Source organism: Odocoileus virginianus, chromosome 33 (assembly GCF_023699985.2).
Source record: "Odocoileus virginianus isolate 20LAN1187 ecotype Illinois chromosome 33, Ovbor_1.2, whole genome shotgun sequence".
NCBI lineage: Eukaryota > Metazoa > Chordata > Mammalia > Artiodactyla > Cervidae > Odocoileus > Odocoileus virginianus.
This window is the reverse complement of record NC_069706.1, coordinates 40,249,646-40,388,486: the sequence shown is the minus strand read 5'-3', so window position 1 is coordinate 40,388,486 and position 138,841 is coordinate 40,249,646. Positions and strand designations below refer to the sequence as shown.

Here is a 138,841-nt window from a genome sequence, read left to right as displayed (position 1 = left end):
CTGTTCTCCTCACCACAATCTTTCTTACAGCCTGAAGTGTACCACGATTTCTGGAGCTGTGGCAGCCATCCCAGGCCACGAGGCTGAGGACGGACATCGCCAGCCCTGAAGTGGGTGTCTGACGACACTCTGAGACTGCCATACCTGCTCTGGTCTCTACCTTACCTCGCCCTTATTTCTGCTGTGTTGTTAGCAGCCAAACACAATTTCCAATACAGCAGCCAACAGCCCTATGTGTTTACAAAGCATTTCAGACAGGATCTATCCAGCCTTTAACAAGTCTCATCTGTGATCCCGGTAAGCCTCAGTTTTTCCATCTGTCGAAGTAGTGGGTAAGCTGTCCGCGTGATCCCAGCAATTAAACACGGGAGCTACGCCACTGCTGCTCAGGGAGCCCAACTCACCCCGCGCCTATGATCTCTGCCTCCCGATCAATGAGGACCAAAGCCAGAGCGGGGGCCCTGGAGCAGGAGGGGGCTGGGGGCCAGGCGTCCCGAGCAACAGGAGAAGGGGCAGAGAACAGGAGCGCAGAGTCCCGCAGCCCGGCCAGACAGACAGCGGAAGCTCGCGGGCAGATCAAGGCCAATCAGGGCGCGTCCTCGCCTGTGAGTGATTCGCCGAATGATCGGGCGCTGCGCCTCCCACGCCAGGACGGTGGCGCGGCGGGCAGGCAGCTCCTACCTGGTTGGCCACGTTAGGTGGGTTTTAACTTTTTTCTTTTCCGTTTTTTACCTGACTCCCTACGCCTTCCTGTTGACAGAAGGGCAGGAAGGGTGAGTGGGCCTGAGGGAGGGTATGGGGTGGAAACTGAAGCAATAAATACCTGGGGTGTTTGTCTTTCTGTAAAACAGCTCGACGGCGCTGGCAGGGAGACACTTCCTGGTCTCGTGAGCTGGCCCGGTGCGGCGGTCACGACGCCGGGCTGCTCAGGGCAGTCTGCCCGAAAAGGCCAGGTCCCCGAGCGCCAACGCTGTGGCCAGCGCCTGCCACCCGCCAGGGACGGGCTGCATCTCTCTACTTACCACTGGGGCTGGGGCAGGAGACAGGCCCTCACAGCAGCCTGACCCCTCCCTCCAAGCGCGTGGCCATGTCCCTGCGATGCCCTCGGGGGCAGCGCGCCACCCCACAGCAGGTCCCGGGCCGACAGGCCTCAGCTCCAGCCCCCCGACCCTGCCGCCCCCCAAGGCCACTGGACGAGCCCACAGAAAGCGGGCTCGGCGCCCCCAGCCGACGGCAAGGACTCACCCGCCTCCTCCTCGCGGTGCTCAGGGCTCGGGCTGGTGCTCGCGCACGTGCACTCCAGGTGCTCCTCCAGCCGCACCTGCACCTCTTTTAACTTCGCCTTCTTCCTGAAGTATTCCACCTTGGCCACCTGCCGAGAGAGCAGCGCGGCCGTGGACGAGCAGCACTCGGGCCCGGGAGCCGAGACGACCCCTGACCTCTGACCTCCTCCCAGTGGGAAAAGTGGGGGCACCAATGAGGAAGCAGTGAGACCCGGTGCGGCGTTTGTGGTTTGGTCCCATTTTGCCTTGAGCCCAGAGGCTTGTGCACACCAGGAGAGGCCCTGAAGGGTGCCCTCGAAGGGGAGCTCCAGGTGAGGGAAGGAGTTTCCATGCTTCAGGGACACGTGGGACAGCCAGAGGTCAGCAAGGTGCGCCTGACCGTAAGCAGCCGAGGACCAGGGCAGCCGCTCGAGGCCCGGGGACCATCCTCCCTCCGGCCCAACCCCGAGCCCCGAGAAGCAGCAGGAGGCGCGGGCCCACGTGGGGCTGTCGCTCTGGCCTGGTGGGGCTCTAGACGAAGATCCCTCAGCCGCCTGAGGCAGGGCCGGGCCCAGCCCTGCAGCCTCACCCAGCTCCCAGAACGGCCCCCAGGGACACTCTCTCCATCCCTCGCTCTTCACCCAGAGACATGGGGGGAGCAGGGCTCGGCCACGATCCACCTCTGGCACTTGGAGGCCCAGGGGAAGCCTGGCTCATGGGCCACAGCTGATCAGGGTGAACAGGACCCCAGGCCGCAAACAGAAGCCTCCAGCCTGGGACAGTCCTTTACAAGGAGCTTCGAGGCCAGAAACTGGGGGACCCTGGGCAGAGGGTTGGCCTGCACTCCGGTGGCCGGGCTGCCCACCCCATAGGTGAGCAGGCCCGGAGGCCCATCCAGACCTGGAGTGGCCACCTGGCCGCATGCATTAACCGAACAGAAGAGAGCCGGTGGCCCGCCGGCCATGTGAAGCGGCCGTGGCTCAGACGGGGTCAGGAGCCAGGCTGGGTTTGGGGCCAGGCCCGGGGGTTTCCCAATTCGAGACCTCGAGACCAGGGAGAGAGGAGGCCTTGCCTTCGGTGGGAGCTCCTGCGGGACGTCTTCACCCAGGGCGGCCTGGGGCTCGGCTGCCCCTTCCCCTGCCCCCTTCCCCGGGGAGAGTCCAAGAGCCAGGCATGTGGGCCATGTAGGCAGCCAGCCTCTGCCTACCCATCTGTAACGTGGGAACAGATCACACACACCAGGGGTCACGGTGAAGGACAAACAGCTCACACACACAGAAGTGCCTGGAACTGGGGTCACTGTCCAGAGGCCACCGAAGTTGGCACCTTTGCACAGAGCCTGTCTGAGGCCCCCATCCACAGAGGCCAGCCTGCTGGCCCAAGCAGTGCTGCCCACTCCCCTGGGGCTCAGGCAGCGGGCACACAGGCCAGCACCTCACCCTGCCCTGGACCCCGCTCAGTGCCCACATGCTTCCCGCCACTCTGGCCTCTGCTGGGGGACACAGGGCTTGGCCCTCTGGACGGCACACCTCTGGCCAGTGGGCACCTCCCCGGTATCCTCTGCAGGGCAGGATGAGGACCCAGGCCCCCATGGCCGGCGTGGGTGTGGGGGAGGGGGAGGCTCGCCACCAGACAGACCGCCTGGGGAACAGCGCTGGGCCCAGTAGCACTGCCCCAGTGGGCCCCCCAGTGAAGGGTGCACAACAGCGGCCACTCCAGTCTTTAGAGAAAAATCTTGTTTTTCTTATCACAGAAAAACAAACGGATTCATGGCTGCACCTGCTTCTGTGTATGCAAGGATTCCAGGCCGGTCCACCACCTCCGTCTGGCCAGGAAATGGCTACATTTTTGCCCCAAGAACGTGCTGTGAATATTAAATTCTCAAAAGCATCCTCTGCTCTAGCCAAGGCCATGATGAAGATGCTGACGTCCTTGGAGCCCCACCCCCAGACCTACACTGCAGCCTCTCGGAGCCCACACCCCATGCTCTCCCCAATGTTTGTCTCGGCCGCTCCTGAAAAACCAGACACTCGGATCCCCGCCACGGAGCTGCCCCACCTGCGGGGTCCCGAGCCAGACCCACCCGAGCACACCACCCTCGATGCCGTCAGCCTTCTGAGCCAGGCCTTGGGTTCCTGCGCCCGGCAGCCCCCATGAAGCAGGACACCCCAGGAGGGCCCACACCCTGCAGGGCCCCCCACCAACCCAGGTCATCCGGAATAAACAGCAGCATCTCCTGAACCCCACGGGCCAGACCCGTGACACAGCAGCCTCGAGAGGGCACGACCACAGCCCATTTCACAGACAGAGAAACTGAGGCAGCACAGACAGGGCCCGGCTCACTGGGAGGGGCCCTGGACTCGGAACCAGCAGCCGAGTCCCCTCAGCCGGGGACGTCCTCAGTCCACTGGGGGGGGGGTTGCTGGGGCCCTGCAGACCCCCGTCCACTCAGAACTGAGTCCGGCTCCCAGGGTCACGACAGACACTGACCTGGCTCCCAGGCGGGCGGCAGGAGGTGGGAGGCCTTCTCCAGGCCCAGTTTAGCGGCCACGGTGGCTGGAGAAGAGAGCCCCAGCTCCAGGGCCTGGCGGCCGATGGGGTCTGGCCTCCCTGACTGACCAGGGCTCAAGACGGGCAAGCAGTGGGCGCCTCCCACTGCGAGGCAGGGACTCAGGATCCCGGCACCAAGACATGCTGCCAGACCCACTGGCCTCACCCTCACGGCCCCGACCTGGCTCCGGGAGCAGCAACGGCCGATGCGGCCCCCATGGGGACCCCCACCCAGAGCACAGGCCCCTCGTCCACGAGGGGTGCAGAGGCTGTCCTGGGCTTCCCCACGGAGACATGCCAGGCCAGAGGCCAGAGGCCTGGCGAAGTAGGACTGCAGTTAACTGCCCATGTCTAGAGGCCTGGCCCACGGCTGCCCTGAAAGCAGGGCCGCCCCATACTCCCAACACCGGAGAGGCTGGAGGCCCACCCACTGGCGGCGGCGGGGAGCCACTCCTTCAGCCTGAGCGACCGCTGCCCATGCCCAGCTACCCCGTCCCCGCCACGGAGGCTCGGGTCTAGGGGCGAGGTCTGTGTCTCAGCCTGTATCAGGGGGCAAAGTGCTGACCTTGCTGAGCAGGGTGCAGGGGAGGTGGCCGGGACCCCTGCCCACATGGCAATACGGTGGGTCTACAGGGGCTCCGGGGTCCATGAGCCGCCCCCAGGGCAGGCCCTGGAGGTCACAGGTCCCCAGGGAGCTGTGAAACCTCTGGCTGCCCTCCACGGAGGTCACAGCAGGGCTCTGGGGGGCAGGCCACTGGCCCAGGCATGTCCTGACCCCAGGCCCGGATCCACCTGCAGCTGAGGGTGCCCGCCTGGTTCAGTCGCCCGGGAGACCGACCCGGCCTCCCCGCCCTCTCCTCCCAACAAGGGGCCTCGGGCTGTGCATCGTCCATGACCCCCAGCGCCCACCCCGCGCTCAGTCTGGGCCCCGAGGACCCCCTCTCCACTTGGCCTCAACCCCAAATGGATGGGGTGGCCCCTGGCCAGGCCAGGGGGTGGGTGCTCCACAATGGGCCCCCTGTTCCCACTGGCCTCCGTCTCCTCCTGCCAGAACCCCAGGGCCTGGGGCCGGATGTCTCTTTGCCGACCTCCTGATGGAGAGGGGGTGGGTGAAGGCGTGCGGGGCACCAGACGGGGGGCCGGGCTGCCAGGCCCCCCACAGTGGGCTGACGCCCCCCTCCCCGGGCAGACATAGCCCAGCTCTCCCACCTGCTGGTCAGGCCTGTGCCCCAGCAGACGGAACCCCCACCCTTAGCCACCGAGACCCCCAAGGAGCTCTGGCCACCTGCCCTCACCCACCGAGACCCCCAAGGAGCTCCGGGCCACCCGCCCTCACCCACCGAGACCCCCAGGGAGCTCCAGACCACCCACCCACCCTAAGGACGGACCAGGGGAGACAGAGGGTCACTGCTCAGGCCGGAACCAGACCATGGGAAGCAAGAGTGGGAGCCGTGGGGGACCTCAACGGCTGGAGCAGACAGCCGGCTCCGTTTCCGCTCCCCTGTACCTCCAGGCCCCTGCTGCTGGCCCGACAGACAGGCTCCAGAGTTCACAAGCAGGACCATCTAATCTAGGGCACCCCACCCCCAGGCCCAAGAGACAAAGACCTCAGCTCTGTGGACTCCTGGGGCTCCTAAGACCCCTCAACACACCACAAGGAGGGATCCCCAGACCCAACAGAAGCCGAGGAGGCTGGGTTGAGAGCCAGGGCCGCAGCTGAGCCCGCAGGCAGGCATCAGGCCTGCTTCCTCCTTGAACTGAGGAGGACGCAGCAGCGGGGCCCCCTACCCAGAGTCTGAGGCCTGAGGCGGGAGCCAGCGCCCCAGGCAGGCACTCCAGGGCACCTTGGCCCCAGAGGAGTGTCCACCTAAGACCGCAGGCAGGCAGCCAGCTGTGGAATCCGCTTACTCAATCCCCAAAGCACGCAGAGGACCAAGTCCCCGAGGTCAAGTCAAGTCCCAGTTAGAGTCTAAAGTGCTTCTCGCGTGCCAGCTACAGGGTCCTTAACTCCACACCTCACTCTGTAGCCAGAAGCCTGAACTCAGACTTGCAGGCTATCTAAAATAATTCCCAGTGGAGAAAAGAGTTCTACTGCACCCCCGGAGCGGAAGTCCGCGTTCCAGGAAAACTGGAGGCCCGGCTGAAGGGGGGGGGGGGGTTGCTGCTCCGTGGGGATGGTACCAAGTCCACGCCCCAGGGACCACGACCCACCCAGAGCCAGACCTTCCGTGGGGGCGGGCAGTCCCCGTGTCCCAGACCCACTCCCCAGAAGAGGCAGGTGCGGCCCGAGGAGAGTAAGCCCAGGCTAAGAAAGGCTTCCAGATGTAGGGCCGGAAGCCAGACCCTAGTTTAGCTGCCCAGTGACCTGAGGAAGCAGAATTTCCCCCAGATTCAGAGGATGAGCCCCAATATGTGTCCTTGGAACCTGCAAGACCCCATGATGCCCTTAGTGGTCAAACCAGCAAGCCTCCTGACTGGGAGAAGGCTTCGCAGTGAGCACTGGCCGTGTACTGGCTCCTAGGAGCCCAATACAGGAGGCAGAGACGTCTGACCCAAGCCGCTGGGCCTGTGGGTCTCCACGCAAAGCACACCTTTCTGAAACAGGGGGCGACCTGGCTCCCAAAAGGACGCCCCTGGCTGGTGCTCCATCAACACGCACGTCCAGTGGAGAGGGGCACCCTCCCAGGTTTCACAGGGGCTGGAGGTCTAGCATGACGGGCGTGTGCCTGGCCCTGCGGCCTTAGTTCTGAGCCAAGTTCTGAGCCATGGTGGGAGTCAGCATCCCCAACCGGCCCCAGCCAAGGGCTCCCTGCTGGCCTCAGTGGGGAGAGGCTCTCAGGGGATGCCCAGCCCCCTTGCCACGCACCACAGCCCCCACTAAAGTGCCCAAGAGATCCTTCCAGGGCCTGGAGGAGACACCAGGCAGCTCTCAGCTAAATGGCTGGACACCACGCGAGACCTGTTGGTGAGGCAAACAACCAGGTCATCCCAAGATTCAAATGTGTTTCCCATGAGAGGCCCATGGAGGGGGGCCTGGACGCCACCCTTAAAGCACCCATCAGGACCCAAGCCCCAGTCCCGCCCCGGGCCTCAGTGTGCCCGTCAGAGAAGTGGACGTGCTCCCCGCCTCCCGGCCGCAGCGGCCGCCGTGGCCAGGGACGTGCGGGCTCACCTTGACGCTGCGGTGGTGCACGCGCGACGGCTGGCACTTGACGCTGCTTGTGTTGCAGCAGCCGGTGCAGCGCTTCACCTCCACGCACGGCGGCCAGATCAGGAAGTTGGCGGACGTGGGGTCCACCTGGCTCCGAGGTATCTCGTAGATGACAGTCCTGGTCTTGCAGACCGCCGGGATGGCCTCCTCTGCAGAGATGAGAGGTGGGTGAACATACTAGAAGCCCCAGGGCTGTGGCAGCTCCCAGGGGTCCAGGCAGGATTGACCCACGGCTTCTGCCCATGGGACATGTCATACAGACCCCGGTCCAGCACAGGCAGAAAGACCCCAGCCCCCAACTGCGTGCCGCTGACTGGCCCAAAGATGAGCAGTAATTTGAGGGCTGGGAGGGGAGACCCCAGAGGGGCAGGGAACTACAGAGAGCCTCCCTTGGGGCGTGGGGGCTGGAAAGGGGCTCACACAGCCCCTGAGGCCAGCTTGGAGCTGGGACACCGCCTTCACTCAGGGCGGGGGGCGGGGGCCCGGCTCTCACCTGCCCCGCCTCCCAAGGGCCCCACCTCTCACAAGCACATTTTCATTGGCCCCCAAGTCAACAGCAGGAAGGGGTCCCGCTCACAGTGCCCAACCCAGCGCCCACCAGCAGGAAGGGTGTGGGGAGGCCAGCCGGGCAGGGCTTCAGTCCAGTTCCAGTTCCGCTCAAGGGCAGACCCCCGTCAGCCCCACAGACTCGAGGCACCACACGTCACCTGGGAGGGCCTGCTGGCCTCAGCCAGGAATCGTCTACCCACACACCGCGCCCGAAGGTAGAAGCTATAAAATCCATATTCTTGGAAAGACAGCTCAGACAGGGAGTCAAGGCCCAAGGTCACACGGAGGACGGGCAGCTGTCAGGACCCCCAGGTGGCACAGGACCGGGTGGCCACACCCCCCAACTGCACCCCCGGGGCAAGGTCTCCCCTCAAGGCCGAGCCCGAGGCCCTAGGAGACCTCCATCAGCCAGTCACTCCTGAATGGGCCAGGCAGACCCCAGATGCTCAGAGTGGGGCCAGGGGGCCAGGCCTGCGGGGGCTGGGGATCCCAGAAAGGGACCCCAGGCCCAGCATGGCTGCACCCACCACACCGCAGGGCAGCGGGGAACACTCTGCGCTCGATGTTATGAGCTGCAAATTAAACATGACCCATCCTCCAGCGAGGCTGCCTCCAGCACAGGTCCCAACAAGACTGGGCACTTCAGGAATTTATGATGGCTCCCCGCTTCTGGAAACTCTTGGCCCAAGCCAGGCCTGCAGTGGGGAGCGGGTGGGCCGGGGTGGAGAGGGGGGCGCGGGGCCTGCGCAGCACAGAAGGGGCAGACCCCACGTCCCGGTATGGGGGCACATCCCCGGAGCCCCTCCACAGGCCCCCAGCCCGGGGACTCACCGATGCTCCTTTTCCTCCGGATGGGCACTGGCCGCTTCTCCGGAGCATGCTTGGAGCCGTGGCCCCCGTGGGCTCTCAGACTGGTTTCCAAAGGCTCCTCGGCTCCTACAGGAGAAAGAGGAGATGCCGACTGGCTGCCCACACCCGGGCCTCTGGGGCCTGCGCAGCAGCACACCCCGCCACTCTCCTCCTTACAGAGGGGGTCCCTCCGCACCCACATGGGGGGCCTCCAGACGTGCGCAGGATGAGACTCCCAACTGCCAAAGATGTCCCAGCCACCCCATGCAGCTGGCACGAGGCTCCTGCCATGGGCGCCTGCCCTGCACCCCACCACAAAGCTGCATGCCAGCGGGGAAGGGCCAGAGGCCAGCCCACCTGGGACGCCTCCTCAGGGAAGCCCGGTGAGGGCTGACCCAGGGGAGGTGCCTGAAGCCAGCCCGCCCCGCCTGCAAGGCCGAGCCGACAGGCCTGCTGCTGCTTGCTGGACAGCGCACCTTGGACAGCGGGCTGGACAGCAGACTGGACTGCGGGCCCGGCTGCGGCCGCAGCTTTTCTACCACCTCTGCCGCCCTCACTGGCCCAATCCTGGCTGAGCATCCGGCCCTGCAGGGGCATCAGAAGCAAGGCCAGACTGGGCCTCGGTCACACCCCACTCGCCCCTGAACATCAGCCCACCATGACAGAGAGGCCACGAGAACCTGGAGCGGCACGTCAGGAATCCGGTGCCCGGTGACAGGACATGGCTCTCAGGAAGGAAAGTGCTTTGAGCGGCCCCAGAGCCAAGGTCACCACTGGGCCTAGAGCCCCAGGCTGGCTACAGCCCCCTCAGTACACACACCACCACTCACTCTGCCCCCAGGGCCCCCCAGACAGGGCTCGGAAGGGACACACACCTGCCGTCTGGCCTGACCCCGCCCAAGGACAGCACCTGAACCAGGATGGAGTGAGCCACACGTGGCTGCACCACCCTGGCCCTCAGACCCAGTGGGGGATCTCCCCACTTCTCCCCTCCATCACTGCTTCCCCCACAGTTAACCAGGGACAGTGGGGTCTGAGAAAGCACACCTCAAGGGCCACAGCTGCCCAACGATCCCGTTCTCGGCACCTCCCCTCCCCAAGAAGCTCCAGTGGTATCCCGGCCACGAACCCAGACCCGAGGACCACCCCCTCCCCGATGCGCAGCACAGAGGCCTTGGAGACTGTCCTCACGCCCGCAGTCTGAAGCTGCACTCACTAGAAGCGAAGCGCGAACAGAAAACGCAGCAGGAACACAAGATGCACCGCCTTGCACGCCGCCGTCCTGGAGAACCCAGCTCTTCCCTCAAAATGACTCAATGTTCCACTGCCACTAATTTTTTCTGAGACTCAAAATAAGATCAGAACAGAACTACTCATGCAGTAAGAATTTCCCATCCACCAACTGTTACAAGAAGCATTTTTTCACGAAAAAAGTGACATTATGAGTCACGTCCTGGTGGTGGCCATCTTGCCATCGCCAAGCCCGGGAGCAGCCGGTCCATCCTCAGCTTACAGGAGACAACGAAGGGCAGCAGCCCAGGCTGCACTCCACCCCGCGCTCCGGCCAGACAAGAGCGGCCTTCCACGACATCATGGGGCTGCCACCTCTTCACCTCGGAGGAAACTGAGGCCAAGGCTCAGAAGGACAAGCAAGACCAATGGCCAGCAGGAGACCCCAGACTGCCTGCCCTCCCACCCAGGCCTCTTGCCCCTGAAGAAGCAGAGAAGACAGAGCCTCCTGGTCCATCAACTGTTCTGAAAACTGAACCCAGGACTCAATCCCCAACAAGAGTAGAAAGAGCCCCCAGTCGGACAAGCTCGTCGGCTACCCTATGGAGACTGGTGGTCCGGAAACCCAGCCCAGACCTCGCTGATGGGGAGGTGGCCCTCTGATTTATGCGGGTGGAGATGCAACCGGCAGGGATTCCCCCACCACTCCCCCAAGAGAAGGCTGCACATGAATCACACCCGAAAATGGCTCTCAGGACAGTTCATCAACTGGTTTTCCCTTCTGCCTCTTTTGCACAGATGTCCGAAGAATAGAGAGCCGTCTTCCAGCCGTCAGTCCTGGAGGAGCATTAATGGCCTAATGGGATGATATTTATGTATCCTTACTCAATGGACACGGGCGCCCGGCCAGGCTTCGGAGAACAAAGCTCCCAGCTCCCAGCTCCCGAGCGGCTGAATGGTCTGCTCTCAGACACCCGACACACAGGCCGCAAACTCCATGCTACTGGTCATTAAAAGACCACACGCTGGACCCGGCACCCAAAGGTCACACGTGAAAAATCAACTGTCCAGTCCGTGAGCGCGCTCAGAGCGCGCGGGCGCGGGCAAGGAATCCACCGCCTGCGGGCCTGGGCGCAGCGCCTCACCTGGGAGACGGGAACGGCCCGGCCCCTGGAAGCCACGCCCACCTGCCAGTCACGAGGCCCCGCCCCAGGAAGGAGCCACTGCAAACCCGTTTCTTTTCCCGCTCCCAGGCATCAGTCTCCAAGAGCTCTGCTCCGAGCTATAGAAGGAAGGACACCTAGGCCAACGGGTCTTCTCTGCACCCAGCCGCCTCTTCACTGATCCCACCTCTGGCTGACCCTGGTGGGGAGTCCTGGGCCTGGAGAAGTAACCCCACAGCAGTTTACAACCTTTCCTAGCAGTGGGGTCCATTTCTACTCTTCACTTGGGGCAGAAACAGAAGTTGGGGAAGACACCCATAGCCCCAGTCCACTCCTGCAAAACAAGCTACAGAAGCAACCAGCTCAGGTCAGAGCTATGAGAGGGGGACCACCCAGAGCTCTGATGAAGGAGCCCGTCATGGGGTTGTGTCACAAAGGGTCCCAGAGGGACAAGGCTACTGAACAAAGGAGACCCTGGGGCCCCTCCAGTGTTCTCAGCCCAAAGCTCACAGGCACTAGAAGGCCCCTCTCAGACCCCAGCTACCCCAGCAGGTGGCGGAGGGAGAGAGGTGATCCTCTCCGTCCACTCCCTGGGGCTGGAGGGAGCCAGGCCCCCAGGGCTTTTAATCAGGGGGTGATTTGAAACCAGCCCGGAGAGCCTGCTGGTGCAACCTTGCTTCTTCTATTTGGACCCTCCAAGGAGGCCACGGACTCAAAAGTCCCCAGGTCAGGAATGCTATCAGCATGACCCCAGAGCTGCAATGCTAAAAGCATTAATGGGTGGGGGGTGGGGGGAGGCGGGGCTGCAGAAAACAGAATAAGAATGGTCCCAGCAGAAAGTGAATGGCCCATTTCCCCACCAAAACCCAAAGCAGGTCCTGCGGGGAGGCCCAGCCTTTCCCAGGGAAAAACCTCTTGGGAGCCAGTCTCCCCATTTCCCAAGTCCATCAGGGAGCAGCAGAATGCAGGCAAGTGTTCTCCTCAGCTAACCAAAGCCAAACCCTTCTCCCCAGGGTAACACATCAAGGAACCAGATCAAAATCCGCCCCCCCCCCCCACTCTGATCTCCAAGTGAAATTCTACCCCCCTTCCTGATAAGGATCAGCCAAAGGATTTCCTGGGTCAAGAAACTACAGAAACCATCGCCCTTGCTAGAAAATGGTTTTGGCATGAAATGAAAATAGTTCAGGCCTCTCCACCACCATAATTAGGTACAAATTTCCAAATGACTAGACCATGTGATTTTACTTAATTCCCCCACCGTCCCCCCTTTTTAGAGTAGTCTGCAGTCGGAGAAAAATCTTCATTCCACTTAAAATTCTCCCAGCCAACCCCGGGCTAACTTTGGTTGCTCCATTTGACAAGCTCACCTGGGGCCCCTTTTTGTCCAGTCAACAGTAAGTTTTCTGACGTGAGTATCTCCCTAGCTAAACTCACAGTGGAGTTCCTGCCACAGAAATGCGGGGCCCTGTCCTCTAGAAAGAGCTTCCTCTGGTCCACAGGCAAGCACAGCCACCCAGCATCCCCAGGCTCCCAGCCAGGCCAATGTGGGTCGTCAGCACCTCTGCCCACCTGGGGCCAGCCCACCTCTGCAGCTGACCCACAACAGCTTCAGAAGTCTGCTTGACACTTCCTAAAGCGGCTCAACTCCAGGGCCTGGCGGGGGGGGGAGCCCCCAAACAGCAGCGTGTCCAAGACGCGCCTTTTTTATTGGCTCTTGAAAACAGAAAAACACAGGATTCAACAACCACAAAGGCCTGGCCCAGCAGTAGGCGCAGGGCAAGTGCGCACGGATGACAAAGGGGCCCTCGGTGGGGCGGTGGGGGGCGGCACCGAGCACCAGCTTGCGCCCAGGTCAGGGCTCAGCGCCCAAGGCTTGGGCTGGCTCCTCCCGGCCGGAGGGCAGGTCCCGGACCGCACACCTGGCCGGGACGCCGGCGCCCTCTATGTGGCTTAACTTTCTGAGACACATTCGGCATTATCCTTAAAGCAAAAAAAAAAAAAAAAAAAAACAATCCCTGGGCGAGTGAGCGGCCCCGGCCGCCTCCGGGAGAGAAAGTGGTGATTGGAAGAGAAACTCCTGACTCATCCGCCTGGGCTTTTATGGCCCGGGATTGGATTCTGACCTTTCGGTGCGCTCCTGCGCGGCGCCCGGCCCGGCCCGAACGCGGGAGGCGGCACGGGGCGCACACACAGCCTGCCCGCCCGCCCGCGCCCTCCCCGCGCGCCGAGGGAAGGGGCGCGATTTACCTACGGAGTCTATCTCCAGGAGTCGCTGGAGGTCCCGGATGCTGTGGATCTGACTGTGCGCCAGCCTCTCAATGACCTCGCGGGGGATCTCGGCTTCCTGCAAGCATAGCAACACGGTCAGCGCCGGTGGCTGCCCAGAGCGCCTGGTTCCCCACCCGGCCCGCGCCGGCGCCTTGCAGGAAGGCCGCCGGACCCCCAGCCTGGGTCCTGGAGCCCAAGGCCCAGGGTGGGGCTGGGTGAGACCCCCAATCCAATTCTCCGTCCCCATCCGTGTCTGCCCTTTACAAAAAGAAACCGCTCCCCACCTTTAAATGAAACACACACACACACACACACACACAAAACCCACCGGGCCCCTCTGCCCCGAGGTGTCCGTTACAAGAGGTCTAGGGGTAGCGAGGGGCCCGAGGAGTTGCTGGTCTAATAGTGAAATCAACATCGAGAAAGATCAAGTTGAAATGCGTCACGGACCGGCGGCGAAAGTCGCGGCAGCCCTAACACTTTAATCTACCCCGAGGTTTAAATTTCACACCCGGAATCCCGACCAAACCTGCGGGGGAGAGGGTCTGCAAACGCGCGCGCGCACACTCACAGTCGCCCCACCCCGGGCTCCGGCCCAGCTGCGGCCCTAGCGCCGACTAAGACGCCCCAAATCCAGCCGCGACTGGGAGGGGCTGCCAGGGAACGTGAGGGTTAAATATCTATCTCTCGCAGCTCCGGGTCCCATCTCAGACTACCCCCCACTTCTCGGCCTCCCCCTACTCTGTCCAGATTTTTAAAGGGAGTCGGGGGTCGTGGGGGGTCTCAAGCAGTAAGTCCCCACGACGGGGGAGTAGAAAGTCGTTTATCACAGCACAGCTCACGAGGATTCGGAATTCGAGATTGAGGGTGGGGGTGGGGACGCGGGCGGTGGGAGGGCGAGGGCTCTCTGCCCGGCCCCGGCTCGCCTCGCTCAGCCACCTGTAAGCAGGCCCCGAGCGGGCGGGACTGCGCCGGCCCAGCCGCCGCTCCGGGCGTGGGGACCGGGACCCGGGGTCTGCGGCTCCGCGCTGCTCACCCTGCCTTCCGGGGGCTCCCGCTGCAACCGCCCCTACCAGTTTGTCGGCGGCTCTTCCCTCTTCCCCGGCTCCGCCGGTTCTCTCTCTCACACACACCCCCTTCAGCGCGCCCGCACCCCAATGCTGCATTGCCCGCCGCGCCCTAGGTCTCCCTCCTCCGCGGGGAGCCCGCGGCCCCCGAAGTTTCTCCCCACTCGTCCACCCAGCCGCCACTCCGTCCCTCCGAGGCGGAGCGACGCAACACGCTGGAAACTCACCAGACACACTTAGGCATGGCAGAAAATAGAACCCAGTTGGGAAAATTTAAAAACCGACCACCCTAGCAGAAATCAAAATGCGCCCTGCAGAGCCCCGGAGCCCGGGCTCTCGGGCCCGCGGGCGGCCTCAGGGGGCGTGCGCAGGGGAGTCGGAGAAAGGACGGGGCGCGGGGGTGGCACCCACCTCGGCCAGGGCATTGGCGAGGTACCCGCAGCCGAGGAGCAGCAGACAAGCCCAGGTCCTCATCGCGTCCCGAGGCACCGGTGGCTCGGCGGGGAGGCGAGGCCGCGGGGCGGGCGCTCCAGCCGGGCTCCTGTGGCGGCGAAATTCAGTACCATCCCTCAGGGAACGCGGCCCGGAGGAGGGTGGCGCGGAGAGCAGGGAGCCGACGGAGCGCGCCCGGCGCGAGCAGCGAGTGCGGAGAGGCAGGCAGCGCCAGAGAGGAGGAGGAGCAGGGAGTGCGCGCTCGCCGCGCCCGCCGCGCCGGGAGACTCCTGGGCCGCCGGGTAGGGGGTGGGGACGGAAGGGGCGGAGGGCGGGGGCTGGGCCTCTTCCTTGGTGCGTTCCCGGTGCTGGCCGCCGCCGCGCTCGCTCCCCGGCGCTGGCTCTAGGAGCGACCAGGCCGGTAATTCTGCATATTTGCGGGCGTTAGCCCCGAAAGGGACCCCGGAGCGAGGCTGGAGCCGCTGCCGCCGCACCACCCATCACCTGTCTGGACGCCCGGCCAGGCCCGGCGCGGGCTCGCGCTCTCCCTGCGGGCTGCGGGCGGCCCTGCGCGCCCACCAGCGGCCCCGCGCTCGCCTCCGGCCTCCTCTCGCCGCCGCCGTCGCCCGGCCGGGCACGGCGCGGCCCAGCACGGCGCGGCCCGGCGGCCTGCGTGCGCCCCTCCGCGGCGCGCCCTCGGCTCCGGCGCCGCGCTCCGCCCTCCGCCGGCCCGAGCCGGGCAGCGCCCGCGGCCGCTCTGCCTGGAAGCCGCCGCCCGCCCGGGGCCTCGCCGCGCGGGCCTGAGGGCCGAGCCGGCGCCGCCACTGCCGCCGGCAGAGGAGGAAGAGGCGGCGCGGGCAGGCCCGGCTCGCCGGAGTTATGCGGGCTCCGCGGGGCGCGCGTGTGGAGCCGGCCGGCGGCGGGGAGGGGGTTATAGCGCCGCGGCGCGCCCCTCCCCCGCCCCCTCCCCCTCGCCTCCCCCGGATTCCGGGCCCCGGACCCGCACCTCGGAAGCGCGCGGGGGCCGAACGGGCCGGACAGGGCCCCGCCGCGGCCGCAGTGAGCACACACACGCGCTCGCGCAGGCAGTAAAACCCATCAAGACCCCGGGCCCGGCCCCGAGCACAGCCGCCGGGGCTCCGCGCGCTGCCCGGGGCTCCCCGGGCGCCCCTCCCTCGAGTTTGCCCACCCCCCAGTGCCAGCTGCAGCCCTGCAGCACCGGACGGGGAGGGGAGGAGGCGGCCGCAGAAGCGCCGCCGTCGCTGGCTCGCCTCTCCCGGGCCCCAGCGGCGGCAGAGGGCAGCGCCCAGAGCTGCTACGCCAAAAAGGGCAAAAGCGAGCCGGCCCCCGCCTCCCGCCCCCCGCCCTGGAGCTCCGGCCTCTTTGCACGGTTTGGATCCCGGGCCCCCGGCTCCCCCGCCATAAAAGGAGGGGGAGTGAGGCTCTGGTGAGAGGTGGGGCGGGTTTAGGGGCGCTTCTGGGACACTCACCTGGCGGCTGCCACGCTCCCCCGCCCGGAATCCGATGCCTGGGGTGTCTGACCGAGGAACCTCCACCCACATTCCGGGAGACGAGGGAGCCCCGATCGGAGGAAGGGGCTGCCGCGAGCCTCGTCCCCGCCCTGGGCTCCCGCACCCCCAAGTCCCCGCGCCCTCGTGGAAGGCCTGGCGGCGGTCTGCCAGAAACCCGAGGGCTGGAAAGGAGGAAAAGAGCCGCTCGAGAGGAGCCCGGGAGTCCCAGCCTCCCGCGCCGGGATCCTCTGGACGCACAGAGCGCCACCTCCGGCCGCGGCGCCGCACAGAGCGGTGCGGGGGAGCGGCAGAGGGAGGCCGAGGCCTGAGCGGGGCTGGACGGCGCCCACGCCACGGAAGGGCAGCGCGCCGAGCTGGGTCCATCCCGCCTGCCTGGGCTGGTGGGACCGCACGCTGGCGTCGGGTTTCTGGAGGGGCGGAGAAGCCCCGATATCAGGGCTGGAGAGCTTACAAGCCAAGTGACCCCGCAGCTAAACGAGAGGCCATTAAAGGCTAGGGACTGCCAGTGGCTGGGTGGGCTGTGGAAAGAGGACCCCGCCGTCCCGAGTCCTCCACCCCACACCCCCATCCTCCGGGTTAGGCCCCTGCCCCCGCCCAGGCTGCCCTCCCACTAAAGGCAGTAAAGGCGCAGCCCTCCAGGCGTCCTTTATCCTCGGCTCCGCGGGCTTCAGCATTTCAAAGGCCGAGTCCAGTGGGCCCTTGGGGGGCCCTCAGCTTCCCCCAGATTCCGGGGAGGAGGGGTGGGCCCCTCCCCTCCTGAGATTCCGAGAGGGCAGGGTCTCACAGCGCTCAGCTCCCCCAGCGCACCTGCCTCTCTCCCCTGCTAGCCCCGCCTGCAGCCTCCCCTCACCCAAAGCGCGCTCTCGGGGCTCAGAATGTAGGAGGGCTGAGGCAGACCTCAAGAAACCTTGGTACTGTCCTTATCCACCCAAGTAGACTTTCCATCGCATTGGAGGGAGTCCACTGGATGGTTTCCGGAAGGCGGTGAAGAGTACACTGCCTGGACTCAGGCCGGACCCCTGGCGGACCCCAGAGACTTCCTGAGAGTTGACTGCATCACACCTGCTTGAGCGTTGAGTTCCCCACAGGCAGAGGGAACCCGAGGACCCACACGTCTTTGGGGCTGAAGGACTTGGTTTGATAGCGGGTGTGCGAATGAGGAAAGGTCCCCTTGTACTGCAGGGGCTGGGGTGGGGGCCCTTCTGGCTCCGACCTCTGTACAGAGGCTCCCTAGTTCCGGGGTGGGGTCCCACCAGCTTTGAGCAAGTGAGTCGCTCTGTGCCCCATCCCAGCCTGGAAATTCAGGGGTTCCCAGTTTGAATTTGGGACAGAAATGTGGATTTGGGGCAGAAGAGATCTGGGAACATGGAATGGGGGCATCTTCTATGGGAGCCCAGGCCAAAGTTAGGCAGAGAGCAGGCGAGATGGGGGGGTGGGGGGGACAGGACGGGAGGCATCCTTCTAATCGCTGGCGGCTATTAAAAATTAAACCGCGGCTCGTTGTCATAGCGACCACAACAGCGACTGCCCAGGGTGGCACAAACTTATGCAGCCGGTGACAGCCGCTTTTGGGGGAGACTCGGGGCAGACTCACACTGGCCCACCAAGGCCTGCCCTGCAACTAAGGACAGCCAGGCCCCACCCTCCCCCCTCCTCGGAAGAAGCCGGCAGAATTAGATCCCTAGACGGTGCTTCCTAGACCTTGAATCGACTTGACCAAGAATCAACAACCAGGACAGGAACCCACGCGTGCGGGGACTCCCCAGCCCTGGCGCCTCTCTCCGAGGCCCCTTCCCCTTTCAAACCCCGGCGTCCTTATCTCTGGGGAAGGGGCTGAGTGGGGAGGCGGGAGAGGGGACCCTGGGTCCCGAAGCCAGGCATGTGGGGGCTCGGGCACCTGCCCAACCCGCCTGTCTTGCGATCCTGCCCGCTCAGGTGTGGTCACGTGCTCCTTTCTGCCCAGGAATCGAGTTTCACTTCCAGCCGCTATTAGGCGGTTCACACGGTTCACTGCAAACATTTGATAAAGAGGCTAAATATACTTTGGAGTCGGAGGAGGCGTGGGCGGTCTTGCAGAGCGCAAGGGCGGGGCTCCTCGGGGCATCCCCGCCCAGGCTGAGAGTCCGGCTCGGACCCAGACCAATTCCCGGTTCCCGGTGCTCCCACCCCACCCCCCCCCCCCCCCCCCCCCCCCCCCCCCGCCCCGCACACAGTTGGGATCCCAGGCCCAGGACACACGGCCCTGGCAGGCTGTGGGCGCCCCCTTGGCAGCCAAAGGCCCCTAGGCGGAAGAAGGGGGCGCTAGGGGGGAGCTCCAGGGAGGGTAAGTGCTGGTGGGAGGTGAAGGCGCACCTGGCAGCCCGGGATGTCCGGTCGCCCCCGGAGCGGGTGCTTCCGGGCTATCTCCAGCGTCCCCGGCGGCGCGCCCCGACGTGCCACGGACCCATAATTAAGGTGAGTCAGGTGCTACAAATAGGTGGAGAGAGGGACTCCGGGTGCAGCTGGGTGACTGCGCGTCTGCCCCTCGCTGGTTCCTCTGGGCACCGCCCATGACCCCCCACCCACCCACGGAGGAGTGGGAAGGGCCTGGCCGCTCCTGGAGAGGGGCCGCCTTTATTAAGGACCTGAGATCAGCCCAGGACCCTTCACCCTACAGCCCACCTCCCCGCCTGTGCAGCGCCGACCTGGGACCTGGCACCAGTTGGCACTCCGTTGTTGCTATCATCCTTTTTTTGTTTTTTGCAGTGGGAGTCATGACTAACGTCCACAGGGACACCTCGGTTTCTGAGTGGCCCCTGGGGGTGGAGAGCTGCCCCCCCCCCACCTTACAGATGCCAGGAAGCTGGGCACTGCCTGCAGCCCCAGAGCGCAGCCCTGGGCAGTCACTCCTGGGCCAGCTCTACCAGTGCTGGGGGTGGGGACTGTCTCAGGCCAGCTGGCCCTGCAGGTTTCAGGCGGGCACGAAGGATGATGTGGCCTCCTGGCAGTGAGGGCCTCAGGGCTGGAGCCCACCCCTGCTCGATCCCCCATCCTAAAGGGCGCTAGCTGCCTTCTGCCCCTTGACCTTAGCTTTGCTGGAGCGGTTTGTCCCCGCCCTGCCTTGAATCTGTTCTCTCATCTGAAGAGTGGGGGCCAGCAAGCTTGCTGTGCACGGCTGTCTCCCACCACCCAGCCCCCTGGCTGGGGGGGGAGCATCGCCGCGCACACGCACCTGTAGGGCCTGGGACCCCAGGCTCGGGCACAGCTGCCTCCGCCTGGGTGGCCAGCTGGGCGTCCAGACCCAGGTCTCTGCCCACTGCCAAAGCAGACCTCAGAACAATTTGTCATGATGAAACACCACATTTCCCTTTATCTCTGGGCAAGGATTTCTTGGTTCAGGGCAATTAATCCAGGAGCGGCCTCAGCTGAGTGGGCAGCTCTCCTTGAAGATCAAAAGTGCCAGGCGGGTGTTAATTAAGTCATCATCTCAGCCGCCCCAGGCCCGAGTTCAGGATCAGGCCTTTCCAGTCCAGCCTCCCTATGCTCAGCGTTGGTTTTAACTCCCTATTAAATATTTTCCTGTTAAACACACAAACCACAATGAAGTTTTACATACCATATGGGCCCACAATCATTCTATGAATATTTTGTGAATGAAGACCTCTGGGAAGGGGCACTTGTGGGCTTCAGGAATCAAGGCCAGACCTGGTCTGTCTAGGATGGGAGCCTCCTGCCACAGGAGGCCACTGGGCGTTTGACACGTGGCTGGTATGTGCTATTCGTATAAAATACACACAGCCTCCAAGACTTGGTATGAAGATAAAGAATGTAAAATTTTTCATTGGCAATTTTTACATTAGTTACCTGCTGAAATGATAACATTTTTGATACATGAATTCAATGAACTGTATTATTGCAATTAATTTCACACATTTGTTTTTCCTATGTTTAATGTGGTGGCTAGAAAATTTAAAATACTGTGTGTGGCTCTAGTTATATTTCTACTGGACAAGGCTGGTCTGGGCATCCAGAGTTCGCATCTCCTCGGTGGAGCCAAGCTGGTGAGTGTGAGTAGGGTGGGGGTGGGGCGGAAATCCTGCCCTGGAAAGCCCAAGAACTTGGAGACCAGAACAACCCAGGGCTTGCTCTGCCCACCACCCGCGCTTGCCTCATCTGCCGTATGACCCTGAGCAAACTCTTCAGCATCTTGGAGCCTCAGCTCCCACCTCTGGTAACAGCCAGCCCAGGGGGCTGCGTTCAGAAGTCCTCATTCACACAACAGGTACTTCTGTGCCGGGCATGGGAGCGCAGTACTCACACAATGTCCTCGGGGAGCCTGCAGTCTCTCCAAGGAGCAGCAAACAAGTGACAAGTGTCCGCTCTTCCAGGTCAGGAAGCTGGGATGGTCAGGAAGGCCTGTTTCTAAAGGAGTCAGTGCTGAGACCAGGATGGAGCCTTCCAGGCAAAGGTCACAGCAGCCTGTGCCAAGGCCTGGAAGCAGGAACCGGCTAGGCCTGTCGAGGACCAGCAGGAGGGCATGAGCTGGGACCAGTGGGCAGTGGGCAGGTCACACAGACCTTAAGACCATGTCAGGGGTGTGGACTTGTTCTACGGGGACAGAGCCCACTGGTGGGCTGGGGGGACAGAAAGAAAAACGGACCCCCACGGCCGCCTGCCAGCTTGCCAGGCCCCAGTGGCTAGACCTCAGCTTCAGTGTTGTCTTCAGGATTCATAGCCGAGTTGCTGCATCTTAGATGTGAATTCCAAGGTTCAAGTCTGATGGTCTGACTTGAACCCAGAGCCCATCCACACCTCCTTCCCTGGGGGCTGCTGGCAGGCCCTATCCCTCTGTCCTAGCTGTAGATGGGGTGAGGGGGGTCGACAGTCTCCCTTGGCCTTCAGATTTGATGGGATTCAGCCCCAGGGGGAGGCAGGAGTCTGGGGCTCACAGGTTGTTTGGGGAAGACGCATTGCTGGCTTCCCAGGCCTCCCAGAGGGAAGATGGTAAGAACGTGTCCTCCACAGAGCGGCACTCATGGATGGAAAGCCTTCCCACGCGGGGAGGCCAGCACCTCCCTGAGCAGAGGCACAAGCCAGACCAGAGCCCGTGGGGTCAGCAGGGAGGCGACCTCGGCTCTCGGGCAGGGGGAGGACATCAGAGTGCCCTGAAGAGGCGGGGCTGCGGGGTGAGCACCGATGCTCCCAGAACAAAGAGGCACACGGGGAGGAAGGAAGGGGAAGGTCAGACGGCAGGGTGCTGGGGTCGTCAGAACAGCGTGGAGCTCGGGACAGACGGGCCGGGACACGCAGAGCCCGGAAAACTAAAGCTACTCCAGAGGAGGAAACGAGAGACGTTGAAAGAGTCCTTCACTCAGTGCCACTGGGGCAGGTTAGAGAAACTACCTGATTAAATCCTCACTTCTCCTTGCCACGAAGTACATTTCTATGAATTAAGAAATTAAGTTGTTAAGCAAACGTTTCAGAACAAACTTGACCATGTATGTCTTGGGGAAGGCCCCCGCCCTCCACCGCAGCATTCTCACCAAAGCCGTTGTCCTAAGGAGGGGAGGACACACCCAGGTTCAGAGAGACTCCCGCAGACACCTGCTCCTGACCCCTCAGGTACATCACCGCCGTGAAGAGAACACGGAGAGAGCTGGAGGTCACCACAGCACCCGGTCCTGGACTGACTCCTCCGTCCAGACCAGCAAGTAGCTCGCGGAACACACATTAGGTGACTGTATCCAGGTAAAACTCCTGGGTGTGGTGACGGTGTCACAGTGATGCGGGCGGACTCTCTTATCCTTGGAGACTGTGGTACTGCAGGTGAAGTCAGGATGCCGAAGTTTGTTCTCACGTGGTTCGGGGAGCGGGCAGTGGAACTGACAGATGATGGACAGATGCACATGTGCGCGCACACAGGAGGACGATGCATGGATCCCTGGGTGGAGACTGGGGGGAGATGATAGACGGGCGGCTGCCTGGCGGTGTGCAGACGGGGAGGTGGACGGGCGCTCGATACGGGTGCAGGGCACCTAGCCACTCATCAGGCTCTTCTTACCACTTTTCTGAAAGGTCGAAATGTTTCAAAATGAAAGTTATGAAAAAGTGCTAATCGCTATTTTCTAGTTTTCCTGTAATTAATCAAACTTCTAGGATGCAGAGAACTTTCAGAGCTCCAGAAGACACAGGACAAATTACATTTGCTATGCGTCACATTTTCAGACTTCAAAACAGAATATCAGATTTAGAAATTGAAGAAAAGTAAAATAATTGTAAAACCTGAACAAAGGGAATCCTTTAGTTGTGTGTTATAATCACGTCCCCATGTACTTTCATCTGAACAGAGTAAGTGTATTAAACCAACTCTTTCAAACATATCTACCAGGGTCTTTGCCCATGTTTTCTCATCAGAAAACCAGGAAAGATGCACAGAAGCGACATGGAGATACTTCAATGCCAGCCAACACCTCAGACACAGCCCCGGGGGTCTGCTGTTTCTCGTGCCAGGAGGGTGCCAGGCAGGAAGGGAAGGCTGAGAGGGCTGCTTTCCCAACGAGGGCCAGTCGCGGTCAGAGCCGGCAGCCACTTGGATCAGGAGCCGTGAAAGTGGCCGTGGCCCCTGACCCCGTCACCCCACGGCTGGGCACTTAGCCCACAGAAATGACCCAGATACAGAACGACCACAGACTAAACGGTCCAGGGCAGCGCAGCCCGAAATAGCAAACCCTGGGAACAACCTGAAACCCCCGGGGTGAACCGACTGTTTTCCTGACCCTCCCCTCCGGTGGGAAACGGGGGAGGATGGCTTCCTGCCCATGGAAACGCCAGCAATGTGTCCAGCGCTGTCACCGCTGCTTTCTCCACTGGGTTTGGGGTGCCCTGCTTTCAAGTGTTGGCAGAGACAGGGCACCATCCATGAGGGGCAGTTGCAGGGGGAGGCTTGTCTGGCCTCTTTTTCTCTCGGTCCTGCAATGAGTTAATCTTCTTATTGAAGAAACTCAGTCGCTTCTATTTGGAACGAGCCACGTAGGATCAGAAACTGTAGCTCTGGGCTGGGAGCAGGCACGTTCCCACCTCCCTGGGCCTCGAGTTCGGTGAACAGAGCTTCGCCAGCTGGCCCTTCTCCTCCAGGAAGCCATCCCAGGGCCGGCCAAGCCTGGCTTCAGACTCAGCCTCTTGCTGACCCTGTGATGGGGCAAATCATGTCACAGCTCCAGGCCTCTTTCCCCATCAGGGAAAACAGGACGCCGGTACCTTGGTTCCAGGACTACTATGGAAAGAAAAGGCAGAAGTGATGGAAAGACCCTGAGAGCATCGTGGCCTCCTCCACGTGGCCATGTCGTCAGCCTGGCATGTTCCCGCCTGTCTGAGGACCAAAGACCAGTGTTGGAGGAAAGGGTCGCCTTGTGGCAGCATCGGCAGCCTGGTGGGCCAGCCTTTGGGGGAGGGACCAGGGGGATCTGGGCCAGGGCGGCTCTGTGAATCCTCCTGGGGGCAGGTGTCCTGCCCTCTGGGGCCAAGTGAGGTCTGGGGCCCAGGACTTCCTTGTAAAAGAAGCTTCCTCACACCAGCCTGGCCCGCTGGGCACACACCAGGGGACGTGGAAGGCAGCTCTCCTGAGGCCAGGAGGCCTGGGAAGAGAGGAGGGGTCAGGAAGAGGGCGGCAGAGAAGAGGGGACAGGGGAGCAGGAGAGGAGAGAAACGGAGGAATGGGGGGGTGAGGTGGGGTGGAGCGAGAGGCCAAGGGATCACCCCTCCCCGTCTTCTCACGTCTGCGGGCACAGGAGGCTCTCCCACGTCTGCTGGAGCAGGATGGCGGTACCAGTCGCTGTCACGACGGCGTCCCCTCCGCAGGGGGCCCGTGTGCATGCATGGGATGTGAAGATCACACCGTTCTCGGCAGCCACACGGGGACATGGCTACACACGTCGGACCTCAATCACAGGGGGGCCCCCGAACACCTTCATGCATGAACACCCCCGTGCACAGAGGACTGGGGGGCTCAGAGGGGAAGGGTGGGTGAGGAGGCTCCCTTTGTTCTTGTCAGTCAAATCCTGGGTCAGAGAACCAACAGGAGGCCCCCCATTCCCTGTCATCTCCCAGAGCGTGACAGCTCCCAGACAGGAAGGGCAGTCACAGCCCAGCCCCACAGTCCGGGTTTTGGATCAGAACTCTTGTGACAAGGACCCAGCTCACGGTGCCCAAGGAGACGGGGGATGGCCGGGCCAGGCTGAGCGGCGTCAGGTACGGCTGGATCAGGGCCTTGTCTCCTACTTCCTCTGCAGTGGAAGGCAGCGCCCAGCAGCCCCCGCCCGACCCCCGTGCAGCCCTGGACTTCTCAGGACTGTGTCTCACTGCCACGCCTGGGGCACGTGTGTGGACCCAGTGCCCAGGACTCCTTGGGTCGCCCTCAGCCCCCAAGTTGATGAGACCGCACACCCCTTCCTTGCACCCAGCCTGCCTGAGACGCACTGCCCTGCCCTAACTGGGCAGCCTCTGACCCCAGCCCCCTGGAGCACCCTGGAAGGGGGTGCTAGAATTCAGGGCTCACGCCCGTGTCCCTGGGAACTCTTAGCTGCCCTTTGGAGGAGTGAGCTGAGGCCCAGTCTGTGACCGCCAGAGATAGCCTCTGCATCCAAGTTGTTGTTCCCAACAGGAGAGAGCAAAGTACGTCAGATAGTCTTATCCCTGTCCTGCTGCGACCTGCAGGCACCCCTGGGGCGAGGGAGGCCCCACAACCTCTGTACACCTCTGCCCGTCCCCACGGGGGCTCAGGGAGCAGTCACAGCGTGGGCAGGACAGGGCCCGGGCCCGAGGAGCCAGTCCTGGGTTTAGAGGCGTCCCTGCTCCTGCCAGTTGCGCAAATTTTAGCAAACGTTTCCTTCACTGGCCTCAAAGACAGAGTGGGCAAGACAGTGGAAGTAGATTCCTGATGTTTGTAGTAATGCCCAAGAGGTAAGTGCTCAGTGCAGAGCTGGGCATGCATCTGAATACAGCTGGTGTTCTATGGCTGGTGACAGACAGGTTGCCCAGGGTGCTGTCTGCAGAGACGCCAAGCCTGGTAAACAGCAGGTGCTCAGTAAAGCACAGAGCGCCCCACCCCTGGCCCAGCAGCCCTGTGAAAGAAGCCCTGGGTTTGGGGACAGCGCCAGCCCCTTGGGTTCCCTCTGGGCCGGGGCCACCAAGCTCGTGTTTACCTGGACAGGAGCCCCCTTCCTGAGTCCTCCAGTGGGAGACCAGGCCGGTCCTGGGACCGGTGTCCTCCCTGGAGGCCGAGTCTCAACGTCTGCACACTCCTGAGTCCAGGGCCATTCCTGTCTCCCCTCCCTGGACGGTTTGCCACCCCCCAGCCTTGCAGGCTCCCACACAGTCTCCACGCTGACTACCCTGCAGTGGGGTCTCCAGCCCAGAGCTCCCTCCTGAACCCCAGAGCCGTTCAGGCCAGCACCTCCCCAACCAAGACGAACCCCCGGACCTACCTCTGGGTTCTGGGGACACCACCCACCCCGACCCCTACTGCTAGAACCAGGAGTCTCAGAGCCAACCATGAACTCTCTCTGACTCTCCCATGTACCTCTGAGCGGGCGGGAAACCTTGTCGACTGACTCTCTGAAACTTGACCAGTCTCCAGTCCTTGCCTCCGAGCCCGCCGCAGCCCCACCCCTTCCCTTTATCCCATGCACCCCCAGACTGCACAGTCAGTGATCCTTTCAGAGGCGAATCCGCCCAGGTCACTTCTGCTCCAAAGTTACCCTAATAAACTCTGGGCTGGAGAAACCCGCCCGGAGATGCTTAAATGACGCCCACCCTCGTGCGAGATGAGAGCAGGGTCAGGCTGCGGGCGAGTCCAGCCTTGATGATGGAGACAGGGCTCTGCCAGCAGGCTCCCTCACCACCACCAGGGCCCTCCCCGGAACTACAAAGCACTTTCCCCAGCAGATAACGGGTTATAAATAAGTCTGTCCTCCCCACCAGCTCCCTCTGGCAAAGCTGATGGGTAGAGGCAGATGCAGGCCATGAGAAAGTTGCTCCTTGAGTCCAGCAATGCGTTCCATCCGCAGATGTCGGGGTCCAGCCCGGCCTGGCCCTGCTCTGTCTCTGGAGAGACCCCAAGAGTCAAGACCGCCTGGGATCCGAAGGCAGCCTGACCTCCCCACCGCACACTGCTCTTCCACACCCCTCAGGGAGCCCCACACCTCCTGACCACGACCAGGCCGCTGGGCCCGACATGGCTGGGAAGAGGCCTCCAACATCACCCAGGGTCTGACTAGGACCCCGAACTCCAGAGCAGTGGCAGGGCCCTGGGCGAGGGCAGCTCAGCCCCCGGGGAGACCCCGCCCGAATCCGGCCTGATTTTTCCTAGGGTGTTCGGAGTGTGAGTCAGGTCTCCCTGGCCCCGCTCCCAGTATTCCAGAAGGATAAAGTCTGCTGTAGCTCCCTATTCCCACAGAGCGAGTGACCCCAAGACAGACAGTGAGGCCACAGCCCAGAGAGATGGGCTCCCAGAGGTCAGGGCTCTGAGCGCTCAGCTGGTGGTTCTGTCCATCAGCCGGACAGGAAGTGGGGGCTCCTTCATCCATCAGCCTGACAGGAAGTGGGGGCTCCTCATCCATCAGCCTGACAGGAAGTGGGGGCTCCTCCTGTCCATCAGCCTGACAGGAAGTGGGGGCTCCTTCATCCATCAGCCGGACAGGAAGTGGGGGCTCCTCCTGTCCATCAGCCTGACAGGAAGTGGGGCTTCTTCTGCCTGTCAGCTTGACAGGAAGTGGGGGGGTCCTCCTGTCCATCAGCCTGATAGGAAGTGGGGGCTCCTTCATCTATCAGGCTGATAGGAAGTGGGGGCTCCTTCATCTGTCAGCCTGACAAGAAGTGGGGACTCCTTCATCCATCAGCCTGACAGGAAGTGGGGGCTCCTTCTGTCCATCGGCCTGACAGGAAGTGGGGGCTCCTTCATCCATCAGCCGGACAGGAAGTGGGGGCTCCTCCTGTCCATCGGCCTGACAGGAAGTGGGAGCTCCTTCATCCATCAGCCTGACAGGAAGTGGGGGCTCCTTCTGTCCATCGGCCTGACAGGAAGTGGGGGCTCCTCCTGTCCATCAGCCTGACAGGAAGTGGGGCTTCTTCTGCCTGTCAGCTTGACAGGAAGTGGGGGGGTCCTCCTGTCCATCAGCCTGATAGGAAGTGGGGGCTCCTTCATCTATCAGGCTGATAGGAAGTGGGGGCTCCTTCATCTGTCAGCCTGACAAGAAGTGGGGACTCCTTCATCCATCAGCCTGACAGGAAGTGGGGGCTCCTTCTGTCTGTCAGCCTGACAGGAAGTGAGGGCTCTGCGGTTGTGAGCTGGAGGCCTCAGTTCCGCTTCCTCCAGAGCGAGTGACCGCAGCTGGGCAGAGCCGAGGCAGCCCTCACGGCTGGTCCTGGGAAGTCCCTGCCGCTATTGCCACTGGTGACTCAGGCTAGCCCTACTCCACCCGGAGGGGATCACCGGGCCCCCCTTAACTCAGAGGTGCCCAGCGGCTCTGGCACATGGGGGAGCCCCAGTGCTGGGCCCCCCTCAGCCTCTCGGGAGAAGCACAGGGTTTACAAACACCAGGCCTGAGAAGTGGTCAACTCATCTTCCAGACCAAGGGAGGCAGTGACCAACAGTCTGGCTGGGGCAGGCTAATACCCAGAGGGAGAGCTGGCTTACACGCTCCTGAAGTCCCTCCAAGATGCCCACCCACCCACCTCTGATCCCCTGGTTACCTGTAGCCACCTCTGGGTTTGAGGCGGGAGTGGCCCACACACCTGGCCTCCTGCCACCTGCCTGGGACAGGACACCTGCAGGAGACTGGGTGGCATGCCAGCACCCAAGGGTGTGGGAGGTATGAGCTGGGCGCTGGAAGGCACTAAAATAGCCAGTGCTCATCAAGCTCTGGGCAGCAACTTCCAGCCCAGGGTGTCCCCAGGGGCCCCGAAGGCCATCCTTGAGAGTGAATACCCCAGCCAGGCTGCTTCTGGCACCCAGCCACCATAAGGGCCAGAGAAGAGCAGCCTGCACGTGACCCCCAGCTCCCGCCAGCCCAGGTCTGTTGGTCTATTGGCAGGAGGATGAAGCCAGCCTCCCCAGGAGCACCTATTGATCCAGGGAGCCAAGGATGAATCCCAGAAGGCTTTAAAGAGGTGGCATTTGAGTGGAGCCTTGAAGGGTGGCAGCCAGTAGCAGGGCTCCTCTGCCAGGAATTCTCCTTCCAGCCTGGCTCCACCCATCTTATCTTCCTCTCAGGGGAGCTGGATCCCAGGGACCTTCCTGTGAAGGGCGCAGAGCCGCCTCTCTGCCCCACACTGCAGAGCTGTGTGTCACCCGTCTGGAATGCGCTTTCCATTCCTCCGCCTCCCCCTCCCCCTGTGCCGCCTCCCCTCGCCTTCTCCTCCGCTCCCTCTCTCCCCGGGCTCCCCCTTCCTCTCCCCTGTCCCCCCACCTCCCCTCCACACACTCCCCCTCCCCCCACCTCCCCTCCACACACCCCCCTCCCCCCGTCACCTGACCCAGCCACACCAGGGCCGCCACCTGGCCCAGAGACTGGGTCTGGGGATCTGCAGACCACCGCCCCACCCCAACCAGGTATGGGGCAGAGGGAGGGGCACCTTCCCAGTCAGCTGAGGGTGTCCCCACAGGCCTCCCTCCGGCCAAAGGGCAGAGTCAGCACCCTCTCTCAGCCCGGGCCCAGCGCAAGGTCACTCACTCAGCTCAGCCAGTCAGGCAGAAGACCCCATGGCCCCTGCACCTCCAGTCCTCTTTCTTCATGGGAGACCAGCTCCATGAAGTGACTAACTGAGGGCTCTCCTGGGGTCCTCCCTGGGTGGGGGTGACTGTACCTCTGGGAGGTCCTCATGGAGGAGGGGTGACTGTACCTGTGGGGGGTCCTCATGGAGGAGGGGTGACTACACCTGTGGGGGGGTCCTCATGGAGGAGAGGCGATTATACCTGTGGGGGGTTCCTCATGGAGGAGGGGTGACTACACCTTGTCAGGGGTCCTCCCTGGGGGAGCCAGGTCGGCAGGGAGGAGGGCTTGCAGGCCTGGGAGGTCATTGCCTGCTGCCCACTCCCACCCAGCCTCCCTGCTCAGCATGTGACCTGCACGGTGGCAAGGGGTTGCTCAAGGGGGCCGGGGTGGCTGTCCTAGGTGGAAGCCGGCCCAGAACAGGATCGTCAGTGACCAGAGACAGCACAGTTGTGGGGGTCACAGGTCCGGATCCCACCCCAGCCTCCTGGAAGGGAAGATCACACCTGGGAGGCTCCCCCCGAGCCATGTGACTCCCCAAGGCCTCACCTGGCCCAGCGGCTGGGCCCTAGGTCAGTGCTCAGCACTAGGCAGCTGCCCTCACTTCCTGCGCGGAGCGGCTCCCTCGCGTGGGGAGCTGGGGGGTTCAGGGCGGCGGACGGGGCCTTGGGGGCGCGGCACACGGGTTGCTGTGTTCAGATGGCCGTTCTGTGCCAACATTCTGCCCCCTTGAGACCAGACTCCCTGAGAGGAAGGACACTTCTGAGTGGCCCCTGGGCCAGTGGGGTGGAAGCCAGGCAGTGGGAGTGGGGAGTGGTCCACTCCAGAGACCCTCTCAACCCCGGCCAGGCCCTGGGGTGCTCACTAAAGGCTGAGATAGGGGGTCAGTGAGTGAGCGAAGCAGTGAAGGCACCAGCCTGCCCTCCCGGAGGCCTCCTGAGAGCTGGGTTCTGACGGGTCCACTGAGCCCCTCAGCCCTGGTCCGAGGGTGACCATGCCAGGACACAGAGGCAGATGCCTGAGGGTCCCAGAAGGGCCTGGGGCCCCAGCGCTAGGGCACTGACTCCCCGTCGGGGGTAATCAGAGCCCCCTCCTCGCTGGACCAGGAGTCCAGACCCAGGGTCCCCTGCCCTGGCACCTGCAGCCTGGGTCACGGAGACAGTGCACGTCCAGGACCGGAGCCGGCGACCCGGCCCCTCCCAGCACTGCAGACTCTTGGTGTCCTCAGGATGGCCCCCCTCACGACCTGAGCGTGACTGCCCGTGAAGGTTCTGCGTGGGGTGGCGTCCACACCAACGGGCGGGGCATCCCCTTCTGGAAGGCTGCTGGCTGCACGGTTCCATCCTGGGCTCTGAGTCCCTGGAGCTCCCTCTGCACCCTCAGCCACTAGGACATCATGCAGGAGGCCCCCTGCAGAGGCCACAGAAGCCTGAAACCCACCCCCCACTCCCACCAGTGGTCCTGGACTCACCCCCACCTGGAAAGCCCGAGACCCCCTACTTTGGGGGCAGGGATCCAGGGAGTGGGAGGAGCTGGGATTCCCCAGCCTGGGGCTCCAGGACCTGGGGGACTGCAGTAGGTGCAGGGGGCACGTCTGTAGGCTCCCTGGGGTGGGACTCTAGGGAGGGAAGCGGGAGCCAGGAGACAGCGGGAAGCCAGTGACCGATGAGCACGGGGTCTGGACTTTGGGTGGGCGCAGAGGGGAGAGAAGGGAGGCAGAGGCAGCCAGTCTGGGACCAGCACATGTGGGGGCAGCGAGCAGAGAGGGCTGGGCTTCTCCACACAGTGAGAGAGGACGTGACCTCTAGAAAACCCCTCTCCAGCTCAGAAGGGGTGGCCAGACTCTGGCCACCGCTCCCCTGGCCCCACCTCCAACCAGCCCTCTGGCCAAGTCTCTTGGCCCAGGGCATCCCCAACCCAGACTCCAGGGAGCGGCCACGGCCTTGGGTGGGGGTGGGGGGACCAGGCTCTGCCCCCGCCCGCAGTGACCCCTCCAGGCAGGTGCTACAGAAGACTGGCACTCGGGTGGGAATCCATGGACACTGGCTAATTGGAACATTTACCCTGGGATTATCTAAATTCATGAAGTTTTCCTGTCACGGTTTATTTAGTCTACAGAAAAAATGAAGCAGGAGTTCCTAGGATTTCCCATGTACACTCAGGGGGTTTTCCTTCTGAAGCATGAAAAATCAGCTGGAGTGTGTTTGGAAACGATGATAATCTTACCAAAAGCAAAATAACAAGTTTTCTTCTGACTGGGGCCGCTTGGAGGAGTTGCAGGGGACAGGGGGCCTCCAATCTGGGCTCTGGCCTCCCCACCCAAGCTCTGCCTCTGGGTCTCAGCCTTGCTACCCCATCTAAGGTTCCCAGGGCTCCCTAGTGAGCAGTCCAATTCATTCTGCTCTTTGCAAGGGCTTTTGTGCAGGTTCAGTTAATCACACATTCATTCAACAGACGTTTGTGTGCCTGCTGTGTGTCTGGGTCTGGGGGACAGTGTGGAACAGAGCCCACGGGGAGACACACCTCCTGGAGGAGCTGGCCTGGACTGGAAGGGACCCCAGTCGGTAGGACGCAGAGACAAGGGTCAGCATCACATGCTCGACCAATGCCCACCAAAGCCTGTTTGGGTGGGGATCGAGTTCTGGAAACTGGGAGATGGTAGTGACTTCACAACAAGGCTGACAGGTCTCTGATGACTCTCTTGTGGGGTGGTGGGGTCTGCATCCCCTCCCTGAGCTCAGATGGGCTGGTGGAGGTGATCCAGGTCCCAGGAGGGAGTGGCCCGCTCCTGCCTGGTTGGAAGAGCTGCTCCCGGAGGCTTCAGGGCCCTGGAGAGGGTCTTACTGCTGAGGCCACCCCACAGCATGGAAACCCAGCCACTCGGCGGGACCTCGGGCTCCAGGGAACGCGGCTTGTCAGCGCCGAGCCACCTCCAGCGCCTAGTGCTTGCAGCCAGAGCCCGGCTCTGGGGAGACGGGAGGAGCCCACCTCCCCACCAGCAGGGGCCGGAGCGGTCACTCAAGCTCACAGCAACTGCAAACTGGGCCAAGGGCAAGCCGCCTGTGCTGGAGAAGACATGCTCGTTGCCTGCACAAAACTGAAGCCCAGCCCCAGGAGCCAGAAGACGCACCACCTGCTGGCTTATCAGGGAGGGGGCACTGCAGCTGCTTGAGGGCAGACAGGGCGCGGTGATGGGGGTGGGGGAGGAGCCTCCGGCCAAGCGTGGCCAAGAAGCGGCCCAGGTGGAGCCCGAGGACCCCAAGGCGGGACTCGAGCCCCACACATCCGGGCACAGCTGGGGCCTGGCCATCATCAAGAATGTGGGTGACACGGTGAGATGTCCTATGTCACAGCAGCTCCAAATCTGACCCCGTGCTGAGGCCTTCACACACACGATCCCGTCTCTCGGATACAGCTAATCCCGGGAAGTGCCTATCGCCAGTCCCACGTTGCAGACGAGACGACCGAGCCCTGGGAGATGAAGGAGCTGCCTGATGCGCAGAGCTCCCATGAGACAGAACCAGCGCCTCGAGCGCCAGCCGAGTGTCACACTGTGGGGGCAGGTCTGGGATTGCCTGGCTCAGTGTCCGGTGCGCTGCTGAAACACACCAGCCTGATTTATTATTCCAGCTGCCAAAGAAAGGCATGTTTGGCCAATGAGGTTGGTGAGGGAGTTCCAGCCTGCACTGGAAGGGAGGTCTCCAGCGAAACGCCACGAGGTTGTGTCCTCGAGGCAGACCTGATACCAAGCTGGAGTGGGCCCTGCTGGGAGCAGCAGAATGACCTAACGGCCTTCCACATGGCTGAATTCAAGTCCCACATGTGGGCTTAAAAATGCACTGTGCGCATTCGTTAGCCAGCATCCATGAAAAGGTCTGAGGCCCTTGGTGGCCCCCACGCACACCACGGGTCTTGGGTCTCCAGGCCCAGGTTAAGGCACTAAGAAGGCCCTCCTGCAGTGGAGTCCAGTTTAAACAGACCAGATGACCCCTGGAAGAGGGGAGCTGCTTGGCACAGCAGGAGGCGGGGCTGCAGCAGAGTCTGAGTCATCAGCCTCCCAGATCGGTCACAACCCAGGAGGAGAGAGCGGTCCGGAGGGGACTGAGAGGTCGCTGCAGTTGGTGGCATCGGGCGTCTTCCTGGCAGGACGTGGGATGTCTTCCCGCACTCGGACGGGAAAAGGCAGACCCCAGGGGCCCTTCTGGGTCTGAGTCCCGCTGGCCTGTAGGACCCCCTAGTCACCCAGACGGGCTGGCCCCTGCAGAAGGCTGCTCCCAGGGGCGACCCCTCCCCCAGGCCCCGAGCAGTGGAGATGGGTACCAGGCTCTGCCCTGCCTGGCAGCGGTGGGCTGGGAGGGAAGTACCCGACCCCAAAGTGAGTCATCACCCGCCTGGCTGATTCAGCCTCGGAGCAGGGTTAGGCCAGGCCTGGCCACAGCACCGCCATCACTGCAGGCCCAGCTCAGTCAGCAGGGTGTGTGGGCTGGACCTGCACACAGAGGGCCTGCAGGGCCCCTCTTGACAGCGGGGGCCGCATTTCTCAGCACTTTGGGGGCAACTACCGCTCTCTGACAGACAGGGAGGTCAGGACAGTGCATAGTCCTGAGACCTGATGAGTAGAGTGGGACAGGGAGGCCAGACAACCCTCGGTGCTGGGACCCAACAGCCTCCTGTGCTCAGGTCCTCCTGCCAGAATTCCCAGCTCTGCAGGAGACAGGCTGCCACCCACCACCGGGATCGCTGGGCACACGACACGCTGATGCCAAGTGGATGGGTGAGCCTGCTGTCCTTCCGGCCAGGGCAGCCCCCCCCGGCCACCCCACCCACGCCAGCCCTAGCCCCACCTGACCCCAGGTCAGGGAGGGGCTTCGGGACCACTGTGTCTTCCAGAAACATCAGGAGTGCATTCCTAGGGGGTTTGGGGGTGGGGCCCAGAGACGTCAAGGGACTGGTCCAAGGCCACACAGTGAGCGGCAGAGCTCTTGCTCTGTGGGGACAGGGGCCAGGGCCAGGCAGGGAGGGGTTCTGGGAAGGGTGCGGGCTTGCTGAGGCCTGGGTGCCCCCTCCGCAGCCTCTCTTGTCCTGGTAACGCCACCAGGGAAGGGAAGCCTGAGGGTCGCCCTGGCCACTCAGTCCCAGGTCCTCCAACAGCACAGATCAGACTCACCCCCAGCCCCAAGCTCTCCAGCGGCCCCTCCCAGTCTCCTGGGGGAGCAGACCCCTTCCCACATGCTGCCCACCCTGCCCTCCCCATGCCCTTGGGCACCCAGGCTCTTTCCCTCCTAAGAGGAGTGGGGGCCCTGCACCCGGCCGCCCCCATGGTGACGCCTCGTGAGGCTCCAGGGCAAGGCCGCGAGGCCCTCCGGCCCCCACCTGGGCCTTGTGTCCTGGGGGTTTGTCGAGGCTGTTGTGTACCTGGCCTCATACACTGGGTCACCCCTGGGGGTCGGCGTTTCCTCTCAGCTCCATTCCCTGAAGACCCACCCAGGCAGTCACTAAATCCACAGGCTGCTCCTGGTACCCGAGTCGCTGCACTGTGCAGCGGCCCCGTGCTCAGCCACCCGCCCGAGAGCAGGTCCAGGGATCTCCAGCTCTGAGGATGGGGCCTTGTGAGGCTCCGTGTGGGTGCCCGGCTGAGCAGGGCCGCGTTTCTCCAGGTTAAGTGCCTCAGCAGTCCTGGCTGCAACCTGCGGAGCTCTGCTTGCTTTAGGTTTGTTGGGGTTTTATGTGATTTTGTAGCTTGCCTTTTTTAAAAGTAATTAATTTATTTTGGGCAGTGCTGGGTCTTCATTGCTACATGGATTCCTCTAGTCGTGGTGAGCGCGGGCTTCTCACTGTGGGGGCTTCTCTTGCCGCAGAGCGAGGCTCTGGGCACGCGGGCCCCAGTAGCTGTGGTGCACAGGTTTTGCTGCTCCGAGGCACGTGGGATCTTACCAGACCAGGGATTGAACCCACGTCCCCTGCACTGGCGGGCGGATTCCTGTCCCCTGCACCACCAGGGAGGTCCGAGCTCCGTGTCGTTTTCTCATGGAAACCAAGCCGCGTGTGAGCGGCCCGGCCCTCGCCTGCTCGCCAGCTCGGGCTGTGGTCATGCTTCTCATGAAGCCCCTCCTCCTCTGCTGTGTGCGTGTCCTCCCCGGGCGTGTTCGCTGCTGCGCTTCATCGTCCCGGTGCGGGCCCTCAGGGGGACCGGCAGCACACTGTCCCCTCCACCTCCTCTCGGGTCCTTCTCCGGCAGTGTTCTCGACGGTCAGGACTTCCAGCTGGTCCAGCTCCCCTTTCGGGGCTTGTGTGGAACAGGCTGCCTGGCCCACGAGCCCCAGGATGTCTCCTTTCTCTTCCTCTTTCTCCTGCAAGTTTTATGGTTTTATGTTTATGTATGAATCGGTGAGCCATTCTGAGTTCATTTTTGTAGAAAATATGATACTTCAAACTAAGGTTCTTATTTTTTGGCCTGTAGAAGCCAGAGCCTGAATTTCCCCAATCTCCCCTCCGATGATACCTACTTTATCCACTTCTACTCATTATTCAAGTATTTGCTGCTGCCCACTGGGTGCCCAGTGCCGTGGGGTCCTGGGGCCCGCAGGCGAGTGTGTGAGACCCCCAGCTGCCCCCCGGAACCCACTGTACAGCCTCTATTGGCCACACCCTGACCCTCGCCGATGCGGCCTTGGGACAGAGTGGGGGTGTCCACGTCAAGCCCCAGAGCGGCCAAGGGGAGCGAGCCACCGGGGGCCATCCCCACGGACCGCGTCCTGCTGGCCCCTTCTGCCCCGCGCCCCTGGCACCACCCCGGGGAATGCGACGGGGCAGGAACAATCGCCCAGCTTGTAGTCTCAAGCAGACACAAGCCCGCTTTCACGAGCCCACAGCCCCGGGTCTGTGCCGCCTGGCGCCAGAGGGAGCAGGCCCAGTGCCCAGCTGGGGAAGATGCTGCTCCGGCCACGCCCCCAGCGGGTGGCGGGCAGAGGCTTCCTGCAGCCGCCAGCCTGGGTGCCCGCGCCCAGCCGGGCAGTCCACACCCCTCCACACCCCAGTCCAGGGAGACCCTGGGCCTCAGGAGCACGCCCCAAGGCTGGGGAGGAACTTGCCCTCGTGGTGGCGGAGCTCCAGTCCAGCCCCTGCGGAGCCTCGTATGAGCGTCCTGCGGCTGCCGTCCTGCGGCTGCTGTAACAAAATGCCCCAAACTCAGCAGCTCAACCTCTACTTAACCCGAGAACCTGGAGGTCGAGGCCTTCCTCCTGGAGGCGCTGGGCAGGGTCCACATCCTCCTCTCCCAACTCCTGGAGGTGCCGCGCTCTGCGGCCCATCCTTGTCCTGAGCAGTGGCTTGTCCCTCCCCGACTCCCTCCTGCCCCGTCCTCTCTCTGACCTGGGGCCCCCACCTCCCTCCCGGAGGGTCCTTCGTGAGAACATCGGGCCCCCCAGGCACAGGCAGCTTAGAACTGAAGGACACAACAGAACCCTGCTTGTTTTACACACGTAACTCACGTGTTATCGTGTGCGGCGCTTTGCGGTGTGCGGTGGTTTTGATTACTCAGTAGACGTTCTTCAAAGGAAACTGAAGGGTGTGCGCGTTGGCCTCCTCACTCCTGCTGCAGAGAAGCCCGCGGCCTCTGCCCTCCCTGTGTCCTGGACAGCGCGGCCCCAGCCCTCAGGAGGAGTGGGGGTCTTAGGTGGCTGCTCTCTGTCCTTGGAAAGCACGTGGGGTTAGTGGGACCCCAGAGCAGGACAGCCCCCCAGGCCCGGGGTCCGGGAGAGCTTCCGAGAGCGTGTAGAGTAGGACCTGGGCTGGCCCTCGGCGAACAGGGCCGTCTCCGCGCCGTGCACAGCGGGCCGCCTGCCCACTGGACAGACAGGGCTCATGACAGCTCCCTGCAGGGCTTGTTGAGCCAAAGCTTCCATCCTGGCTCCAGGGACTGCCACTCACAGCCCTCGAGACAAGGCCCAGGGCAGGTGCACGCCGTCCTCAACCTAGAAGCTGCTGCCTAGTCCAGCAGCAACAACTCTCTGTGGGTCAAGACCATTCCCCGGCTCAGACTTCATCCTGGAGCCATGCCCAGCTCTCCCAGGGAGCCTGTCTGGGCGGTCCCTGGGCAGTGGGCCCTTCGCACACTCACAGCAGGAGCCTGAAAGCTGGCCCGAGGGCTCTCTGGGAATGGCACAGCCGACATGCACCCCCATGTGGTGGCGGGGTGGACGGTGGTCTCAAGCCAGCCGTTCTAAGGGAGGCGCAAGCCCGCTGCCCCCCAAAGTCTGGATGGGAGGGTCGGATGGCATGTGCTCCCCAGCGTCACCCCTTTCCCCAGCCACTGCTCAGAAACTTGCCCCCAGGCCGTCAGAGCGTGGTCCCCTGGGGGGGGCCCGGGGCCTGCTTCCTGCCCCATGGCTTCACACCCTGAAAGCTGCCAGCACCCCCACCCTCCGGGGGCCGCAGCCAGTTCATCAGCTATGACTGTGACAGACGGCTGAAAGCCCCAGGGGCCATCGCCATCAGTGGGTGAATGGAGACGAAATGTGGTCCACGCTCACACGGGATGTGATTCAGCCTTAAGAAGGAAGGAAATGCTGGCCCGGCTGCATCATGCATGAACCTTGAGGACATAGCCATGAGCCAGACACGGAAGGACAGACACTGTCTGACCCCAGTTCTAGATCCCCGGAGGAGTCAGGGCCAAGGAGACAGAGACGAGGGGGAGGGGCCGGGGGCTGGGCTTGGGGGAGGGCAGCCAGCATCCATGGGGACAGGGTCTCCATCTGGGAAGTTGAGAAAGTTCTGGAGACGGGTGGTGGCTGAGCAACGGTGTGAATGCGCTTAATGCCCCTGAACTTACAAATGGTTAAGACGCTAAGTTTTATGACTATTTTACCACAATAGAGACAGGCAAAAGGAAGAAAATCTTCTCTAAAAATTTTAGACCAAAACCCGGAGTCAGGAAGATGTACTTCATTGCACATTTAATAGCACATGCAGCATTCAGAACATCGTGATAAACGGGGTGGGGTTCACACATCACAGAAACACTGAGGCAAAGCAGAGGTCCCCTCAGACCAGGACGCATGGGCAGGAGACAATCGGGGTAACCGCGCTGTCTCATTGGTACTTCAGGTCACTGGGAGTCCGATGGGCACAGGCCCTGGCCGCTCCAGCTCCGCTGAGAGCAGGCCTGGCGGCACTTCCAGGGGCAATTGATGGATAACATAGGTGTGCGGGCCGCAGGCTGGCCTCACTCACACTCCTACTCGGGGAGAGGCCCAGATACCCGCCTTCCAAGGCGACGCTCCAGGTAACAGAGGCCTGTCTGCCGGAGGGTGACTCACAGCTGCATCCAGAGTGTGCTCAGAAGGTCCCTGCACTCCCTCCAGTCTCTGAGAGGCTGCTTTGTGGAGCAGTGGGGGCAGCAGGGCTCCTCCCGACCCGGGGGGCAGGGCTCCCGTGCCCAGGGAAGCCCCAGACTCAAACAGGGGGTTCTTCCCTGCTGGGCGTCCCGGCCCAGCAAGGTGGCCCCCGCCCTGACGGTCAGGCAAACTGGCCCATGTGCCGGGCTTTCCAGGAAAGGGGAAGGTCACCGCCCCCAACTCCACCCTGAGGCCGAGCCTGGCTGAAGCCACCAGAGCATCCCCAACCCCGGCATCTTGGGGGGCCTGGGGGAGGCGCATGTCTGAGGGAGGGGCCTGAGCTTTGCAGCCTCAGCTTCCAGCTCCAAGAAAAGGGACGACATCGCCCCAGACCAGCCGCAGCTCAGAGGCCTCACATCCCCAGGCCTGGGCCGGGTCTGGGGAGCTGCCTGCACCCCAGGAGATGGGGGAGAGGGTGGGCTCCCTGAGAGGGGCCGCGAGGGGGGACAGGGCAGGGAGGCGGGGAGAGGGCTGCCTTCCGGGAGGCACCACGTTTATTCCCGGAGGGCAGCAGGGTGCTCAGACGGTGAGCGAGATGAAGCTGTTGTAGCGCTGGATGTTCCTCTTGAGGATCTCGGAGCAGGGCCCCAGCACGCGCTCGAAGCGGGGCCGGTCCAGCTTCACGCACTTGAGGGGCCCCCGCGCCACCACCGTGGCCGCCCGGGGCCGATTCAGCAGCAGTGCGATCTCCCCTGGGGGCGAGGGGCGTCAGGGCTGTGGGCATCAGGGTACCCTCCCCGGGGGGACAGCGCCCAGGACGGGCATCCAGGCGCCCAGGCCTCCCGGGACTCCTGCGCCCCCGTGGAGCCCAACCCAGGCCCGCCTGGGGCCCTGCAAGCCGGCCACCCCTCCGAGGACAGAGCCCTGCACTCACCGAAGTAGTCAGAGGGCCCGAGGCGCCCTACCTCCACGTACTCCTCGTTGGGGGACCGGCGCTGCAGGACCGAAGCCGTGCCCTGCGGAGGCCAAGGGCGCATGTGAGGGTCGGCCAGCAGGGGTCCAGCGGGCCAGGGTGGGGGTTCCTGGGCTCACCCGTGAGGGCACTGTCTGCACCCTCTCCTGCCAGTTCCGTGCGCCCCTGCCTGGAGTGAGGTGTGGGCTCCGGGAGCCGTGCTCGGCACAGGGCACCCCCTGGATACCCCCTGGGCCGGGCACTGGCAGAATCTGGAGCCACCTCTTGGGCAGCGCTCCTCCAAGCCTACCTTGGCCTACATGTCAAGGACAGGAGCAGTGTGGCTGGGGGTTGCTCTTCCCCCGCTAAGTGATAGGGCGCCTGCAGACCCCAGGGCTCAGTGATGAACAAGACCACAGTCCACACCTGAGACACAGCTTTGGCAGCCGCAAGCCAGCCCCAGGGGCTTCCAAACATAGAGCCCCTGGCCTGGTGCCTGGGGTCGGGGGCTGGAACCTCATCCAAACTGGGATCTTTCCCACGCACCTGAGGAGTCAGCGCAAAGCCTCCCCAGCCACCCCACCGGCCCACACAGCCTCCAGTGGCTCTGAGCCTCGCAGACAGGCACAGCGCCCGCTGTATCACCCTGGCCCCCAGCGGGGCACATCCACATCATGGCTGAGCAGCCGGGGCCCCAGGACAGGGTTCCTGCGTCACCGGGGTCCTCTCGCGCCCGCTGGGCCCTCAGCTATCCACTGCTCACGCGTGCCCCCAGCCTGGACAGCTGGTGCCAACGCCCCAGCCATACAGACGAGCACAGTCTGTCTCCCTGCGGACTCAGCTCACCAGGACCCAGATCATGAGCGCCGGCTGGGCCACACCCGGGTTAACAGTAAACCCCTCTGCCTGGGCAGCGAGAGACACAGTCAGAAGACCCTGCCTGTGCCCACTGGGCCTGGGACCTCTGCCCCTGGGCAGTCCCATGCTGGCACCCTCCAGCCACAGGGCCACTCGGCTCCCAGGCATCTGGGGTGCTTACGACGCCACTGGACAGACAGAGGGGCCTGGAAGCAGCAGACGTCTCCACCCACCCAGGAGTGCTCCCTGGGCCAGATGCCCACAGACCCGGGCCGAGGGGCGGGGCCTGCAGGACACATGGTCTCGCGCTGACGTCACGGAGAGGAGAGAGCCCTTCTCCCTTGGAGAGGAGGGCAGTCAGTGCCTGGCTGATGGCACCACGAGGACCGCAGCGACTCTCTGGAGACGATGCCACATTTACCTAATTATCATTTGCACTCATGCCTTTTCACTTATACAACTTACATTCCCATTTTAGACAAGTTTCCACTTTACAGCTGGATCATTTTCGTCAGGACCCCAGTGATGGAAGTGAAGTTTTCTGATTTACTCAAGGCTTAGTGCACCTGAGAGACTTCAAGCTCCAAACAACAGAAAACCCGACTCAAGGTGTCTGAAGGCTACTAAGGGTAACTGCTATCCCCAAAACCAGAAGATGCAGGAGGGCTTCAGGGCCGGCCAACTCAGAGGCCCACAGATGTGTGTGAGCCTAGGCTTGTCCTTGCCTCCTGTTTGGTGGTCTCGGTCGGATCCTCATGGTGGGACCGTGGCTACTACGGTTCCGGGAGTTGCCAAATGCCTCCCCAATGCCATCCACAGGAAAACCTTCTGGAAGCTCCAGGCACCATCCCCTCACACCTCACTGGCCAGAGCAGGTCACAAGCTCACCTGCAGCCAATGTGATTGGCTCCCCTCCCCAAGTTCTGCCCTGCCCACTCGGGACAGGGTTGAGGCCTGGGGCACAGAAAACGGATGGGCTCGGCTTGGCCACCGTTCTGCTTCTCACTTGTCTCCCCCCAAGCTGCCCCCAACCTCGTGAGGACCCCTCCCAGACCTCATCTTCTCTGGAACCCGCGAGTCCCCCACGGTCACTACAGCATCTCTCCTGGTCACGCACAGGCCAGCCCGTCTTACGATCCACACAGGCTGATGAGATGAAATCGGTTTCCACTGGGACAGATGGACAGAGCTTTCCCACCAGGGCCTTGACACGGAGGCTCAGGAGACCGAGGTCATGACAGACCCTCCATGCTGGACGTTGTGAGCATGGACGCACAGAAAGGTACTCAGAGGAGCCCCGAACAAGCAGAACCGACAGGGAACAGGCCAGCCCCCTGCCAGGTCCTCGCACGTCCGGGCTGCAGGCACATGGCCACAGACCACGTGTCCTCGGCGGGGCGTGCACTGCACCAACTCTCTCCCCGCTGCCGCAGCCCCACCTCCACCGGGGTACGTCTGCCAAGGGCGCCCGGGGCAACTGGGCTACGGGACAGGGCCACACGCCCCGGGGTGCCCGCGACGACCGTGGGGCGCCACCTCATGAGGCAGGGAAGCCCTGCAGCGGCCCTGGGGGTCTCCGTAACAGCAGCTGAGGCCGACCAGCCGCCACCCCCGGGCCCTGATGCAAAGGCAGGCGGTCCCTGTCCTGGCAAGGCACAATCAGCAAGCTGGGGCGGGAGCAAGGGAAACACGCAGATGGACTCGGTGGGGTGGGGCCTCAGCCAGCAGGGCCAGGCGTTCCCACGACACGGGCCCCGGGCGTGCCCAGCACACACCCAGCTCTTCCCACCCCGGAGAGACCATCACAGGCCCAGAGCAGCCGGCCTGTCCGAGCTCCTTTCCCAGACGGCAGAGAAAGCAGCACAGACGTCCTCCGGGGACTGAGCACCGGAACTCTGGGGGCTAGAAAAACATATTTGCCAGGATCCAGATCATATTCCCCAAACTTCTCACTCATTGATTCTAGCCCAGCTCTAAAAATAAACCGGGTCACAAAGGAGTCGGCCCAGGAGGACGCACGAGAAAAATGTCCCTGCCAGAGCCTGGGGGAGACGGGGTTATTACAAGAGACCCATTTTCCTTGAAACATTTTTCATTTTTAAAATTTTTCTACAGAGTTGAAACCCAAATCAACTCTGGTTTCGACAACGGGCACGCGTGACGTTTATGAGATAGGAGGCAGCCAAGGTCGAGGGGGGACGTGCTCGTTGAAGCAGTGCCTCAGGCTTCCCGCTCTCCGAAACTGCCCCCCAGCCGGGCCCAGAGCCCCCAATAGTGCAGGTGACGGCTGTCAGGAGTCACGGTTCCAGCCATGGGAGCTGCACCCAGCGAGGCAGGGAGGGCAGCCTTGCCCCCCCAGGGACCCCCCCCACCATCCTGCAGGCCGTCACCCAGGCCTCTCTGACTTGTGAGCCGGATGCTGCTTGAGGACTAAGAAAACTGACCAGCGAGGACCGGCAGACGCAGGCGCCCCCAGAACCCGCATCCTGGGGGGACAGAGCAGACGGGTCAGGGCTGGGGGCTGCCAGCTCTGCACCCGAGGTGCAGCCCCAGGGGGGTCGGGGTTCGGGGCTGGGCAGACAGGATCCAGGGAGAGAAATGCCTCCATCCAGGCTCCAGCCGCTGGGCACAGACAGAGTCTGTCACAACCCTCGTGCGCGTCCAGCCCGGCGAGGGAAGGGACACACGCGCGTGTCCGTGTACAGGGCTGAACCTGAGCCCCGGCCCACCTTGCAGTGAGCACTCGGGCTCAGGGCCCACTGACACCAACTTCAGGGAGAGGAAACACTATTTTATTTAAACAAAAAATGTGAAGTGTCAGTCGCTCAGTCGTGTCTGATTCTTTATGACCCCATGGGCTGCAGCCCGTCAGGCTCCTCTGTCCATGGGATTCTCCAGGCTAGAACACTGGCATGGGTGGCCATTCCCTTCTCCAAGGGATCTTCCCAACCCAGGGATTGAATCATGGTCTCTTGCATTGCAGGCAGATTCTTTACCCTCTGAGCCACCAGGGAAATACACTTATTTAAACAAATATATATTCTAAAAGAAACATCATGGCCATAAATGGGAACCGGCATCACTTCCCATAAATTAAACGGCAACTGAGAGAAGGAACATGGGGGCAGGTACAGGAAGGCGTGCACCTGCACCTGCCCCACCTGCAGCACCCGATGTGGCCCGTGCTCTGCACGGCTCCCACGGCTCAGGCCTGGCTCCTCCACATGCTGGCCACTGTCTGGGAAAACCCAGGCACCCCCCCCACAAGCCTCAGTTTCCTCATCTGCAGAATGGGCAGGCTGCCAGCCACTGCCAGATGCAGGCAGCCAGGAGTGCAGGCCCGGGGCAGCCTGGCTGAGAGCGTGCAGGGAGCCGCCCTCGGGCCGCCCCCTCCCAGCCAGCCGGCAGCGGCAGGGGTGGGGGCTCACATTCCCACAGGCTGATTTGTCCAGGACGGCATGTCTATGGTATTTTCCTTGGCCAAAACAGGCGTCTGTACGGCCACGGTCTATGCACGGTGCTTATCTCTACCCACCTGGTGCTAGGGAGAAAACGGGACCTCGGGATCCATGTCTGTGGTCTGCGAACGTCGCTGCCTCGAGGACCAGGGAAAGCAGAGCCCGACGGCTCACAAGCGGATGTGGTCAGGTCATTTGGAGGCCAGGGGTGCCCACGTGGCTGGCTCTGGGAGCTGTCCTCCCCAAGGAAAGGGCGACTGAGGTGTACAGGCTATAAAAGGGGGGCTCCCAGAAGACAGGCCCCCAGCCCTGGCCCCCAGAGGACAAGGCCCCTGGGCGATGAATCAGGACCCAAGAGCCCCTAGGCTCCTCTGACTCTTGCAGGGGACATCAGAGACGCCCAAGACAGGAGCTGTGCCATCTGGGCGTGAGACCCCGCAGACGGCCGGCAGGGGCGCGAGGGCCCGCAGACGGCCGGCAGGGGCGCGAGGGCCCGCAGACGGCCAGCAGAGGCGTGCACAAGCACCAAGCAGACACCAGATCGGGGGGTCCCCACCCCTCTGAGATACGGCAGTGGATGGAGCTCCTCGGTATCTACCCCGAGGGTGAGGTTGAAGTCACCAGCCCACAAAAACCTGCACCGAGATGCTTGCAGCAGCTTCCTTAAGTGTCAAGACTTGGAAGCAACCAACGTGCCCTTCTGTAGGTGACAGATACATAAACTGGCGAAGGACAGGGGAGCCCGGCATGCTGCCATCCATGGGGTCCAGAGAGTCAGACACAGCTGAGTGAGTGAACACCACCAACATCCAGACGGTAGACTGTATTCAGCACGAGACACAGGGGAGCCTCCAGCCCTGAAGAGCCACGGAGGAGACACGCATGCAGGTCCCCGGGCGAAAGGCACCGGCGAGGGAAGGCCTCAGACTCGTGATTCCAGCTACAGGACCACCAGGAAAAGGGAGCTGGGGGACGCTGAAGAGCTGGGGCCAGTGTGGGAGCGCCAGGTGGGCAGGGAGGCTGCTCATGTGATGCGGTGGCGGCTGATGCGGGCCTGAGCACCCGAGCTGGGCCTCGGGAACGCATACAGGGAAGCCCGCCGCCGGACGGGGCTGCCTTGTGGGGAGGCCGTGCGGAGCGGACCTCACATGTTCCCTCCACTTTGCTGTGAACCGAAGCCACCCTTCAGAGACACAGGCTCTAAACAGGCAGGACGCGGCCGAGATCGGAGACCGCTGAGTGCTGGTGACCGAGCTGGCAGTGAGGACAGACAGCTGAGTGGGCGGGGTGGGCGGATGTGCGGGTTGATGGTGCTAGGCCCAGCTGGGCTTCTGGAGGAGCACTCATCTGGTTCAGCCTGGAAGGGGAGAGTGTCTTCCTGCTGCCTTCTGGACCGAGACGGCCGTGCTTTGACACCGACCTCGGGCACCGCTCTTGCCCTGGGCACGAGAGTCTGGCACCGACCACGGCAGGACCACCGTCACTGTGCAGATGCGGGACGCCCTCAGGCACCTCCCCACTCGGCCCCTGTGGCTGAGCCGCGAAGGACATCCCTCGGCGGGGGGAGGCCCATGGTGGGGGGTCCAGGACAGGCAGACCCCAGGCCCTCAGGAGGCCCCTGGGGAGCTAGGAGTCCCCGACAGGACTGCTGCCATCGTCTGGCTCACAGGAAGCCTGGGCAGCTGGACACAACGTCCCTGCCCTTGCAGGGGGCTCGGGGCGGGGTCCGAAGCCCTTGTCTGTAGGGCAGGGGTCTGGTCCGGTCTGCCCCCGGTGCCTGCCCGCCCACCCCACGGCCCCCCTGGCCTTGGGCCCGACCTTCCTCTGGACATCCCGCCCACCTTCCCCACTTGGAGGACTTGCACTCCCACATCTGCACGCAGCCCACCGAAACCCAGGGCACAGCTCCGCCCTGGCCTCCTCGTCTCTGCGTGGGACCAGGTCGGGTCTGCAGCAAGGGGTTCTCCCGCCTTGGCGAACACCTTGCACACTGCCCAGCGGTGGCCATCGCCCCCGCACTGAGCCTCGGCCTGGTGCACAGTGGGGGTACAGGCGGGCGGGGTCACAAGCAGCCGTGACCTCGGCTCGGCATGTGGTGGCTTTTGGGGGTCTCCCTAAAAGTTCCCAAGATGACAGTGAACGCAGAGCCCCCTCCAGAGGCTGCTTCAAAGTGGCCGCTCGACGTCAGGGATGTTCACAAAAGTGATTTGCAAAGAGAGGAGACTGTCCAACTTCAGGTTTCCATGGCAACACCTCCTGGCTGCGGGAGCGGGCTGGAGGGAAGCGGCTCTGCCCAGCTGCCCGCAGGCCCCTGAGGCTTTGCTGCGTGGAGTCACCCACAGAGTGGGCCGTGTCCAAGAAGACTGAGACCCTGGCCAGGCCCCGCCTGCGCCCAGAGCCTTCCGGGGGTGAACTGAGTCTCCAGGGCTGCAGGCAGCCTGTGTGCCTCTTGGGGCCCCGCCTGCCAGCCCCTCCCTGGGGAGGCCCCGAGCTGTGTCCTGCAGATGCTGCCAGGAGCCCCGCGGCTCCTGCTGTCGGCAGCCAAGACCCCTCGGGCCGCCAGGCACTTCAGGCCTTCGGTGACTAGTAGGGGTCCCAGAGCGGTGGGGTTGCCTTGGACGCCACAGACAGCTGCAGGCCAAGGGCCAGGCGCCGCAAAGACCACTGTGCCTTCTGTCTTCATGTCCAAGCGGCCCCAGGTTGACGACCGCAGGCCTGCTCTGGCCGCTGGAGCACACGCTCCCGGGGCACTGGGGTCCGCTGTCCAAGGGGCTGGCAGACCCCCACGGCCTCAGAGACAGCTGGTGTGACTCAGAGCCCAGAAACAAGGAGCGCCCACCACAGGCCTGGCAGAGGCCCCGGGGCCCGCCGAGCCCCGGCTGGCACCCGGAGGCATTGGTAATGACGCGTCCACTGTGTGCAGGAGCCAGCCCTTACATCTGTGCAAGAGGGGGTCCCTGTCAGCCCCTCACACCTGGGACGAAGCCCCCAAAGCAGCCCACCCCCACCCGAAGAGCAGGGGGCGGACAGAGGCCTGGCGGAAGGCGGGGTTGAGCGGCAGCGGAGCCAGGGGCAGTCTGCACCCGGCACAGGCTCAGGTCCACCCCGAGGGGCAGGGCCTGCCAGTCCACACTCCCCACTCCTTGGGCAGCTGGGGGCCCGGCCTCAAGGTCAGCGGATGTCAGTGTCAACTGCATCAGAGAAACACCTTTGCAGAAACACCTGGAGACCCACTGGCACCTGGGTCCAGCAGCTTGGGCCCTTCCCAGCACATCCACAGGGCAAACATCCTTTCCTTTCCAGCGGTCTGCTTCGTGGGCCAACGCTGTACCGAATCATACAAACACGCACGCAGCATGCATAAGGAATCTACTCAGAGGTGCCAGCACATCCTCCAGAGGAATCAGGACCACAGGGGGCTCAGGGGAGGGTGGGCTCGTGTTGGGGGACACCGTGCCCACTCAGAAGTGGCCGGGACCACAGGCAGGAAACACGGCGTGAGGCCGCGGACGCTCCGAGCCTGCCTTTCAGTTCTGAACCCGTGACGCCTGTGAACCCTGAGGCCCCACCGTGACTCCCCTAGTTTGGTGGATCAGAGGAAAAGCAAAAAATATCCAAGTTGCCAAGGAGACCACTTCAAATACATCTCACAATGCTGTGAAAGCCATACCTTCTGAGGGGGTTGGGTTACCCTCTGGGGCCAGCACCACCGTGGTTCCTGGGAGTCACCCCCACACACTCCCCCGACCCCCACCACCCCAGTCAGTGGGGGGGGAGGGGGCCCTCAGTCACTCAGCCGAGCTCCCAAAGAGCCTGGAGTCGCTTTCCCAAGGCCCCCCAGGACAGCTTTTGTGCAGCAGGCATCAGGGCCCCCGGGGAGGCCGCTGCCCCACCTCTGCTGGGAGCCCGCTCCACGGAACACAGACCACACTGCAGCTCCAGCTGTGCCCCCGAAGACGAGCACGGAGCCCGGCTCTGACGGCCTCTAATGGAAGCGCCAAGAAACACCCAGCCCCGGGCAGCGGAGACAAGCAGTCAGCAACACCCACCCTCTGCCTGAAGGGCGTCAACCCAAGGGACCCCGGGACACAGGAAGCAGCACTCACACCACTCACAGCGCTCACTCACACACACGTGTGCACACACACAGCCACACCCCACGGCGAGGGTCCCACGCACGTGGAGCCTCTGGGGCCCGCCGCCTGCTCTCCAAGGCTCCCAGGGGAGGGGCAGCGCCCTCGCGGGCTGGGCCAGCGGCGCACACGGCCCCTGCGGCCCCCCGAGGACGCCCTCCACGCCACCTGTCACAGCGGTGCGGTTTCTCCACCCGCGGCCTTAGACCCAACGGGGAGCCCTTGGCCCCAGAGAATAGCTCTCATCCCCTCAGCCTCTAGACCTTAAGAACGGAGGCTGCAAACTCAATGGCCTGCAAGTGAGTGCAGAGCCCACAGCGAGGCAAGGTGGCGGGGTGGGGACAGGGGCGAGGCACGCAGCACGGCACCTGGGCAGCGACTGCGGCCGGGCAGACGCCGGTCCAGAGGCTGATCCAGGTTCTCAGGTGAAACACCCGATTGCGGTCGCTCTTCAGCCGCTCAGTCATGTCTGACTCTGCGACCCCATGAGTGCGGCATGCCAGGCCTCCCTGTCCATCACCAACTCCGGAGTTTACTCAAACTCATGGCCATCCAGTCAGTGATGCCATCCAACCATCTCATCCTCTGTCGTCCCCTTTTCCTACCCTCAGTTTTTCCCAGCATCAGGGTCTTCTCCAGTGAGTCAGTTCTTCGCATCAGGTGGCCAAAGTATTGGAGCTTCAGCTTCAGCATCAGTCCTTCCAAGAAATATTCAGGACTGATTTCCTTTAGAATTGACTGGTTGGATCTCCTTGCAGTCCAAGGGACTCTCAAGAGCCTTCTCCAACACCACAGTTCAAAAGCATCAATTCGTTGGCACTCAGCCTGATTTTTAAATATTGACAATTCAAATGTTCAAAAAAGAAAACACACAGTGCAGGCCAGTGCACACCACATACCTCCTTGGCTGTGTTCAGAGAATGTGAGTAACTTTCTGCTAGAACGTCCTCCAGAAAACATGAGCCAGACCCCGGTGTGTCTGAGGACTTGCAGGAGGATCTGAGAGTAAAACAGGGACCCAGAGGCACACAGCCTGAGTCCTGCGAGGAAAGGCCTGCAAATGCTCCGAGTGAAGCTGAGGTTTCCACCCGTGGGCTCACTTCTGGCACCAGCAGGCGGGGGCCTTCTCTGAAGTCACAGCCAGGGCTGGAGCCGACACGCAAGGTTTGCCATCTCTCGGTCTATGGAGTGGAGACCTCGCTGGCAGGAATCGTAATTTGTTCTGTCTGGGGTTCTTTCCCTTTCTTTCAAGAAACATGATTGTCGAATGAGTCACCTGCCCCAGGACAGGAAGGCTGCAGGTGGACGGCTCCCCAGCCCTGGGGCTCCGGTGTGCCTGGCACGTGGACCGGAAGGCGGCCAGGGCCCCAGTTCCCGAAAGCACACTGTGAAGCTCGTGTGGGCCCCGTCGAGACCCTCCCAGGGTGGTTCTCCTGACCCCCAGCCTTCCGACAGTACTCGTGGGAGCAGCCGGGCTGGCAGCAGGAAGAACCGCAGGCACTCTCCCGGGAGGGGCTTCTGCAGGAGTCCAGAGCAAGCCCCCTGGGACCCCTGGTCACGGGGTGAGCGTGTGGCCCGAGGCACAGAAGGGGACTGCCCATGGGAGGACGCGCGCTCTCACCCGCAGCAGAGCTGGGGAGCCCCCTTCCGCTGTTCCAAACCGAGATGGTGGCTCCAAGTCTGGGGGTGCGGGCCGCCTGTCCCCAGGGTTGCGCCTTCTCTGCACTGCCCTCAGGCGGGCGCGGCTCTCCCTGGACAGCTCAGGGACCCCCTCTGCCGCCTCCGCGGTGCTGCGGGCACCTGATCTCCGAGGGCAGTGTGCGGGGCTAGAGCACGTGCTTTCCCGGCGGGTGGGCGGGCGCAGCAGGAAGGGAGCCAGGCTCACATAGTTTCGGGCCTGCGTCACAGGGTGGGCCCCGCGGCCAGGCGCCCTCCCCCCTGTACCCCATCCACCCCGGGGCGGCTGTGGCTCCTCTCCGGGGACCACAGCCGAGCCTGGCCCCAGGTGGGGGGACGCAGAGCCCCACAGCTGCCCGTGCCCGTCAGCGGCAGGCTGAGCGTGGCCGCCATGGATTACGGTGGAGCCAGCTGTCGCTGTGGGGGGACAGCAGGCCGGACGGTGACTCACACGGGCCCAGGTTGGGGAAGCTGGCGCCCACCTCTCACACCAACCTCAACCGGGGACCACGGCCAGTTCACATGGCTACGAGAGGCCATGCGGGGAGACCCCCCCCCCGGCCCCCAGCTCACACGCTCCCCCGCCAGGATGCACACGCCCCCCCCACATCCCATTCGGGGCAGCCCCTCCCCTCCCTCGACCAAGCCGGGCCCCCCAGCTTCGCACATGTGCCTGGCATGTCTGGTCTCTGCAACATCTGCATGGGGTGGGCCCGGGGGCCAGGGGAGACCCCGCAGTTCCCCAGGGCGAGGACATCGGTGGGGGCCCAAGGCCACAGTCCACACGGCCGATGGAGGCGGTGGGCATGGAGCACTGGGCCGGGGCTGGTGGGCCCCCGAGCGGGCGGTGCAGACCAGGCCTCACCCCCGACCCTGTAGCACCCCTAGGCTGAGGCCCTCACACAGAGCCCCCTGCCCGCCCTGGCTGGACCCACCTCTGTGATGATGAAGAAGTCGTCCCCAGGCTCCCCCTGCACCACAATCTTCTCTCCATCTTCAAACTGCACAGGCTCCAGGGCGTCAGCCACCGTCAGACGCTCCCACTTCTCCAAGGATGCTGGGGGTGGGGGACACGGGAGGTCATGGGAAGCTGGGGCGGTCCCAGGGCCAGCGCCCCTCCCCAGACAACCTCAGAGTGATGAGGCTTTGCTAAGTCACGAGGATGAACAACACAGAAAATTTCTGTGCAGGATGCACAGGCATCTCCACAGGTGAGCTGGGGCCAGGAGGCGGACAAGGGTGCAGAACCCGGGCTGACCATAACCCACGCCAACCACAGGTTCAACGTAAACACCGTGAACGCAGGGCAGTGGGCAAGAGTCCAGCCTAACGTGTGGTGAAATGCTTTCATCTTCGAGAGGACAGAGCTGCCTGGATTTTTGCGAACAATGTAATTCCAGCTCAGCGCTCAAGCTGCTCAGGGGTTTAAATAATTCAGAGGCCGAAGCGGTTTGCTGTTTATGAGACACCGTTCAGCACCAGAGGCTGACGCGGTTTGCTGTTTATGAGACACCGTTCAGCATCAGAGGCTGACGCGGTTTGCTGTTTATGAGACACCATTCAGCAGCCCAGAGAGCACAGGACTGAGTTTACACTGTGACAGAGTCGCGGACCGCCTTCCATTATTTTAGGCCAAGACACTTCATTCCAGTGGCAGGTTTACCGCTTGCAGGTCCTGTACCTTTCCCCGCTCCCTCGCACCTTCCTCCCCATCATCATCCGCTCTCAGCCCTCTGGAAGGAAAAGCATAATAACAAGCCCCTTTTATAAAAACTTAATGATCGCCTGATTGCTTCTTTCTTGGTCAAAGAAACTTTTCTGGCCAGCACTCATCAGATGCACTTATGTAGGTCAGCCGCTAAAAACAGAGAGCAGACCATCTATTTCAGGTCTCGCATAGGAGGGCGATTTCTCGCCTTGAAAGTCCTGCCAGGGCCCCACGTCACAAAGGACAGGCTTCTGACCGAGCCCAGGCTGGAGCGGCTTCGGGTGGCGGGGGGGCCCTGGCAGCAGGCTCCCCTCCAGCCGCCACCCCGGGCGGGACCTGCCCCGCGATCCAGACCCGGCACCCGCAGGAGGCGGCAGGGCCACCGCGTGACCGCAGGCGTCTCTGGCAGGGATCACGGCTTTTCCCCGCAAGGACACCAGTGCCGGCAAACGCGCGACTGGCGCTTGGTCTCCTTCCAGGGCAAGGGAGCCTCTGACTTTACAGCCTCGGGCTCAGGAAGTAGGTTTCTCTATTACACTTGAGACCTTGAACGTCCCAAGGTCGGAGAATAGGGGCTTCCTCCCTGACAATGCAAACCCTGGGAGAGAAGTGTCGGGAGAAGCTGGCAGGGCGACTCCTTGGCCCTGACCTCCGAGGCGGAGGCTTCAGGGCACTTTTGCTGCACTCAGCTCCCTGGGCTCCAGGTGTGGACGGTCAGCCCACGTGGGGTCACCCCAATGCCACCCTTCTGGGGGAGTCTCAATGCTGCTGAGGAACTTGTTGGAAGCCCCACAGGAGATGCCGGAGGCACCCCAAAGGCACCCCCAGGCACAGCCGAGCAAGCGGCAGGCACAGCTGCTGGGAAGGGACCTGCCGGGGGCGATGCTTCAGGAGTACACGGCCCTCGGGCACTGCTCCCAGCCACAGCCCTCCAGCTCTGAGTCCAACCCACTCCCCTCCCAGGAGACCTTGTGTTCCCGCCCCAGCCTGCAGTCTGCTTCTTCCCTGGGAAATGGGGTTGGGTCGTCTCTGCTTCCCCCCGTGAAGCCCGAGGAGGGCTGCCCCGGGGCGGGCCTGCCACCGCCACTCCCACAGGGACCCACCTGCCCCCACCGTTCATAGCGCCTGGGGCCCTGACTCCACAGTCGTGCCCTTCCCGTTGTGATGTGGAAAAAATAATCAGAACATTGGAACGGACGACACAGGCAGCATCTGTCCTGAATGGAATCGCAGAACCACTTGGCCACGATCGCTTCGGAGCTGCTCCTCACAGACACGCCGTGCACTGACAAGACCCAGTCCCTCTGTCTCAGCCTGAGCTCTCTCCTTCCCCAGAGGCCACGGCTGTTCGGGATTTGGGGGAACTGTTTTTTAATCTTAAAGGGTTTGGTTAGCTTCTTCCCAGCAGGTCTCACACCTTTACTGCAGCCCAGCTTTGTAAACTCGACGCAGCCTGCCAAAACTGTGCAGACACACACGTGTCTCCGACCCGTCCTGACACGTGTTGACGTGCGGAGGCCTCGTCCACGTGCCTCACTGGAGGCAAACCTGCGCCACAGACACCCGGGCACGCGTCCCTTCCTGTGATGACAGATTGCAGGTTCTTTCCATCTTCTTGTCATTGTGGGAATTGCTGAGGACCATCCTCAGCCATGTCCCTGTTTTTTTATTAACCATAAAAACTGAAGTATAGTTTATTTTTATCCATCTTCCCTGGGAGCTCAGATGGCAAAGAATCTGCCTGCAATGCAAGAGACCAGGGTGGGGAAGATCCCCTGGAAAAGGGAAAGGCTGCCCCCTCCACTATTCTTGCCTGGAGAATTCCATGGACTGCAGAGTTCACAGGGTTGCAAACAGTCGGAGACGACTGAGCGACTAACACTTTCCCTCGGGCTTGGTTGACAATGCTGTGAGCTTCAGTGCATGGCAAAGGGACTCAGTTACACCCTTCTGTTCTGTTTCAGAACTTTTCCCCTACAGGTCTTTACAAGATACTGAATATAGTTCCCTGTGCCCTCCAGTAGCACCTGCTGGTCATCTAGTTTATATATAGCGATGTGTGTCTGCTAATCCCAAACTCCTGATTTCCCCTCCCACCCCACCCCCGCTATCCCCTCTGGTAACCATAAGCTCATTTTCTATGTCTGCGAGCATCTTTCTGTTTTGCAAATAAGTTCATTTTTTTAGATTCCACATATAAGTGATATCACATGGTGGTTTTTTTGTCTTCCTGACTCACTTCACTTAGTATGATCATCTCCAGGTCCATGAATGCTGCTGCAAATGGCATTATTTCATTCTTTTTTGTGGCTGTGTAATATTCCATTATGTATATACATGTACCACATCTTCTTTATCCATTCATCTGTCGATGGACATTTAGGTTGCTTTCATGTCTTTGCTATTGTGAATAGTGCTGCTATGAACATAGGGGCACACCCATCTTTATTATAGTTTTGTCTGGATATATACCCAGGAGTGAGGTTGCTGGATCATGTAGGAGCTCTATTTTTAGTTTATTGAGGAATCTCATACTGTTCTCTATAGTGGCTGCACCAACTTACAGTACCACTAATAGTGTAGGAGGGTTCCCTTCTCACACCCTCTCCTAAATTTATTTGTAGACTTTTTGATGATAGCAGTTCTGACCAGTGTGAGGTGGTACCTCACTGTAGTTTTGGTTTGTGTTTCTCTGATAATTAACAAAGTTGGAAGCATCTTTTTCATGTGCCTGTTGGCCATCTCTGTATCTTCTTTGAAGAAACGCCTATTTAGATCTTCTGCCCATTTTTGATTGGGTTGTTTGTTTTTTTTTAATATTGAGCTCTATGAGCTGACTGCATATTTTGGAAATTCATCCCTAGTCTATTGCATCATTTACAAATATTTTCTCCCAGTCTGTAGGTTGTCTTTTTATTTTGTTTATGGTCTCCTTCGCTATGCAAAAGCTTTTAAGTTTAATTAGGTCCCATTTGTTCATTCTTGTTTTTGTTTCCATTACTCTAGCAGATGAAGCCAAAAAGATATTGCTTAGATTTATGTCAAAGAGCGTTCTGCCTGTGTTTTCCTCTAGGAGTTCTATTGTATCTAGTCTGACATGTGGGTCTTTCATCCATTTAGAGGCGTGTTGGTAGGTGGTGTCAGGGAATGTTTCGATGTCCTTCTCTTTTTAGGGTTTGTCTGTCTGTGCGTATTTGGCTGGCCGGGTCTCTGCTGCTTTTGCTTGGCTTTTCTCCGGCTGCGGTGAGCGGGCTTCTTGCTGTAACTCCTCTCGTTGCGGAGAGCAGACTCCGGCTCCACAGCTCTTGGGCTTCAGTCCTCGTGGCTTCCGGCTCTGGACACAGGCTCCGTAGCTGGGGTGCATGGACTTGGTTGCCCTGCGGCATGTGGGATCCTCCTGGACCAGGGATCGAACCTGTGTCTCCCGCATTGGCAGGCAGATTCTTTAGCACTGAGCCGCCAGGGAAGCCCTACCTTCATTCTTTTACATGCAGCTGTCCACTTTTCCCAGCACCACTTCCTGAAGAGACTGCCTCTTCTCCATCACATGTTCTTGCCTCCTCGCCGTCCTAGAGCCCCAGGGTCTGCTCCTTTCTTCCCCTCCTCAGCCCACAGGTTCCGAGACAAGGAGGCTGAACCTCACTCGCCACCTGCACCCACAAACCTGCATCCAGCCTGGGGCTTAAGGCTGAGACCTTCCCCCCAGAACTGTTTTGGGACCATTATTCCCTGTGGTTTCCTGGGGCCTCAGCTCTGAGCCAACACTTTCCTCAGGAGGTCGCCCTCCTGGCCCTTGATGGGAGTTGCTCAACACACACTTACTCACACCCCGGCTGGTTAAAACGACGCGGAATTCCCAAGTGCCCCACACAGGCATGGAGACTTCGCACTGCTGGGCGACTGGGCCAGGACGACAGCGCTCTGTCCTGAACCTCAGAGCAAGGTCCAAACCGCAAAAAGATGCTGCTGGGGGCACTTTCTGACACTCCCCACTGCCAGTGGGGCACGGTCGACGTGTCTGTCAGACCCCAGGACGAGAAGAGCAGGGGGAACAACCACAGAGGGAACCCCCAGACAGGTCAGGAAAGACACTCAACACAGGGGCACATGTGAGACCTCCAGACAGACCAGCGTGGGGAGAGCGGCTCCGAGGATGGACAGATGGACACGCACAGCACGGAGGGATGGAGGCAGACACAAGACAGCGCGTATGCGTGTGTTCACAGGAACCCACACGCCTGCATGCACAATAAGCGTGGGGGGGCACTGCATGCGTGTGTGCACGTGTGTGTGAGCACGTGTGTGCGCGTCCCAGGTGTGCACGGCGCGTGGGTGGGCACACACCCAGGATGGAGACCTTGCTGAGAAATTCCTCGTACATCCTGCGCTTCCTCAGCGTGCTGCCCTGCAGGGAGGAGACAGAGAAGCAGGTGTTCAGAGGGCTTCACACCCCAATCCCTCCCACGTTCTCCAAATCCCCATGTGACCCTGAACCCCTGAAAGGAGGCCCTCAGGGCGTTCCGTGTCCCGCAAGCCCCTCAAGCAAGCAGGGGTCTGAGGGGCCGCCACCACGGGGCCCAGGCCGCCCGCTCCCCCAGGGTTCCACACAACGCACGGCCTCGCCCAGACTCACAAGGGAAGGGGCGCCTTGGTTTCCTCATCTGGACAACGGGGTATCCTAATTCCTGTCCCCACAGGATTCCGTGAAGGCTGGGTGAGCAAACATCAGTCAACTGGCCTGGTGGGGGGACCCCAGCCCCGTAGCCCCGGGGCTCCGCCTCCCTGTCAGCTCCCGTGACTCCGTGGTTCGGGGCCAGATCAACATTGCAAAGGCAGCATCTCGATTCCAGAATTCTGGAGGTTCCCTGCCTGCCTCCAAGAAGCCCAGAGACTCGCCGGGGCCCCTTCATCCAGCAGAGCCCCCACAGGGCTGGGACCCAAGACCCCCTCACAGCTGACTAAGAAGGCAGGGACGGTGGTTCTGCAGCGCGCAGTGGTGGCCGCGCAGGGAACACGGTGTCCAGGTGGTCAGCGGCAGCACCCAGGGCTCGCGAGGCCCTGTGTGTCCGCAGGCGGCAGGTCTGGACACTCACGGGGGCGGGTTGCTCAGCTCAGCACAGCCCCCAGCCGGAGCTGAGCCACCTCAGACACCACTGGCCCGGAGAAAGGCGTTTCTTTGAAGGATAATTTATATTCCCGCTGACCTCCCAGCAGCTACGCCCGCCCGCTGGAATGCAGGCGTGTTTGCCCGGCAACCCCAGACATTAAAGCCGCCACAACCGGCCCATCCGTCTCCCGCCTCAGGACGACAGCTGGAGGCGGCTGCCTGGGACCCTCGGGCGGTGAGAACCGCCTCCCAGGCCGACCAAGGCGCCTCCTATCAGAGCTCTCCTCCAGGGTGAGGCCGGGGGCCGGCCAGGACCCCCACCTGGGGGCTTGTCTGCCGGCAGTCACGGGGGGCTTCGTGCCTGGTGAGATGGCACCACATGGACCCCCGGCGCCAGGACAGGGCCTGCCCGAGGCCACGGGGGGAGATGCCAGGCGCCTGGGCCCGCGTCCCGAGTGCTGCTCACAGGGACCCAGGCCGCCGGGAGGAGCAGGCCCTGGCCCCTCTCAGCTTTCCTCCCTGGTACCTGCGGCCTCAGCTTCCCCGTCTCTGTGCTGGGGTCCCGTCAGGCCACGACCACCTATGTCCCCCACCCGCCACCTAATGCCTCGAGGCCCCTGCGACTCCTCCAGCCACCATCCATCACACCCCGGCCCCCCAGCACAGCAGAGCCGCACCCCCACTGACCCCGACAGATGGACGGGGGGCAGACCGCGCTTCCTGATGGGGCACCCCACCCCAGCAAGGGGCATGCCCTCCCCCAGCCCCGACCGCCTGGCGCAGGCCCGAGGCCACCCCGAACCCACTGCCCAGCAAGAGGCTCCTGCTGCTGCACCCCGCGGGCCCAGGGGCAGCATCTGTCCTAAGACGGGAACCTAAAACGTCTGTAAAGTACAGGTTCCCCTGCCCTGCCCCACCCGCACGGTCTGAGCTGGCCTTGATGACAGGCGGGGGACCCGGGTCCCAGAGGACAGCAGGGCTCCAGCCAAAGTGCACACACCCTGGACAGCACCGCCCAAGGCCCCTGGAGGCTCCCGACCCCTGACCCCTGACCCCTGAGTCCAGAGCGTTCACAGCGCTCCTGCCCGCCAGGCAATCAGGGCGCAGCTCGGGGGAGGGTGCAGAACTGCCAGGCTGAGGAGGCATCTACGGCGGGCAAGGTGACTCTCCAAGCTGGACCGACTGCTCCGAGCGCCCTTTCCCCTATACACGAAGGCCCAGCCGGCCCTGCAGCATGAAACGAAGCTCTCCACCACCCACCCCAGCTCCCATGAGGAGTGGGCCCCAGGCCCCACTGCTCCACGTCACAGACGGGAGCAGGGGCCCAAGCACGTGAGGCGGGGGCTCAGGGCGCGGTTCCAAGGGTTTCGGGTCACCCCAGGCAGGTGGGGCTCTGGAGCCCCAGCCCAGCCTCCGCACCAGGATTCTATGCTCATCAGCTCCAACTGGGCCTCACATAGAGTCAGGGAGAGACAGTCCTGACTTGGAGGAGAGAAGTCTGGGGGTGTTGGCCCCTGTCCGGGGCCCCGGGGTGAAGGCCCCACTCTGCTCGGAATCGGCGGGTGTGGCTGGTCTCACCAAGCTCCATCCATCCGTCTGCACCGCGCAGAGCAAGGCCACCTCCTAGACGGGTGTGCTGGGGTTCAGAGGGGGGTGGTCCTCTCCCTGGAGACACCAGCCCCCTCCCAGCACCCCCCACGCATGTCCAGCTCAGGGTCCATTCATCGCTCAGCAGGCGCACCCGCGTCCGCCCAGGCCGCAGTCTGATGCAGAAACGGACGCTGTCACGGACACTCCCTTCCGAGTGGGCTGCACTGTCATTTTCCTCCTGAAACGCAGGGCTCCGCCAGCTCTGGGCACGGCCGCTGCTATTCTTAGTGCCCAGGGATCCAGAATTAAAACAGAGGAAGCGCCGGCTGCCTCCGTGGTTTGGGAACTACCCTGAATATAAGGTTCCAGCCACAGAAATCCCACAGCCAAGAACGACTCGGTGCAGATGGCGGTAAAGGAACAATGGCTTATGCAACGGGGCCAGGTGCGCCAGAGCAGCCAGCACGGGGGAGGGTGCCCTCCAGGGGAGGCAGGACCGGGCAGGTTTGAGACCAAAGAGAGGGGGCTGCATTCCACGAGGACGCGCCTCGCTGAGCAGGGCAGGGCAGGGCCTCCAGGCACTAAAACAGCCCCTGCACACAGCAGGCGCCCAGCGGACGACCCCAGAGCGTGCGGTCGAGGAGCCCCCAGGACTGAACTGACCGCCCTCCCTGACCACAAAGGACCCTCGAGCGGGGCCCCCGGGACGAGACACAGACGGGGCTGAGCGCACAGGGCCTATCCTAAACGTCCCGGAGCGCCCGCAACCACAGCCCCCCAAGCTGCAGGGCCCAGCTGGTCTTTGGGGGCGACTGAGGCTTGAGGGCCCGTGGCAGGGGCACGTGCAGCCCCGGGTCTCCCGGCAATGTGTCCCCTCGGTGACCTCCCTCCAGGCTGGCAGGACCCCTGGATCGCAGGACCACAGGAGTCAGCTCCGAGCAGACACCGTCACCAAACGCTGGGGGCTGCCCTCAGCCCAGGCCCTCCAGCAATCCCCTGACCAGCTCGGAAAAGCAGCTGGGCCAGCAGTCACCCCGGGTGCATCCAACAGCCAAGGAGCGTGACTCCCTCGACGAACCAGCACTCAGCTCCCAGGGGCCTCGGGCCAGGGACCTGGGACATGAGGGGACTGCCCCAGACCAGCGTGGCCGGCCAGAGCCTCCCGGCTCCCCTCACCCTGCCCAATCCGAAAGGCTCTCCACCCTCACCTGGAAGGCCCGGTGGCCCTTGCCACTCCTCTGCCCACGCTCCTGCAGGGGCGCCTGGCGTAGTGGGAGTCAGTCCAGGACCCCTGGGGGCAGAGGGCCGGAGGACACAGCCCTCCCACCACCGCCCCCCGCCCTGAGATCTGGCATCCTGGCCACCTCCCCGCTGGTCCACACACACCAGCCAGGCCCGCACCCCAGGGTCTCTGCAGCGGCTGCTCCCACTGCCCAGACTCTCTCCTCCTGGATGGCCAAGGGCTCCCCGCTGCAGGCCTCTGCTCAACACCACCTCGTCACAGGGGACCTTGGGGAGCGTTCTCCAGGGCTTTCCGTAAAACAGCGGGCCTGCCCCCGCTTGCCCTTTCTGCTTTATCATCCTCTTTGGAAACTGTCACCAGGAGCCAGGTTTGCTCTGTCATCTCCTCCACCAGCACATCAGCCTCCCCGTCCCCTGGTGGGTCCCAGCACGAGACTGAGTGGGCACAGGAAGGTGCAGCCACCTTTGCCTGGGAAGGGCCCCCTCCGCCCAGGAACTCATCTCCAGAGCCTTCTGTGAACACTGGCCCCGTTGCTCCCAACAGCCCCACTGTGGCCTGCACAGATGCACGCACCTACACCCAAAATGTGAAGAGAGGAGGTGGCTGCACGTAAGGAAATGTAAAATGACTGTCGCCCAGTAAGGGGCCTAGCAGCCCGCAGGCTGCCCAGGGCTGTGGTCCTACTGTTCCAGCAGACGCTGGGCTCCTCTTGGGAACTCACTCCACCACCTTGAGCAAAGTTACCTTATGGTACAGAATGGCAGCTGGGGCTCCAATCATCACAACCACATTCCAGACCATTGTAAGGAGAATGGGAAGGAAAGCAAATGGGCTTGCCCAGCTGTCTGCCTGCCTTTGGGTAAATTTCCAGAACCCCCTCGACACTCACCCCCCCATCTCATCCCTACTCACCCCAGCCGGACACGACCCAGGTTACTATGAGATGCTTGGCGGGTGTCAGACTCAACTGGTACCCTCCCAGCCCTGGTGGAGCCTACCCTGAGGCACCGCTCGCTGGCTCACCATGAGGATACGCCGGTAGCTGTCCCGGTCAATGCCCCAGAGCTTGAGGTCCGTCTTGGCCTTCACGGTCGCTGCCCTGGGGGTGCCATAGATGAGGGCCAGCTCCCCGAAGCTCCCGCCTTCACTGATGCTGGTCACCCACTCTCCGTTCACGTACACCTGCAGGGAACGGGGGACAGTGTCGGGGGCCTGGGGGTCCCCCACCTCTGTGGGGACCTCTTGGGGGTCCCCCACCCTCTGTACACACACCTGCAAGGGATGGGGATGGGGGCTGGGGTCACACTGCCACTTGCTGCATGGGGAAGCCCTCCACAGCACCCCCCGGGGGGCAGGAGGTCCCTGAACCCCCACACGCCTCGCAGGCGGTGGGACGCAGCTGTGCTCTGCCCTGCCCAGGACCAGCCAAGGTGCCCACCTCACACCCAACCCTGCCTGGATCGAGGCTGGACAGGTACAAAGGTGGAGACCCTCAGCCGTCAGTGCCGACGCCGGCCAGGCCGCAGCGGACGCACCGCTCAGGACCCCCACCTCCCGGCCAGGTCACACTCTGCTCCTCCAGAAATGGCTGACTGCCGGGCCCCAGGGTGGGGGCCACCCCTCCAGGCATCATCCTGCCGGGACGCGCGTGCCCCACCCAGGTGGCCCCCTCCAACCCGGCAGCCTTGATCACAAGCTGCCCTCCCGTCCATCCCAGGCTCCACGCAGCAGGCGGGCCCTTGCTCGCCTCCACCCGCGGGCCCCACAGCCCAGGAGGAGCCAAGCCTCCACAGTCCCCAGGACCCCCCACCCCTCGGGCAGCGCCCAAGCGCCCACGCCTGCAGTCAATGGGAGCGGAGGCCAGCGCCCAGGGCTGAGCCCAGAGGCGGACAAGGTTCCCTTTCAGGCAGCGAGGGCGGTGGCCCTGCACAGTGTGGCGACTATGCATTGACTGCAGGTCCGCGTCCTGCCAGAATGGCCCGGATTGTTCATTATGTGGATTCGCTTACTATCAACTAACACAACCTCTGTTCATCGCCTCGGTGTCAATGAGCTTAAAGAATGGCTCCCATTGGCAAAAAGCGTGCGTGTCGGGGAAGAATGGATTACGGCGAATCATGGAAGCAATTCTTATGGACTCAATGACGCATTATCTCGACCATGACTGAGGCTCAGAATCGCCCGTCTGCGGGCGCCACGCCGGTGATACTGTGTGCGGTGTGAGGAGTGGGGAGAAGGGCTGGCCCGCTGAGTACAGGGTGTCAGGGGGATAAGATGACATGCAACCCTCCGGGAGGCTCCCCAGGCGGGAACCTCCTCCTGCGAGGCAGGGTTTGTGTCCACCGGGCTCTTGACCCAGCGTCCTGGAGGCTCCGGTTTTCCCAAAGGGACCAAAGTCCATGAAGGGGCAGTCATGGTGACTGGGGACCATGGTTGGCCCTCCGCACATGGGGCTCGCATGTCCGTAGACCACATGGGGCTCGCATGTCCATAGAGCGCACGCAGGGCTCGCGTGTCCGCAGAGCGCACGCAGGGCTCGCGTGTCTACAGAGCCCTCTCTGCCTGGATACAAGCCCACGTGTGCAGCGCTGAGCTCTCCTGCCACCCGGGTCAGACGCTGAATGTCTCCGGGCACCAGTATCTCCCAGGGCCCTCCTGCACTCCGTGCCCGAGGGTACCTTCAGGGCAGCTGGCCTGGGCCCCCACGCGGCCTTCTGTGCAGCTGAGCTGAGTGCTGGGTTTGGTCCGCGGTTCTCACGGCTGCACCACCACTAACCATGGCCAATGGACGCCGCCCAGTCTCAGCTCTGATGTGGCCACGAACCTCCCCGCAGGTGACCCAGCGCCCTCCTCTCTCACGTGTGAGGCAGCACCCCCAGTCTGCACCAGCTCGCCCTCCCTCGGTGCTGCTGCGCCCACCCCTTGGCACTGGGTCAGCACAGTGCCACGGCCTTGGGGAACCGTGGGTCCCGGGGGGAGTGTGCAGATCCCCTCAGCCTCGGGGGAAGAAGGAGCCACTGCCTCGGGTGCCTGTGGGGCAGGCCCGCCATCCCATCACCCCCTGAAGACACAAGGTCCCCCAGGAGCAGGGCGGGTGCTCAACAGCCCTGCTTCCCCAGGGTGCACCCCAAAGAGCAGGCAGTCGGCTGCCACGCACCCCAGCAAGGGCACCTGGGCCAGAGTGCGTCCCTGGGGGCCACGAGGACCCCCTTCCTCACCAAGCCCTGGCCACGTCCTCAGAGGCATCAGAGAAAAGCATTGTGTGGAGCTAAGGAGGGGCCGGGCTGCCCCCCGGAGCACAAAGGGCCAGCCTTCTCAAGACACTGGCTGCTGTCAGCACAGCCGCGCAGTGCCCGGCCCACCCCGGCTGGCACACACAGGGGCTCCTTCGGGCTTCGTTTCATTTCTGCTATTCCTTCTGGTGAGAGGGGAGTGGTGGGGGGCTGCACGGGCTGCACCCACGCTCCCACCACTGCTGCAGGGCTCCAGCCTCACCTGGCGCCCCCAGCCGCTGTTCCCGTTGGTCCATTCAGTCGCTGTCACCCAGGTCACCCCAGCACCCGGGGTGCCCCGCGTGTTCTCACCGCTGGCTTCAGCAGTGGAAAGCACACGGATTCCAGTTCACAGGGGCTTACTGACCACCAGTGGGCAATGATTATCCAGAAGTGATCGTTCTTAAGGGCTTCCCTGGTGGCTCAGCTGGTAAAGAATCCACCTGCAATGCAGGAGACCTGGGTTCCATCCCTGGGTTGGGAAGATCCCCTGGAGAAGGGAAAGGCTACCCACTCCAGTATTCCAGCTAGAGAATTCCATGGACTCTATAGTCCATGGGGTCCCAAAGAGTTAGACACGACTGAGCAACTTTCACTTTCACTTTCAATTGTCCTTAAAACAAGCTGCAGGCGCCAGAGAAAGGAGGGAGAGGATTCTGGGAAGAGCCACCATTTGGGGCTTTCAAGGACGCAAACTCGCGCCCAGCCTGAGGGGTCCCGTGCAAAGACCAGGAGTGAGGAGAGCTGGAGGCAGACGGGACAAGATGTGCAAAGAGTCTGAGGCAGGACTGGACTCGGATCCGTGTGCATCAAGACCACATGGGGGGCCATGAGGGGAGACCACATGGGGAGGCCACGCGGGGAGACATGAGGGGGCCACACGGAGAGGCCACGCGGGGAGACATGAGGGGGCCACACGGAGAGGCCACGCGGGGAGACATGAGGGGGCCACACGGAGAGGCCACGCGGGGAGACATGAGGGGGCCACACGGAGAGGCCACGCGGGGAGGCCACGCGGGGAGGCCACGCGGGGAGACATGAGGGGGCCACACGGAGAGGCCACGCGGGGAGACATGAGGGGGCCACACGGGGGAGGCCACGCAGGGAGACATGAGGGGGCCACACGGAGAGGCCACGCGGGGAGACATGAGGGGGCCACACGGAGAGGCCACGTGGGGAGGCCACGCGGGGAGGCCACGCGGGGAGACATGAGGGGGCCACGCGGGGAGGCCACGCGGGGAGGCCATGCGGAGAGACCACACGGGGAGACATGAGGGGCCACGCGGGGAGACATGAGGGGGCCACGCGGGGAGGCCATGCGGGGAGACATGAGGGGGCCACGCGGGGAGGCCACGCGGGGAGACATGAGGGGCCACACGGAGAGGCCACGTGGGGAGGCCACGCAGGGAGGCCACGCGGGGAGACATGAGGGGGCCACACGGAGAGACCACGAGGGGAGGCCACGCGGGGAGAGGTGTGTCTTGGGACCACTGAAGGCAGGGCTGAACCTGCCAGAACACAGAACACACCTCCTGCGACAGCTGGAGCCCAGCTCGGGGCAACCAGAGGGCAGCAATGGTCAGTGAGGGGTGCCCCAGACTTCGACCAGGTCACTCGACAGGTGGTGAGCAGACCAGATACACAGCGTTACCTGGAAACCTGCCCGCCAACAACAACCTTCCGACTCAGTGCCCCAGGGGTCCGGCCCAGGATGTCGGCAGCTGAGGCTGACGCCCGCCCACCACGGACCAGCTCGCGTCCCAGCTTTGGGCAGAGGTGGAGGTGGTGGCTGAAGATGCAGGAATCTGCTTAGTGACACCCCCAAAGCAGAACCACCGTCAGTAGGGGGCTTCAGACGGTCCCAGCCCCACCACTCCAGACAGCCGGGACACACAGGGCTGCCTGCCCGCCTGCTCCCACCCACAAGGACACTTCAGCTCAACACGCAACGCCACAGAAAATAGAAAGTCCACTGAAGCAGCTGTTGGGTGAGTGGAGACAGTCACTGAGAGATCCACTCACTGGAGGGGGTGGTGTCCTGCGACTTCAGACCCACCCCTCCTGCAGGTACTTCCCACGTAACCCGGAGCCGCCGGGGCGAGGAAGCAAGCCAGGCGTGCCAGCCGCTGTTGTTTTTGGTTCCACAGGTGATGAGAAAAAGTCAATGGCCCAGCTCCTCCGCATCCTGGACTCCGGCCACAAAGAGTGGGGGTGTCCGGGCGGGTGAGTCCAGGTCCGCGGCTGCTCTTCCAGGATAAACCAGGTCATGAGCCTCAGGCCTCTTTGACCCAAGAGCCTGGCGGGGTAGGGGGCTGACTGACCCGTTTCGCTTGAGAGCAGCTCCCCGAGTCTCCCTGCTGGACCCCGTCTGCAGAGCCCGAGCCACATGGGTGACGACGTGGGATCAGCATCCTCTCCCCAAGTGACTGGCCACCAGCTCGGTTCCCTCCATGGACCCGCCACACTCCCGGGCCTCCCCCGCCCTCCCCCGCAGACCTCACACTCCCCGGGGGTCCACAGGCAGGACCCCATCGGGCTCCCACACTGTCTGCAGGGCCGCATGCTCCAGGGTGACCGTGCAGCATGTCAGGGGCCCAGCACGGGGTGTGCCTGAGGGCGGTGCCTCCCCAGGCTGTTGTCATGGCACCAGCACCACGGGGGGCTCTGGGTCACCTGTCCCCCAAGTCCATAGCAGCCTCTGACCACAATGGGGTCTCCAGGACCCCCGCAGAGACCCAAAAGGGTGAAGGGCCCCCAGTCGTCCCCTGTGGGTGAGATGCTGCAGGAAAGCTTCACAGCTGGTTTGGGGCCACAGCTGCCCTGCACCCAGGAAAGTGACCAGTCAGCAGAGAGCACCCAGAGCAGGACGCCCAGGTCCCCCACGGCCCATCGTCCACAGCGGTGCCGATCACGGCGGCAACCACACAGGCGGGCGTGATCGCTGATGAACAAGACAGGGGTCCTCCCCATGACTCGGCGGACAGGCCCGGGGCTCTGCCGCCTGCTGCAGCGTGGACCAACCTGGGGAGGCGACGCTCAGTGGGATAAGCCCAGCGCAGGGCAGACACTGTGTGGTTCTGCTTCTACGAGGCCCCTGGAGGTGTCAGGTCCACAGAGATGATGGAATGTAGGGGATGGGGTCGGGGGCTGGGGGAGGGCCCCAGGTTAGACTTTAATGGGGACAGAGACTCAGTTTGGGAAGATGAGAACGTTCTGGAGATGGTGGTGGGAGGGCCATGTAACAGCGTGAATGTGCTCATGGCCCCAAACTGGACACCTAAAGGTTAAGACGGCAACCTTTATGGTGTGTGTACTTTACCGACTAAAAAATAAAAACCAGAACATCAGGCAAGCAGACTGACCGGCCGTGACCCATGGAGCCAGACGGCCTGGGGTGCCCCGTCCCCCAAGGCGCCCCCACCTCTGGAGGCTGGACGCGGCTGTGCCCACAGACGTCTGGTGAGGTGGGAGGGGCCCTGGGCGGGGGCAGAGCCGGGTGCAGCAGGTGCCCCCCAGGAGGCCCCAAAGCACCAGGTGCCTGGACGGCCGGGTGGGAAGGAACAGCGCTCCTGAGCCACGAAGCTGGCCGTGGAGTGCCCTTCCAAGTGGAAATGCTATGTTCCATGAATAAAACAAATTGGGAGATATTTTTATACTTAGGAGGACGGATTATAGCTCTCGGCGGTACACACGCTGCGGCTGGCACTGTCCGCATCTCCCTGGAAAACCGTAATTTAAACCGAGCTGGTGCTTCTGGCATCCGCTCACCCAGCCGCTCCCCCAGCGAACTGCTGGGCGGGGGGCTCTGGATGGCCACCCCCAAGGCCCTCCTGTTAAAGGCCAGAGTGGGACCTCCGAGGGGGGCCCGGGTCTTGGGGGCTTCAGGGTCACAATGCAGTTGACCCGGCCTCTGCTCCCCATACCCTTACAGAGGCCCCTGGAACCCTCACACGCAGCCAGTCCCTGGTCCACGGTCTCTTCCCCACCCCCGAAGGCAGGGCCAGAAGCACAGCTCCAGGCCGGGAGAAGCTGCATTTCAGACCCGGAGCAGAGATGACTGCCAGGGTTATGTCGCGTCTGGCCACTCTCTCCCCCGGGTTCCTGACGGAGCACCTCTGGTCCTCCACACACGGCCGCCCCCACGGCCCACACCACAGGCTCCCAGCCCGCCCCGAGCCCACCAGCTGCTGGAGGAGCCTCTGAGGCCAATGTAGGGACGGCCTCGCAGTCACCACCTTGCCCCATCCGGGCTGACGGCCTGAGCTGGAGGCTGCAGCCAGGAGGCGGCGTCTGCCCACGGGGCCGGAGTGTCTGGACTCTGGGAGCCGGGGGTGAGGGCTCCGTGCTAACCTCCTGGGAGGACAGAGAGTAACACGCAGCTCAGGCGTGCAGGCCCAGGTCTGCACGGAGGATGAGGGCCGGGAGGCACATTTCACGGGACCCCAACACCCTTCAGGTTCCTAGAAAGACAAGGACGGGACTCTGGGCCACGGGGCGTCCGTGCCCGCATCTTCTGGCTGGGGAGAACCCAAGCTTGGTCGTCTCAACTCTCAGGGAGCCCCATGCTCTGGGGGAGCCCCGTGGCTCTGGGGGAGCCCTGCAGGGTCTTAAAGGATGGACAGGAGTTTGCAAGGCAGAGCAGGAGTAAGAACGGGACAGGACAGCCAGAGGCTCACTGGGAGCTGCCTTCTCGGCTGTCGCCCCCACCCCCACGCACCCCGAGGGCAGGGCCGTGTCCCCAGGAGTGCATCCTCAGGGCTCTGCACGCGCCCAGCATGGGACAAGTGCTTGCTGGACATCTGTACCAGAAAACGAGGGAGAGACAGAGGGTGGAGGAGAGGAGAGGAGACGCAGAGGCCGAGGAGTGGGAGGAGCACGAAGAGCTCAGGCCCCGAGCGACCTGGGCCCGGGCGGCGTGCCCACACTGTGCGGGGGCCCCGGGCGGCCGGGTCCAAGGTGCTGCAGCCTGTCTCTCTGCGGCTGGCTCTGTGACCGGGGTCGGAGCCCAGCCTGCGGCCTCCCCCACCACCTCCCCCAGGGCCCTGGCCTCCGGCTCCTGCCTCAGTTTCCTCTGTCGGGGGAGACAGGACAGCCCCCGCCGGAGGCCCGAGCCCGGGACAGAGAAACCCGAGCCCGTGAGGCTTGCCCAGAGGCACCAACACTGCCACCCCCAGAAGCTGCGGGCCGCGGCGGCGTGGACACAGACTCGCTGCTGGGGGACGTGGAGGAAGTGCCCCCCACCCAGACGCCCGGCTGGCCGCCGCCCCAAGGATGGGCAGGCGGTGGGAGCCAGCGGGCTCCATCTCTCGGAGGCTTGGACCGGGGTGTGGGGACTGCCACCCCAGCACTGGTGTCCTGGGCCCAGGTCTGACACAGGGGCCTCGAGGACACATCCTGACTGTGCGGGACCCCGGGACAGACTCAGCCTGTGTTTGGGGGGCAGGGAGCTCCAGCCCGCATGGAGCCAGCCTTAAACAGACGCCCCAGGATCAAGTGCGCAAGCTGGACTGAATCAGGGCCACAGGCAGAACCTCAGAGGAGGCGGGCGGCTGGCAGCCCGCGTGGGGGACAGGCTCACCAAGCCGACGGGGAGGCAGGAGAGGGCGCGGGAGGGCAGACGGCAGCTCAGGCTGAGCCGCGCTCGGAGGAGCCCGCGTGGGGCCCAGGGAGGTCAGGGCTCAGCCCAGGGCCAGGTAATGGAGGAGGTGCTTCTCCAGACAGAGCCTGGGCTTCCCACACTGGAGACTGAGCAGTAAAGAGGGGACACAGAACAGAAGAGGAGGGTGTGACATCCCAGGAGGGAACGCAGCCTGGTTCCACCACAAAGGCAGAGCCACAGGGCCCCTGGGCGTCTGAAGCATGTGAGCGCCCGGGCGGCCGCGGAAGCCTGCTGGGTCGTGGGCTCCTGGCTGCAGCAGCGCTGCCTGTCGGGGCCCCGGGATGACGGTCGACTCCACAGGACCTGACGGCAGGGGCCGTGGCCGGGCTGACACCAGCCGCCCTTACCCCACTGTCTGCTCGGATGTGCCTGCAGTATCGTATACTTGAACTCTATTGCTTCTAGACTGAAAAACTGGAAACACATCACCCAGAACGACCTTCTCTAGACCTGAGAGTGGGCACGGACGGGTGCTGCCGTCCAGAGGACGCTAGGGATACTCACATCCACCTCTCCCTGGTCGATCACGTAGAAGTTGTCCCCTTCGTCCCCTGCAAGGGAAGGAAAACAGAGACGTGAAATGAGGAGGCGGGCTTTCGTCCTTCTGCTAACAGACCATCTTACGATGCTACTTCCTAGATCTCTGCCAAGCAAGGCTGGGCCTCATCCATCTTTAAAAATCTTTAAGTGAAAGCTGTGTGTACAAAGGTGGTGAACACAGTGACCTACTTCACACTCGTCGGGAAACGGTTACCACAGTCAGGCTGGCAGGGCATCCTCTCCTGACACCGCTGCCGTCTGAAGTCTACGGCCGTCAAGTCACCAGGACTCAACACAGTGCCTCAATTTTTTTAACGACAAGAAGGTCCCCTGTGGCTCAGTGGTAAAAAGAATCTGCCTGCCAATCTAGGAGAAACGCGACCTCGATCCCTGGGTCGGGAAGATCCCCTGGAGGAGCAGATGGCAGCCCACTCCAGTATTTGCCTGGATAATGCCATGGACGGAGGAGCCTGGCAAGCTGCAGTCCATGGGGTCGTAAAGAATCAGGAAGGACTGAGTGCCGAGGTTGTCAGAACGTGTTAACACACACTGACTTGTGATGTGGACTGTTATGCAGGGTCCTAGTGACCCGTCTCAAGGACAGACAATGAGAGTCAAATATATTCGTAAGTGAAGAACCAACCCTTCGCAGGGGCTCCGGCCCTGAGGAGGAGAAGCGGGTGGCGTACCTTGCTGTATGACGGTCTCCCCAGCGATGTGTGTGACGGGGAACATGGCGTCAAATATGTCGCTGCAAAAGAAAGCATGGTGTGTGGGGGCCACGGGGGCGCTGGGGGCTGCCCTGCCCTCCCACGGCTCCTGCTCCCCGGCTCGGAGGGGTTGAAGACCCCGGGGACCTGCTGGCCCTGGATGCAAGGCCCCCTGCTCTGCACGGCCTGAGGATTTACGAAGACAGGATCATTTGAGACAGACTCCACTCACAGAAGACAAAGCAGATGGGCACAGTTCCCACGAGGACACAGCAACCAGTCCTGATCCCTTTTCTACCTTTTTCCAGGGAAACACTTTCCATCTAAGGGAGTCGAGATGCTGGACACAGAAGTGGGAGGAAACCAGACTCTCTCAACTGTTCACTCGACGGGCACAGAGGCTCGAGGCTGGCGCGGGGTGTGCCCACCGGGCAGCCGGGTTTTCTGTCTCCCGAGCCTGGTGTGAAACGGACCCTCGAGCAGGACCGGGGTGCGCGGAGGCGGGGACGTCCTGTTGACCAGAGGAGCGGCCATGTCCGCCCAGGAGCCTTTACTTCCTCCGGACAGCAACCAGGTGCTCAGACCAGGGTCCAGACACTGAAATCCAACCACCAGCCACCATCCCTGGGGGGCTCACCCACCCCGGGCACACGTCCCCCGGAAGAGAAGCATGACGCTGGGCCCCCTGGGCAGGGGGTTCTCAAGGGTCTGGGAAATGGGTCAGTGGAGGAGCCCCCAGGAAACACACACAGAGCCAGGGACCCAACCTGCCTGCGCCCGCCCGGTCCCCGAGCCCAGGAAATATAAACACGTCTGAAAGCCTTTGCTTTCGTCTATTTAAACGCTTCTTCATCTCCCTGGAAGAGGAGGAGGGAGGAGCAGGTGAGGGAGGGTGGGGCGCGGGAGCCCCCAGACCGACCCGCGCGGACGCCTTCCTCTGCTTGGCTGAGTCCCGCTTCTGCCTGCAGGCACACCTCAGCTCCCTGAGCCCCACCCTCCCCGACACTGTCAGTGGGAATGCAGATTGGTGCAGCCACTAGGAGAACAGTATGGAGGTTCCCGGAAAAGAATAAAAATAGAGCTGCCATATGATCCTGCAATCTTACTCCTGGGAGCGGGACCAGAGAAAATTCTGATTCAGAACAACACGTGCGCCCCAACACTCGCAGCGACACTGTTTACAACAGCCAAGACGTGGAAGCAACCTAAGTGCCCACCAACAGAGGGACGGATGAGGACGACGCGGTGTGTTTATACGACGCAATGCTGTTGTTGCTTTTGTTGCTCCGTTGCTCAGTCGTGTCCCACTCTCTGTGACCCCACAGACTGCAGCACGCCAGGCTTCCCTGTCCTTCACCATCTCCCAGAGCTTGCTCAAACTCGTGTCCATTGAGTCGGTGATGCCATCCAGCCATCTCATCCTCTGTTGTCCCCTTCTCCTCCTGCCTTCAATCTTTCCCAGCATCAGGGTCTTTTCAACCCGGGAGTATTACTCAGCCATAAAAAAGAATGCAAGAATGCCATTTGCCACAACATGGATGTATTTGGAGAGCTTTAGGCTAAGTCAGGTAAAAAAATACCATATAATCTTACTTATATATGGAACCTAGAAAATACAACACACTAGTGAATATAATGAGAAAACAGCAGACTCAAAGATAGAGAGCTAGTGGTTACCAATGGGAAGGGGGGACAATGTAGGGGGAGAGAAGTAAGAGGTACAAACTACTATGCAAAAAATAAATAAGCTACAAGGATGCATCGCACAACACAGGGAATACTGCCAGTATTTTGTAGTAATTACAAATGGAATATCACCTTTAAAAACCACAAATCACTATGCTGCACACCTGGAACACATAATATTGCAAATCAACTAGACCTCAATTAAAAAACAGCACTGAGGGATCCCAACTCAGTACATTTCTGGGGAAAAAAATCATGCAAACGGAGCTGTTCCATCTTGGGCTTGTTATTCTCAGCCCAAAAGTAGTTTAAATGCTCATCACAGCTAATTCCAACAGCACACGCATTTTGGTTTTTGTTTATTTTAAATCTAAACCCCACTGCCCAAGTGCCATTTTAAAACAAGGCTAATTCTTGACTTGCAAGTAAATGTTTACAGCACATCCTGCCAGTAAGTTACTTGTTTTGACCTTGGAAACCAGACGTCCGAAGCCACCACAGTCAAGCCAGAGGCCAAGGCCGCCGAGCGAGGTGCCTGGGAAAACAATCCTGAGGCTAGGAGGGAAGGAGCCGGCCAGGGCAGGGGGGGGCCTCGGCCCTGAGATGCCCCCGGCCCTGGGGTGGGCGCTGGGCATGCCTGGTCCCGGCGCCCGGAGCATCCACCCCGGGAGGGCCGCACCGCGCTGCCACCTCCCGGGCCGTGAAGGGCTTCCTGCCACCTGCTGTCCCCATCCTGGCGGAAGCCAGACCCTGGCCCTGCGGCCCTGGGGGTGTGAGCAGGTTGCCATGGAAACCAGGCCTTCTCTGGAGGGCCACCTCTGCAGATTAGGAACGTTCTCTCTGAGGGTCAGAGAACCCCCCCCCCCCCACTCCTGGGGTGAAATATCAGCCAAGTCCTTCCAGCCTCTGTGATTCGGCTTCAAACCTGCTCTCAGGACGGCTGGCCTCCCAGATTGGACCACATGGAGCTGGGGGCCTGGCGTGGCCCCAAACCCCAGGGCCCAGCAGAAGGGAGCTGCTGTGGCTCAGACCAGCCTGGGCGGCGCCGTGGCCCCCGCTGCTTCCGACGGTCACGCCAGCACCGCTGGGAGCCATCCGCGTCTTAAACCCCAGATGCAGGTTTGTGGCCCTGAGTTCACAGCAGTGGGGATCGCTCTCATTAAAGAGTCTCCCTTTCTCCCTTCTTCCCTGAGGTCTGCCGCTTGTACTCAGATTTGAGAGGGGGCTCCCCTGACGGCTCAGTTGGTAAAGAATCCGCCTGCCAATGCAGGAGACGTGGGTTTGATCCCTGGGTTGGGAAGATCCCCTGGAGAGGGGAATGGCAGCCCACCCCAGTATTCTTGCCTGGAGAATGCGATGGACAGAGGACCCTGGTGGGCTACAGTCCATGGGGTCGCAGGGTCAGACACGACTGAGCGACTAGACCACCCCCACCTTCCATTGTACATTTTCTCTTACAACATGGAATCCTGAGGTGTGTGCGCCTTAAACCCCAGGCGGCACCATGCCACAGAACCCATCCTGTTTCATCCGTGTTTTTCAGGAGCATGTCTGGCTGCTTCTCACTGTACCCTCACACGGCAGAGAGAGAGGCTCTCTGGTGTCTTCTTTAAAGAATATATATATTTACTTACTCGCTGCGCCAGGTCTTATTTGGATCTTTAGTTGCAGGACATGGTGTTTAGTTTCCTGACCAGGGACTGAGCCCAAGCCCCTGAATTGAGAGGGTGGAGTCTCAGTCTCTGGACCACAGGGGAGCCCCCTCGTGTCTTCTTATAAGGGCATTAATCCCATCATTGGGGTCCCACCTCACCTAAGTCCCACCCCCTCCCAAATGCCTCCACGGAGGTAGTTAGGGCTTCAGCAGGTGACTCTGGGGCACATAGTTGGGTCCAGAGCATCCTCTGCCAAATACTACCGTGAAGACACTCAGACCTTCTGTCCACGGGAAGGGGGTCCGGCTTGTCTTCCCCGAGGGTCAGCCTATGTGCCCAACATCCACTGGTGGCTCCATCCGGGCTTTACACTTACAGGGCACGCACACCGTGTGTCTGTTACGGCCTGTGGGCGTGTCCCTCCAAACTCATTTGAAATTCGTACAATGAGCGGGGCAGCTTTCTCATTCTCTATCTTCTGAAGTCACTTGAAAAAGGATGGATGGTTTGCTAAAGTTTTGACAGAATTCATCCATAAAACCTCCGGGACCTGTGCCTCTTTGAGAAGGGAAGTCACCACTGAAATTTCTGAGTGCTCTATTGATTGTTCATGGGTCAATGGTGGCCCTATTTTCAAAGTTAGTTCCCAATATTTAAAAATTGAGAGATCTATAAATATCATAAATTTTGGGTTTTCTTTGTGTTAGGTAGTTACAATAGGGAAAAGGAGTCCAAAATGGCGGTGGCTAAAAGACAAGGAAGGGAAAAGCCCGAAAAAATAGAACAAAAGAAGGTCAAACGAAGGTCCAAGGACCAGAGTGAGGACTTCAGGTAGAACAGCACTCCTGACTAAGCGCAATTTGCATAGGGCAGGCCCCGGGGGAAGAAAAAAACATATAAAAAGAGAAGCCAAAAGTCTCTCTTTCCCCCTCTCTCCCCTCTCTCCCCCCTCCCCCCTCCCTCCCCCCTCCCCCTCTCTCCCACGTGCTGGGGCGCTCTTCTCTTTGCATCTTTGGATCAACGTGCCCTCACGCCTCAAAGATGGATAGGCCTGCTATCTTCTAAATAAAATAGAACTGTAACACGGAGCTGTAACACTGATTTGTCTAAGAGCTGTAACACGGTCCGTCCGAGACCCGAGAGCTGTGACCCGCCGAGGGGGCTTTAATGTCCGTCACTCCAAGTCTTTGTTGTGACGAGACAGAACCGTGGAGCATACACTCGCCAGACATTTGGATGGAAAAAAAAACAGGAATATCTAGCAACACGGGGCCTCTGTTCTCATGGAGCAAGCACTCCCCAGCTGGCGGGGGCACAGGTCTGTGTCTGCACGCCCCCCTGCCCGAGGGTTCCTCACGCAGAGGGGGCGACGGCTGTGCGTGCAGCCTCCACGGGGGGGCGGGGGGTCGTCCCTGCGACGAGTGCTCCTTCAATGGCGACCAAGGAACCTGCGGCCGCCCTGAACGCGCCTGAAGGGACCCCGGGCCTGCGAGTCCAAGGAGCCAGCCCGCGGGCGTCGGGCACCGCCCCGGGCACCCAAGATGGCGACAGCCCTGTCCGTCCTGACCGGGAGCCACCGTGGCGGTTCCTGCGGGCTCCGAACTCTGCGCACACGGGGGCTCCTTCGCCCAGCCCCAGGAAGGACGCCAGCGGCGTGCTCTGCGCCCCGGAGCTCGGGCAGTCTCGTGATCCGGTTATGACTGTCTTACTCCCTTTTATTGGCTGACATTTCTGATACACTGATGAACCGCTGCTGCAGGTGGCCTGACAGGTAAACACCCCCCACCCCCACCCCTGCAAAGAAACCTGCAAAGAAACAGGTCGGACCAGTTCTCCGGAGCGAGGCCACAGCAGTGCACCCAGACCGAGGGAGGCGCCCACAGCCAATGGGAGCCACGCCTGCCCCCTTCCAAGGAAGACAGGCGGGTGGGGTGGCGAGAACCCCTGCACCCCACCCCCGAACCCCAACAATCTGCCTTTCCTCCAGCATTCTGTAAACATGGCGAGGGGGAGGGGCAATTCTTGTGACTTTGAGTAAAAGTGCTGTGACAGGGACCACGGGACCACCTCCAGTCCTAATGGGGAGAAACCTGCATTAGCAGTTCCAACAGTTCTGTGTCTTTATTTCTTTAAATGCTTTATTCTGAAAAACGTCCAGCTTTCTGAAGCACGGGGGTGAGGGGTGTCAGAACCAAGATGTGTGTTCCTGCCCCCCGCTGGTGAGGTCACAAGAGCAACACAGAACGGGGCACAGACGCTCCTGCCACGGGCATGCACAGGACGCACACATGCTGGGACAAGGACCAGGGCGACTCAAATTTAAAAAGTCTCCACGGATGCAGAAAGCGCGTTCGAGGCATAGAGTGTTTTTTCCGAGGTCGAAATGATGCCAGAAAGGGGAGGAGCACACCTGACCTGGAAGCCGCGGCGCAGCTGCCCTGGGCCCACAGTCAGCGTTACTCACGTTCCAGGAGCCGGCCGGGGCCGCAGGCAGAGCCCTGGGCACCAGCACCGCAGGGCGCCCTGCTTTCTGCCGCCCGTCGCGGCCCCGGGGACAGGGGGGCTCTCGTCCGCTGGAGCCAGCACCCTGACAGGGTGCCTGGCTTGTGTTTAAGCTTTTCCACTGTTTGGGTGAAACTGACTGCAAGTTTCCAAATAATTCTCTCTAAGCAGCAATAACTCAGGCGTAGCTGCTCATGGCGTGGATGCAGGGCTCCTGCTCCCTGCTGGAGCACTGAGCACGGTGTTTATGAAACCCCGGGAGCCTCCGCCTCGGGGGACCAGAGCCACCGCGTTGTGGCTGCCTCCTCAGCCACAATGCCGGGCACTTCAGAGACGCACAGGGACGCGTGACTCCATGGGGAGCACATTCAGAGCCCTGGGAGGACCAGGTGAGTCCTGCTGCACCTGGGCACACCTGCACAAATTAATGCATGCGAACCACACCCAACCTGCCCTCAGACCACAGTGGAATTAAGCTAGAAATGAATAACAGAAAAGTAACTTCTAATCCCTAAGTACCGGAGACTAAACAACACACGTCTAAATAACACATGGTTAAAAGAAGAAGGTTTCAGAGAAATTGAAAACGTGTTTAAATGAAAGGGCAACTTAACAAAATTTGTGGGAGGCAGCAAGAGTAGCGCTTGGAGGGGAACGTGCCGCGTTGAAAGCGCACGTCTAAAAGGGGGAAAGACTTAAGGAAACTGTTAATAGAAAAAGAACACTCAGTTAACCCCAAAGCAGGCAAAAGAAAAGAAATAATAAAAATTGGAGGAAAATTTAAAACAAGAAATTAACAGAGAAATCAATGAAACCAAAGCTGGTTCTTTAGAAAGATTAATAAAGACCTATAAACCCCTAGCCATGGTAAGCAAAAAAGGTGAGGTTGGGGTGGGGAGGAGAGATTGAGAGAGAGAATACACGGATAGCCAACGTCACAAACCAGAGAGAAGGTATCACCCCTACAGACCCCATGGACTGAAAAGGATCATGAAGGGAGGCTACGAACAACTGTGTGTCCATAAATCTGACAACTTAGAGGAAAGAGACCAGTTCTTTGAAAGACACAACCTGCCAAAACACACCCAAAGAAACAGACAACATAACATAACCTATGAAAGAAATTGAATCAAGAAATACTCAACTATCCAGACAGAAAGCAGTAGGCCCAGACGGATTCACTAGTGAATTCCACCAAAGCTTTAAGTTAGAAAATATGCCAATTCTCTACAATCTCTTCCAGACACAGAAGCAGAGGGAACACTTTCTAACTCATTCTGTGAGGCCAGAATTACTCTCATACCAAAACCAGACAAAGGTGCTACAAGAAAGAAAAATTACAGGCCATTAACTCATGAACACAGATGTAAAAATGCTCAGCAAAACACAGGCAAACCAAACCCAACCCTGTATTAAAAGATTCACACACACAGATAAGTGGGCTTCACTCCAGGCATGCAAGGCGGGCTTAGTATTCAAAAATCAAACATAACGCATCACATCCCAGGAGTAAAGACAAAAAATCATATCAAGACATGCATAAAGGGAACACTGACTGCAACGAAGCCCCGTCCCCAATGAGACCCTGTGTGAATGCTGACCACAGTGAAGCCCCGTCCCAGTGACCCCGCCCCGCACAGGCCTCGTCCAAGGTCGGGCATGGAACACGGGGTCCTGGCTCCCCCCTCCTTCCTCCTCACCTCCCAAGACAGGAAACGTTTTCCAGGATAAGCGGCATCTTGCTTATTTACACACAGCATGCCCGGGGATCAATCACGAGACCCAGGCGGCCCATGCAATCACAGCCTGCAGACCAGCTCCAAGCGTGTGTGCGGGGGAGGCCACGGCGGCCCACTGGCTCCGGGACAACCCCCCACCCCCAGGCCTCGGGGGCAGGGGACGTGTGTCCTTTCCATGGCTGCTGAACTGGTCAGGGGCGGCTTCAAAGGGCCAGACGCAGGCCTGCAGCAGGCACCGCGGACGCCGCCAACCAGGCTGGGCTTGGGGCAGTGGGGCAGGAAGAGGGCGGGTAAAGCTAGCAACCACAGGTGAGCAGCCTGCAGGGCTGGGGGCCGGAGGGCTGGAGGGCAGAGAACCCAGCCGGCCACGGCACCAGTGGATACCCAAGACTGCACCACGCCCAACAGCCACAAAAGCACGGGCCTGCGCTTCGTTGGGGTGCCCTCCACACACGTCCCGGGGCCCAGCACAGAAACTGAAAGGGCAGGGAGGCTCTGTCACCAACGGGGACGATCCCTCGGACAACTGCAGAGAGAAAGTCACTCGTGGGACAGAGCACGTGGGACCCACGTGCCAGGCAGAGGGTGGAGCCCCAGAGCGGCCTCATCAGGCAGCAGCCCGCCCCCACCAGAGACCCGGCCAGCACACACCCTGCCGCCCAGGACGTCATCACAAACCACTGACTGAACAGGCCAGCGCAGCAGACGCACCTGGAGCCCTGCGTTTGCAAATATCCCCCTCTGCTCTCCTTCCGGGTGCCGCTCGAGACCCCGTCCCCGCGTGGGCAGCATCAGCCCCACACACACACGGGCAGCAGACAAGGCCTCTCGCGGAAGCCTGGCCCAACGGCTACCCCCCATCCCACACCCAGACCCCCGGAAAGGCCATTTCCATGTCCCGGCTCAAGTCCATCGCAGCCACCTGAGTCCACCCTCACCAACAGCCCCGGGTCCCCGGTGGCCCTGGGATCCAAGGGCTAGGAGGTCAAGGTGAAGCCACCTCGGTCCACGGGAGGTCAGGCTAAGGACACACCAGCCCCTTCCCTGCAGGATCTCACTGTGTCCGCCTGTATCTGCTTTTCTCCCACGAGGTGATAAGGCCCAGGGCATGGCCACATCACACCAGCCCTCCTGCAAAAGTGCCGGGGCTGGGCTTGCCTGCCTCCCGGCACGGCAGCCACACCTCAACACGCTCAGTGGTGCCGTGAGGACCGGGGCCGTCAGGGGGGCCACAGCCACCCCGTCAGGCCTGGGAGCCACAGGCCTCAGCCCTAGATCTCAGCCTAGGCCCCGTGGGCCGGCCCGGGCGCGGGACTGGGCTTGGCACAACGTTCAGTCCCACCGAGATGCCCACCCGCCTCAGGCCTGGCCAGCGGCTTCCTCCTCCACGAAATGTGCCAAGTTGCAACCAAGGAGACGATGTAAAGAGATTTATCTACCCCACCCCCACCTACTGACCCAGATCTGGGATGGCCCCAGAGACCCAGAGCTGTCGAGACCCTCTGAAAAGTGCCACGGCGTGAGCTCCAGGACATACATCAGATGGAAAAGGTGTGTGTGTAAGGAGGGGGGAGGGCGTGAACCTGCCCGTGGGCTGACTCACTCACTCGCCTGCTGCTCCAGCCACGGGCAAATCCGCTAGCAGAGAGCCCCCACGACCACAGGAAGGACGCTGAGTGTCCGGCGGGGACACGGGGTAAGTGAGGCTCCGGGACACACCGTGCTGGTGGCGATGACCTTGAAACCATAAACTATGTTAATATTTCACACAGTTCTAAAAACAAGCCTGAGATTTGAAAAATAATACTTACAAATGGAAGGGAAAAGCAAAAACAGGAACTGAAATGTGTACCCATCAGCTCCCAAACAGACAGCATCAGCTCCCAAACTGCAGGCACCTCAGGGCAAAATGAGCCAGAATTAAATCTTCAATGCTTCTGCTGACCATACTGGCTGTTATTCGAAGGTCAGGTGTGTGCATGTGTGTGCGCCCCTGTGGTGAAATGAAGGAAAGAATTCTTTTGCTGGTGTCATGGACAGCTGAGATATTCAGCATGTGGGAAAAGAGATAAAGACAAAATTAATCACATTACTTTAAAAGGAAGGAAGGAAGGAAGCCAATCTTTAGCCCTGAATTGAAACTGGAAGAATCAATATGAACACATGAAATATTTTATTTTGAAAACAGTCCTGATTCTGTCTGCAGAAAAAGCCCAGCAACAAGGACAGAGCAAAGCAGAGACTCCCCCCCAGAACGCGGTCTCTAAACACAGCCTCCCACCAAGAGGAAGAAAACATACGAGACGAGCCGGCCACCTGTTGAAGTACCAGAAAGCAAGGAAAATGACAAAAGCAACGCGGTCACGCCAGAGGACGCAGGAGTTTCATGAAGAGGGTCCAGCGGCCACAGAATGGCCGTTTGGGTGCCAGTCGGATAAAAACTGCAGTGGACGAAACATCTACGTGGACTCAAGTCGGGGGCCTGGGGGAGGGATGATGAGCAGGACAGACATGGGCTCGGGGAGACCACAAGTGACGAGGGTCTGTAAGGGGCAGGGCTCGAGGCATGCCACTGACCCAGCCCGGGGTCTGGCCGTCCACACCCCGCCCCATCACAGCCACGGACCTGCAGATGTGCTGGGTTCCGTGTTCTGTATTCCCCATGGTTCATGGTCAGAGATCGTGTGCTGGGTTCCACAGCCCGTGGTTCTTCCTAAGCTGTGCTGAGACCCAAACTTGCTGTCTTTCCTGATCAGACAGATGCCACATGGCGGGCTGGGCCTGGGCACTGCGAGGCCCATCCTCCTACGCGGGCTTTGTTCACAAGCCCCTGTGGCCTCCAGCTGGCTGCAGGCAAGGAGACAGCCCGAGGCAGGCGCCCCGGGGCAGGGACAGGACACCCCAGCCACTCCCAGGCCCCAGGCTCTCCTCGCCCTCCCCTCAGAAGGTGGCCACACCAGAGTCACCCCACTCAAAGCCCCACCACTCCCACCCACGCCCTGGCCTCCCTCCACGGCTGTCAGCGCAGGGCCTGCAGAGCGGCTGGCCTCTGGCCTCTACCTCCCACTCCAAAGGCCCCTCCTCCCTGACATTCTCACGCCCGCCACAGAGGTCACAGTCCACAGAGGCCACGGTCCATGCAGGTGACAGTCCACGGAGGCGGCGGTTCACAGAGGCCACGGTCCACTTAGGCCACCATCCACGGAGGCTTCAGTCCACAGAGGCCGCAGTCCACGGATGCGACGGTCCACGGAGGCCACGGTCCACTGAGGCCACTGTCCATGGATGCCACGATCCACGGAGGCTTCAGTCCACAGAGGCCGCAGTCCACGGAGGCGGCGGTTCACAGAGGCCACTGTCCATGGATGCCACGATCCACGGAGGCTTCAGTCCACAGAGGCCGCAGTCCACGGATGTGATGGTCCACTGAGGCCACTGTCCATGGAGGCTTCAGTCCACAGAGGCCGCAGTCCACGGATGCGACAGTCCACGGATGTGACGGTCCACGGAGGCCATGGTCCATGGAGGTGACAGTCCACAGAGGCGGCGGTTCATGGAGGCCACAGTCCACTGAGGCCACTGTCCACGGAGGCTTCAGTCCACAGAGGCCGCAGTCCACGGATGTGACGCTCCACGGAGGCCACTGTCCATGGAGGCCACGGTCCACTGAGGCCACAGTCCACGGATGTGACAGTCCACGGAGGCCACGGTCCATGGAGGTGACAGTCCACGGAGGTGGCGGTTCGCGGAGGCCACGGTCCACTGAGGCCACCGTCCATGGAGGCTTCGGCCCACAGAGGCCGCAGTCCACGGATGCGACAGTACACGGATGCGACGGTCCACGGAGGCCATGGTCCATGGAGGTGACAGTCCACAGAGGCGGCGGTTCACAGAGGCCACGGTCCACTGAGGCCACTGTCCACGGAGGCTTCAGTCCACAGAGGCCGCAGTCCACGGATGCGACGGTCCACGGAGGCCACTGTCCATGGAGGCCACGGTCCACGGAGGCCACAGTCCACGGATGTGACAGTCCACGGATGCAACGGTCCATGGAGGCCACAGTCCATGGATGTGACGGTCCACTGAGGCCACCGTCCATGGAGGCTTCAGTCCACAGAGGCCGCAGTCCACGGATGTGACGGTCCACAGAGGCAACGGACCACAGAGGCGACAGTCCACAGAAGCCACAGTGCACAGAGGCACTGGGCCAGATATGTGTGGACAAACCAGGGACCCAAGAGGGGCCACCACACTGAGGACCTGACTAGTGGCGAACACAGATCAGCTGCCCCCTGGAGCCCCAACCCCATGGGCTGCTCCCTGGGGTGCTGGGACCCCCTGGGACCCTGTCCTATGAACAGCTTCAGAGAAACAGCCTCTCCTCCCACACCGTGATGGCTACAGGGGGCCCTGGGAGCAGGTGGACAGAGGGAAGAGCAGAGACACGGGATCCTCAGTCTTCTGGGGCACAGTGCAGCGAGGCGGAAGGCGGATGGGCCTGGGAGCCAGGCAGAGAGTCCACCTCGCGGCTCTGACCTGCCAAGGGCCTGACCGGCCAACCGCTGAGCCTCATCCCATCACCTGCGAAAGGGGCGACAGACAGACATGGAGGTGCCAGCACCGCACCTGGCAGGCGGCACAGCCCCGCCGGCCCTGAGCGCCGCGTCCAGCCACGGGCGGCGCCACGCTTACCAAGGCCCAGGCTCCTCCAGGGGGCTGGGGGTCTGCGGCCAGCCCAACCCAGGTGGCCTGTCCCAGGGCACCCCCACCCCACCTGCAGCGGGCCCTCAGCCCAACCGACACCTGCCCTCGCAGACGGCTGGAGCACAGTGACCCCAAGTGGCTGGCCCTGCCCATGGAGACGGCCGTGCAGCGGTCAGCACCTCCCATAGGGGGCATCTCGGAGGCCGGCCAGGGTGCCGGTGGTGTTGCCATGCAGACCCCCCAGGACCCCACCCAGCCCCTGAGCCCTGGGGGCCACCAATCGGCCCTCCACTTCCGTAATTCTGCCACTGTGAGAATGTCACCTAAATGGTGTCCCACAGGATGGAAGCTCGAGGGCCAGGCTCGCCTCTCAGCAAGCTCCCTGGAGGCTCACCCCGCCCACCGTGTGTGTGAGCAGCTCGTCCCCTTTTTTGGCCGGCCGCTATCCCACGGCACGGCGCCCAAGCTTATTTATCCACTCACCCGCTGAGGGATACCTGGGTTGTTTCCAGTTTCAGGCTTTTACAAAGAAAGCTGCTATGACAAGTTAATGTACAGGTTTTCACGTGAACGTAATTTTCCATTTCTCTGGGATAAATGCCCAAGAGTGCAGTTGCCGGGTCACACGGCAGTTACATGTTTAGTTTTCTAAGAACCTACTCAAATGTTTTCCAGGCCGTTACGGCTGCCATTCCCAGTGGCAATGGACGAGGGCCTGGCTCCTCCACCTCCGCACAGGCAGGTTTTACTCTGGCCATCCCGATGGGCCTGAAGTGACAGCCCCCTTGGGTTTGCTCTGCATTTCTCTGCTGCCCGAGGGGCCGGGCATCTCCCAGGGTTCGTTCTCCATCCCAGGGTCCTCTGTGGTCGAGCGTCTCTTCAATACTCTGTCCAGTTTCTAACTGGACTCCTGGTTTTCGTGTTGTTGAATTGACAGAGATCTTCACGTGTTCTAGATGCCAGTCCTCGTTCAGACGTGAGTCAGCAGCTTGTCCTTCATCCCACGTGCCTCATGCTGCTCCTCCGGAGGAGAAGGTCCCTGGAGACAGTGTATCCATCGACCCTGCATCGCGGGCAGCCCCCGAGTGCACATGGGCCCCGAGCAGACAGAGGATAAAAGCCTTGGGGTTATTATCTCCAGAAAGCCCTGAGTTCCTTGGCGCGGCCCACTTTCACTTAAACTTCACTCCTACGCCAGATAAAGAGCCCCATGTGCTTAGCCATGAAGGAACTCTTCCCCTAACGAGTCCCAGAGGCACCAGCAGAGGTTGGAGAACGCGGCTCACATAACAAAGACCATCTGGAGCTCTCGTCCTGCTCCGGGGGGGGGCACACGCCGAGCTATGACCAACAGGCTGTCTCCCGGGGCTGAGGACCAGCAAGCCCCGGCCTGAAGCCCAGAGTCCTCCGTGCCCCTCCGCCGCGAGGCTGTGTCCAGGGGCAGGACCCCCAGCCCCTCCTGGCCGGCCCCGCCCTGCCGCCTGCCCCCGCTGCCCACCGGAGCCCCCCGGGCCTCAACAGCCAGTCCACACCGCTGGGAATCCGGTCTTCTTCGCGAGAGCATGGGAAAGGATGAACACTGCAGGATCCGTTTGCCGAGAGAAGTATGAGACTCCTACTGAGAACTGCAGGGGCCTGCCGAGAAGGTGCAGATCCGGAGAGACAGAGACACTCTCCTGTCCGTCACTGAGAAGCCTTGATGCTGACAAGATGCCAGTTCTGTGTCAAATCCATCTACAAATGCAATGTGGGCTTTCAAAATAGAAAGTTATCTAAAATTCATACAGAAGCGCAAAGGCCCTAAAATAGCCCAGACGATTCTGCAAAAGAAGAATGAAGTGAGAGGATTTACATGACCTGATTTCCAAGCTCACTGTGGAGCCACGCCCGTCAAGACTGTGGGGCTGGTGTGATGACACGGCACACAGATCTGTGGGACAGAACCCAGAGCCCAGAAATGAGCCCTCACCCTGACGGCCAGCTGATTATCAACGAGGCACCAAGACGCGTCCATGAGGAAGTAACAGTCTCTTCGGCGAGTGGCGCTGGACAGTTGGACATCCACATAACCACCCAGCCTCAGAACCTGACCTCACGGCACACACGCTAACTCAGAGTGGTCCACAGACCTGAACGAGAGAGCTAAAAAGACAAAACCTTTAGAAAAAAACATGTCTTTGTAAATGAGCATTAGGCAAAGTTCTTAGATTGAAAACAACAGCATGATTCTTGAAAGAAAAAATAGATAAACTGGACTTTAAAAGACTTGTTGGGCTTCCCTGGTGGCCCAGGGGTAAAGACTCCGCCTGCCAATGCAGGGGACATGGATTCCATCCCTGATCCAGGAAGATCCCACAGAGTGCGGAGCAACCCAGCCTGTGAGCCTGTGCTCTGGAGCCCAAGAAGCACCGGTGCTGAGGCCACTGGCCGCGACTACTGAAGCCCCAGCACCCGACAACTCATGCTCCACAAAGGGAGGAACCACCGCAGTGAGAAGCCCAAACGACAGAAGCAGAGAGGGCCCCGCTCTCCACAGCTGGAGAGGGGCCTGTGCAGGAATCTACCCAAGATAGGTGGACATCTGCTTGCACACAGATGTGCATACGCGTGTTCACAGGCCCGGGAGCCGCTGCCCGACTCCAGCAGCCCTGGGCGGCCGTCATGCAGCACAACTGGCCTCAGGTGGGCCGACTGGGGGGGCAGGCGGGGGGTGGACCAGGGCACAGAGATGCTCAACCGGACTGAGATGACCGCTCTGGAGTCCAGGACAGCCCTGATCTGACAAGCAAGCTCTGCGTCCTGCTCCCACCGCCAGTCCAGGCTCTGGACTCGCCCGCCCCAGGTATGCACCAGGCCACCTGTGAGCAGACACACGTCTGGGGAAGGGCAGAAGGGCCAGCGGAGCTCGGGTTCACGCCGGACAGACGAGGCTGGGGCCAGAGGCCTGGCCGAGGAACCTTCATCACGAGCCCAGCTCGCAGGGATGTGAAAGCAACAGTTCTAGTGCTTCCGGACAGATGAGGGGAGAAAATGACCTTGGGGTGAAGGGCCGCCCCGGCCTCCTGAGAGCTCCCCCCAGACACCCAGCAGGCCAGGCCAGTTAAGCCCGCGAGGCCGGATCCCACCTGCCCACCAGCACCTGTGCCCTCCACACCAGCCCGGAGCCTGCAGGCTCCCACTCCGTCTCCCGCTCCATCTCCCACCCCGCCCAGCCAATCAGCCCAGCTGGTCCACCCGGGGCTGGCACCGATGTGCCCACCGTGCCCTCCAGAAGCCGTCCACCATCCTCCCCAGCAGCCTACCTGACCGGCCTCCCCGGCAGCCCCAACCTCGCCCCCTAACGATAATGTCCTTTAATGCGGCCACACACACTGTCCTTAAACATCTGAAACATTTCATTAAATGTCTACACGGGGAAGAATTTCTGGCCTACTGTAATGGCTGAAACTGCTGTGTCAGTCTTTTAAGCACAGACCATGGAATAAAAATCCACAGCTTCAAGTGTGCTGTCTTGTCTGGGCCCAGGGACGCCCACTCTGCTGTGAGAGCCAATTTCTAGCTGCATCTGGGAAGAGACCAGTGTTTGAGTTCAGAGGGCGTGAGGACAGCCCTGCCCAGGGAGGGCGGCACCGCCCCTCGAGGGCCCAGTCGGGGAGAAACGCAGGTGATCGGAGACCTGCACACTCCGCCTGAGCTGAACATCCACCCTCCCGCCCTCGGACCCCTGCCTCCGGCTCTCGAGCCTTTGGACTGGCTCCCTGCACGTCCACTGGCGGACAACGGCACACGGGGTGCCCCAGTCTCCACGACCCCAAGAGCCCCCGGCGTTAAACGTCCTCAGATGTGTCTGTGTCCTCTGGGTCCTGGGTCTCTCGGGAGCCTGGTGCTCCACAGGACTGCACCCCGCCCCCAGCTCTTTAAACAAGAAACACGGGCGTAAAAAGCCTCTTGGCTGGGAATGCGGCACTGTTACTGCTCTCCTTGAATGGACATTTCTACTCTTTTCCCTAGAACTCACCTTAGTGTAAAAACATCTACATTTAAATATGCTTCGTCAACTTCCCTGACATGCCGCTCTGTGAGAAACATGTGACTAGAAGACATGAAGTATTAAAATCCTCCTTCAAGATTGAGGTTTTTTTAAAATTATTGGCACGGAGCTGGTTAAAAATAAATACATTAGATTCTGATAAATATTACACTGAAAAGGTAAAACTCTTTCGGAAACACAGCATTTAGAATATTGGGACGACGCTGGTTCACAGTGCCTCATTAAAAGCAACCTCCTTGTCCCGATGTTCGGTGGCCCAAGGCCCCGGGAGGCAGTGCAGTCAAGGGAAAGCCGGGGTGAGAGCTAGGCATCCCCAGCCCCCCAATGACAGAGGCTGACCTTGAGGAGGACGGGGAGAGGCTGGCCCCCCTGCAGGTCGGTCCCAGAGCTCGAAGCCAGAGACAAGACCGTGTCTGGGCAGCCCCAGGAGGCCCACATGAGGGCCAGTGGGCCCGGGACCACCGCCCTGACTGTCCCTCTGCCCCTGGCACTTTCCAGGTCTGGGTTAACACACCTCCCTCCTCCAAGAGCCCCTGCCCCCGGTTCTGCGCCCCACAGAGACCTCTCCCACTCCACTCAGGCACATCTCCCAAGCGCCCTTCTCCCCTGCCGCCTGCTCACTGCCCTGGGGCAGTGCCGGACACCTGCTGGACGGACAGGTGCGTGGGAGTGAGCTCCTGCCTCGGGACCAAGGCTTTCCTGCCTTCAAGGGCAGGCAGAACATTCCTGAAGCTCCAGAGGTTACATCACTTGCCAAGGTCATGCAGCCAGCAAACAGCAAGGCCAGGAGAAATCCAAGGTCACTGAGCCCCAGCCATTTTCCCCACCCCCGCTACCAGAGGTCTTAGCCGCCTCCTGATGGCACAACAGCCCGGAACGTCACCACGTGTCTGAGCCAGAAGCTCAGAGGCCGAGGCTCACAGCCCACACAGGCCCTGCTGCCTCCCTGGGCTCCTCCCCCAGCGCCCCTCCTGGACTTGCGTGTGGCCACGTTAGGGGTCCCCAGTGGGGAGCGGGGAACAGCCCTTGTGGGCCGGCTGGACCCTGGTCGGGCCAAGTGAGGACCACGTGCCGGCTGCTTCACCCTGAGCCCTGGGCCTCCCCACCTATAAAATGTACAGAAACCAACACACACAGGGTCACCGTGAGACCCGGACGGAAGCAGGGGGTCAGGTGCCAGAGGATGGCACGGATGAAGCCCTGGCGGACGCAGGGTCAACACCAGCCGCATCCCCCGCGGGAGGACCCGAGACACCAAACCCTTTGGAAGAACACGGCCCTTGGCCCCGGGGGCCCCTCGGGGGCCCCACAAACGCCCCCAAAGAAGACCCCCCGAGAGCCCTTGCAGGAGGTGCCCGCCGCACGAAGCTGCCAGCGTGGGGCTCGCAGCCCCAGCTCCCCGCTCGCCTCGAGAGGCTGGGCTGGGGGCCCAGCCGGTCCCCTGGGGGTGCTCCCAGGGCCACCCCTAAGCCTGCTGTCCAGCCATCGTCTGCAGCTCTGGTTCTGACGTGGGTCCTGCCCACAAGCCCGGCCGTGTGCAGTCCGTGCTCAAACAGCCGCCTTCGGGGTGGGACCCCTTCACGGTGCTCAAGGGCGAGGCTGGGAACAGCCGGGATACCCCCACACACACAAGCCACGCTTTCCCCTTGCTCCGCTGAGGATCTAGGCTACCTCGCCTGGTTGTATCTTGGGAGGGGACAGCTGGTTCACGCGTGTCCTTCAGAAAAAGCAACAGTTGCTAAGAGTCGGGCAAACAAAGACACACTTTGACTCCAGGAACAGCTGTGGGGAGGACGCACTGTATCCATCAGCTGCTCGCCCCTGATTTTCATGCCATCGGAAATGGAGCGCTTTAACTCTTTGGCGCCCTGGGGTCTCCCTGCCCTGGTAACATCCTGGGTTCCTTGTGGCTCGACTGTGGACCCAGGTCTGTGCACGTGGCAAGGCTGAGCCAGCAGGGCTGGGGAGCAGGGGTCAGGGGGTCAGCCGGGCCCAGGGGGACGGGAGCTGCCCTCCCCTCCAGGGGCAGGCAGACGTGGCCTCAGAGGGCCTCATGTGCTCAGGGACCCTTATCTCAGGCACGTGGACGGGGCCATGCAGCCGCCTCCCCACCTGACAAATGGGGCAGGCGGTGATCCCACACTCGGCTCAGGTCCTCCCTCTGCAGTGAGCAGGGCTCAGGAACGGGGCCAGCACCCTGGGGTCCCTCGGTCCAGGGCCCGTGTCGCCACTGTGGGGGTGCCGGGGCCAGCTCCCCAGCAGGGGCACCCCGCAGGGCCCCTCCTTTCCAGACAGAAGACCGCACTCCCCACCTCTCTGGACCTTAGTGACTCGTGGTCGGCAGGCACCTCAAATCACGTTAGGGGGCGACCATCAGGAGACGTCAACAGTGACCCAGCAGGTGTGAGAAGACCTTTCCGCCGTGTCCTGGAGACCTCTCACTGCCAGACTCCAGCAGCTCTACATCAAGACGGCGCCGGGTGTGGGAGACCACGGGCGGGTCAGACGGGAGGCTCTGGGGCCAGCGGTGCAGCCGCGGCAGGAGCGGGTCAGCTGGGCGGCCTGGCTGCACCTGCGGCCTGAATCCCTGCCTCTCCCAGGCCGTGGGGGCCGTGGGGGCCGTGGGGGCCGTGGGGGCCGTGGGCAGCCTGCTCGCCCTCCCTGGGGCCCATCTCGTGGCTGGCGCGGCCCTAACAAGGCGCGCCCGTGAGGCCTGCCACCCGTGGTCTGGCTCAGAGCACTCCGGGACGTGGGCGCCAGAGCCCCGGGCCTCAGCCCCCATGGAGCATGGCCCCCACGCGCTGGGCCACGCGGCCCGGACATACTAGCCTGGAGGCGTCCTCAGCCCAGAGCGGCCTCGCGTGTTAAAGCCATCGAGCAGCTGCTCGGACGAGGTCCTGCCTCCTCCGAGACACCAGCCTTGTTTTTCAGTTTTGGTTTTTAGCATCGCCTGACTGGGAGGCAGCGAAGCCCAAGCTGGAGCCAGGCTGGGGGGGGGGGGGGGCGGGGGGCAGAGAACTGGCAACGCAGCTGCCTGCGTGTTTTTCCCATCACCTGGGGGCCGGGCCAGTCTGCGGACAAACAGGCTGCGAGATACACAAGTGGGCGAGAGACAGACAGCTGCGTGGCCGGGAGCGCGGACGGAGGCCAGCCTTGATGCGAGCTGCAAAGAGCACAGCCGCCCCGCGGTCACAGGCTTGTCCGGCTGTCTGGGGGCTCCAGGGACGATGAGGCCCCCACCCAGGGCCCGACACAGAGCCGCGGCCGGACCCCTGCCCCCAGCGCGAGGACACGGGGCCCCCTGGTCCCCTCTGGTGCTTCCAAGACCCAGCAGGGCAGGACCAGCTCCCTGCACCCCCAGGGCCCCAGGACAGCAGGCCCCCCGATCGCAGGGCAGCGCCTGGGCCACCACCTTCCTCCCGTCACAGGCACGTGACCATGTGAACTGTCACCCAGGAGGGGGCGGGATGCAGGCTGCAAAGCCCCCAAGGTGCCGGGACCCAGCTCTGGTGGGTGCTGCGGTTTGACCAAACGACACGCTCCTTCTCCTAGAGGGAAGACTGCACACGGCCCCCGACTCTCCCAGCAGGTGGACCTGCAGGCCAGCTAGACTCGCTGGCAGAGCCATGGTGCCCGGCCCGCGACCGTGGGGTGGCCTATGTCACCTCTGAGGTCAGCGGGAGGGCTGCAGGGCAGCACGCTGTGTCCCCCCGGGGTCTGTCTGAGGGGATGTGCGGGGGCTCTCCACCCAAGGAGGCAGAGGGAGCAGCAGGCCGCCTGCCCGTCAGGGCTCACCAGACGCTCCACATGCTTGGGGGTACGGGCGGCATGCGCCAGGCCGCGGCAAGCACAGATGGAGCCGCGAAGCCCCACGTCCACCAAGCTGGGAACAGCAAAGATGCTGGGCGCCACACAAGGAGCCAGAGTGGGGAAGGTCAGGAGACAGCCCTCCCCACCCGCGCCCCCAGACCTGCTTCCTGAGCTGTCGACTGGTCTCCTCGAGGCCACCGTGACCAGAAACGGGGGCGTGCAGGCTCCAGTCTGGAAAGTGAGTTTTCCTCTGAGCAAAACAAAAGATCTGAAGCAGACACGCCCTGTGGAAAGCTTTCTTTCCAAGCCAGCCTCACAAAGAGGAATTTTAATCCAACCATCTGCTTCCTCCACTTCTTGTCCACCTGGCTCTCGGATGCAGAAAAGTCAGAGGCAGAGGGAGCCTCATGGCTCTGGAAACTTAGGGTCAAGGGCAAAGGACCCCCCCCCCCAGATGCTTCCTGGACACACGTTGCCAGAAACCACCCGGAGAAGGAGTCCCGCTCAGCTGCCTTGGCCCTAGGCTAAGACCTCGCTGCATCAGCCACTGCCTGGGGCTGGCAGGGCCGTAAAAGGGCAGGACCTGGTGAGAAGCCTTGGAATTCTGAGCCCAAACCCTTCTGTTCTGGGCATAAGAGTCCAGGCTGCGGACCTGCTCAGCAGCTTCCAGGGAAGCCAGTGAGCTGCGCCCAGGTGTCAGCAGTTATCAGAGAAATGACACCCTCTCATCTCAAACGTGGTATCAGGCCATCGCACCTGGGGTGCCAGCACCGGGAAGGCTACTCAGCGGAGGGAGAGGGGGTCGGGGGGTGACTGTGAGGAGGTGTCCCCCACGTCCACCTTCCACGGGTCTGCCAGGAACCGCAGAGCAGTGAGAGGGGAGCCCAGGACACGAGAGACAACTGGGCGTGCAGGTGGTCCCGGGGGGGATCGCCGGCCCCCAGCCCCGCCCGCCCCACGGGCTTCTGCAGACCAAGCCTCTCCAGCGCAACCTCCCGCCTGCCCCGGGAAGCAGCCTCGTCCCCATGCTGGGGGCCAGGAGGGGCCAACCCCAACCTCAGGTCTCCTGGACATGCCTACGGCCTTCCTGGGCGACTGGCCAGCACGATGTACCACAAGCCTGAAAACCCAGCCTGGCACCTGGCCAGTGCCACCACACTGCTCTGGGAGCCGGCCCTGCAGAAGACCACTCCTCAGTCTCCACCCCTAACGTAGGAGAGATGTCCCAGCGACCTCAGTCTCCACCCCAAACATGGGAGAGACGTCCCAGCGACTTCAGTCTCCACCCTTAACACGGGAGAGATGTCCCAGTGACCTCGGTCTCCTCCGAGGCCCTTAACACAGGAGAGACGTCCCAGCGGCCTTGGTAAGGGCAGTGGTAGACAAACCGACCACCCCTTAGTAGAGCGACAGGCCCACAACCACCAGACAGGGGTCACAGGGGAGGCCCCCAGGCCCGTGTCTCAGAAGATGCATGTGTTCTGTCCAGCTCCATACAACACGCTCATGGACAGCAGCCTGCAGGGACCACCCCAGACTGCAGCAGGTGGTCACTGTGGGGAGGGGGTCACAAAGAGGCCTTCTCAGGATTTCCCTGGTGCCACAGTGGATAAGCTTCTGCCTGCCGATGCAGGGAACACGGGTTCAGTCAGTCCCTGGCCCGGAAAGAGTCCACGTTCCACGGACAACTGACCCGTGGACCCAGATCCCAGCTCCGCACCAGGGGGAAGCCACAGCAATGAGAAGCCACGAGGACGCCTCTCGGTACAGCTAGGGGAAAACCTGTGTGCAGCATGAAGACCCAGTGCAACCACAGATGAATAAATAAAATCAGCTTTTTAAAAGCTGCCATTGTAAAAAAACAGAGTTCTTCTCCCTTCATTCTGTTTGCCATGTGTACATCCTACATGGACTGTTAAAATGTGCTCAATGAGGCTAATGAATCAGTTTGCTGAGAATGGGGGCAAAAGGAATTTTTTTAGAATAACCAAATTTCTAGACATCATTTACTCTTTGATCCACATTGAGTTTATCTTAAACAGGCAAATACTTTCAACGAGCCTCTGAGGACAGGCATGTCATCCAAACGCTGCGTGTCCTAAAAAACGCTGGAGCCAGGGAAGGAAAGCAGCCTCGTGACACGGCCCGGAGTATGCAGGGCAGATGCTGCGCTCCTCGTGGGCGCGAGGCTCCGCCGGGGGGTGGACGAGGGGCGAGGGTGCGGGTTACCTCAGGGGGTAACCCTGCTCCGCCCAGGTTCAGCTGTGTGCACAGAGTCAGCCCTGAAGGCCTGCGCCCAATGCCCCAGGGGCCCTCTCACCCGGGCGGCGGGGCACACAACGGTCCAGCTCTCCTTGTTACTCACAGGGTCTCGATTCTCAGGCAAAGCACCCCAGCGCCTTCAGACCCGGACCACTCCCTGAAGTAGCCTGCATCTCCACCCTACATGCACCTCCTGGGGTAACCCGCACCCCCACCCTCCATCCACCCCCTGGGGAAACCACACCCCACGTCCACCCTCTGGGGTAACCTACACCCCACGTCCACCCTCTGAGGTAACCTGCACCCCCCCCCCACATCCACCTCCTGAGGTAACCTGCACCCTCACCCCTCGTCCCCCCGGGGTAACCCGCACCCTCGCCCCTCGTCCACCCCCCGGGTAACCCACACCCCCACCCTCCATCCACCCCCTGGGGAAACCACATCCCACGTCCACCCTCTGGTCCCCACATCCACCCTCTGAGGTAACCTGCACCCCCCCTCCCCACATCCACCCCCGGGGTAACCCACACCTCGCCCCACATCCACCCCCGAGGTAACCCGCACCCTCGCCCCACGTCCACCCCCGGGGTAACCCGCACCCTCGCCCCACGTCCACCCCCGGGGTAACCCGCACCCTCGCCCCACGTCCACCCCCGGGGTAACCCGCACCCCCGGGGTAACCCGCACCCTCGCCCCTCGTCCACCCCCGGGGTAACCCGCACCCTCGCCCCATGTCCACCTCCGGGGTAACCTACACCCTCGCCCCACGTCCGCCCCAAGGCCCTTCCAGCCAGTGCTGCCCATCACCCAGCTCAGTCACCCTCCTTCAAGGACCCCATGCTGCGTGCACAGACGTGCTTCCACACAAGCCCCGAGGAGGCAGCGCGTTCGGCCCTCTGCAAGCAGACGAGGTGTCTTTCTGTGACAAGGCCAGCCTGCAGGCACTTCTGATCCTGACCCAGATTTGGGAGGGAGCCCAGGTGCACACAGCGCTTCATTTCCGGAGGCCACCCCCACCCCGAGCCTGTGCTCCCAAAGCTGACCCGCGTGCCGCGGAGCGGGCCAGCCCCCAACTCCTACCTCCGCTCGTTGTCGTCCAAGTGAGAGAACAGCACGTTCCTGGAGATGGCCTTGGCCAGCGCCGTCATGGTCTTGTAGTCCTTGGGGATGACCTGCGGGGAGACCAGGCGGAGTCAGACCTGCGCCATCCCAAGGCCTGCGCCTGCCAGCCTCTCCGGGTGCCAGCCTCTCCAGGTACCTGCTAGACCCCGAGAAATGCTGCTGCCCAGCCTTCAAGATGTGTCTACCAGTGATGGTAGACAGAAAACTTGAAATGCTAGCTAAGCGCCACAACTTTTTTCAATTTAAAAAGTAAAGAAGAGACAAGGAGCTGAGAGTGACCCAGAGTTGGCCTGAGTGTCACCGTGAACTCAGGGTCTCGGTGGACAGGCGCTGGGGGCCTCCAGAGCCTCTAAAATACACTACGGACCTCCGGGCCCCTGGATAAAATTTTCTTTCTTTCTTTGGCTTTTCTTCAGGTAGTAAGTACTTACTGAAATATTTGAAAACTGGGGGAACAAAAGATAATGTGACCCCAGGCTGGCTCCACACTTCCAGCTGGTGATGGAGGGGCCGGGTAGGGGTCTGGACCCAGTTGGCCAAATGTGCATAAAAAGCCATCCCCGTGCCCACCGGGACCAGCCCGCGGCGCTCACGATGTGCTCCATTGATGACCAGCACCAGCCCTCCAACGCCAAGGCTCTTCCCTTAAAAGAACCAAGAGGAGCTTCCCGGGGGCCCGACGCTTAGGAACCCGCCTCACAATGCAGGGGACGTGGGTTTGATCCCTGGTCAGGAGATTAACGTCCCACAAGCCAAGGAGCAGCTGAATCCTGGAGCACACCTGCTGTCCGTGCGCGGCTGCTAAGACCTGAGGCAGCTCAATAGAGAAGCGTTGTCTTAAAAAAGGACACCGAGCGGGAGGCTGACTGTGCCGTGACACGGCCCCGCCTCGTGCTCAGCTGCTCCTCTCTCTTCCAGGCTGGGGTAGGGGGGACGTCAGGACCTCCCAGGTAGGCGCACTATGTCTGAAACCACGGAACCCTTGTAAAAGGAGACCCCTGGGGGGCAGGACAGAGCCTCCTGAAAAGCCGCCTCAGGTCCAACCACTGTATAGCAGGTCAGACCTGCAATATTGAAGGCACCCCACCCTCCTGCGACACCCAGGGTTGCCCCGGAGCACCCCCACCACCTTCCCAGGGACTGAACCCACACATCCGTCCTCCCTCCTGGGCCCCCATCCGGGCCACACACAGGCGACCGCCCCTCAGCCCCTCTGGTCGGGGACAGGTCCTCGGAGGAGGGCCGGCCAGTTACTCTGCAGAGCGTCCCTCCATCTGGGTGTGTCTGGGGAACTCTGCGTTAGACAGGAGTCCTGGGTTTTAGGAGAAAGGCCACAGGAGTGAAGTGTCCTGGTGGGCTTCTCAGCTGCACCTTCACTGGTTTTATTCCCTGATTATATGGGAGGGCTGGGGGCAGGTGTGGTCACATGCAGACAGAGGTTCAGTTTTGTGAGATGAAAGCATCCTGGAGATGACGGTGGTGACCGTGGCATGACAGTGGCTGAAGTGCTGTGGCCACTCTGTCCCCAGATCCCTATGTCGAAGCCCAAGGACCACGGCCTAGGGAGGGTCCCCAGGTTACAGGGTTCGGTGATGGGGCTTCGGGAGGGGAATGGCATCGGGAGACGTTGTGGGGGTGGGGTCCCCAGGATGCGATCGGTGCCCTTGTAAGTCGAGACCCCGAGAGCTTGCTCCACACACGCCCCCCAACTCGACCTGAAAACACGTGCAAAGGTGACGACTGACTGAGGACACGGGAAGAGGGTCCTCACCAGGAACCCACCCTGCTGGCACCTTGGTCTGGGACCCTGAGCCCCCAAGTTGTGACAGTACATGTCTGCTCTGTAAGCCCCCAGCCTCTCGTTATAGCGGCCAGAACAAACACAGGTGATAAACCTTATGTTACTCACATTTTCCTAATTTTTGAAAATTTTTAATGGCCATAAACTATTTTTTAAAAAATTTTAAAAAGCAGAGCTAGCTGTAGAAATGCGTAAGATGGACTGACGGGTCCAAGGGGGCCTTGGGGGCCACGTGGCCACCAGCGCTGTCTCACCAGCCAGGCCCCTGACAAGGCAGAGGGGAGCCCTGCTCAGCGGGAGCGGAAGGGAGGTTGGAGGCCAGGGTGGGGCGGGCTCCCTCCAGACAGCTCCGAGGTCGGGGTCCAGCCTCCAGGATGAAGCCGGGAGGACAGGAGAGCGTGGCCACAGACCCGGGGCTCCTCCCCCACACCCCACAACCTGGGTGGACCCACCCTATCCCCAGCCTATCGGCGTCAAGAACCATCGGCAGCAGGGGCCCCACGGGAGCTCAGGTAAGTGCGGCGCCAGACTCAGGCTCAGCAGGGACCACAGGACCGCCCCCGCCCCCGCCCCCACCCAGGTCAGCGCAGCTCCGGGCTGTGGGCGGGGCTGTGGGCGGGGCGAGGGCGGGGCAGGGGCGGGGCGGAGCACGCGGGGCCAGTCCAGGCCCACCTTCCGCACGTAGGACACGGCATCCTCCTCCGTGTACACCTCGGCACTCACGCCCCCGCGCCGGTGCCGGGCCTTCACCACAGGATTGGGTGGCAACGGAGACACATCCTCGTCCTGCAAGTCCGACTGCGAGGCCGCCTTCTGCTGAGCCAGGATCTGTCTGTTTTCTTCCTGGGGGGCAGGGGGGCAACAGGGAGGGGTGAGAGGAGAGGTCGTGGCAGAACCCCAGAGTCGTCCAGGAGGCCGTGGGGGCCCGGGAAGGCAGGGGACCCAGCGCACCCTGGCCGGGCTCCTGTCCCGGACCCCACCCCCACCGCCCGCCCTCCAGCGCCCTAGGAGTGCCCCGTGCTGACCCCCCCCCCCCCACCGCCCCCAGGACTCCCAGCGCACAGCTCTGCCGGCCTGGCTCCGGGAGGCTTTCTGCTCATTCACACTTTGAGCAACGTGTCCTGGAACCAAATTCCAGTCAACCCAAGCCCCCAGCAAGCACGTGGGGCGCCCCCAGGCCCCAGGCTTCACCCTGAGGGCAGCAGTGCCCACACTCTGCTCCCTGAGGCGCAGGAGACAGGAGTTGGGTGCATAACAGGGAGACAGACCCAAAAGCTACTGCTTTTTAAAAACCAGGTTTACACACAGAGGCCCCCAAATCCAAAACGTGCAAAGTGACGTGGAGGTCGCCCATGGCCGACCCCGCAGCCCCACAGCCCCAGAGCAACCTGGTGACCAGCTGGTCCCCAGATGGAGACGGGGCTTCCCAGCACACGGCCCGGGGCAGTCACAGCAGCACAGGCTGAGCAGCACGGCTGACTCCGCACAAGCTCTGCATCTACAGAGACCCCGAGGACAGGCGCTTTACTCACGCCACCGAACATGGGGTTCATCCAAAAGCCAGCGTCCGCAAGGCTGAGCAGCAGCCCCAGTGCCTTGTGGGTGAGAGGGGTTCCCCGAAGGGCAGCCCCGGACACACCAGCACCACCGACGGCTCCAGAACTGCCTTCCGAGGTCACGCCTTGCTGCTCTTCTGTTAGCATGACGACAGCCTTCCCATCCTCCCTGAGACTGGCATCAGTATTTCCCGGGTGCCAGGAGTCCCTGAGTTATGTGCCACCATGGCAGTTACTGGGTGAGAGATGAATGCCAGCGCACTGGAAACGTGCCACTGCTGTTCCGTCGCTAAGTCATGTGCATCTCTCTCACAACCCGCCAGGCTCTGTCCATGGGATGTCCCAGGCAGGAAAACTGGAGGGGGTTGCTATTTCCCTCTCCAGGGGATCTTTCCAACCCAGGGATCAAACCCAAGTTTCCTGCATTGGCAGGCAGATTCTTTACCACGGAGCCACCAGGGAAACATCATTTTCATTAGTTCTACTCAACATTAAGATTGTGAGTGAGGGCTTCCCTGGTGGTCCACTGGTAAAGAACCCACCTGCCAACGCAGGGGCCGTGGGTTCAATCCCTGGCCTGGGATGACCCCACGTGCCTCGGGGCAACTAAACCCGGTGCCGCGACTACTGAGGCCGCACTCTGCAACGAGAAGCTGCAGCTGGACAGCAGCCCCCGACGCCACGACCAGGGCAAGCCCACCCGCAGGGGCCAGAAATGAACCAGAGACTGTCGGTGAGACCGTCCCGCATTCACAGAAGTCATCACAAATGTCACCGACTGCTTCTGTAAACCATGGATTTTGACTAGAAATGTCAGCTGCATCTCAAGTGAGACACTCTGGGCCTTTGCTCTTAGAAATTATTAAAGACCAGAACAAGGGAATTCCCTGGGGTCCAGTGGTTAGGACCCCACGCTACCACTGCTGAGGGCCCAGGTTTGATCCCTGGTCGGGGGACCTAAGATCCCACAAGCCACGTGGCCGAAAAGAAAAAACAGTAGTCAGGCAGAAGTGAGTCGTGGGATCCTGAAGGGACACCATGTAAAGGCCCCCAGAATGCAGTGTAGACTGCCTAGAGTGACTCCAGGCTCTGCCAGCACCCAGAAGAGAGGGGCCATCAGAGGTGCCCAGCCACTGCAGGACGTCCACAGAGTCAGGCCACACAGAAGTGATCAGGCTCCGTGGTGGCGGTGACCAGGGGCAGAGAGGTGGAAGCAGGTCAGGAGGAAATGACCCCAGGCTTCCCGCAGAAGCAAGGGGCCCGAGAGGTGATTGAGCAAATGAGGGGACTTTGCTTCAATTGAAGTGAAACTCACACAACTTAAAATTAACAGCCCATCATCTTAAAGTGTGCAGTTCTGTGGCCTTCAGGGCATTCATAACGTTATACAAACATCACTAGCACCGAGATCCAGGTATCTCATCACCACCAAACACCTGGCAGTCCCCTGCACCCTCCACCCAGGCCTGGCACTCACTAGCCCACCTGCCGTGTCCGTGGACATGCCCCTTCTGGATGTTTCACAGGAGCAGTCCCACAGTGCATGTCCATCCATGCCAGGCCCTTCCTCTCTGATGGTCTCCAAGGTACACATGTTGCTGAGGTGCCAGCTTGCCCCTCCTTTCCATAGCTGAGTCGAACTCCATCCTATCACATCTCAATGGCCCGTTCATGGCTGGTAGACAGGAGCTGGGTCCACCCCTCGACTGCCGTGGATGTTGAGTGTGCAGGCGTGTGTCTCAGCACTGTGTGCCGTTCCTGGGGACACCCCAGGGCATCATGCTCAGCTCAGTGAAAAAACCTCTGAGCTGTCTCCACTGGCCGCCCCGTTCCACGCTCCCAGCAGCAGCGCAATCCCCAGGCACCCTTGCCACTTTCTGTGTTTTGGTTTGGTTTTGATCTGGTTAACCTGAGTGGGTTTGGGACACACTGACTTCAAGATAATGGAGCTACCTGGCCTTGGGAGTGGTCCACAACACTGTGGACAGAGGCTGACCCAGCCCACGGTCATGGCGAGGACCCGGAGCTCCCCAGGGAAGCCGCCAGAAGCCACTTTTCTTCCAGGAAGCTGAGGTCCAGCCCTTGCTTTCCTGGACCCATGAGCAGCTCCGGCCGGGCACAGAGATGATTTTCCATCCTTGGCAGCAAAGCATCAGATGAAGCAGGACACTGGTGGTTCAAAGCATGGAGCCGCTTCGGGGGGTGTTAAGAGGACCCGGGGGGTTCCCAGGAGCCATGGCCCCCCAGGGCTCCTCCACGCCAGACCGTGGATGACACGGTCTGTTCCTGGATGACACGCCCCCCCCCCCAACCCGGGAGATTCCAGGAAACCCTCTGGCTCTCGGAGCCCTTCCTGTCTCCCATATCCGGGCTGATGAGCTGTCTGGGCTGCAGGATGGTGGAGGACTCAGGGTCAGGACAGGCAATCCAGGCCAAAGGCATCTTCATAACCAGAGTGTGGGAATGGCCTTCCCAGAAAGCTGCGGAATCTGCCCCTTAACGCAGAGGCAGCTCTAGGGACCGTGTGTCCTGCCCCCAGGGCCAGGGTCTGCCCGGGCCGCAGTGTGAGCAGCTCATCTTCTGACCGGGTTTTTCCCACACGAGGGGGTGAAGTGCAGGCTTCCAGCCCGAGGGGAGACAATGACGGGGGGTCTAGGGAGACGCTACATGACTGAGCTGACCCCCCAACACCCTGCACGCCTGGGACCCCTCCCCCCGCACCCCCCCCCCCCCCGCCACGGCTCACTGGGCGGGAACACCGCCTGCCCCCTCACTCGCAGGAGAGTCCCAGGGTAAGGGGCGTGTCCAGGGCACCTGGTCACCCAGCCGCAGGGCAAAAAGAGAAACACAGGGCTTCGATCATTTATTGGGCACCTTCTGTATACAAGACTTCATACACAAAATGCAACAGGGGAAAAGGGCGTGGTTCTGTCATGAAGGAGGTTACTGTCAGAGCTCGAACAGGACAGAGGCAGTGAGAGGGCTCAGCAAGATGACGGGTGAGCATCACTAAAGAGCCACGTACAAGGGGCTGTGCCAGCAATAGCAGGCTGTTAGACCATCCTCAGCAAGGAATTAAGGAGGGCTTCCTGGAGGAGGTGTCTTCTGAGTCCACCCAGATGAGCAGAGCTGAACCAGGGAACATGGGCAGATCTGAGTCCACCGCTCCCCACCCTCCCCACCCTCCTCCTCGACCGCCCTCCTCCCCTGCATGTGGCAAATCAGTGCACATCTCACCATGTGGCAGCCCTCTGGGGTGTTTGCTTCGCCCGTCTCTTCAGAGTCAGACTCTGATTTTATTGTCTGCTGCTATTTCTTCGATTACTGCTAGTTTAGCTTCAGCTTTTATCCTTATTTTTCCATGTTTCTGTCTTGCTTGCTTTCTCTCCTCCTGGTTTCTCAGGTGGCATCTGGCAGTGGGTTGAAAATGGTCCCTCAAAAATTCATGTCCATGAAGAACTTCCGAGTGTGGCTTAATTTGGAAATAACTCTTTGCAGGAACAATCAAGTTAAGATGAGGTCATGCTGCATCGGAGTGACCCTAATCTAGCAACACGCGTCCTTTTAGGAGGAGGTCTGGACACAGACACACAGGGATGAACACGGGACTGTCTGGTGAAGGGTCTGCCAGTCAAGGGCAGCCCCCGGAAACTGGGGGGGGCCAAGGGTGGACCCCCCGTCAGAGCCCCGAGAAGCAAGGGAGACCCGGGATGGACCCCCATCAGAGCCCCCAGAAATAACTACCTTTGCCAAAGCCTTGATTTGGGGTTTCTGGGTTGCACAACTGAGGTAATAAATACCTGTTCTGAGCTGCCCAATTTCTTGTCAATTTGCTATGGCACCCGAGGAAACTAAGACACACAGCTCATTAATTTCTCATCTTATTTTTTATTTATCTTGTTTCTTAATGAGGCCATACATTTCCCTCTAGGTACCAATTTTGCTAATTTCACATGCTTTGATATGTAATGCTGTTACTGGCACTCAACCTAAATATTTCATAACTTTTTTACCATGACAGTCTTCTTCTACTGATGCACAGACAAAAGCTCGTTACTGATTTCCAAACATACGCAGGGGCTTCTGGCTCCTTCTCTTTTTTCTGGCTTTTTATTAATAATTTGTAACTTGATTGGACTGCAGTAAAAGAATTTGGTTTCTGAGTGAGAAAAAGACAAACCCATCCTGGCGTCCCTTGAGATAACAAGTCACACTGGGTACTTCATTCTCAAATTCTAAAGTTCTGATTCACACACATCTTGCTAAGGTCTCTGATGTAACCCGATCGTGATCTCAGGAGACAGAGACGGGAAAAGGAAACCAAGCTCAGTGACAACACAAGGCAGGTACCGTGTCCTCCCTGAGTCACGGCCCACCGTCACACACGCCCGCATGGAGTCACTGCTTCCCGGGGGCTCACCAGCATGTCCTCGGCACCTGGGACAGTGCCTGGCACGTGGAGGTGTTCAATAAAAACTGGTGGAATGAATGAATGAACGAGTGAAACCTTTTAGGAGAAGTGGCTTTATTATCAGTGGGTACTTCTGAGCTTCATAATTCTATGTCTTAAAACACATCCTAAGGAAACAGTGAGAGGCGTCAACAAGGTATCTGTACCAGAATGTCCTTGCAGGGCTTAAAATTTTATTTTTTACTTCAACCAACAACAATAAGAGATTGCTTAAATCAAGTTAGAAACATCTATATAATAGAATACACTGCACCATTAAATCATACTTTTAATAAATGTAGTAACTGTGTAAAGTTTGGTTTAAGACACCGAAAAGCAGGATTCAGAATTATGCACAGCCAGGGAATTCCACGGCGTTGCAGCGGTTAGGGCTGTGTGCTTTCACAGCGGAGCCTGGGCTCTGCCCCTGGTCGGGGGACTAAGATCCTGCAAGTCACATGCGAGGCCAAAGAAAAAAAATTGTATATAATCAAGAGAGAAAAGACAAGACATGGACTAGGAGAAAATATCTGCAAAACAGATATATCTAAGATAGGATTCGTATGCAAAATGTACAAAAAGCTCTGTGCGTGCGTGCTAAGTCACTTCAGTCGTGTCCGACTCTTTGTGACCCCATGGACTGCAGCCCACCAGGCTCCTCTGTCCATGGGATTCTCCAGGCAAGAAGACTGGAGTGGGTTGCCATTTCCTCCCCCAGGGGATCTTCCCGACCCAGGGATCAAACCAGACGACTCTTGGCATTGGCTGGCCGGTTCTTTACCACTAGCGCCACCTAGGAAGCTCTTAAAACTCAACAGTAAGAAAACAAACCAGAATGGAAAACAGGCCAAAGATCTGAACAGACCCCTCGTAAGGAAGATCTGCAGATGGCAACCAAGCATGGGAAAGCTGCTTCTCCTCACGTGTCATCTGAGAAACACAAACTAAAGCAACAATGAGCTACCTGCAGGCCTGCAGGGATGACCAGAATCCAAGACACAGACGAAAGGGACCCTCACCCACGGCCGCAAAATGCCTGGATGCAGGACGGGGTAGCCGCTCTGGAAGACACTCTGATGTCTGTCTCCATGCAACAGAGCAACTGCACTCCTGGTGTTTATCAAACGAGATAAACCTACATCACATAAAATCCCACACAGAGACGTTTATAGCAGCTTTTGTCCCAATTGCTGAAACTTGGAAACAGCCAGTCATTCAGCCAGTGATGAATAAATAAACTGGGGTTCATCCCGACAACAGAATATTATTAGATAATAAAAAGAAATGGGCTATCAAGTCATGAGAAGACCCAGAGAACGCTTCGGTGTGAATCACCAAGGGAAAGAAGCCGGTCTGAAACAACCACGTGCTGTGACTTCCGGAAACGCGGAGACTGGGAAAGGACCGGCCTGAAATGACCACGTGCTGTGACTTCCGGAAACCATGGAGACTGGGAAAGGACCGGCCGCCAGGCTTGGGGGAGGGAGCAGTGAACAGGTGGAGCACAGGGGTTTTTAGGGCCGTGGCGACTCTGCATGGTGCTGTGACGATGGAGACACTCCACGTGCTTGTCTAAACCCACAGAATGTGCACCATGAGGGAAGCTTCAGGTGAATTGTGGGCGCTGGCCAGTAATAATGGAGCAGGGCTGCTTGTCACTCCCTTGACCCACTGGTGCTCTGAGGCCCGTCTCAGCCCGGGCACATTACCCACTGTGCTGCCAGACACACCTCCGCCCCAACCTCAGCCTTCCCCAAAGCCCGCTGTCTCCACCGCCTACCCCCAGACCTTGGGGCCAGCCGTCCGGTGCTAACAGGGCCCAGGACCCTCCCACGCCCACCCAGAAGCCTGGGGACCCGGCCCAGCCCCTCTCCCCCACCTCTAACTAGTCTCCACACCCTCTTTATTCCATCTTCTCAGCCCGCTGACGTCTGCCTCTCCCGAACCCCTCCACGCAGCTAAGCGGACGTCTCAGCAGAGCAGAGGAGAAATCATTAGGGCCAAAGATGTGAGGGCCCCACTTTTTCTTTTTAATTTCAGAGAGTTTGTCTTCTTTTAAGCAGTCACAGGTTCACATCAAACATCACAGGGAGGCACAGAGACTCCCAGCATGCCTCCGGTCCCCATGCACACACAGCCCACCCGGCAGAACAGAGAGCGCGTGGCCCCACAACGGCCCTGGCTGCCCCAACTGGATGCAGCCCGCTGTCGGCCCCAGGCTGCACGTGGACGCACGCCCCCACCTTGGCTTCCCCAGTGGCCCCCTGCAAGGGAGGGCCTAGGCTATCAATGTGCCGGGGGTGGATGGCCCTTCCTAGAGGAGGTCAACGCCAGACCAGCAGATGGACACCTCTGTCCGCCACAGGCAGCACTGGCCACCAGCAAACACAGGGTGACCCTCCACACGGAGTCACCAGACGCCTCGGACACCCAGCACAGATCACGGCCCTCATCTCAGGAACAGCCTTCTGCGCCCCGACAGGATGCACTTCCATAGAAGCCGCCACTGGCTCTCCCGAAGCAGTGCCCGCCCATCACAAGGGAAACCTGGTGTGACTGCTGTCTCATCAAAGGCACAGAGCGAGCCTGGGTCACCGAGCGTTTGATCAACGGACCAGAGGGAAGCCACCACTGCCCCAGGATCAGGAGACGGGGCCGCCAGACGAGGCGTCCAGGGCCACAAGGCAGCACAGAGCAGCATCAGCGAGGGCACGGGAGAGGGTGTGGTCTGACCACAGGCTGACCCAGCCCTCCAGGAGCAGACGGGCAGCAGGAACACATGCAGACGCTCGGCCCCGAGTCCTTCCTGATAAGCCTGCTACAAACCTGCTTATTTCTCTGAAATCATTTCCTCAGCATAAAGGTGCTTTCTGGAGGAAAAAAAAAAACTGAAAGCCATCAAACACGAAATGATGGAAAGAAAGCAGAACTGCGACACATCCACAGGATGGAAGCTGAACAGTCATGAGGAGCCACCGAAATGCTGCTCATGTGGACACTGGGCCACAGGAGTGCCCCTGAGGCCACTGAGATGCATGCTGGAAAACGGCCAGAATGCTGAATTCTACGTCATGTATGTTTTACAATAAAAAGTGCTGCTAGGAAGAAAAACATCAGGGCTTCCGCGGTGACCGGTGGTGAGGGGTCCTTCTGCCAGTGCGGGGGATGTGGGTTCGATCCCTGACCCGGAAGGAGTCTACGTGCTGCGGGGTGACAATGCCAGCGCGCCAGCCACTGAGGCCTGCACAGCCACGCTGCCAGAGACGCCCCGGACCCTGCGCACTGCGCCAGAGGGCAGCCTGCCCGCCGCCCCCGCAGAAAGCCCGCGCACAAAACAAAGACTTGGCACAGCCGGAAATAAATAAATGATAAGTTTGAATAAAAAAGAAAAATCTAACAAAAAATGCACACATACACGATTATCCACATCTGTATGTAAGCGCGTCCTGCAAGCAAGGAAACTCCTGGGGGGAACGTAGGGGTGGCACACGGGTGCGACTCCACCATCGCTCCTGCTCCATTTAAACCCACCAAATCCCAGAGCGGCTCCGAGGCTGTGCTTTGCCAGGGGACACAGACTATTCTGCCCCCTCGAGCTTCCACCTGAGAACAAGCCTGCCTCCTCGCTGGCTCCCTCACCGAGGCCTGGGTGCTGGGCCCGCACCCCAGCCAGGGCAGCACCCCAGGAGCTAGGCCATCCCCGCCAGCCTGTGTGGGCAGCTGCAGCCTCCGCACTTATCAAGGCCACGGACATGTGCTTCCTCCTCGCCACACAAGGGGAGAAACGCACCCCTTCCCGGGCTTCTGGCCTGCTGGCCTCCTGCGGAGAGGGGCCCGGGACCAGGCCCCACAGCAAGAGCGTCTCCAACCGCGGTCACCCTGGTCCACAGGTGCAGCAGGCGAGACGCCCGTGGGTTTAAGGACACTTCAGGGTGCTTCGTGTTTGGGGATCGCGGGTCCATCTGAGCGCCCACTGCAAATCCCAGGGACTCTCCCCAGTAAAATGTACCCGCTTGTAAAAGCTCGCAGGCAATTTCAGAGACTCCACCCAGTCAGCCTGGAACCTGGAACCCCGGCCTTCAGGTCACCCTTCTCCAAACCTCAGTCCTCACCTGTTGAATGCAGACGGGAAACTGCCCCTCCAGGCGAGAACCGTTAATCAATCCTCCTAAACCTCTGTGCCTGCCAGGCCTCTCCCCCGCAGGCTCCAGACCCACAGCCTCTTTGATGACTCAGACCCTCCAAGGCATTTCTCTTGTCTTTCTGTCCAACCCTGCCTCCCCCCACCGCCCCCTTCTTGGCAAGAGGCACCCCTTCACTCAGGACTCAAGCCAGTCCTAGGAGTCACGGTCCAGGTCTTGCTCCTCACCCTACCCCCATCCCCCAGCAGGACCAGGAAGGCCCCCCGAGCCTCTCACTCCACATCCACTCCCACCAGGGGACAGATGCACCCCCTCTCCCGCCAGGTGTAACAACACCAAGCGTCTCTGGCCACTGCAGATGCCCCTGGGGGCAAGAGGATCCATCCCACTGGGACCCTCTGCTCAGGTCTCATTCTGAGGCCTCAGGTCTGGCCGGACCCTGCCTCTGGCCTCCAAGCAGGCTGCCTGCCTCGGTCCTGCTGAGAGCTCACATCCCATGGGACACATCATCTGGCTGGGGTCGTCGTGAACAAGTCAAGAGGCACTGTCAGCGCCTGACTCTCCCCCTCACACGTGCCGGAAAACAGCACGCCCCGCCCCTGCCCCTGGGCACCCACACCTCTCCTGCTCAGGGAGGAACCAAAGAAAAACAGATGAAAGCCACAAGACAGTGTTCAGCCACCAACTGAAAAACAGCTTTTCACATTAAACCAGCCAAAGCCATGGAGAAGGGCATGGCAACCCACTCCAGTATTCTTGCCTGGCGAATCACTTGGGCAGAGAAGCCTGGCAGGTTACAGTCTATGGAGTCAAAAAGAGTGAGACACAGCTAAGCAACTCTGCTCGCATGCATGAGCACGCAGGCAAGCACAGCTAAAGCTGGTTAGGGTGGGTGGCCACAACCACACCATCTGCTGGTGGGTCTTGAATTGATGCTCCCTTTGGAGAGACCCTGATCACACCAATAAGATCTCTGAAACCCAGTAAGTCCATCTTGAATTTCAGTAATTCCACCTCTAAACAATGCTACATGCAGAAAGAGAAAAAAATCTATGTATGAATATGTTAATATGGCATTACTTTCCAAAATAAAAAAAAATTTTTTTTAATTGGAAACAACTGTCCAATCATGAGGAATAATGTTGAGAAAACTTTGGTGAATCTTCTCCACACAAACTACATAATCATTTACAGTGAGGACTATGAGGAATGTGTAATAAATGCACAAGATAAAACTGCATCCATAACATGATTCCAACTTTGTTTCAAAACCACGATGAGCGGGGGGTACGGACAGGTGGGAAGGACTCCAGGTGATTTCTACTTCTTTCCACTTCTGAACTTTCCAAATTTTCTTTAAAAGGCATGTATTACTTAAAAATGTGCTTTAACGTGTTGTTTCAAAGGGAATAAATAAATCCATTCCTCTGGGTTAAGGCTCTGTGTCCACAGGGGCCCCCATCAGAAGTAAAACACTGCGGGGCTCAGGGACACAGAGGTGATTAAAAGCGAGCTGGGCCCAACTGGGATCCCGTTTAGGATCCAGGAGGGGCGGGCAGTGTCAGACAGGTCCTGACACAAGGACCTCGGGAGGAGCCTGGGGTGACCCCAGAGAGAGTGGCTGGGGCAGGGGGACGAGGGGGAAGGTGGGGGGACGAGGGGGGAGGGGAGCTGCTCAGGGCTCCTCTGGGGCTCCTGCCCATCTCCTGCTCCCAGCCCCCGCCCACATCAGGAACCAGCAGGGGTGAAGGGGGTCATCCAGGCAGGAGGCGGCGGGGCGGGCAGCCGCCCGGTCTCGGGGCTGCGGACCCTCGTCAGGCTGACCTCTGCAGCTCCACCACGCCTCGCGGCGGCCCGTTCGCTTTCACCCTGAGCGCAGAGCGCGCCTCTGATGGCCCCCGAGTTGAGAACTGCTGGTGACCCCACAAGCGACAGTCACAACCACCACTTCCCAAAAGATCCCAAGCCTTCCGCCCCACCCCCACCCCAGAGCCTGAGCCGCGAGAGGATGGGGTCCTGCGGGGGCGTGAAGCCGCCCGGCCTCCTAGGGGCTGCTGGGCACGTAGGGGTGGGAGGGAGGCCGGGGGAGCCCGCCGCCCGACACCCCGCCCGCGGGGGCCAGGCCGCAGCCACTGACCTTCTCCAGCCTCTCGAAGTGCTCGCGCAGGAACCGCATGGGGCGCTCGGGCTTGGCCAAGCAAAGCTGCACGATGCAGTCCTTGAGCACCTGCTGGATGCCGCGCCTCTGCACGTAGAGTTCACAGGCCCGCAGGCCGTCGTCTTCGTCCAGCTGCTGCGCCCCCGGCGCGGCCATGGCGACGCGCGGCGCGTCCTGCGGGAGAAGCGAGTCCGCAGGCCGCGCGCCTCCAGCAAGCGCCCGGGTCCGACCCGGCCCGGCGACCGGGGCGTCTGCCCTGCCAGAGGCCCCTCGTCCTCGAGGCAAAGCTCACCTCTAGGCAGATGCTCGCGGGGGCGCGTGGGGGCCCGCCAGGGCCGGCGGGGGGAAGCGGGGAAGCGGAGCCGCCGGCCTGTGCGCGCAGCCGGCCAGTAAGGGATCTCACGTGCGACCATCCCTCCCCTCCCAGGACCTTCCTGGCTAGAGGGCCTCCCGCGAGCTCCCCGGGAGATGATGGGGGCGGGGGCGGGGGTGGGGGGGTGGGGGGGCTGTTACACGATCCGCAGGAAAAGGAAAGGAAACGGGAAAGAAACGAAGCCAGGAGCCGGGCCTCCCGGGAAGACGAACCCGGAGAACAACGGCAGGGCCGCGCGTCCGGCCCGCGCTCGGCCAGGTCACAATGACAGCTCGGAACCCGGCCTGCCGGCCCGCGCTGCACGCAGCTCGGCGACCCCGGCCCCCGCGCTCAGACCACCGCGGCACGACGGCCCGGGTCGGGCTAAGAGGCGGGGGCTCCCCCAGGGCCCAGGCTTCCCGGGGCCTCCGGACGGCCGAGGGCTCCAGCGCTGACCCTCCCCAGCCCCGCGTACCTGGATGCGCGGCGCCCGAGGCCGGAGGTGGCTGCGCGGGGACGCGGGCACGGCGGGCGAGCGGTCCCGCACTGCAGCGGCGCCGCCCTCCGCCCGCCCCCGCGCCGCGCCGCGCGGTCCACCCTCCTACCGGCCCACCCCCAACCCCCTCTCCCCGCCGCCCAGATCTCCCGCCTGGGCAAACTACCCCTGCCCCCGCTCCCCTTCCTGTCCCGCCTCCTCACCCTCACCCCAGACATGCAGGCTGACGAGCCCCACATTTGACAGACCGACACACATCAGTGCGCTGCTGCACTGCCGGGAGGACCACCACGACCACCCCCACGCGCCCGCCTCACACCTCCACCCCGCCACTGGAGGCTCGATTACCCAGATTGCCCATCTGCCTTGGGGGTTATGGTGAGCACCCCCCCCAACCTGGGTGTCACCTCTGGGTCACAGGGCCTGCACAGCATTTTGCCCCCATTCTGCCTGGGTAGTGGTAGAAATGTCATTTCAGGCAGTTGGGGGTCCCCACCCTTTGCCTGGAGGCTTCCCAGATGGTGCTAGCGGTAAAGAACCCTCCTGTCAATGCAGGAGATCTAACAGATGCTGGTTCAATCCCTGGGTCAGCAAGATCCCCTGGAGGAGGGCACGCAGTCCACTTCAGTATTCTTGCCTGGAGAATCCCACGGACGCAGGAAGGTGGCCTGGTGAGGAGGGTGACAAAACCGGGGGCCAGGTTTCACATGACAGACTTCTGTGGGAGGCATACTCTCCAGAGCAGGCTTCTGTTCTCAGGGCCTCCTGGATGCTCCCAAGATCTGTGTGGGGCCCTCCCCCGCATGGTCTGCGGGAGGGGGACCCTCTCTGAGGATGGCCTTCGGACCCCAGCACCCCCCCACCACACACACACACACACTCTTATCTTGCTGGATGTTTTGCCCTGGCAGAGAGCCCCCAGGCCGTGGCTGGCAGACCAGGTGCAGTGGCTGGCAGGCAGCTGGGTGCCCGGCCCCCCAGAACATTGCTCCCCGGCCCCTCTCAGCTGGGACTGAATGAGCCCCATGCTCCCGCCACCACGGGGGCAGCCCCCACCAGCCTCTCTCCTCAGACCCTTCCAGGCCCCTTGGGGGCCTATCTCAGGGGCCCCCACATCCAGGGCCTGCAGGTGGGCCACCCTAAGAGCCCTGCCCGCAGTCCAACCTGCTGGCAAGCCCCCTCATTTCTCCTGGGGCCCCAGCCCCCTTCACCGGTCACTTGGGTGGAAAGGAAACACTTCCCATTCATCCAGGCACTCACCGCTTTGAGGCAGGGAGCCAGGGGCCCTCAAACCAGGCCCGGCCTCCCCGTGTCCAGAACCGGGTGGCACTGACCAGTTGCTGCTGTTGAGAGGCTGAATCGTGTCCGACTCTTGCGACCACATGAGCTGTAGCCCCAGGCCCCTCTGTCCACGGGATTCTCCAGGCAAGAATACGGAGTGGGCTGCCACTTGCCCCTCAGGGGATCGTCCCAACCCGGGGGCAGAACCCACATCTCCTGCACTATTGCTGAGCTGCCAGGGTAGCCCAGTTAACATTCCCAGTGATGGCACAGTGGTTCCTCGCAGCTGATCCAGGTGCCTCCACCCTGAACTACATGACCCACGCCCCTTCCCGCGGGATGGGGGGTGAGCACAGGGTCCATCAGGGAAGCCGACTAGACCGCAGGTGGCCAGTGCCCTCGCGTGGGGACAGCAGGGGTGCCCCTCCTGGAGCAGGGTCAGGGAGCTATGTGGACCAGTGTCGCCACGCACAGCTGGGTCAAGGTCCCTGCCTCGCTGGGCTGGACAGTGACAAGCTCTGGTTGACTGGGCGTCCTGAAGACGTGAGGCGGGGATTATGTCATCGGCAAATGTCCCCACAAGTTGTGCCGGCCTGTGTGTCCCCTCCACCCCTCCTGCTTTCCCCACAGAAGGGCTGCTCGTGCCACAGCCTGGGGTCCTCACCCTGCCCTGGAGCCTGAGTCTCCAAGTCTTGCAAAGGTCCAGCTTCAAAACCACCTTATTTTCCAACCAGCTGCTCCCCCGCCCCAGACTCCTGGTGGTGCCAAGTCTAGTTCACCTGCTAAGATTCAACAGGGACATTGCTTCTGCGAGGAACCCTCCCTGCCTGGGGCCCTCACACCTGCAGGCCAGCTTGGGCCCTTGGGGGTGCCGCCAGGGTCTCCCTGCAGCCCTGGCTCTGTGCAAAGTGAGCCGGAGGCTGACTGCTGAACCTGCCCCCTTCTCTGGCCCCTTCTGTGCCGAGCACCCCAGGGAGTGTGGATGCTGCGCGTCTTGTCCTTTAGGCCCTGAGGAGCAAGGAGACAGACGTGGGTACCTGCGCAGGCAAGGGAGGTCTCAGCACGTCCCCCCACCCGGGGGTGCTGAGCTGGGCTTGGCAGGCGGACTCCTAGGTGGGTCCTGCTTCCTGACCAGCAACAGCGTGGGGGCTATTGGGGGCTTCACCTGGAAGACCCTCCAGTCTCCCGCCTGTGGGCATGGAGGTGGGCGTGGCTGCCGGCACCTGCTGATTGGGAACCAAAGGGAACCGCCGGGATGAGCAAGAAGCAGGTGATCGGTCCAGTGACCACAAGGCTACCAGTTACAGCTCACCAGCCATGTCCCTCCTGGTGGGGCTGGGGGGATGGTGGCAAGCTCAGCCCCCTGCACAGAGCAGAGCCGTCAGGGCCTGTGCGGGTGCAGAAGAGGAGCCCAAGCAGGAACCCGAGGGCAGGGACCCGTCCTGGAGCTCGGGGCAGGGCTCCAAGAGGCGCAGGCCACCCAAGGCGTGGGCCCCCAGGGAAGGACCAGCCCAGGCCTCCAGGGTTGCCTTCAGGGGACACACCTGAGCCCTGCTGGACTGCTGACCCACTGACACAAGACCATCAGGAGTGTGAGGCCCTGCGTTTGTGGTGATTCCCACAATATCTGCAGAGGACAAAGGCAGGGACGCCCGCGGGCGGCAAGGGTCGCCTGTCCCCAGTGCCCCAGGCCCTGGCCCCCTCATCTGCGCCTGGTCCTTCCTCTTCATCCCCGTCGTCCACAGGTTTCTTGCCCTCAGCTTTGTGAGGAGGGGCTGCTGTGGACGCCGGGACCCTGAGCGTCCCACGAGAACCGGCCTGAGGAGCTAATGAACAGACCGACCAAGCGCGCTGGCTCGCAGCGGTTTGTTGTGCTGGTGAAATGACACAGTCCAGGACACTGAACGGGGGCTCCTGGAACAGACCTGAAGTCACTCCTTCCTACCCTGACCGGGTCTTTAAAATCCATTTGGAGGAGGAGGTTCCCTCCCGACTCCTGCCTATACAGTTGGGGCAGTTCTATCACATTTCGGCTCAAACGTAGAGAATTTCAAAGTTCTATCGTTATATCAAGATACATACCCAGTGTCAACTCAGTCACTTTAAGTGTCCAGTGCTAAGAAATGGTCAAAACTGCAACCTGATTTAAAGTGTTTTCCCTCGTCCAGCCGGGCCGAGGCCAGGGACCAGACTGGGAAAAAGGAGAAGTTTGCCTTCTTCCTCTTCCTCGAGCAGCCACCCCACCACAAACTTGCCAACTGGGCTTTGCCACCTATCACATCGGGACAGCCTCTGGCAGCTAGGATGCCCAGGCCCGAGCCACCGCACCGGCCTCAGTGCCTCAGGGAAGCGGGACGCAGACTCACTGCCCCGTGTGGAGGCGGCTCTCACCACGCGGATGCGCACACACACGCCTCGGGTGGCGTGTACCCACCCATCCCAGGCTCACCTGACCGCTGTGAACAAGGGGGGCAGACCCGAGAGCACTCCCCTTCCCTCCGTCCCTTGCCCCCACCCCGCCCCGATTTCCCTTCTGCACCCACGTGTAGAATTGGCAGGTCACTTGCTAATCCTGTTTAATTTTTTTACGAACCACAGGGTTCTTCAGTGACTGCACTAGCTTACATTCCCACCGCTGAGACTCAGGGTCCTAATTTCTCCACATTCTTCCAAATATCTGCTCACCTGATTCGAGCATTTCTGCTTCTGCCATCCATGTTTCTCTCTCTTATGTAGCTTCCTGTCCCTGTTACATGTTTTCTCTCCTTTCTAGGCACGGTCTGTCTAAGTACTGGTCCCTCTGTCCCACTGCCCCTGTTTATTCAGTCTGGAAGGACATCTGGGGACAGGGGACAGGAGACTGGACTCCCCCAAGCGCTCACAGAGCCACCACCTCAGTCAGGACGCTCAGGCACCATCACTACAGGAAGCTCCTTCGCCACACCGGTGCGGTCACACCCAGCCCATCCCCCAGCCCCGGAGACCACTCCCAGGTCCTCCACTCCCGCAACTGTCATCTCAGGACTGTTTACAGGGACTCAGGGAGTCAGTGTCTCGTCGTGATTGTCTTTTACTCAGCACACCACCCAGATGTGCACCCGGGTCTCTGCCTGTATCAACAGTCCCTCCTCTTTGTTTCTGAGTAGAACTGAGTTAACATCCACATGTGGAGTCTTTCTGTTGCTGACTTTTATGCTCTGACTTCACTTCCTTTACATTTGTCAAGGTCTGTTTTGTGGCCCAGGATCCACACGGTCTACTCTGGCACGCCCCCGGGCACCTGTGAACAGCGTTCACTATGTGCCTATTGGGTGGAGGGTTCCATGAATGTCCACTGATCCCTCCGATCGACAGTGTTCTATGTCCTTTCCGAATGCCCAGTTGTCCCAGCAGTGGTGAGGAGTGGGAGCTGAGGCCCCACCTGAAACTGGGGCGTTTGTCTCTCTCACTGCAGCTCTGCCAGTGTTTGCTCTGTGTAAAAGATCTGCTTGGGTCGTAAACATTTGCGATTGCTATGTACCTGCCTGCTGGGCTGATCCTTTTATTGTTATACAATCGACCTGCTTTTCCCCTGGAAATTCCCCTTGCTCTGACGTCTGCCTTGGCTGACGGTCACCATTCTACCTTTTCAAAAAGAATGTTTACATGATAGATCTTTTCCCATCCTTTTTCTTTCCGCCTCCCCATGTTATCACAGTTGAAGAGAGTTTCAGTGTGTGACAGACAATGTCAAGTTGGGTCACGGGTTTTATACCTCCTGCGAATCTGTGTCTACTCACTGGTGTGTACATGCCATTCACATCTGCAGTAACTGCTGATAATCAGTGCTCAAATGGCGCTTGTCCTCTCTCGTGCCACAGTGTGGGGTACCTGGATATCCGGCGGAATTCCACTGGATGGCGTGCTGAGTGCCTCGCTGTCGACGTCTGTGCGCGGCACTCTACACAGCCCGTGCATGCATGCAGTTATCAGTCCACGGGCACCGACGTTCCGCCACGCCGTGTGGCGCAGAATCCTCCCTCCACCGCTCTCACTTCTCTCACACACACAGAGTACCCTGGTTTGCTGCGACCATCAGATGTTAAAAAACGTGCCACTTCCTTCTGGCTGCTGTGATTTCCAGCAAGAAATCTCTCATTCATACTCATGTCCCTCTGGAGGCAAAACAGCATCTCTCTCTGTTTTCACATTTTTTTCTGTCATTTGTTTTCAGAGATTTAATTACGATGTGTCTTGGTATGGGTTTTTAGAGGGCTTAGCTCTTCCCTGGTGGCGCAGATGGTAAAGAATCCGCCTCCAATGCAGGAGACTCGGGTTCCATCCCTGGGTGGGCAAGATCCCCTGGAGAAGGGAAGAGCTACCCACTCCAGTATTCTTGCCTGGAGAAGTCCATGGACACAGAAGCCTGGGGGGTTACATCCAAGGTGACAAAGAGTCGGACACGACTGAGCGACGAACACTACACTCTGGCCTACATAGGGCTTGGTCAGTCTGTTGTGTCTATGGGTTTGTCTTTCGCCAAATTCAGGAAGTTTCTGGCCGTTATTCCTTGCAGCGCTTTGCAGCCCACATGCTCCCTCCTCTTGCTCTGGGTCTCTGGTGACTGTCCTGTGGTGGTGACACTGAGGCTGTGTGTCTCTTCTTTTTCAGTCTGTTCTCTGCTGCTTCGATTGAGCAGACTCTACTGCTTTATCTGTGAATCTCCTGATTCCTTCATCCCCACTTTGTTATCACATCCATCCATAGTGGGCAGTGATCACCATGTCTATTACGCTATTATGGCTACTGTATCTTCCAGTTCTGTAATTTTCATTTGGCGCTGGGTGGGGGGGGTTTCACAGTGGGAACTTCAGTTTACTGGTGACTCTGTGGGCTGTCATCTAGGGCACGCGCTGCAAAGGCTCCTGCCAGTTCAAGGCCCCGCAGGCACCCCGCCACCGAGAACAGATGCTGAGGCAGCCATCTGTCCTCTGGCACTGGCCAAGCTACAGTCCCCATGGCCTGCCGGCAGGTCTGGGTTACAGCCCCCTCTAGCGCCTGTTCCAGGAAACTAGAGGCCAGAAGAGAAGCCCCTGGGTCACCCCACAGCTGTTCCTCTAGCGTGGTGGTCCCAGTCAGCTTGCCCCCTCCTCTCCAGCTCAGATCCTCCCCGTTGTCCGCTGAACTAGCTGCAAGGTGTTCAGTTGTAACTGGGCAAGGGAGTAGCCGGGAAAGTGAGTCTGCCCCACCTCTGAAGCAGGGGATCCCAGCACCCTCACTTCAGTGCTGACGCTCTCATCTCGACCACAGCCAAGGCCTTCCCAGCAGCCTCACATGGTGTCTGCCTGGCTCCTTTCCAACCCATTCTCTGACAGCCAGAGTAGTCTCCTACAAACACAAACCTCCTAGTGAAAACCCTCCTACCTCAAACCCTGACTTGTGTCCCCCACCGGGACCCAGAGGACCCTGCTCCCCCTGGATGCCCTGGCTTCAGCCGCGGAGGGGAGCGGTGTCAGGCCCCCTCCCTGCATCTGTTCCTGTGGCTGCGGAAACACAGTGCTATAAACCTGGCAGCTTAAACAAGAGAAAGTTATCTCAACGTTCTGGAAGCCAGAAGTGCGAGGTCACAGTGCCGGAGCCTGGTTCCCGAGAGCCGTGAGGAAGCCTGCCCCAGGCCACCCCCCTGAGCCTGCAGACGCCCCACCTGCACATGCTTCTCCCTGTCTGCTTGTGTGTCTCCAGCTTCCCCTCTTCACGAGGACACAGTCAGATGGACTAGGGCCCACCCTAAAGATATCCTAACTTGATGAGTCTCTATGGCCCTATCGCTAAGTAACATCCCCTTTGGAGGTCCAGGGCGGGGAGGGAGGGTCAGGACTCCACTACATGAACTTTGGGGGGCACAGCACAAGTGAGCGGTCACACTCCCATCGCAGGCCTCTGTGCATGCTGTCCGCTCCACCTAGTTAACTACGCTATGCCGTGTGCTCAGTCACTCAGTGGCGTCCAACTTTCTCCCCATGGACTGTAGTCCGCTCCTCTATCCATGGGATTCTCCAGGCAAGAATACTGGAGAGAGTTGCCATGCTCTTCTCTAGGGGATCTTCCCGACCCAGGGATGGAACCCAGGTTTCCGGCACGGCAGGTGGATTCTTTACCATCTGAGCCACCAGGGAAGTTAACTTTTATGAGAGTTAACTATTACTCACCCTTTATATACCACCACGGCCGTCACACCAGGAAGCCTTCCCAGTCTACACCAAGTTCCTTGGCCTTCATCCCTCATGCTGACTAACCTGCCACCCAGTAGACCAAGACTCGAGCCGGCAAGACCAGGCTGGCCCGACCCGGGCCTGCAGGAGACGTGAGGGTCACAGAAGCCACTCGAGGACACGAAAGGGCACGACCACCACGCCTCACCGAACACAGGTTCCCAGCAGCCAGCAGATCGGGACCCAACCCGGACCCGGACCCCGGCCCTGGCCAGCGTCCCTTCAGCTCCCCTAGGCCCCGCCCCCAAGGCCCCGCCACGCCCCCGGCCGTGTCCTGTCCGCGCCCGAGCTGCCAATAAAGTTGCGCTCGGAGCTGCCCGGAAAACGTGCCGTAATCCGCACCGCGGCCGTCGTAAAAGCGCCGGTCTCCCCTGGTGACGAGCAACGCGGGGAAGATGGCGGCGCTGGTAGCGCCTGAGGCCGCGGCGCCCCGGGGCCCGACAGAAGCAGGGGAGACGACCGAGGAGGCGGAGCTGAGCCGCTCTCTGAGCCGCCTGCTGCCCGGGCTAGAGGCCGACAGCAAGATGGGCCGGCGGCGCGCTCTGGAGGCGCTGCAGCGGGCGCTGGAGGCGGCGCAGTTTCAGGCGCCTGACGCCGACCCCGACGCCGCGGCTGCGGCCTTCCAGGGCCCTTGGGTGCACCTGCTGCTGCCGCGCCTGCTGCGCCGCCTGGCTGACCCGGCCGAGGGCTGCCGCACGCTGGCCGTGCACCTACTGGGGCTGGGCCTGCGGCGCGCCGCGCGGCCCCGCGACGCCCTCCCGCGCCTGCTGCCCGCGCTCGTCGCGCGGTTGGCCAGCCCCGAGCCCGCGCGCCGCCCGCCGCCCGAGGCCTGTGAGGAGCTGCGCCTGGCGCTCGTGCAACTGCTCGGCCTGGCCGTGCGCCTTGCCGGCGCCGCGTTCGCGCCCCACCTGGACGACGCGGTGCGCGCGCTGCGCTGCACGCTGCTCGACCCCTTCGCCGCCGTGCGCCGCGAGAGCTGCGAGTGCGCCGCCGGCCTGGCACGCGCCACTCCAGGTGCCAGCCCCCCGTCCCCTCCCCGGTGGCCCCCTCCCCGCGCCCTGCTGCAACTGCAGCCCCAGCCCCGAGCGCAACGCCTGCCACATCTCCCGGTCTCAGCACCTCTCCTGCGCTCCGGGCCTCTCCTCTGGGCCCTCGCACCCTGGGCAGCAGTGAGCCAGAGCCTGCCTTGATCTGAGGACCTGAGCGCTGAGAGAACTCGCTGGAAGTACCACTGAAATAGCAACCTCACACAGGTCTGAAGCAGCGGCAGAACTGCAGAGCTGGAGGGTCCACCTGGGTCCCACGAAGACCCTCTGGTGCTGACTTTCTGTGAGGCCCGTAGAAGCGGGGTGGCTTTGCCTGAGGCGGTGCTGGTGCGGTTTCCTGTGCTGTGCTGCATGTCTGGCTCGGCAGGACCTGGGGACATGCGGTCTCTCCCCACTCCGGGCACCTGTCACATCCTTTGGCAGCTTCAGGCTCTCCTCTCCCAGCTGCCCTGTTCAGCTGACACGGGCTCCAGCCCCAGGCCTCTGAGAGGTGCTATTTGCGTCACTCGTCCTGTCCCTGCGCCTCTCCAGCGCTGAGGGTACAAAGCTCCCAGCGGAACCAGCCAGAGCGGAGGCCCCCAGACTCCCCTGGTGACTGGTGCCTCCCTGCCCCACAGACCACTTCCACATGCAGTCGGAGTCCCTGATCGGCCCCCTGATGCAGTCCATCTCCCACCAGCACTGGAAGGTGCGGGTGGCTGTCATCGAGGCCACGGGCACAGTGGTCCAGCTCGGCAGCGGGAAGTCAGTGGATGATGTCCTTCCTCACTTTGCTCAGCGGCTCTTTGACCACGTTCCCCAGGTAAGGGGAGTTTCTCCTCCGGGCGGTCCCTTTTCTCCACCAGGAGCGTGCCAGTGTGCTATTTGTCACTCACTTTTGTCCTTTTTTAAAGATATATGTGACACCAAAATGTCCTTCCATCATTCCCAGTCACAGGGTGTTCCTATTTCACATTTTTGAGAGGCTGAGGGAGAACTGACTTGTTTTGGTATGTTTGTTATTCTTAATTCTAAAGGATGGGGAAGAGGACTGTTTGCTTTTAGGAAGAAACTCTAAACTGAGTGTTTCCACGGTTTCTAGAAACATGTGTAGCATGCCATCCATCAAGGTGATTTAATTGGAAAAACCACAGAGATTGGCAAACCAGGAGGATTGGAGCCAGGGTTGGTATATTTGGGTAATTCCTTCCCCTTGGCTTTGGGGCCTGCGGAGACAGACAAACAAGACAGGCAGGCAGGTGGAGGTGAGAGAAGCAGCTCTTTTGTCGGCTGAAGCCAGCTCAGAGTCGTGGATCTAAGGCTGTGAGGGGCAGAGTGAAGCCCGCAAGGGCAGGCTCTCTCCCAAAGGGGAGAGTGGGTGAAGGACTCCTGTCCCTGGGGCAGGAGGAGCGGTGGTTGCTGGTGGGGCACCTGCAGGGCGGGGGACACATGGCCCCTGTGCCCCTGGCAGAGGGAACGCCAGCCTTCTTGTATCCTGTCCGTCAGTACTTACATGCCATCGTGTTCCTTCCCACGGAGATCCTCCATGTCTGAGGCTGGGGCTGGTATGAGTGCCAGGGCCCCAGTTGGAGCTGGCCTCCTCCAGGCCTGGGTCTGTTGACCCCAAAGACTGCTCTCCAGCACCCCAGCTGGCCTCCAACCACAGCCACACTAGGTCATGTCATTGTTTTCTTCTTCTTTATATTTGAAGTGTGTACTTGATTTCAATGTTGTGTTAACTTTGGCTGTACAGCAAAGTCATTCAGTTAACACATGCATGCGTGCTGTCTTCTAGAGTCCTTTCCATTGTGGTTTCTCACAGGATATTGAATATAGTTCCTCGTGTTGTGCAAGAGGACCTTGTTGTTTACCCACGCGTGTATGCTAGTTTGTATCTGCTAACTCCAAACTCCCAATCCTTCCCTCGCCACTCCCCTCCCCCTTGGCAGTGGTCTGTGCTCTGTGTCTGTGAGTCTGTCTCTTTCATAGGAGGGTTCAGCTGTGTCATATTTTAGATTTCAAATATAAGTGGTATCATATAGTATTTGCCTTTCTCTGATTTACTTCACTTAGTATGATAATGTTTAGGTCCATCCATGTTGCAGCAAATGGCATTATTTTGGCTTTTTATGGGGAAGTAGTAAGTATTCCACTGTATATAATGTACCACATTTTCTTGATCCATTCACCTGTCCATGGATGTTTAGCTTGTTTCCATGTCTTGGCTCTTGTAAGCAGTGCCGCAGTGAACATTGGGTGCATGTATCTTTCGAACTGCGTCTGAGCGTCTGCCCGGGAGCTGGGCTGCTGGGCCATGCTGTTGGCTCTCCTTAGTTTTTAAGGGGCCTCCGCGCTGCTCTCCTTAGTGGCTGCATCAGTTTATATCCCAACAGAGTCGGAGGCTTCCCTTCTCTCCACACCCTCTCCAGCGTTTGTTCTTTGTAGACTTTTCAAAAGAAATTTTTACTATTTTTTTTACTTTAAATTTTTTGCCGCGCTGGGTCTCTTTTCTCCAGCTGTGGTGAGCGGAGGCTGCTCTTCATTGCGGTGACTGGGCTTCCCACTGCAGTGCCTTCGCTTGCTGTGGACCACAGGCTCCAACACGTGCGGGCTTAGTTGTCTGGCAGCCTGTGGAATCTTCCCAGACCAGGGGTCAAACCTGTGTCCCCTGCATTGGCAGGTGACTCTTAACTACTGGAATACCAGGGAAGTCCATTTGGAGACTTTTTAGTGATAGCCATTCTGACCGGTGTGAGGTGAATTGGGGTTTTGATTTTCATTTCTTCAGTAATTATTGATGCTGAATGTCTTTTCATGTGCCTGTTGGCCATCTGTATGTCTTCTTTGGAGAAGTGTCTGTCAAGGTCTTCTGCCATTTTTTGACTGGGTTTTTGCTTTATTGCTCTTGAGTTGTATGCGTTGTTCTGTATTTGGGGGATTAACCCCCGTCAGTCGCATCGTGTAGTATTTTCCCCCAGACTCTGCAGACTGTCTGTTTGTTTTGCTCATGGTTCCCTTTGCTGGGCAGACGCCTGTGAGTTTGGTTAGATCCCATTGGTTTAGTTTTGTTTTATCTCTATTATGTTGGGAGACTGACCTAAGAAAACATTGGTATGGATTGTGTCAGAGAATGTTCTGCCTATGCTGTCTCCTAGGAGTTTTATGGTGTCTTACGTTTAAGTCTTTAAGACGTTCTGAGTCTGTTAGTGTGTATGGTGTGAGGGTGTGTTCTAACCTCATTGATTTCCATGCCGCTGTCCAGCTTTCCCAGCACCACTTGCCCTTTCCCCCGTGCACATTCTCGCCTCCTCTGTTGGAGATTACTTGACTGCAGTTGTGTGGGTGACTTCTGGGCTTTCTGCTCTGCTCCGCTGACCCACGTGTCTGTTTTTTTGCCAGCACCACGCTCTTTAGATGACTGCAGCTTTGTAGTATTGTCTGAAGTCTGGGAGAGTTATGCTTTCAGCTTTGTTCTTTTCCCTCAGGTTTGTTTTGGCAATTCTGGACCTTTCATGGTTCCATATGAATTTTAGGATTGTTTGTTCTCGCTTTGTGAAAAATGTCATGGATAATTTGATAGGCCTCAAATGAAATCTGTAGCTTATTTTTTGGGCGTTGCGGCTGTTTCAACCCAGGAGCAAGGTGGGTGTCTTTCCACTGCTTTGCGTCATCCTCGGTCTCCTTTATTAATTTTTCTCGTTCTCACTACGTAAGTCTTTCACCTCCTTGGTCAGGTTTATGCCCAAGTATCTTAACTCTGTTGGTTGCAGTTTTAAAAAGGACTGTTTTTTACACTCTCTTTCTGATGTTTCACTGTTAGTGTGAAGAGCCGTGTTGTTAAGCTCGCTTCCTTGCTGCAGTGGGCGTGGTGTGTACAGGCGCGCACACCACCTTCTCTGACGCAGGCAGCTGGTCCCCAGCCTGCCCAGGAGGTTCCCGTGCAGGAGGCTGCAAACACGCCACAAGGCTGAGACAGGGCCACAGGGCCTGCTGTGGTCAGAGAGGGTCCGGCCTGAGCCTGGAGGACACGGGCTCAAGCCAGCGAGACTGGGCATCCTGGCGATCTGTCCCAGACCCAAGATGCGGACCGCACAGCTGCTGGAGCAGCGAGCTGGCCCTGGGCCCTGCGGCGCCTGCAGGGTGGGCCCGGCTGCCCAGGTCCCCGCGTGGCGGGGGGCGGTGGGGGGGGGGCCACTGACTGTCTCCCGCCCGCAGGTGCGCCAGGCAGTGACACGCGTGGTGGGGGGCTGGCTGCTGAGCCTGCGGGACCGCTACTCCTTCTTCCACAAGCTCATCCCACTCCTGCTGAGCAGCTTCCACGACGAGATCCCTGAGATCGCGTAAGTGACAATGTGGGGCCGTGGCCGGGCTCCGGCGCCCCAGGCCCGCCCGCTCTCCTCCCAGGCGCAGCCTCTCCTCTGTTGTCATTTCCTGTGGCAGCAGCTTCTCCTCTGGGCCAGAGCCCCCTGCAGCAGGCCCCTCCTGCCTACTGAGCGGCCCCAGGGCTTTGACCGGGCAGTTTTGCACCTTCAGCCCCTCACCTGGCTCACAGACAGGAATTTGTCAGGCAGAGATGGGGGCTGGCAGACCCACTGACGCGTTCTCTTCGGCAGAGGCCCCTGTGGCCAGCCCCCCAGAGCCCCCCTGTCCCCATGGGCACGCCCTGACCTGCAGCTGTGTTGTGTGTGGCAGGTGCGAGGCGACCAGCCTCTGGGAGCGGGTCGGCCTGCAGTGGCAGACGGAGAACGAGGAAGACCTCAAGGACAAGCTGGACTTTGCCAGCCCTCCCCCAGCCCACCACCCCTCGCCAGGTGAGTGCGGCCGGCTCGGGCCGATGAGGCAGGCGTGTCCTGGAGGTGGAGCCCGGCAGCTGGAAGAAGCCCTCGTGGTCCCAGGCCAGCCTCCCTGGGTACATGGGCACACCCGGCCGAGGAGTGTGAGGCTGCTGGGGGAGTTCTGAAAGCGGGATGCTTTGTCAACTCACAGAGTTCTTCTGTGAGCCTCACCTGCAGGAGAGACACAGGCCACAGTGGGATGCAGCCCTAGCATTTCGGGTGATGCCTCCTCAGAACAGAGGCTTCCATTGGTGGACCCCCGTCCTGCCCCTTGCTGTGGTTCCTGCCAGACTGTGAGCGCCCACTCATGCGCGCGTGTGTGTGTGTGCACGCCCATGCACACATGGGCACTCATGCTTCCCCTCAGCTCCTGACTCAGATCCGAGCTGCGTTTCCAAGGAGGCCCCTGCCTACCGGGCCCCAGCCCCCCTTCTTGCTCCAGGGCCTTGCGTGCATCTAGTTTCCTGTGTTGAGGAAACTGTCGGGGGCTGAAGTCCCCTGTGAACGCGATGGGGCACCTTCATCACTGCAGGCTGTCTGCGGGTGTTTTCTTACAGTGGAGCCGTGACAGGGTGACACTGGCAGGACAGAGCCTGGTAAATGTGCGCCAGGTCAGAGGGGCAGTGCTGTGGAAGGCACTGAGCCTGGGGCCTGCAGGCCCCGCCAGACCTGGTCGGGTGAAGTCAGGCCCCTCGAGGGACTGCGGGCGTGATGAGCTAGGGGACAGGTGTTGGCACCTGGCACTGTTCAGTGTGAGGCCCACGGGGAGGCTCCTCCCTGCACCTGGGAGGCTCCTCCCTGCACCTGGGAGGCCTGCGTCTTTTTTTTTGGTCTACCTGTCGACTCAGGCAGCGTCACCTCCCATACCACGCAGCTGCTATAAGGGGAAATCACACATGTTTTGGAAAAGGTACAAAAAATTAGTTGCTAGCAGGGACTTTTTCTGACTTACTGAAGTTTGAGGACACACCATCTTCTGAATTACCACGTCCGCCATATCATATACAGGAACAGAGGTCAGAGGGGTTGTTGGAGTGAGGCCACGTGCCTGCCTGCCAGTGGACCGCTCCCCAGACCGTCCTAATATGGCCCCTCATCCCCCAGACTTGCCCCGAGGGACCAGCGTCATCAGGCTTTTTGTCTTTTGCAGAATTATAACAAACTCACTTAAACAGCTGACAGAATCTGAATCTCTGGAGCTAAGTCTCTCGTAGACCATAGAGATAAAAAAGTAACAGGAGCAGAAATTCAAAATGGGACTTCATGGGTCAAGCTGTTCTTCTTACCAAAACACCCTTTAAACTCTGACTTGTCACAGTCTCATTTCTATTTCTAGAGTTCTTTTTATCTTTAAGATGAAAATCTTGTAATCAAAATCCTAGAAGGCTTTTTTCTAGAAATTGAGAAATTTATCCTGAAATTCACAAGGAAACGCAAGGGACCTAGTGCAGCCGAGACTTTGAAGACGAACACCCAGGTTGAAAGACGAGCTCGTCTGGCTTCAAGACATAAAGACATAGAGATGTAAAGCCAGAGTGAGTGGGCGTAGAGGGGTGGGCATCAGACAGACAGGCCTGTGGGCAGAGCAGAGTCAGATGCGCGGGTAGCCTCTGGGTTCGGATGAGCTACAGAGACAGCTCAGGAGAAAGGGCGTCTGCAGTGGAGATGGTGCCCCTGGACCTGGGTCCCGTCCTCCTGTCGCAGCCTGTGGGCTTGAGGATAGGACCCACACACTCCACAAAGGAATGACTGGTGGACTGGTTCTCATCAAAACGAAAACGTCTGCTTTTTGGAACATGCTGAGAAAGTGAAACTGAAGGCGCAGACCGAGGAGATGTTTGCAGATTGTGTGCATAGGGCTTGTTTCCAGAGCACAGAGAGAACGTGCAAACTCAGCATCGGAAACAATCCAGCTTTAGTGGGTATAAAAAGATTGAGAAGATACTTGCCTGAAGACACACAGATGTCAAGTAAGTGCCCGAGAAGATGCCCCAGGTCATGCATGGATCCCGAGGGGAGGGGAGCGCACAGTGGAGCAGCAAGGAGACACCTGGCCGCTGGGCCTGAGCCTGCCCCGCAGCTGGTGTAGACGCAGCGGAGCCACAGGTCCTGGGCGTGGCAGAGGGAGCGGCGGGGGTGGGGCGCAGAGCAGAGGGAGGGTGGCACCGCTTTGAAAATCCATCCCTATTTCTTAAACCATTAAGTGCCTTCCTGCTGGGTGCTCCCACGGGCACTCCTGGGTGTGCCCACCCAAGAGAACTGTTAGCGACAGTCTGCACCAGAGCAGCTCAGGCAACCATCAACAAGTGGATGGACGGACAGACAACCTGTGGTCTGTCTGTGCAGTGGCGCACGCTCAGCAGTGAGAAGGCCTCATGTGCCCCACCACGCAATGGGGCTCCGCGTGCCTTTCCGCATGGAGGGGGGCCGTGTGCTGTGCTCACAGAAGGTAGGAGAGGCAGCTCCTCTGCAGTGACCAGAAGCCGGCCGAGCTGCTTGAGGGAGGGGTGGGTGGTGGGGGGTGTCGGGAGCACAGGGAGCTTATGGGCGATGTGCGTGTGTTGTCTTGAGAGCCGTGTACCCGTTTGTTAGCACTTTGAACATGTAGTTTAACCTGTGTCACGCCTCACCATTACTGAAAACTTCCAAGTAAGTAATGACACTCTGTGGCCTCATTTTCTTCTCTCTTCAGAGTCGGGCTGAGTTCTTTAAGGCCTCAGAATATAAACCTGCAGGTCTGCCTTAAATGAGGGAAGTGTCATAAGCGACCTTCCCACACAAGTCGGTGAGGTGTGTGTGTGTGAATGTCACCATCTCCCTTCACCTTCACGACCCGCAGGGAGCCGCCCGGGGCTGGGCTGCCGAGAGCTCGTGTTCAGAAACCTCTCCAAGATCCTCCCCGCCATCTGGCACGACATCGCTGACTGGGTGGTGGGCACCAGGGTGAAGTCGGCGCAGCTGCTGGCCGTGCTGCTGCTGCACGCGGAGGACCACATCACGCAGCACCTGGAGCCCGTGCTGCGCGCCCTGCTCCGCGCCTGCGCCGACGAGGAGGCGGCCGTGGTCTATAGCGTGAGTGGCGTCTGCGGGACGGAGGGGCCCCGGCCTTCCTCCTCAGCTCTGCCGGCCGTGAACTCGGACCTCAGCAGGCACGCGGTCACTTCTGCATGAAGGTGTAGATGTGCCGTGGCCCCCTGCAGCCCTGGGCCTGGGAGGAGTGGCGTATGAAGGCTCTCCTTAAGTGCATGCGGGCGAGTGGCCCCACATCCGTGTGAAAAAACAGTGTCCACCCACAGGCCCTGCAGTGGTCAGCTTGCAAGGACCACGGGCAGGCAGATGTACAGAGCAGCCCCCAGTGTCCAACTCAGGTGGCCAGGCCTCAGGATGCTCTGACAGCCCTCCCACAAGCCAGACGCGTGCCTTCCTTCCCCTGGCAGTTCTGAGCTCACGGGAGGACTCGCTTGTTTTTGTGAGCTTTTGAGCAGGTGCCAGGAGGAAACGTGCTGCAGGGCTGTTTCTGAGGGTGAGAGCGTGCGGGGCAGATGCCGAGCAGTGCTGGGGTGACAGGAGGAGGGCCAGCAGCCTCAGCCCCCCTCCCATGCCCCCACCCCCAGTGCGAGAGGTCTGCAGAGCTGGTCGGCACCTTCGTCAGCCCGGAGGTGTTTCTGAAGCTGATGCTGCCGACGCTGAGGAAGTCCCCCTCGCCCCCAGGCCTGCTGGTCCTCGCCTCCCTCATCCGAGGCTGCCCCAGGGAGGCTCTGCTGCCACACGTGAGAGTCGTCGCCGTGGAGCTGGCCCAGGATCACATCTGCCGAGGGTCTGAAAACGTAAGCGTGCTGGGGAGAGGGTGGGGTTCGGAGAGTCGGCCCGTCTCCATGGTGACGCAGCCCCCTGCTGCGGCCATCCACACGTAGGCAGTGACAGTCACCCGTCCCTCAGGCCCCTCGGGGGCAGCCAACTGACAAGGTAGCTGGGGTGCAGTCACCGATGTTCTGTTTGGACCCATGTACTTCCTGGCCCGTCCTGCTCCATCCACCATGGTGCACAGGTCACACTGGCCACAACTCAAGTGCCCAGTATTTGTGCTCACGCATTCATGGCCCGTGGCGGCCTCCCTGGACAGCATAGGGTGGAGCACTTCCATCACCGAGGGCAGTTCTCTTCCTTGGATGGCACTGCTGTGGGTGATCCTGGGCAGAGGGCCCTCCACCCAGAAGCTGCAAGTCTGCCCACCCTCTGTCGGCCCACACACCTCTCGGACACGGTGTCTCCATGACAAGCTTCTCCTTACCGCGTCATTTGGCTTCTAGTGGGGCTTCCAGCAGGCAGCCTGATTTGGCACTTGTTACTGGGAGCCGTGTTTGCTGGTTACAAATTTATTGTCTTAAATTGAGCAGTAAATCCATTACATCTGAAACTGAAACAATCTAGGTAGTTAGACTTAGTCATTCGGAATAATTTGTAATTATTTGCTATTGATGGAAAAATAACAACCTTGTTTTTGTTTGGTTGTGATGATCTTAAGCCTTGGCTCTTTGCATTGGCATGTGGCGCTTCTGTCTGTTTCTGGAACAATGAGGCTCTGCCTCACTCTGCAGGCCCATGGGGAGCTGGCCCTGTACCAGCTCACGCTCACCAGGGGCGGCCATGCCCACAGAGGTGGACCAGAGCGGGTCCCAGTTACTGTGCTGGGCACATACACGTGACCTACACACAGGACCCCCGTCCTGATCTCCTGTCCTCTGTGAAACACAGCAAAGCAGATGTGTGGGAGCGGTGTTGAGGTCCCTCCCCTGGGGGCCTTCCCAGGCCCACTCCTGGCCCCGCTGCATGGCTGCTGAGGCTGGAGCCTGGGAGGCTAGCGGTGGGCTCGGCCCTCCCAAGGAGCGACCCTGTGTTCCCGTCAGTCAGGAAGTGTCTGTTGAGTCATAGAATTTTATATGTGTGTGTTCACTGGGCGTTACAGGAACCCCGAAGTACACAGAGCGGAGGGGAGAAGTATGCACCCCTCGTGCCTGCCGCGCCTTCCCGGCCTCATCCTGCTGCAGCTTGACTCTGGGGGGAGGCCTGGGGCGTCTGAAGCACATCCAGGGTCCCCTGCCCTTCTGGTGTGTGTCACTGAGCTGCACACGGAACCGTGACCCTCGGGCTCAGCAGGGGTTCACTTTCCCTGCTGTGAAGACGGACGCCCTCTCTGTGTGCGGAAGCCCGGGCCCAGTCCGCCGTGGCTCCACGGCCTGGCCGGCGGGGCCTCATCTGAGTGCCGGGCGGGCGTGGGGTGGCTCACGGTGCCGCTCTCTCCTCAGCGCCTGTATGGTGAGCGCCTGCTGCAGTGCGTGCAGGCCGTGGTGTCCGTGGGCCAGGAGGACTGCCGAGGGGCCAGCGAGCCGCTCCTGGAGGTGCTGGTGACCATCCTGGCGCTGTGGGGGCCCACGGGCCTCGGCAACAAGGTGAGGGGGAGCCTCCCGCTTCGCTGCGGCCCCTGGACTGTGACTGTCTCCGTAGTCTCTGCTCTCAAACTCCAAGTGTTTAGCTTGCCCAACCAAAGACAAAGGAATCTAGAACATTTGGGTGTGTCATCCTCAGTGCGGCCTCAGGGGGACTCAGGATTTTAGATTCCTTCCCACTGAAGTTGACTTCAGTGTCTCAGAGTAAAGATGCTGCTTAATCTTGGAGAAACAAAAGAAAGGCAGCCTCCCTGGTCATTAATAAACCTGCGTTTAAGCGAGGTTGAAAGATATAGGAGAGGAAATATTATCATATTTTCCCCATTTAGTTACAGTCCAGCTTTCCAGTCACTTCCGCTCCCCTGGCTCTGTATTTAACTTTAAACCTCCTGCTGTGTAGCTTCCCGCCCCTGTAAGGACCAAGCGGAGACAGGTCTCTGGCCGCTTCTCCCTGAGCTGAGAGCTCAGCTTCTGCCCCTGGTTCTTTCTCCTCCTCTCTGCCCACATCATGTCCAGGAGGCACCCACACACTACCCTCCCTTTCCTCAGTGCCTTTCTAAACTTTCTTTTGTCTCTTTAAAATCCCCCTCTCTGGAGGGCCCGTGTCTGAGCTGGCGGTTTGTCACCATAGGGCCGTAAACATGTTAGAAAAGTCGAGTCAGTCCTCATGGAGGGTCTGCAGGCCAGACTTGGGCCCCGGGCATCGTGCAGAGTGCCGGGTGCATCCTGTTCCTCAAGCCTGAGGCAGAAGCCTGAGGCTGGGGTGGCGGGGTATGGGGCTGGCAGGCAGCCCTGGCTCCACTGTCCAGCCAGCCCTCCCCATCTTGCCCCCAAAGCAGCAGACGTACTGCTGCCGCTGATCTGGTCAGTTACAGAGCTTAGAGAGGGCGCCTTGGACCCACCTTTGCTGACCGCAGCCTAAGTCTGTTGAGCTCAGTCCCTGAAGCTGTCTGGTCCCCTTCTCTGCAGACAGAGTCCAGCTGCCCCAGCCCTCTGCCCTGCCCTGGGTGGTGCAAAATGGGGGCAGTGGGGGATGCTGAGCCTCCTGTAAGTGCACCTTTGTCCGTTTCATTTGTTGTACAGGCGGGAGGGCCAGGGATGTGGGAACCCCAGGTCACATGGCGTGTGCCCGAGTAGCCCTCTGTCCCTCAGGTAGTGAGGGTCTCCAGTGGGTGTGTGAGTCCCACGTTCAGGTTGACTGTCTCAGCTGGTGACTTGCTCCCCCAGGTCCAGGAGACACTGGCTGAGCTGGCTGCAGTGGAGGGCGTGGACAGCAGCCAGGACCTCTTCCGAGCACATGTGAGCTCCCTCCTGGAGTGGCTGGCTGCCTCGCACCAGGACTGGACCGGCCACTCCGTGGAGCTTCTGCAGCTGGTCGTGGTGCTAACCCACTCAGGTGAGCCCTGGACAGGTGCCCCGGGCTGGGTTCAGGGCACTGGCACCGTGGCGGCTCTGGCAGCCCCAGCGCAGACGGGCAGAGCTGCTCAGCACCACCCAGTCGGCCGTGCGCTGGGGCCTGGTTCTTCATTCAGTCATGATCACTATCGCCTGTGGAGATCGGCCATTTTAAAACCTTATTTTAAAAAGTGCTGAGAATGTTACAGTGAAGAGTTGATGTAACATGGTCTTAAAAGCCTGCCCAGGCACACGTTTTGATGTTGAACCTTGAACGCGTGGCTCAGTGTGGTGCCGTGTGTGTGGCCGTGCTCTTCAGTGGTGTCTGCACGCTGTTCTCTCTGCCCAGCTGGCTTCCTGCCCTGCAAGTTCGGGGCTCAGGGAAGGGAGACAGGGAGGCGGGAGGGGCAGGCAGTCTTTCTCCGGCCACACACTTTCCACTCTGACCCTGGGCTCTGAGGCGATGTCTCTGAATAGATTGAAGTCCTGCCTGAGTGTGGAATCAGCAGACCGGGCGTAAACCAGAGGGCCTGAAGGTGGCCGTTGTCTCTTCTGACACACACGACCCAGGTCAGCGCAGGGCCTGGTGGGGAAGGCAGCTTGTGACTTGCATCCAGACCCGGAGACCCTGTCAGCCCATCATGGGTGGGCCCAGGCCCTGAGCAGCGTCATTGCATTTGGGATCCTGCCAGGCTCAGGGCCAGGGCACCACTGCTCCGTCTGGTGACAGGCATGGGAAGGTCATTGACTGCCAGGTTTGGGGCACACATCCAGCAGTTTTTATACTCTGAGTAGTTGATTTCGGTTGGTCTTTAAAAGAGTGCTTGACTTCAGTGTTTTTACGAATTTGGTGAGATGTATGAAGAAAAAGTTCACATGGTGAACAGAGCCATGGCGGAGGTGGGGGGGTGGCCCATGGCGTCCTATGCCGAGAGCATCCTGCCTGCCATGCCCCGCATGCCTCTTGCGGCCAGAGCGGCTCAGGGCTCCACCTTCCCATCCTCCTGCCACGCCTGTCTTCTAGGCCCTGCCCTTGGAGAAGCCCTGCCCCAGCTGGTCCCCATCCTCAGGAGCTGCCTTCAGCCAGCCAGGGACCCAGCCATGCGCCTGAAGCTCTTCTCCACCCTGACGGGCGTGCTGCTGAAAGCCCCAGAGACGGTGGATTCACAGGGGTAGGTCGGCTCTGCCGCCACGCTGCCCCCACGCCGAGTTAGGGCTGGGCCGTCCCCCACCTGCCCCGACACTGAGGTCTCGTGGGAACTGGGGTGACCCCAAGCTCTAGGCCGTGCTGTCCTGTGGCTTCTTGGCGCCCCCACACACACACACCGCCCCAGGGACACAGCGCAGTGCCAGCCGCAAGTGCACCACACAGACGCTGAATCAAAGCTGTGTTCGTGTGGTCATTAAAATTCCATTGAATGAAAAGTTTCAGGGAACATTAACCCCTGATGGTTTATACATGACTGTGCTCAGCTCTACACGGCTTCTGGTGCCTTTCAAGCCTCACAGAGTTGATTGAATGACTGCAGAGTTCAGAGATCAGGAAACGCATATTCTTCAGCGGGACTGGAGGCAGTAAACACCGGGCCTCCAACTCGAGGCTTTGGAGGGGAGGGGAGCACGGGGCAGGACACCTGTTGGAGCGGAGCCCTTGGCAGGATGGCGGCAGGCGGCGAGATGCAGTGAGTTGTTTGGGATCTGAGAGAGCAGATCTCCACCGTCGGCCTGTCCTGGAGTTTCCCAGGGAAATAGCAGGTCATCATTCAGAGCTCGCGTCTCTGGACGTTACTCTGATCTGCTGTCGGGCCTCTAGCCAGCCCATCATATTGCAGGAAGTTTCATTTCCTGCTTGTCTGTAAAGGCTTCAGGGGTCAGGAGAGGCCATAGAAGGTATGGAGTTGGCGCTGGCACCATCCCGTGAGTAGAGAACCCACAGCCTAGTTGCTGCCCCTCGGGCCCGGGCTTCCCAAGGACAGTGAGTCCCCAGGAAAGAAGCCTCCATGCCGGACTGAACTCCCTCAAGAAACTGCACCCGGAGGCTTCTTGTGAAAAGAAAGTCGCTCAGTTTCAGCTGTTTAGTGACAGTATTAGCTGTTTTTACAGGCAGGAAAGACTTTGGGAAACAACACCTGCTTGGTTTTGAACTTTGGGATTCTAAAATCATGGCGCCTAAGACAGCAAGGGACCCCTGTCCCCGCCCCAGCCCACCCCACCCTGTAAGGATCCCACAGCCAGAGGACAGCGAGCGGGGGCGCCAGGGTTGGGGCAGGAATCCCCGGGTGCTAGAGTAGAGGGCTGCTCCCTGCTCTGGGCGCCCAAGACGTCAACGGAGCTGTCCCCTCGCGCGGAGCGGTCCCGTCACGTCATCCCTTGACGCGGAGCGATTCCCTCACACGGAGCGATCCGCTCACGTCAACCCCTGACGCGGCGCGATCCCCTCATGTCCCCTCACGCGGATGTTATGGAACTCCTCTCCCGTGGAGCGAGACTGGGTGCTGGTGGTTCTGGGAGAGACCGTGGGCCCCCCGGCTGGGCTTTCTTGTCTCGGGACCCAGCTTCTGGTGCGTGTGCGCTCTCCGCGCGCAGTGGGACTCATCCTTTGGGAGTCTGCCGTGTCTTCTGCCCCCGGCACCTCACTGGAGTCAGAAGCAGCTCGGGGCCGCTGCCTGTCCCTGGTGGCCGGCGCTCAGCCCCCAGGCGCTTGTTGCCACGCCGTGTGGGCCACCTCAGCTGGGACGCGAGGCCGACCTCTCCAGAGACCCCCGGTGGATCACTCTTCAGGAAACAGCGGCTCTGCTAAAAATCACGCAGGTTGAAAACCTGGGAGGCCTGTGAGTCCCCCTGCACCAGGTTCGAGGTCCTCGGCTGCGGCGGCTCTGGAGCGCCCCCTGCTGGAGGTCCTGGGGCCCTGGCGCTGGTCAGACCGATGCGGCTCCTGGAGGCAGGGCCACCTGGGCAGCCTGTTCCGGAGCGACCTCGGGACACAATCGATGGGTCATGTGTTCAGCAGGATAGGTTTGCGCCACCAGCAGAGGCCTGTGGGGCAGACGAATTGTGAGAAGAGCCAAGGCTTTCCCCTGGCTTTGGATGGGGCCTCAGCTGTGGCTCCAAGGTGTAGGGTGGCCAGGCCCGGCAGTGGGGCTCGGGGCTGGGATCCTGGTTTCGTTTTGCTTTGGGTTTGTCCTGACGGCGTGTTGAGAGGAAGGGCCCAAACCGCGTTGGCGGGAATGTCCACATCTCCTGGTGTCCTGGCACGTCGGGCCGTGGGCACAGCCCCAAGCTGCCCTCCTGTGGAGGACGTGGGTGTGGTCAGAGGGACTCCACATCGTCTCAGGGCCACGAGGCCTGCCTCTGAGGTCACTGCCCTTGGAGTGACTTGCCACCCCAGGGATACTCCGGGAGCGGTGGTGGGCAAGGCAGCCCCTTGGCCGCAAAGCGGGGGTGGGGAGGCTGGAATGTACAGCAGCCCTGGGGCCCAGTCCCAGGAGAGGCAGCCGGAGCCCCCGCGCAGCCGTGGGAGAGCCCACGCCCCTCTGAGCCCCTGTCCGTGAGAGGCAGGGCTCTTGCTCGGCGTCCAGTGTTTCTGCTGTTTCCTCTGGCCTTTTCCCTCAGTGCCGTCCGCTTCCCAGACAGAAGCGCTGCCTTCAGGGAGTCTGAGTGCCCCTCCCCCCCTCTCTCCTTCTACTCCAGGCAGCTCCGCGGCTACCTGGACACCCTGGTCCAGGACATCTTGGTCCCCAACCTGCAGTGGCATGCCGGGAGGACGGCCGCAGCCATCCGCACGGCGGCCGTGTCCTGCCTCTGGGCGCTTGTCAGCAGCGGGGTCCTGTCGGACGGGCAGGTAGGGCTCATGCGTCCCAGGCCCCAGAGGGAGGGGGATGTGCCCTGGAAGAGCGCTCGCTCGCCTGAGTCTCCTGTCCTGACAGCCGCAGCAGGTGGTCCCAGGCAGACTGAGGTCCGAGGTCCGGACCGTGGGGCTCGAGGGCAAGCAGAGGTCTGGGGGAGAGTCTGGGTTTCCCTGGGTTGCCTGGGGGTTTTCTCAGGTGATTGTTACCATTTATGAGAAAAGAACTTCATCAAGGAGTCTAACTTGAGTGTTGTTTGTATTCGCATCTCATTTAGAGGGGGAACTGAGGAAATAGTAAAAGTAGGGAAAACAGTGTGATGCCTGAACGGCTGTTACTTAAGTTAAAATGTCCCCCTGGGGACTTCCCTGGTGGTCCAGTGGCTAAGACTCCAAGCTCCCAATGCAGGGGCCTGGGTTCGATCACTGGTGGGAGAACTAGATCCCACGTGCCGCAACTAAGAATCGCATCCCACAGCTGAAGATCCTGCATGCTCCAGCTAGCACAGCCAAATTAATTTGTAACAACGTTTACAGAAACGTCCCCTAAACTTTACTGGACAGGATACCCGGTTCTGCTAGCAAGTAGTGGGCTGTGTAGGATCCATGCCTAAGACTTTCTGAATAACAGATTTTTTAAGGATCAGCTGACCAGTGTTCAAATTATCTGGATTTAAAATCAAGACTCAAGTCTGCTTCTCACATAGAAATTTCAGAACAGTGTTCCAGACTCTGTGATGGTTGCATTAAAACCAAGTCTTTCCCATTACAGGCGATGCACACGGTGTGTGCATAGCGGTCTCTGTCCAGCCATGACCCACAGCTCACGTGATTTCTTATTGCAGATACAGGACATGCAGGAGACATTGATGCCTCAAATTCTGACCACCCTGGAAGAAGATTCTCAGATGACTCGATTAATTTCGTGCCGGATCATTAACTTGTTTTTAAAGACCTCTAATGGTGTGATTGATGCAGACAAATTCATCAAGATTTATCCTGGTAGGACATGCTTCTTTCCCCAATCGTGTGTGTGTGTATTTGACAGTTGTTTCTGTCAGAAAAAGAACAGGAAATGCTACTTTTGATTTCTGGTCAGGTTAGTGCTGAGTCTAAACATGGCTGTGGTGGGTTTGACATCACCGAGTAAGTAACATAACAGGAGAAACAGGACAGGCACCTTGTGGACCAGAATTGGGGGGTGGGCGCTCAGATGCCCACAGGAGCCGGGGGCCACCCTGCCACGGGCAGGGTCTGCACCCTGGGAGTGAGGGCCCCTGTCTCACGTGCCCTGTGTCAATGCCTCCTGGAGCCTGAGCACCAGCGAGTCCCAGACACACAAGTGCAGCGCGGCCCGAGCAGAGCAGTTTGCTGGGGGCGGGCCTGCTGCTGAGGACCTCGGGGCTCATGGGCGCGCCCTCGCTGGAGGGAGTTACGGGCCCTGTGTGCCATCTTCGCTGAGTGAGGTCGTGAGCCACAAAAGGCTGCAAGGACAACAGCCTTCAAAACAAGTGGAGCGCTTCCGGCTGCAGGCTCTGTGGAAAGGGTGCTGGACGCCACCATGTCTGGCCTGCAGGTGCCAGGAGGCAGGCGAGGAGGACAGGCATTCCCGCAGAAAGAGGAGTCTGCTGTCCCTGTGCCCAGGGCCATGATAATCCTGAATCCACTGCCGTGTGACCATCTGATTCCCTGCTGACAGCTCAGAGCCAATGTTGTCTTGGAACCTGCTGCACATTTCAGAATGAACTTTCATAGAAAGTGAAAAAAACAAGTTGAGAAAAATGCAAATGGGAGCACAGAAACCCTGGGAGAACCTGGGGGGGCGGTGCTAAGTCTCTAGAAGACACCAGTCGTGGGGCCGGCATCTCGTGTGGGCTCTGAGGGAAAAGCACCTGTTGATAAGAGTCTCTCCCATTCATGGGAAGCGTTCCTGCCCCGCGGGAAGGACTGTTCCCCCAGGACGTTTGGTCCTGGAGGCTCAATAGAAACAGCCGACGTGGCTGGTGGCCATCATGTCAGCAGCCCTCCCCTCCATCCTCAGAGCCACTGTGGGCAGAGAATAGGGTCAGCACACGCCCTTCCTGCCGTCTACGTGGTGGGGAAAATGGGGCGGCTAGGGCATAACACCTGTGAATGACTCTGAGCCTGAGCATCTTGGAGCTGGGGGAACCCCAGGGCCACCCTACTGGTCAGAGAGTGCAGACTCCCAGGCAGGCCAGTCATGCCTCCACTAGGTGTCCATGGAGTCCACCCCTGGGCCAGAGTGGCCAAGGATCCCAGGACACCCCTTCCCTAGCACCCACGTATTGGTTTCCCGGGACGGGTGCTGGGAGCTTAGCCTGCCCCGAAACCTCTGCTCACACTCCTGCCCCACCCCTGCCCCCAGAACTCTTAAAGCGCCTGGACGACATTTCCAACGACGTGAGGCTGGCAGCAACCTCCGCCCTGGTCACCTGGCTGCAGCGCGTCCAGAGGGAGGCCTCGAAGTGCTGCTATGAGAGCAGCATCCGGCACCTGTACCGCGAGCTCCTCGTGTACCTTGATGACCCGGAACGCACCGTCCAGGACGCAGTTCTCGGTAAGAGCCTTGTCCCCATGTGGGCTGGCCACACGGGGGCCACTGGCTGGCACTGCGGCTCTCGAGGTAACAAGAGGCGACTTGTTCGGGGCAACTTGGAAACTGCTCACAGTGGCAGCAGTTGTGAACGGACGGGTGGTCTCGCCTGATGGGTGGTCTCGCTTTGTACCAGGAGCCAGCACATGTGCTCAAGGGGGTTCCTGCAGACCCCACACCATGAGCAGGGGTGCAGAGACCGCCTCACACACATGCGCTCAGCCATGGCCAACACCCCCGCCTGGCAGTGCACGTGTTCCAATCAGCAAACCTGCAGGGACATGTCGGCCGCCCTGAGTCTGGTTTACTTTGGGGTCACTGGGTGCCGTGTGTCTGTCGGTCTGGACGTGCCTCCCACCTGGCAGTGTTGCTCCTAGTCCCTGAAAGCCCTGGCGCTTCCCCATTCATCTGTCTCCCTGTCCCTCCTAGACTTCAGCAGCCACTCAGCTTCGCTGCCTCTGTAGTTTGCATTTTCCAGAACATCATATTCTTGAAGTCATGTGGTATGAAGCCTTTTCATGTTGACTTCTTTCACTTGGTAATAGGCACTTGAGGCTCCTTTTCATGGTGTAAGGGCTCATTTTTTAGCACTAATACCTCGTCTCAGTGAACCAGTTTATTTATACCTTCACTGATCACTTTACACAGGCATCTTCATTGTTTCCAGATTGTGATGATAATGTACAAAGCTTCTCTAAACATCTGTGTGCAGGATTTTTGCAAATGTAAGTTTTCAGCTCCTTTGGATAAATGTCAAAGATTGTGATTGCTGGCTCATATGGTAAGAGTATGGTTTGAAAGTGAAAAGTAAAAGTCATTCAGTTTTGTCTGACTCTGTGACACCATGGACTGTATAGTCAGTGGACTTTTCCAGGCCAGAATACTGGAGTGGGTAGCCGTTCCCGTCTCCAGGGGATCTTCCCAATCCAGGGATAGAACCCAAGTCTCCCGCACTGCAGGCGGATGCTTTACCAGCTGAACCACCAGGGAAGCCAAGAATACTGGAGCGGGTGGCCTGTCCCTTCTCCAGCGGAGCGTCCCGACCCAGGGATCAAACCGGGGTCTCCTGCACTGCAGGTGATTCTTTACCAGCTGAGCTACCAGGGAAGCTCGAGAGTATGTTTAATTTTTAAGAAATCGCCAAAGTGGCTGCACCCTTTTGCAGTGCCACTAGCAAGGTGATAGTCTCTGTTGTTCCACACTCTGCCAGCAGGTGGCCTACTGACTCTGGCCATTCTGACAGGTGTCTGCTGATTGCTCCTTATTTTAATTTGCATCTCCCTGGTGACACCATGTGGAGCATCTTCTCACATGCTTACATCTATATCTCTTCTTTGGTGAAGTGTCTGTTAAGATCTTTGTCGAATTTTTTAATTGGGTTGTTTTTTAAGACTTTATTATACTGTGTACATGTCAATCCCAATCTCCCAATTTATCCCTCCCCCACTTCCCTTCTAGTAACCATACTCTGTTTCTGTTTTGTAAATAAGTTCATTTGTATAATTTTTTTTTAGATTTCACATGTAAGCAATATCATATATCTTTCTCTGTCTGACTGATTTAATATTACAGTCCCTAGGTCCATCCATGTCACTGCATATTGTACTATTTCATTCTTTTTATGGCTGAATAATATTCTCTTGTGTGTGCATGCACACATGTGTGTCTGTTTATCACATTATCCGCTCATCTCATCATGGACATTTAGATTGTTTCTGTGTCTTGGCTATTGTTCATAGTCCTGCTGTGAACATTGGGTTGCATGTACCTTTTCAAATTAGTTTTTTCCTGATACACACCCAGTAGTGGCATTGCTGGATTAAATTGTAGTTCTACTTTCAGTTTTCTGAGGAATCTCCATATTGGTCTGCATAATGCTTGTACCAGTTTACATTCCCACCAACAGTATAGTGGGCTTCCCAGGTAGCCCAAGTGGTAAAGAATCCGCCTGCAATGCAGAAGATGCAGGTTCAATCCCTAGGTCAGGAAGATCCCCTGGAGGAGGAAATGGCAACCCACTCCAGTATTCTTGCCTGGAGAATCCCATGGACAGAGGAGCCTGGTGGGCTACAGTCCACGGGGTCGCAGAGAGTCGGAGATGACTGAGCACATACACACATACACAACAGTATAGGAGGGTTCCCTTTTTTCCACACCCTCTCCAGCATTTATTGTTTGCAGACTTTTTAATGATGGCCATTTGACCAGTATGATGTGGTACCTCATTGTAGTTTTGATTTGTGTTTCTCTGATAAGCAGCGATGTTCAGCATTTTTTCATGTGCTTCTTGGTGAGAAATGTCTATTAGAACGTCTGCCCACATTTGATTGGATTATTTCATTGTTTTGCAGTTGAGTTGTATGAGTTGTTTATATATACATTTTGGAAATTAGTCCCTTGTTGGCTGCATCATTTGTGAATAAGATGTATTTTCATTTTCATTTAGTTAAAAATATGTTTTCTCTTGAGACTTCTTCTTTGACCACTGTGGTGTTCAGTGATGTGTGTGTGAGCTCCAGCTATTTGGGAGTTTTCCAGTTATCCCTTTGTTAGTGACTTCAGTTTTTACTTCAGTAATTCCACTGTGGTCTGAGAGCAGAGGTTATAGTGAAGGTGTGTCTATAGCCCTGATTGTGGTCTGTTTTCGTACATGTTCCATAGGAGCTGAGAGTTATGTATATTCTGCTGGTGTTGGATGAGACGGTCTATAGAGACTCAGTTGATCGCTAGTGCTCTTGGATTCTGCTTTACCCGACTGCCTGCTGGATCTTCCCATTTCTGAGAGGAGTGTGTGGGAGTCTCCTGCACAGTAGTGGGTTCACGTACTTCTCCTCACAGCTGTCATTTTGCCTCGCCTAGTGTGACGCTCTGTTACGGGGCTCATGCATAAAGATCGTCATGTCTTCTCGAGAACTGACATGATCATTGTGCGACGCCCTCCTTGCCCCCGATCGCTTCCCTTGCCCCGCAGCCTGCTCTTTGTGGCTGTCGTAGCTTTATTTTGTTGTTGTTGTTGTAACTTTAATGTGAAGCTAAGGTGGACTTAGTGTTTATTTCTGGCATAATAAAAGTGTTTTCCTGTTTTGCAGAGGCCCTCAAAGCAGGCAGTGTCCTCTTCCCCGACCTCCTGGTGAAAGAGACGGAGGCCGCCCTCCACAAGCACCGCTCGCCCACCCACTGCGAGCAGCTCCTGCAGCACCTGCAGGCCCTACCGCCTGCCCAGTGACCAGAGTCCTGGGAGCAGAGCCTCAGCACAGCAGCTGGAGGGGAGCAGACACGCAGCCCTCGTCCTCACCAGGGCTGGACCTCGTGGCCTCCGAGTCTCGTCACAGGGCACCTGTCAGCCAGCAGCGGAGGACCCTCCCAAGCAAGCCTTGACAGCAAGATGAATGTATTCCCTGAGCTCCCTGCCCAGTGCCTCCTGGGACAGTTTTTCACATCCAGCAGCTTTTGAAATAACTTTCTCTGAGTGGCTTCTGTATTTTTATGTCTTACTCATACAATTCATTAAGAGGTCTGCCAGAAATCGACAGCTAACTTCAAATTAAATGTCAGCTCCTCATACTGGCAGCCTAATCCATGCACTGTGTGTTTTTAGGCTACATGCACTACTAGGTTCATGGATTATTGGTTCTTTCTTGCTTAAATGCCCACCAAGAAAGTTCTTGAGTGTATATAAAGAAAAAAGCCAAAGTGATTAAAAAGAAGTGTTGTTAAAATAAAAAAAGAAGAAATGTTTCTTCTTTGGGTTCTGTCTAGTGAAACTTTATATCTCAGTGAAGAAACTGAAAAGAATTTGAAATTTTAAGAACTATTATCAACAAAATCTTCCCCTTTTAAAATGTTATGTGGGTTGTATTTGGTCACAGTATTTTCTCTTAGATCAGTAATGCTTACAGTGTTGAAAATAGGATATTTAATCAAATATAATTTTGGTTGCTCTTGTACGTAGCAGTACAGTAAAACTGTTATCTTTTCCTGCATTTTCTATCCCCAAGTGCCTAAAAGATTTCATTTTAAGCATTATTTCCATAAGCCAAATATTTATGTTAACACAAGAAAATGCTCTATTTTTTCCAAAAATCGAATATTAACATTTATGCTTTGGTGTTTGAAAATATAACAAAATATTTATTATAATTATTCTCTACGCCTGTCTTTGTGTGTTTCGGTAACTGAAACTGAGATTCAGTTCTTCCTCAGATTTAACCTCACAGTGATCCCAGCCTTAAGAATCCTGGGCCTTTGGACTGAGAGGTTCTCACAGCTCATTGAGCTACCCTCTGTGGACACCAGGTGGCAGGCGCTCCAAACAAGCTAAGACAAGGGCGTCAGCAAGACTTCCGAGGGCTCACGCTCCAGTGGGGTCCGCCTGCAGAAGGGCTGAGCACCGAGCCTGCAGCACAGGCCCGACTCGCTGCGCCCAGGCAGAGCGACTCCTGGCCGCGGTGACACCCCTCTGTGCCCACCCAGGCTCTGAGGGTGCGCTCCTCTCCAAACCCCATTAGGGTTGGTGGCTCCGGGGATGGCGGTACCCTCAGATGGCCTTCCCCCAG

At 60.3% G+C, this 138,841-nt stretch overlaps 3 protein-coding genes and 1 long non-coding RNA gene across 8 annotated transcripts in view; 2 read left to right on the top strand and 2 right to left on the bottom strand.

Moving 5' to 3' along the window:
- Window positions 1–16,407, bottom strand: part of PDGFA (platelet derived growth factor subunit A) — a 19,323-nt gene extending 2,916 nt beyond the window's left edge. Inside the window, exons 1-7 of one of the 4 annotated variants that reach the window (XM_070460647.1) lie at window positions 16,075–16,157; window positions 14,564–14,693; window positions 13,065–13,161; window positions 8,404–8,508; window positions 6,985–7,172; window positions 1,246–1,372; window positions 682–750 (exon numbers count right to left, since the gene is read on the bottom strand). In XM_070460647.1, coding sequence (XP_070316748.1) covers window positions 695–750; window positions 1,246–1,372; window positions 6,985–7,172; window positions 8,404–8,508; window positions 13,065–13,161; window positions 14,564–14,626 — 636 coding nt within the window. In that variant the 5' untranslated portion in view covers window positions 14,627–14,693; window positions 16,075–16,157 and the 3' untranslated portion in view covers window positions 682–694. Of the gene's footprint in view, window positions 1–681; window positions 751–1,245; window positions 1,373–6,984; window positions 7,173–8,403; window positions 8,509–13,064; window positions 13,162–13,413; window positions 13,598–14,563; window positions 14,694–15,088; window positions 15,247–16,074 lie in introns of those variants that run through there. The other 3 variants (XM_070460649.1, XM_070460646.1, XM_020882352.2) reach the window with 3 other exon arrangements.
- A 21,395-nt stretch (window positions 16,408–37,802) lies between these two features.
- Window positions 37,803–107,692, bottom strand: PRKAR1B (protein kinase cAMP-dependent type I regulatory subunit beta). 2 transcript variants are annotated; one of them, XM_070460644.1, is made up of 11 exons: window positions 107,573–107,692; window positions 106,725–106,919; window positions 95,112–95,282; window positions 92,597–92,688; window positions 69,087–69,148; window positions 68,362–68,408; window positions 59,950–60,108; window positions 55,331–55,391; window positions 50,214–50,335; window positions 39,135–39,216; window positions 37,803–38,952 (listed from the first exon to the last, which is right to left on the bottom strand). In XM_070460644.1, exons 2-11 carry the CDS (start codon window positions 106,899–106,901, stop codon window positions 38,780–38,782), a joined length of 1,146 nt encoding a protein of 381 aa, XP_070316745.1. In that variant the 5' UTR covers window positions 106,902–106,919; window positions 107,573–107,692; the 3' UTR covers window positions 37,803–38,779. The 2 variants fall into 2 exon arrangements, with proteins under 2 accessions (XP_070316745.1, XP_070316746.1); XM_070460645.1 differs by lacking the exons at window positions 106,725–106,919; window positions 107,573–107,692 and adding an exon at window positions 95,972–96,268.
- Window positions 107,693–107,711: 19 nt separating this feature from the next.
- LOC110130408 (uncharacterized) lies at window positions 107,712–112,391 on the top strand. The gene is made up of 2 exons (XR_002311845.2): window positions 107,712–107,971; window positions 110,620–112,391. It is a non-coding gene; the product is annotated as an uncharacterized lncRNA (long non-coding RNA).
- A 3,083-nt stretch (window positions 112,392–115,474) lies between these two features.
- On the top strand, window positions 115,475–138,425 carry DNAAF5 (dynein axonemal assembly factor 5). The gene is made up of 13 exons (XM_070460643.1): window positions 115,475–116,139; window positions 116,789–116,973; window positions 120,366–120,490; window positions 120,843–120,961; window positions 123,825–124,057; window positions 124,600–124,812; window positions 126,292–126,435; window positions 127,660–127,828; window positions 128,852–128,999; window positions 131,518–131,668; window positions 132,517–132,673; window positions 134,058–134,249; window positions 137,375–138,425. Exons 1-13 carry the CDS (start codon window positions 115,521–115,523, stop codon window positions 137,509–137,511), a joined length of 2,592 nt encoding a protein of 863 aa, XP_070316744.1. The 5' UTR covers window positions 115,475–115,520; the 3' UTR covers window positions 137,512–138,425.
- The last annotated feature ends 416 nt before the right edge of the window (window positions 138,426–138,841 follow it).

Coding starts and splice junctions, on each gene's coding strand:
- PRKAR1B (XM_070460644.1), bottom strand. CDS start 106,901: ATGGCCGCGCCGGGGGCGCAGCAGCTGGACGAAGACGACGGCCTGCGG. Junction 39,217..50,213: donor ACTTCTTCATCATCACAGAG/GTGGGTCCAGCC, acceptor TGGCCTCCGCAG/GGCACGGCTTCGGTCCTGCA. Junction 38,953..39,134: donor CGGGCCCTCTGACTACTTCG/GTGAGTGCAGGG, acceptor CCTCGCCCCCAG/GGGAGATCGCACTGCTGCTG.
- DNAAF5 (XM_070460643.1), top strand. CDS start 115,521: ATGGCGGCGCTGGTAGCGCCTGAGGCCGCGGCGCCCCGGGGCCCGACA. Junction 124,813..126,291: donor TCTGCCGAGGGTCTGAAAAC/GTAAGCGTGCTG, acceptor CTCTCTCCTCAG/CGCCTGTATGGTGAGCGCCT. Junction 131,669..132,516: donor GGGTCCTGTCGGACGGGCAG/GTAGGGCTCATG, acceptor TTCTTATTGCAG/ATACAGGACATGCAGGAGAC.